The 111120-nt window shown below is 40.7% G+C and overlaps 2 protein-coding genes across 5 annotated transcripts; one reads left to right on the top strand and one right to left on the bottom strand.

Annotated features, from left to right (window-relative positions):
• Positions 1–13693: 13693 nt before the first annotated feature.
• ROS1 (ROS proto-oncogene 1, receptor tyrosine kinase) lies at positions 13694–84585 on the top strand. Of its 2 annotated transcripts, none has more exons than XM_088522141.1 (44): positions 13694–13816; positions 15528–15581; positions 17321–17380; positions 18023–18049; positions 20803–20863; positions 21547–21695; positions 22985–23123; positions 24721–24922; positions 25597–25673; positions 27514–27636; positions 28626–28810; positions 29935–30032; positions 30530–31041; positions 31506–31718; positions 32684–32794; positions 33269–33450; positions 34458–34649; positions 38124–38224; positions 39563–39777; positions 40097–40260; positions 40841–41003; positions 41652–41914; positions 42724–42787; positions 43374–43576; positions 44307–44518; positions 45183–45466; positions 46242–46418; positions 48844–49061; positions 49752–49896; positions 52783–53015; positions 56256–56432; positions 57467–57641; positions 58082–58199; positions 60489–60676; positions 61252–61344; positions 62039–62171; positions 62572–62734; positions 63006–63070; positions 65369–65498; positions 66489–66586; positions 67151–67354; positions 68531–68665; positions 73146–73309; positions 84365–84585. In XM_088522141.1, exons 1-44 carry the CDS (start codon positions 13694–13696, stop codon positions 84508–84510), a joined length of 6939 nt encoding a protein of 2312 aa, XP_088378267.1. In that variant the 3' UTR covers positions 84511–84585. The 2 variants fall into 2 exon arrangements, with proteins under 2 accessions (XP_088378267.1, XP_088378260.1); XM_088522134.1 differs by having other exon boundaries at positions 49746–49896.
• Positions 84586–96303: 11718 nt separating this feature from the next.
• On the bottom strand, positions 96304–101668 carry VGLL2 (vestigial like family member 2). 3 transcript variants are annotated; one of them, XM_088522123.1, is made up of 4 exons: positions 101453–101668; positions 99359–99650; positions 97677–98235; positions 96304–96906 (listed from the first exon to the last, which is right to left on the bottom strand). In XM_088522123.1, exons 1-4 carry the CDS (start codon positions 101534–101536, stop codon positions 96807–96809), a joined length of 1035 nt encoding a protein of 344 aa, XP_088378249.1. In that variant the 5' UTR covers positions 101537–101668; the 3' UTR covers positions 96304–96806. The 3 variants fall into 3 exon arrangements, with proteins under 3 accessions (XP_088378249.1, XP_088378257.1, XP_088378252.1); XM_088522131.1 differs by having other exon boundaries at positions 96304–96890; positions 97720–98235; XM_088522126.1 differs by having other exon boundaries at positions 96304–96728; positions 97720–98235.
• Between the last annotated feature and the right edge of the window lie 9452 nt (positions 101669–111120).

The following is a 111120-nucleotide window of genomic DNA, read 5'->3' as shown; positions in this document are numbered from 1 at the left end:
TTACTTTATCATGCCCTCTCCCTGACAGTTTTCAATATGCTGTAGGCAAGAAACTTACTGTCATCTTCCACGATTAAGTAATCATTAAGACGAATGAAGTAGTCCACAGCTCCCAAAGCTATTACTCAAAACCCTGTGCAACCCCTGTCACATTGCTGCGTTAGTTCATGTACATTTTTTCAAATTCATTTTTGGATGAAGCAGAATTCAGCCAGATTTCAAGCTAATACATTGTTTAATATTGGAGAAGTTAGGTCAAGGCAAAAGATTAATGAGGAAATAAGGCACACATGGAGCCTGACTAATAATCTGTGATGAGATCACATAAAGAGAGCCTCATAGCACAAAAACTCTCTGGCCACTTCCGAGAGCCTAATTCTCTCTGAATGATATACGATTTTGGTCACTAACACTTTATTTTTTAAGAATGATGCAGACCTTTCAGCCTGAGCCTGTACTCTTCTTTTACAGTGGCTTTTCCAAACACATTGATCAGGAATATTTTATGTGCTCAATGCAAGTGATATTAACTGAGTCACCTACATCTAGATGTGACATATTTTGTCTAATGTTCATTTTATGATCTTTATTTACATAGACCGTGCAACCCTCCGCAAATTAGCAGTGCTCCAGTGGTCTCTGGACAAACACCAAGACAGGGTTTTCAGGACAAAGCTCAAATCATTCAAGAAGATGGTTAGTATGACAACATGCTAGGCACAAACCGATGTTAAATCTGGACTTGTATTGTCTTGATAGATTCATGGATATACTTTCTTGCCACTTCTTTATGTAACACACACTTAAAGGTCTTCTAAGCAGAGCTGAGTAGTCTCTAACGTGCCTTGGGTGCTGATGCTCATGTTTAGTCAGTAGCTTGTTGCAGGAGAAAGGAAGGAAAACCACATTGAAGAGTTTACCTAAGCTTATCTTGCAAACTTGACACTGTGTACATTCTTTCTTTCAAAAGCATCTTTTCATATATTTGTTCTAGGAAAACGAAACCCAAAGCCCAATTTATACAAAGAGGGTTCAATTTCAGCGTGTTGGAGTGGCCTTGCCTTTGTGCAACTAACAGGAAAGTTCTTGTTCTTCAGCAGTTTCAAGTGCTTCCTTTGCTGACTTTGCAGGAGAAGGGGGAGGAATCATAAGGCCCAATGAAGTGGAGAGGTCCCTAGGTCACCAATCACAAAGTGCAAGAACAAATCCAGACAGTGAGAGGTATGTTAATCTTGTCACTTAGCAGAAGGACAGCTTAGGGCTGAGAAGGCCTTTTGCTGTCTATACGTGGGGCACACTTTGCATTTTTCATTGGCGCAAAGCGAGTATTATCACAGATTTACAGGATAAAGTTGAGAACAAAATATGCTGGTTGCCCAGTCTCTGTGCACTCACGTGCAGCATTGTACCAGAAGTGTACAGGACAGGAAAAAAAAAATTTAAAAAAGAATTAAAAACCCCCAAGACAAACAAAACAAACAAAAAACAGAAAAAGAAATGTGTACTGTAGCTCGCTGTGGCCATACCAGAGAGGCCAAGGCTGTGCTCCTGGAGTAGTGACAGCGTTTCAGCCTGCACACCAACTTCCCATATAAAGTCCTGCATACCAATAAACCAGTCAGTGATGAGGTGACCTCCAGGCTTCTGGATACTCACATGATTGCTGCTGTGAAAAGAGCCTTTTCCTTTTGTGGGAGACTGCAGGATGGAGCTCCTCTTATCAAAGGCAGCCATGGTTCTGGTGAGGAGCACATAAGTATCTTCCATTATCACTCACTGCTGACATACTTCTCTGGATGTAGAAATGCATTCCTAAAAGCAAATGGGTTGAAGGTATTGCGAAGCAGGTAGTAAAATAACATTTCCACTTTCTTTAAAGTAGATCTGAGCAAATAATTCAGATGTTGTCGGTTGAGTAGTTCACTGCTTTTGAGGGAAATTCCAGGTAACTATCAGACAGGAAAAAAAAAAAGCCCAAAACAACAACAGAAAAACGCCCTTACCTGGGGCTCGCCTGTTAAGAGCAATCACTAAGAAATAATCTGTCAGAAGCTGTTCCACTTGTGGGGGCACAGGTCCACCCACGCTGCTGGGCTGTGGCCCTGGCAATGGGCTTGTGCAACTACACTGGTAGCCGAAGCCTGCAGGCTGGAAGCCACCATAAATACTCTTTGTCCACAAATCGTGGGTGAAGAAGTTATGGACATTAAATTCAGGTATTCATCTTTGAGAGCAAAACCAAACATACTGCAGCAGGCTTTGAGGATTTGTCTTTATTTTGAGCAGCAGAGAACAGGCCTCATCCAGGAAGGAGGTACCCTGGCTCTTCCCAGCCTAGGAAGAACCAGGGATAATGGGATGCTAAAGTGGATCCACAGCCTCATTCACTACAGTGACTCCAGTTGGGTGTAGCTCTAATGAGAGCCATAGCGGGGATGAATGGGCCCCCTTCATCACTCTAATTACTGTAACCTATCCAATCATGTCACCTTTTATGATGTAATTATGAGATCAAGCTTAAGACTAATCGCTTGTCCCCCTGTCACGGTGGCGGTAGCTTCGCGCAGCTGCCTGGCGAGTCCCGTGTCATAATTTCTCTTGCTTTCAGGCCGAATGAAGTAAAGTTCTTAATCATGCTGATTCTGAGGATAATCAAGCAAATGCCAACAAATGCGCTAATGCCATGCTGTCATCCTAAATTCTGCAAAGAAATATGGGGCAGAATGTTCCTTTTCATTTAGACATATTGTTTTAAGGTTGCCTGGAAAAATATTGTGATCTAAAGATTCATGACATTCTTCGTCAAAATAGAGCCGACTATTTTATAGCTTACTAGTTGACAGTATTCTTGATCAATTTGTCAGTGCCAGAGCTCTCATAGCTTTTTATAGTTATTTTAAAGGGTCTTTGTGTGCACTCTCAAACATGTTGAAAAGAACAGCTTTTCCCCTTTAATCCATAAGTAGTATGTAAGTTTTAACCCTACTTTCAGAGGGGAGTTCACAGCTAAATTTGCAAAGTGGCCTGTTTTCTTTTTTTTTGTCGTGACAAACAAGAAGCTTTACTTTTTTTTTTTCATGTTTGTAATGCTGCTTCTTAGTGAAATTTAAGAAACTACTTGTGCAAAATATGGAGCAATGCAGTGGTCACTTAAGGAAATAACCAATTATGTTTGAATTATATGCTTTTTCTATAAAGACAGTAAACAATTTCTCATAAACAGCCACTCACAAAAAGAGTGGGAAGATCATAGAATCATAGAATCATAGAATGCTTAGGGTTGGAAGGGACCTCTAGAGATCATCTAGTCCAACCCCCCTGCATACGCAGGGACACCTAAAGCACGTGGCACAGGACTGCATCCAAGCGGGTTTTGAAGATCTCCAGAGAAGGAGACTCCACAACCTCTCTGGGCAGCCTGTTCCAGTGCTCTGTCACCCTCACTGTTAAGAAATTTTTCCTTAAGTTCCTATGGAATTTTTGATGTTTCAGTTTCCGGCCATTTCCTCTAGTCCTATCAGTGGCCACCACTGAAAAGATACCATGACCGTCCTCTGCACTCCCTCCCTTGAGGTATTTATATACACTGATTAGATCCCCTCTCAGCCTTCTCTTCTCCAGGCTGAACAGGCCCAGCTCCCTCAGCCTCTCCTCGTAGGGCAGATGTTCCAGGCCCCTGATCATCCTTGTAGCCCTGCGCTGGACTCTCTCCAGCAGCTCCACATCCCTCTTGTACTGTGGAGCCCAGAACTGGACACAGTACTCCAGATGCGGCCTCACCAGGGCTGAGTAGAGGGGCAGGATCACCTCCCTCGACCTGCTGGAGACGCTCTTCTTAATGCAGCCCAGGATCCCATTGGCCTTTTTGGCCACGAGGGCACACTGCAAGTTAATGAATGCAAGTTAATAGACTTCACCCATTTCTGATACTCTCAGTGCAGTGTGGTGTTAACTCTCTCGGATACCAGAGGGCAGTTTTCCTACTGGTTTATCTACCACCATATGCCAGGCTATATAAGCAAGAACTTAGAAAGCTGAAGAGAATACAAGTGTGATATGAAGGACTGACTGATTTAACCAAAACCAGCCAGTTTACACCAGGTCTAGCTCTTCTTCCTAATTCCAAGATTTCATGCAAAGTTTTTTTTGTTTTACAGGATGCAATATGAAATTCGACAAAAGGTCTTAGGGGATAAGAAGAGAGTCCCAAGATGCTTTTCTTTCAACTCAGTTTATTTCTTTGAAGAGAGAGGAATGGGAATCATGCTTATTAATTTACGAATTAGTAATGGGTGGGTCTGTGCTCCCTCCCCCTCTTCTTGCTCACTTTGGGCCTTATTAAAGCCCGCATTCCTCGTGAGCTTCACAGAAGTAAGCCAGTTATGCATAGTGGAAGCATGGGTCATAAATCTGTAATAATCATTATGCGCGGAGAAAAAGCTTCTTGTGCAACTTTTCCACATAGCATTGGGGCATTACACCAATGAATTACAAGGTCAAATTCCTGTAATTCATAAGTGTCACAGCTGTGAATTACAACTGTATATATAGTTTAAAGGATCACTGTCACTTGCTTGTAAGCCTACATTATTTATTACATGCAAAAAAAAGATAAAAAATCATCTAAGTAAATCTGTGCTATTTTTTAAAATATTTTTTGAAAAGGGTCTTGAAGTTGGATACTATCGTATTTTTATTACAGTGTCCAACAAATTACTGTGCTTGTATGTGGGGAAAAAAGAAAAATGTATGAATACCATAGGTTCCTTGTCAAGGATAAATGGATAACAGAAAGTTAACTTAGTAGGATGAGGAATGCTCAAGTAAGTGTTAAACATGCATTTATCTTAGCATAATAAACGAGCAGTAGCTTGGGAGTTCTTATGTCTTAAACACAGGTTTATGTGGACAGTATTGTTTTTCATACATTCCTCCTCAAATTAAGAGTTTTGGACATTCTTCTGCCTGCTTCTTCTCATTTGAGGACTGCATTCTTAGTTATGCAAGACACATACTGTGCAGCCAGTTGTTGCTGACCTGATGGTTCAGGAGCAGAGTCCTAAAGGCCTCGCTGGATGCTAAGACATGGTATTTGCATATGCAGCTTCACTAGGTCTCTCACATAGATTTAAATTTGTCATGGATTTTAATTATTTAATTATTCAGCATGATCACTGAAGGAGATATGCCCTTCTCCCCTTGAGTGTGGTGTTGGTTTTGGTACAGAGGGCAGGGCTGGACCAACTGCCTATATGGAATCAGGTCTGGGTTTGCTTTCCATGGGCTGCTTGCCTGCACTTGTGGCAGAGGGACAGGCTTTCCCTTGGTGAGCAGCTAGGTGTGCTTTGTGGCTGCTCAAATCAGGGGAAAACTGACCCCAGCAATAACTACCTGATATAGTCCTGCAATGAAAACCTGTTTCTTGTCTCCAAGAAGGGCTGAGTCCCTGCAGCTTCTGATTTTCTTACTCGGCATCCTGCTCATTACCCTAGTAATTGAGAGGACTCGGCACCTCTTCGGAGGCTGCCATCATCTTCTAGGCTCAGACTTCTTCAGGGTACATTTGAATATTATTGCAATTATACATTTTTAGATAGCTGACCTGCTGTTTCAAAGACAAGTGCACTATGTTAATCAGTTAGCAGGATTCATGTTAACACTGTTGAACTCTTTCTGACTGACTTGGTAGCTTTTGCTTGGGAAAGACAGAGAGCAAATGGGGGCCATAATTCATTCTGAAGGCATTAACTGATTCCTCTCCCTCATTCCCGTTGCATTTTTCTGTATCATTAGGTCTACAGGGATCTAAGCGAGCAAAGCCAAGAAAAACAACGGTCAAATGTCTCCCATGCCACTGTCTGCACTTCTACTATCGCTGATAGGTCTGGGAAGGCAGTGAATTATGACTCCTAAGTTTGTCGGTTTGACCAAACAAAGCAGGAGCAGGAAGCTCTTCAGTCTCCTCTTGATCAGACACTGTTGTTGGAGCACAGGCAGCTCATCCCACATTGGCTTCCTCTGGTTTTGGTGGACCGTGAACCTTCACTTACTTTCCTGTATTTTAAAACATTATTTTTCTTACTGGTCCTTGTTCTTTGTTTCAATGTCCCAAGGATTTCTTTGTTTTGATCTGTGGAATTGCATTAATATAATAAAACAGCAAACACTAAAGTAAAAGAAACAAAAACAACATGGCAGAGATACCATAATCAGGAAACACTGATAACATTAGCAGACAGTCATTCTAACAAGGAAAGGCTAAGTTGTTGCTACACAACAAGAATATTTATAGCTATCTTGTTTCACTGGTATAATGGAAGTCCGCATACAGATCATTTCTCTCATGTGCCACCTTTATTGGAAACCAACTTCAAAAGGTCAGTAAACTCACATACTAAATGCTGTGTGCCAGGCGATATGTGCATGGTTGCTCTTTCTGGACCTGGAAACTCTACTGAAGGCAGTGTTACTGCTTAGCTTGGGCAGAGCCTTTGCCTTTCACTGAGTTCTTGCCCTAATCTGAAGTGCTATGAAGGAAATGGGGAGCTTGAGCCTGTTCCTTAGCCCTTCAACCCATTTTAGGGAGGGTGTGCTCTGTTACACAGGACTGCGAATGTAAATGTCCGAGGAAGCTGAAGAATATGGTCTGTTCTCCCATCTCTACTGTGTGGAGTAATTTGCTGAAAAGCGCATGGTAGTCTTCTCCCCAAAACAGGCTTTCTCTGCTTTATAGTTTAGTCCACATCCCAGATTTTGTTATAAAAGAAAATAAAAGATCTACAGAAAGACCTCCTCAGAAATAGCTGTTGTAAAAATAAGTAATTCTATTACAGCTATTGTGATCTAGTGCTTGTCCCTTTCTAGTGTCTTCTTTTTCTTCATTGAGCCCCACTGACTCCTTTTACCATTAGAAGTGGTTCAGGTGCACATGTGCGTGCATATGAGCAATACTGAAAAAATGACATACTTTTCATCAGCTGACTTACATCTCTAATCCTGGGAGGATAAACATATGAGCCAGTATGAGACCCCTTGTTTAATGCTTCCCCTCTCTTATCCTGCTTTACCTTGCCACAGTATTTGTCATTACATCTTAAGCATGTCATTGTTGCTACAAGTCTTTGGGGAGCCCAGCTGTGCTCACAATTAAAGGCCAACTATTATTATAGTTGTACTACAGTAATGCAGACAGAGGTCAGGACACTATTGTGCTAGATAGCACTCAAACACACCAGGAGACACAAGCAAACCCCACTTCCCTGTCTCACCTCTGTTAAGGGACAATGACGTATTCTTAAACCCAAATTTAGTTAACAATAGCAGCTGTTAGAGTGACAATTCAGAGCAGCTGGGTCACAGGACCCTTTTCTTGGCCTCCCTTCCCCTCTTCCTAGCACTCACCTGATCTGTTGAGCCAATTCAGCTTGACAAGATGAATGACTTTCTGCTGTGTCAGTGAGCCAAATTACCTCAGGAAAGGGCTAAGAAAAAGCATTAGAGGTAGTGCAGTAGGGTGGGGTTGTGCAGTTAGAGGAAGGTAGGAGAAAGCAAGGTCTGGGAACATGTATGGGGGAGAAAAATGCCACAGGGTAGGGAGCAGGACTGCTCTTGTTCCCGAAGGTATAAATTGGTTTGGCTGAGATGTATATCCTCATCTTCTGTTTTGGGGTGGACCTCTGTGAGTTTGAATCAGCTCCAGGCAGGGCTGCTGCTTTTTCCCACCCCCTTCCTTCTGCTGGCTTTCCCCCAAGAGCCTTCACTTTTTCACCTGTTGGCAAATGTGAGCGTTACTTGCTGGGTTACATTACTGGGAGTTTCTCCTCTTAGTGGTTAACTGTTTTTTCCCTAGGAGATATTTCTGGCTCAGAATTTACAGGCAAATCCTAGAAAGGGGCAGAGAACTCATCCCATGCAACTGCACAGGGTCAGCAGTGCAGGTACCCTGACAGACAGCCCTGTGCTTGGCTCATGACTATACTCTCCCTCAAATAAGTGCTATTATTTTCTCAGCTACTTACAGCAAGACAGCAAGACTTGCAGTAAGCCTATTTTGTCTTTTGGAGGCCCCAAAACATTTCAGAGAGCTATTGATTTAAATATTTAACTTGTTTTGCACACCCGCCTTTTTTTTTTTTTTTTTTTTTTGGTCTTCTTTTTCCAGTTACGAGCAGCTTTGCTTGTGCTTATTTGGAGAAAGAGAATTATCTGCCTGTGTGGGCAATGGGTTTCTCTGCCTGGAAGTGTGGGCTGGGGCACTGGGCCTGAAACTCCAGAGAGCTGTGGGAAGGCTATTGAGCAGGGCATCCTGCACCCACACAGCTCCCACGCAGTCCTCTTGCACCACAGGCAAGTGAATGAAAGGGTCAAATACAGCTTTTGCTGCTTCCCCCTCACCAAGGGCTTTCCAGCTTTTCAGGCTGCCACAAACTCCAAGCAAATGGACTCTCTTCTGGATTAATGGCTGAACCATTAATTTTTATGAGACTTCCAGGAGATAAACTCTGCAACTATTTTACAGTATCAGAGAAACCATGAGGTGCTAAATGTGAAGTCTTTCATGGGAGAGGTTTATGTGGACCGAGCACCGGACAGTTCTGAGGATCTCTACAAAGATCATGTAGTCTACGTTATAGCTTCTGTTCCTTTTTTTTTTTTTTCTTCTAATCTTGGCTTTATACCTTCTTATGTACTGATCTACTTGCTCAAAGCAATAATTTACTGCCTTTGCAGTAAGCAATCTTCTCTTCCTTCTGTTCCTCTTTAATAACCTTTGCAAATCCTTTCCATGCGGTCCTTTCCAGAGAGGCTGCATCATGCCATTTTGTACTTAAATTATTGTCCTGTCTGATTTTGTATATGCTGAAATCTACTTTTTTCTTTTTTTTTCTTTTCAATTTTCAAACTGCATGCACAGTTAGTTAAACTGCATGCACAATTAGTTAAAACAAACCAAAAGATTGCAGATGTAAAGAGTATTGTAAATATCTTGCCAACCTCTCTCCTTTAAAGCAATACAAAGGGCGATACAAGTTTTGACTACTTATCAGGAAAGTTTTTCTTCTGTTGTCACTTTGTGATAGCCCTCTTTTTTTTCCCTGTCCTGGAAGAAGATTACACAAAGATCATTTAGTAAGCTTGATGTATTCTGCCTTTAGATATGATCTATTTAACAACTAAGGATTTTTTTTTAAGAGTAATTCTTGTAACCAGTTATAACATACAGTTTATAGATCCGCAATACTCTTCACACGTTCCTTATATTTTCTATCCTAGCTGTTAGATTTCTTGCTCTTGTTAATCTCTGCAGCTCAGATTTGCCCTGTCTGAAATCCGTCATCATACATCATTTAATGAGACATTTCTCCAGTCATCATTACTGCAGATCAATAGAAACAAATCCCTGTCTCCTGACTGGTTTAACTAAGTATCTCACGCATGACTGTCTTTCCAATTTGATCCAATTTAACAGTCTGTTTTTTCTTTTTTTTTCCCCTTCGCCACTTCCCTAATCTGCCGAGAGAGATATAAATCTTGAGCCAGACTCTGGGGGTTTCTCTTGTGTGTGTGTTTCCCCCTGCCCCCCCTTCTCCCCTGGCTGCTCCACTGTTTTTGCCAGACAAGCAGCTGCTGGAGCAGTTGCACTTACAAGTAACAGGGGAGAGAGGCAGGGCCAGTGGGGAGATGCTCTTTGCCAGGCCGGTCATTTTTCATTTGCTTTCTTGAGAAATTTTGAGGCTAATGAGGACCTCTAGCTGGAGGGAAAATGAGAATGATCTGTGATCTTTGGGAAAGAATGAAGATCTGTCACCCCTGTTAAGTGCTCCTTATCAGCAGATCTCTTCAGGGCAGTCCTGGGAGACAAAGAAGTTGGACACGGAGAAGTAAAAGCTGCCATTTCCCTTTTCATTTTTTTTTCTTCTGTCCAGTAGGACAGTGGGATGGACAGTCTCTCCTTTCTTTTCTCCTTCACAGATCCTAGAATTTTCTCTCCTAATGCTGGTCTTAAGGATGAAGGAAGTGATGTGCTGCAAGCAGTGCAGTACCTGCAAGTAGTGAGACTTGTTTCACTGACTCTGAGTCCCTACATTTGTGTTTATGGAAGAGAGGACATTAAAAATAATAAACAAAATAATATTCTATCATTCATGGATCTTACAAACCCTCCTTTTAAAGTTTAGCTTCTAAAGCCCATAAATACTCTCTCCCTGAAGGCAATTATTGATATTTAGGGGACAAATTTAGAGGCTCAGATGACTACTGGTATTTGTTTGGCCAATGTGTTAGAAGGAACATAAGAGAAGGAGACATTTCAGTGCTTTTTTTTTTCTTTGAAGATCCTGGTTTATGGCATGTTACAGTGACACCTGGCGGAAAACATTGTTTGAAGTCTAAAAAAAGTTTCTGGTTCCTAACTTGTCCTTTTGAATAATGTCTTGGATATTACTATTTCATTAACAAGATGTACTGCAGTAATGGTTAGAAGCTCTGCTCAGGGATGAGAGCCTGTTTGTGTAACACATGCATAAGTAAGTACCCATATATAAATAGGCAAATGCTCTCACACAAGATTTATCAGCATCAGTAATGACAAATCTTTCCACTTATAACGAAAACGTTAGTTACATGTATTTGATAGCAATGAATGCACATAACTTTTTTTGGACTTGAAATACTGATCGCTAGCACAGCTGAAGTTTTGTTTCATGTACAAGTTGGCATATGCAATATTTAATGTAGTAGCCAGATTTCCTTCGCCTAAGGGCCAAATGCCAATATTCCCATATGACTTCCAAACTTCCTCTTCTTCAGCCTGTTAGCAGTGCTCTGATTGCATTCCTCACCAGGACTTTGATTTGATCCCTGCTATTCCCCCGCTGCCTAATACTCCTCCCTATATGTCCCACTAAAATTCTAGGACATGTCCCCTGGTGTCCCAGCCTTATTCTCTCTATCAACTAAACTTTCCCAAGCCCCATTTGTACCTTCTCCAAGTTTCTGATATCCCATAGTTTTATAGCATTAGACCCCTGAAGATCTTGCTGTGTGAGTCCTTGACTGTCTTTTCCCCTCAGCAGCACAGTAGGACCTAGGATAACCTACCTGTCCCATCCCATGCACTTGCAGTGTAGAGTCTCTTGGACTCCGCGATCCCATGTGTTGGGTATGGCTACAAGGCGGGACTGATGACCTGCCAGGCAGCTGCCCCTTTTACATAATGTTATGGAGCAGAGGACCCAGCTTGGAGGTGCATCTGGGGCACAGTGTGACTCTTGGCAGTTTAAGAGTACAGTCACCAGCTGTCCTCATGGGCATGTGTCTGATGTTGTGCCTCCTTCTGTCTCCTGTCATGGAGGATGAGGTACTGGGCAGGTAACTGGTTCTAAAATAGAGCTGGGGAGCAGCAGCAATCCCTGTAGAAAGCAAGCTATAGTTTGGCTGCTCCTGCACTACATGCTTTTTCAGAGTTTGTATAGATATAGCAAAATAATGTCTTTGGAGTTACCCTAAAATGAATGATGGAGATAACCAATGAATTTCTTAATTAAAACTATCAATTAAAATCGATTAACTAGAATTAATTCAAAAAGAGATTTTTTTGTTGTTAAGATGCATATGTTTGAATATAGATGCATATGTTTATCCATAGGCTAGTAAATCAAAGCTGTGCCTGGGAGCCATTCCTGATCAGTAGGTTCTGAGTGAATGCATAGATCAATGGTTAAATTGTTACGAAGATCCTTGTTATGGTTTTTGTTCATGCCAGCACTATCCCAAGCAATTTCCAGGAACAGTTTGGGAGCTTGTAAAAGGTAAGGACTATTCTCCAAAAGTGTTTTGGTTATAGCCAAATTCTTTTGGATCATGAGAGAGTTTTTAAGAGAGGATGTGAGCTATTCCATGCCACCTGGCCTGGGTGCCAGGATATGGGCCTGAGCACATCTAATTTACCAGCCACAGAGACCAAATCCTGAGGATCCTCGAATTGATCTAAAGATTGCTCTGCCTCTGGTAGAAACCCTGGGTTACAGATGCCTGGCTCCTTTTTCAGTTTTGCTGCTCCTGTGATCTCTTGTGAAACTTCTTCAGCCTAACTGAGATGGATTGTCAAAGAGCTCCTCTTTAAGCAGTCAGACTAACCTGGCTCATTTTGATTGGAGCTAATGAACGCCCCTTGGAGCAGCTTGGTGATGGGTTGGAGAGGGCAGTGTCCTCCCAGAGAGGAATGGTGACAAGCAGACTGGGTGGTAGCTCTCAGTTACTGGTGTAGGTGAAAGCACCTGTCACGCTTGCCTAGGAGCTCTCTGGAAAAACAGCGAGGAGGCCGAGATGATGCCTAAGGAGGCTGCTGGATATGAAGGAAAGGAAGGAGCCTGTTCCACAAAGCCTGTCTGTCAAGCCACCTGGCGCTATGCGCTCCGCAGTATCGACTGGCTCTCCCCAGCCCAGATCGACCTTTGCTCTGCCCCTGTGCTCTCAGCTCCTCTCATCTGCCACATGCTGCCACAGCTGCGCATGAGCCGAATCAGAGGAGCTGTGCTGGCTAATGCTGACTGGTTTCTTTCTGTTGTTACGGGGTTAGTGTTAACCAAATTCTCATCCTGGTTCACTGCACGGCCATGAGAATGTTTGCTCTGCAAGAGAGTGGGGCTGGGAAAGGTGGTGGAGTACCTGGGTATGGAGGAAAGCAAACCCCTCTTTAAGTAACAAGGACAGGAAAGAGCAACTTAAACTGACCATCAAAATGTTATGCTATTTTTGCACATGCATATTTTTACATGTGCATATGTATTTACATAAGCTGGATCAGTTTCCTGATCCTGTTCATAAAATGAACCTGTGGATAGTTCTGCCAGTACAACAGGGAAAAAGTGCCACAGAGTGAGGGTTGAAGGGAGCTGGATAAATCTTAAACTTGTATTGTCACTGACTTCTTTAATATGAATCTCCAGCATATCTAGGGCTCTTTGCCTCTCTGCATCGGGTGTATGACTTATCTCTCAACTTCAATTTTGTTTCACAATGCAGGCACAAAGTTGCTAGTACAGTTGTACCTGCTCATCTAGCAGCTCCTTTGTAAATTGGTCCTGGTTGCTTTGTGTCTACAGTGTCTCAGGAGGTAAAGAGGGGTTGCTAATATTTTGTTTTTAATGTTTGGAAAAACATTTGGAAACAGTCATTAAAATTATGATTAATTAATATTTTTGTGCTGAACAATATGTGCTGTAGCTACAGGTCTTCTAACAAAGGCATTCATCATGATAATCTTTCTCAGTTGTAGATACCTCAATATTTAGAAATAGCTTAATCATAGTAGAAATGAAGTTCAGGCCAGCTTTCTCCCAGTCTTTCCCTCTTTCTTTACTTTGTGCAGCACCTGATTAAAAGCATTGCACTTAGTTTCCTCTTCATGTTAATGACATTTATGTAAGAAGATACACTGAGTTTCATTGGTCACCTCTTTTGTTTCAGCGGTTTAATAAGAAACTATGAAATAGAGGTTGTGCAATTCCAACACAAGAGCGCCAAGAAGCTGAAAACTTGTAGAAGGAGTGGATTGCAAACATGGATTTCAAAAATACTGAATAAACCAACATGTAGAAACTGCAGTTGAGTCTCTGTCATCTGAACTTAAAGGAATTTGCATGGCTGGATTGAGGAAAGTCCCAGACTTCCAGATGAATTTATTTAAGTTATGAAGAACGTTTGCCTGTGGAAACTCCCACTAAACAGACTTGCTGCTTTTTACTATGTATGGATTTCTGCAGTGTATTGCACTTACTCAAAAAATTGTCAAAACTTATGTACAAGTAACCTGGTAAGTTTTTTAAAACTATACATAATATTTGAAACATATGCTGTTGTTAGCTCTGTCAGATTTCCTATTATAAGTCAACTTTTTGAAGTTGTTTTTAAAGACTGTATTTGAGTAAGCAAATTTGAGAAGTTATGTTTCATATTTCAGTTTATAAAGCACCTTGTAAGGAAAAAAATCATGTTAACCAGACTGCCAGGTTTTGGGTTTGTCCCTTCTATTCCAGCAGTTGCTGAAAGTACTGTAAATGCTGAGATCCTGCATGGTGAGAAGGGTGAAGCACTTTGTTCTTTCAATATATTCACTTTACTTGCGGATTCTTGTCTTTTCTTACATAAAACTAGGAAAACTATAAATTCACACACACACACACAAAAGCAGGCTTAGATAGATATCCTGAACTGGTTCCAGCTTCTCTTTTAAATTCTCCTTGCTTTTAATGGTGGCTATATCTTTAAGAAGAAAAGTAAATTGTTAGAACCTTGATGTTATGCTTTCTTAGTGTTCCTTTGAGTAGTGGAGTGGAATTTATTATTTTTCTTTCTCCTGATGCATAACAAAGATAAGCGAAAGCTCTGAAATCCAAAAGGTAATTCTGCTTCAGACTTTCAGAAGTTACCTGCTTGTTTTTATTTGCCCTAGATGTTGATGTTGTCTAGAAGATCATGTACCTTTGCTCTGTGAAAAGAACATTTTGTGCCCTGGGGCTAATTAACTCTGTAAAGCTCCTGCAAAAGACTCTCACCTGCTCTATTTTATTTCTTACATTTGTCTGACAGTTCCTTTAAAACTGCTTTGGAGCCTCGAGTGAAAGAGCTAATTGCTGTCCCTGATCGGAGTCTAGCATGCAATAATACGGGAATTCTTTGATTTAAGCTTAAATTACTTCAGAAAAAGAAATAGTTTGCTCTTCCTATCAACCCTGAAAGACAGGCAAATGGTATTCATGCTCAATGAGCATGAGAAAAAAAGATGATCTTGGAGTCTGAGAGTTGTAAATCTCATTTTTCTCCTCCAAACATACTTGCGTGTTTGTGTTTGCTTTGCAACTGCTTTGTGTGAGGCCGAGACTCTTAACTGCTGTCACGTTATGCCCCGTGTGCTGAAAATTTCTTGCTACGTGTTGTCTTGTTAAGGATGTTCTTACCTGCTCACAGGAGCAAACTTAGGACCTAACATTCATCTTTTTAGGTGCTATTAATACATCCCCAAATCATTTGCACTTCACAGCAGGGTCGCTGGTTTTACACGCTTTGAATGATGTGGTGAAAGAATAGACACCTTTGCTCTGAAGTACTTTTGGCAAGAGAAGGCAGCTCAGTCACCATATGGCCACATAAATCCCCTTCAAAAGGAGGCTAGACAAAAGGCATTTAGCTTAAAGGAAAATCTTTCTGCTCCTAAGAGGTCAAATCACTTGGCTTTGTTATTTATACCCGATAAAGTTATGAAGCATTCCTGATCAGAATCTGGAGATGCAGGTCCGTCTACCTGAGATAATTTAATTAACACCAGCTGCTTCTCTCCCTCCCCCCCCGCTTTTTTTTTCAGTAGTAAGAAGCTACTGGTGTGTCACTAAAATTTTTTTTCACATGGGGAAAAAGTTAGCCAAGGAAAACTTATTATACAAGGAATTGATGTTTTAATACATTTCAATGAATTAATTTTCGGAAGACATTTTGGCTCTGTAAAAATGAAAGTATTTTTCTTATAGGAAGGAGAACTTGGAATTAATAATCTTTGCAATGTTAGTGACATCACAGGAGCGGTGAGTAATGATTTGCTTTGTAATTACCAATAATTTACGTCATTACTATTTGAATAACCCAGGTACAATGATTATATCAAAAACTCCATGTAAATGTGTGCAGTTCTCTCTGGTATAAGTCATTAAGTTGTGTGCTTACTTTTGGCTCAACTTATTGAAAAGACAACTCCTTTCTTTGTTTAAAGAAAGCTTTTAGTAATAGAGTGTTGGTCTCTGCTGTGAGTTCTCTTGAGATATGTGATCTACAAAATTCACAAAGCCATTTTTGAGAAAATGGTTCAAAACCAACATTCCCTCCAAAATGCAGATCATAAACACTGCTATATTTGGCTGGATTTGCACAAGGAAGAATTGTTTATTTTGTTTTCTCATGGGTTTGGTGGGAGGAAAAGCAAAATGACAAGAGTAGAAACTTTGAGAGCTCTGTAGGACTTCAAAAGTTTATCTCTATATAGACAGGGGCATGAGCTTTCCATAGAAGCTTTCTTGTAAGGGAGGTAGCTGATGTTCTTGTAGCTCAGTTTTCAAATGCAATTTATGTGAATAGTTATTCTTCGAAGAGCTGTGGAGAGTTCATTGATATTTTCCACAGAGGTTAGTGGGAAGCAACCTCCCAGCAGCTGGTATCTAGCAAGGTTGGATAATTTATAACTCTGAGGCCATAAAAGGCTGTGTTGTCATGACAATACATAGCAACACCAACCTGCCTCTTTAGGTTACTGTGTATCTCTGCTCAGCATTATCAAGTCTATTGTCTTTCTGTCTTTTTTACTTGAAACTTTGCAATATTTGATGCCAGACCTCCCAGCTTCCAGAGACATTACATTATTCAATTTTAAAAGAAAAATGCATAATATGTTTAAGAAAAGGACAAGACAGATTGAGAAAGAAACATTTAGCTTCAAATACAAAGCACATGATATGTATCGTGTCTTTGAAATCTCATATTTTTAAAGACTATACCATGCCTGCTGGAGAGTGAGGGGCTTGGATGTTTGTCTTTTGACTTGGCTGTGCATCACACAGCATTTTGCATTTTCAGTTTTGTAACTTTCCCCCAATGACCAAGTGGTAAAGTACAAGTGGGCGACAGGGAGCGATGATGCCTCAGTCCCAGAGCAAGGCTGAATGTGGTCCAGCCTGGCCAGATCTCCTTCTGCCCCTGGGGCTTTCCATCAGCATTTTCTCAAGGCCTGTGCAAAGATAAGTGCTCTCCCCAGGTGATAGGCACAGTCCTCCCAGGCATCTTTCAGCCTTCTCATTGCAGGTGACAGCACTGGTCTATAATGGAGCTGGATATGCAGGCACTATGTTGCACAAAACAACTTCTAAGAAAGTGTTTTCTTTGTTTTTCTTTCTTTCTTTTTTTCCCCTGTTCTACTCCATATTTGATTTTACATTTGGAAGGACATTATACACCATAAGTCCATTACCCCCTCTTTGTTAAACTTCATATTCTTGTAAAAATATTCTGATTTAAAAAAGTGTTACAAATCCTAAATTTATACACGTATGTATAGTATGCATGTAGTATGGTTTTCTATCTAAGTAGTTTTTTAAGGATCTAGGGCATGGAGAAATGCTGTATGATCATTAGTTGGTCATAGATCAGCTGGAAGCAGAACTCAAGTTCCCTATGTATAGTTCTCATGCCTTTAACAGTAAAACATCCCTGCTCTTTAAAAGTATGTTTTTTAAAGTCCTTTTCGAGTCCTGAAAATCACTGTGTGTCTTTGCAGTGCACAGAGGGATGTCAGTTTTGGAATGCAACGGTGCAAGACAACTGCCCGCTGCAGTGTGTGAGTATTGCCTTAGTCGTGGTTTTACAGCATTTACATCGAATACATCAATTACATTATCCAGGGGCAGGAAAGCAAAATGTAACCAGACCAATGTTTCTATGATAAAAGATTTAATGTCCTTTTATTTATTTATTTATTTATTGATCCAGTGCTTTTGTAGTTTCTCTGTTTGAAAACTCACAATTCTTGCTACAGGAGTGACTTGTAACATTAAAAGCTTTTGTTGTATTTATCAAAATGCGGGGCACTTTAGAGTTCCCTAAGATCAATCTCTCATCCAGATTCTGAGGCAGTGGCACTGGATTGGTATTTTTCAGGGTTCAACCTTTCTTGGACCTATCTCAAAGTTACATGCAAATGTAAATGCAGTACATATCTTTACTAGATTTCTTGCTTTTTCCAAACGAAAGTATCGTGGATTTGGGACAACAGCCATGGAAATTTTTGAACTGTTCTTTTATTGGAGACTTTGCAATTTTTCACGTGTGGGTTTTCCTCCTTTAATTATTTACCAGTGGTAAAGTTTTGTAGTGTACCTTTCACCATAAGAAATTTGTAATTTTTTGATATTATCTGTTTGAAATGCTCTGCATTTATATGTATGCTAATTCTGTGTTTTTCCACTTTGCCTCTTGGCAGAACAAGACATACACCAGAGAATGTGAGGTAAGTTAGGTGCCATCAGATCAATACAAACTTAAAACATGTATTTTTTTAAATGTTTACTCACAATGTTCATATAGTGCTAAGAAATAAAATGGAGATATACAAATTTATGAATCCAGGCCTCAGACTTTTTTGTGCTCTATAAAACTGAAGAATGAGACAAGTATTTGAATATATAACCCCTTCTTTCTAGCATGGTGACTAAGGATATGCTTGCATTGAACACTGATGTATAAAAATAATATTGTCTTAAAGCAGTCTCATCATACCAGTATGGAACACAGCACAGACTTATTTAAGTTATTTTCTAGGTCCTCATGGGAGATTTGTTCTATTCAGTTTTTCAGTAATAACATGAAAGATAAACTAGAGAGAATACTTATTAAGTCTCATATGACACCAGCTTGCGGTGAAGCGGGGGAAGAAAAATGGGAGCTAGACTAGAATATAAAACGTTCTTCTGATTGGAGAAATGGTATAAGTAAAATGCAATTCAATAAGAACCAATATGTTGCCCTCAACTAAGAGATCTAAAAATGTGTGAGGTTAAGATGTGAAGTGCCTGGTCCGTCTGTGCTGCAGATGGCCTGGTGTTTAGAGCAATAAGTACAAGTCAACAAAGTGCTGCTGCTAAAAAGACAGTGTCTTTTTAGGGTCTCTTAATGTTAGCATGGTGTGTTGGATGGAACCGTGGTGAGATGATTGCAGGGTTCTGGTTGGGACTGTTGAGACCTCAGTACGAAAGTTGTGTCTACATGAGAGCTACACGCTTCAAGATGGTTGGTGATGGAGGAGCCGGAGAGAATCCCAAGTACAACACAAACACACTGGGCAGCCAGAAAATATGACTGATTTTTTTTTGGGGGGGGAGCTTTCTTTTTTATTTGTGAAATTCTGAATATGTCAATGATTTAAAAATGTACCCAATGTTTTGGAGAACAGGGACAGTGCAAGGAGTAATCAAATTTTGTAGCAACAGTATTTATTTATTTATTTATTTTCCTGTCTGACTGCTCAGTGTGCTAGTTTAACCCACTGACCCTACAAGAGTTTTTTGATGGATTATCTTTCTGCTGGATAAGTTGACAGAATTGTCCTCCCATGCATGCAGAGGTCATGGCAGTCTGCAGGGCAGAGGAGGAGACGTGGCAATGTGACAACTTTTTATTGGCTCAACTCTCTTCTGGGTCCATATCCTGGTACTCAAGTTATACTCTGGTTTAATATTGTCTTCTGGAGAGAGAGGAGTGCTGATCAAACTCAGTGGGAACATTCATGAGAAAGGGCATAACTCATAAAGGGGCAGTTTTTGTGGATGTGTGGATATACAAGGATTTCTTTTTTTCTGGGACAGCAGATGGCAAATTTCGCTCAAAAGTTCTAAGAGCAGGAGCTTCAATAATCCTCTTACTTTAAGCAAAAATTGGATTTGTGGCTCTGACAAAGACCAAAAGCAGAAAAAATACATGAAAAAAGAGACAAGTGGTTGGAAATGTTCATGTTGAAAGAAGCTGAAAGTGCTATGCATCAGCATGGTACTGAGGACACCATCCTCCATAAAATAAACATTTCTTGAATGTAAAGAAAAGTTCCAGTTTATAGCCAGTGACCGATATCTAATACCCTAGACTTTGCCTGCTTAATATCACGACATTTTATTTAGAAGTGTTTTATTTCTCTGAGTATGAAAACACATGAAAAACTTCTTTAAATGCTCACACTTGGCACGGGTTTTCCAGATGTGAGATCATGTATAACAGAATATATTTATAAACTAGCTTATAAATACTAGTTTCTAAATACATCTCAGCTGCAACTGTGATTGAATTATTCGGAAAAACTTGTCTTGCCAGTTTCCATGGGGCGTGGAAAGTGCATCTCCTAGCATCAAAGGAAGAGAGCAATCAAAAAAAACCCACCACTTAATAATATTGAATTGCTTCTGAAGGATGGAAAAGTTAATTGTCATTTGAAAGGTGGCTGCTATATGAAGCAATCTTGAAGCATTTATAGGCCAAATCACCCACCAGAATAAATAAGCCCAAACAAAATGCCTATTTAGAAAAAGATGATCACTGACTTTCAGGAGCCTCAGTCTTGTAAGACATTTTTAAGCTACTGCGATCCTCTTGTATAATAGGAGGATCGCAGTAGCTTAAAAATGTCTTACAATATTGCCACCTGTTCTTTAGTTCTTTGCCAATAAGACACAGTAGCCCTACATGTCTCCCAACCATAAACTGAAAACTCTTGGAATTCTTAGGATGTGAATGTGGAAAGCTCACTACGCTAGGATCTGTTACAATTGCAGCCTGGAGGCTGTAAGTAACTCCTAACAAGGCAGTGTGGGTTGGTCAGGGCTGCTCTGTAAGAGCATCATTTTCAACCACTTTGAAAATTCAGGGGTGGTACATTCATAGGAAATACTAGGAATGGGAAAGAGTGCAACTCAACACCAAAGTATTGAAACCAAAGCCTGTTTCTACATTCAGCAGCCCCATATCTGTACTTTCCATGAGGGGACAGTGAAGACCTTAATTTAATGGCCAGTGAAACTGCTGGAGTGATTTTCAGCAAGCTCCTTGGAGAGAGTTTTGTGATACTGTTGTTTTTTTTTTAGAATGAATGTAATAATTCCCACAGGATTCATATGTATCTGCATTAAAAAAAAGTATCTTCATAGTGTCTACTATTTGTCTAGTAGGAGACCACATTTACACAAAACTAACCAGTGAGTTCTGTGTCCTAAACAGAGAGTTTCCTGCAAGTTTGGCTGTAGTCGTGCAGAAGATGCCTATGGTATTGAAGTACAGAGTAAGTCTGAAGATACCATTCTGTCTGATGAACGGTCTGATAGATTCAGCTTTAAGGGTATAATTTTGCTTCACAGTCTGGATTTCTTTGGTTGAAATCAGGATTGTCTTATCATTTTTGATTCATCAAAAAATTACCTCTCTCTCTCTCTCTCTCTCTTTTTTTTTTTTTTTTTTTTTTCTTTTTGGCAAATATAACTCTGTCTTTCAGTGAAACTGTTTTTTAACTTCCCTGTGAACTTGTGACCTTCTAAATCCAACTTCAGCTGTTTAAGATGGTACTTTATAGAGCACTCCTCTTTGATCTGACTGCTTCTGTTGCAATCACTGACTAAAGTTCCTATAACTTGGGAAAAATTAGGCCAATACAGTGCTATTGAAATAGACTCTTCAAAAACCTTTTCTTCCTAAATCTTTTGTATCTTCTTTAGGTTTCTATTCATCAAAAATTTACTAAGCGCCTTCGGCTAAAGGGGCATTTACCCCTGTGCAGAGCTGCAGTCACATTTATTAGCATTGAGTTTCGTGTTCTGATTTGTATTGAACTGTGTGTTTGCCTTGTGTCTTGTGATTTCTTCTACAACTTTTAAAATATTCTCTTTTCTATAATTTTATTTGCTTCACAAGTCTAAGGTATAAAGTAATATGTTTTTACCATTAACACATTATTGTATTTCTTTCCAGACTATTTGAACAAGCCTACAGCACCATTTGCATCTACCATTGGGAGCCACAATGTGACTTTGGGGTGGAAAGCAGCTAACATCTCTGGGGTGAAATATATCATCCAGTGGAAGTTCAGCCAGCTCCCTGGAGACTGGAGGTACACAGAGGTAAAAAAGGAAAATTTCTTTTATTTTGCAAGGAAATGTGTTCTTGGTTTTATTTATAATGCAGCCCTGCAGTCCTATTTCACTGGGGAAAAAAATGACGACTATTAGTAAAGTGCAATCACAACTAAAATGATGAAAGGGAAGAGAATAAAGAGCAGCATCTAAAGCAGTAATGGCTGAATGTGAATGAATTGTTTCCTTTGTGTTTTTGTAACACTGGTTAAGAAAGTTTAAATGTATTAAGATTGCTTGTGTGCTTGTAGTGCCCTGGCTGAATTTATTGTCTCTACTTGTTGCTTTATGTTAGGAAAAAAAAAAAGTTATTATGTTAGATACATGGCACAGGTTTATGAAATCAAGAGTAGCATAGAGAAGCTAAACCATGGCCAATTATTTCCTGCCTTACCAAGTGTAAGAACTAGGGATCTTGATAGAAACAAGCAGGTTTAAAACAGGCAAACATATGTCCTTCAGAATGTATAGTTAAGGTGTCGAGGTGCATTCTGACACATAAGGATAATAAAATTCAGAGGAGTTCAAAAAGTGACTGGACAAATTAATGGGACAAAAACCCTGAGTACTTAATACAAACTTTGTTGTTGCTACTCGTTATTGCATGTCAAGCCTGGTTGTATTTGGTAGATATATCCATGTAAGCTTTCTTTGCTCTTGCACTTTTTTCTAGACATGTGTTTTTGGTTCTGGTCAAAGACATGGTAATTGGATAGATGGACCTTTATTCTGTATGATCATTCTTATATTATGGGTTTTTTTGTAAGCGTCAACTATATGCTTGTTATCTAACCCTCGTATCTATTAGACCAGCTCATGGAGCATTGCAAGTCAGTGCTGAAAATGGCGGTTAAATATCCTTTGCTAAGTAGGAAGCTATTTTAAATTAACTGGTGGTGAAATAGGGACATAGGTTTGCCAGGCTATTCAGAAGCCTTTGACTCTTAAGTCTTCAGTATGTGCATCAAAAACTTAAAATGTATTACTTAAGGTATTATTATTTTAGCTTTTTTTTAGCCTTACCCTCAAATTTACTGTTATCCAACCTTTCATCCACTGAACCATCATTTAGATTTGGTAGTTTGTTCTGAAGGAAAGAGAAGGGGGAAAAGTTCTGAAGGAAAGAAAACGTCTGCTGAAAATATCTCTCAGAATTTCTTCTTATTTAAATTTAGTATGCTGAGCATCAGCATTCTAAATATATATGTTATTGTATCAAACTAGCTTTGATAGATCACACACTGCACAGTAATGACTGTGTGTATGCACTGGTCTAGGTAGTATCTGAAACTTCATATGCAGTCAAAGACCTTCAAGCCTTCACAGAATATGTGTTTCGAGTAGTATGGATCATCACATCTCAGCTGCAGCTCCATTCTCCATCGAGTCCCAGTTATCGGACAAATGCTTTTGGAGGTAATGAATTAACATTTCTTTATATGCTAATAAAACCTTTTAGGACCGTATCAGAAACATTTAGGTTTCCTTGTTGTTCCTTTAATAGAAAACATTTATGCTTAATCTTCAGAAGTATATGTATCCTGTCTGCTCAGTAGATGCAAAAGACTCCACTTAAATATTACAGGTTCTTTTATTTGAACTAAAAGGAATAGGACTGTTGCTTTCAGTTTTAAAAACAGGACCAGAAAAGTGCATGGTCAAAAATCTGAGGGTGAATTGCACACTTCAATGAGCTTTTTGGGTGGAATACACAGACATTTCCCCAAATACACAAAGAAATTTTGACATGTCAAATAATATGTTCATACTTTAAAGTCTGTAGATCTGCAATAGAAAGATGGAAACTCCCAGCACCCCGTTAGAGACAAAAATGACTTACAAACAACGTTCCTTAATTAGGACATCATGATAAGGAGGGGGAAAAGATGGTAGTATTATCATCATAGGAAAAAAAATCAGAATTTTAATACAATTGCTTGGTGCTTTATTTTCTTGCAGAAAACGTGTGACATCATGGTCATATTATCAGAATTTCATAGAAATGAGATAAAAAATGGTTCCCTATCAGGAATCTTGCACAGAAGCAATTTACAAGATATAAGTTTCTTTCTGTTGACAATGTGCATACATTTTCATTTTAAGAACTGGATGTGCTCTTGAATAAGGCACTAGGGAAGGTGTCATAAGTTTTCAGTTTATGTTCCATGGCATAATGAACAGAATCTCTTAGAAAACCTAGATAAAATGGATGCTTTCAAATTCTTTTTCTTTTTTTTTTCTTCTAGTTTCACAGGGCTTAATATTGAAATAATTACTAAATTATTGAAATAATTACTAAAGTTCCATATCCCTATAGAAAATTATTACTTTTTATTTATTTATTTATTCACGTTTTGCATCTCCTCTTTAGGAAAATAAAGAAAAATAAATCCTCAGGACTGAGGTTTGAAGGAATAAATAAAACTTCAGGATTTGTACTTTGTGAACTGTGACTAACCCATCCGAGCAGAGAATACGGTATAGGGAAAGATCTATAGAAGCTGAAGATTTGCCTTCCAGCAGGCTCCCATGTGTACTCTAGTGGAGATGATAGCTTTGTGAGAAATGTCATAAGGCTAGGTTTCTGTCTTTTTTTTTTTTTTTTTTTTTTTTGCAGCAAGGTCATTGTTTAGATTCCATATAGGCTTCAGGGAAAATGTGATAAGGGTGCAGCAATAAAGATCACACTCAACACAGAGTAGCAACTCGCAGGGCAGACTCTTCCTGTTGTGCCCTCTCTCATATGTTGCAGAGAAAGGCACACATGTGGGAGTGGAGAGATGAAAGGTTATGCGCCCTGTTATTTGCCTTTAGCAATGTGCTGTTTTGCATGATCATCTAGGAACAGCCCTGGTCCTAATGTCTCACTTCTCAACAGCTTATATAATATTTATGAATTAATACTGTTCCTTGTCGTATTTATTAGCAAAAATTAATAGGCATGACTTTAAAAATGAAAAACAATTAATGTCATAAATGCCATTCCTGATTCAGTTATTTCTGTCTTTTGCAGTTCCTACTACAGCTCCTGTCATTAAAGATATTCAGAGTTCAAGTCCTAACACTGTAGAAGTTAGCTGGTCTCCACCACTTTTTCCCAATGGATTGATTGTCGGGTACAACTTGCTCCTGAGCAGCAAAAATCATGAACTGTTGAGAGCATCAAGAGGACACAGCTTTCAGTTCTACTCCACCTTTCCAAACAACACTTACAGGTATGGGAAGCAGTAACCAGCATGGCCAAGCATGTCTATAGTATCTCTTCCCTGGATAGTACAGGGTATGCCCAAATACTGCTTCTCAAGGGCAACAATTAAAGTCGTTACCAAAAACAAGTGTATATTCATTCAGATGATGGAGTTATTTTTGTATGAACAGCCATCTCATCTGAAATAATTAAGATGGCGGGGAGGGAAAAGCAATTTGGTCGAGAAATGAGGGGCTGAAGCCTTATTTTTAAGTTCGTGTTGCACATTTTGAGTGTATTAATGAAATGATAGAGCAACCCTCTCTGGTCCTTTAAGCATCTGGAAAAAATCTGTCATTTATTGAACACAAAGGGCTGCATATTCTGCTTACACAAGTGAATGTGCACCTTCATTCACCCTTCTGAATCCAAGACCCCATTTGACATCTTTGTTTACAAGATGTTGCTTTTGCCCACCCTCCTAAGCTGGGAAATTCAGATTCTGGTTGGTTACCCTTAGTGAAAGTTTCTGAGATAATATCATTTAAGTACATATTTTCTTAAAGGAGGAATATTCTGTAACAATCACAATGCTTGATAAAATGTTTTTTCAGGAAATGTTTCAAAAGATTGCCCCAAACCAAAAACATATTGTTTTATTTTACTTTTTTTATCGTTCTTGTTTGCTTTGATTTCCTGTAGATTCAGTATTGTAGCAGTGAATGAGGCTGGTGCTGGACCACCTGCAGAAGCCAATATCACAACTCTGGAAGCCAAAGGTACAAGACTAGCAGAGTCCTTATTGCTGTTGGTTCCTGGGGTCAAAGTCACATTCACTGGCTTGCGGTGTGCTTAGAAGTGAGTGATATTTAGACTGTAAACAGTCAGGAGTCATATGCTGGGGAGCTGATAGTACATCAGAGAGAGTCCTGCTCTTTGGCCGTAGATATTGCTGGAGCACACATCACAGTGAAAACTTGAATTTCCGGTAGACCCAAATGAATTCAGCTTGAATTGTGTTACAGATTACAAACAAACAAAACCTTCTCGGAGGTCTGAAGCAGTGACTGAGAGCACACACTTTCATTTTCAAGACGAGACTTTAACAGTTGCAAGCAAATGTGTATCTTCTAATATTATTAGGTTTGTTATATTAGGCTCTCTTGACAAAAAATTTTTGCTTGTACCATGCCAAGTATGTGAAATCATATCATTTTTCTTTGATGCTCTTTCATTCTTATATTTATTTTTACTACATCTATTTACTACTGATAAAATAAATGGTATTCTACAGGTACCACTCAAAGAATTTTTGAAATGTTAGTTATTTGCCAGAGAAAGGTATGTGTTAAGATTACTTTAGGAGTGTAAAGGAAAATCCACCTAGATTTATGGTTGTCAAACACTTGGAAACTCTTACTTAAATTCTAGCAGATACTTTAACTCTGTCTCTGAAACACTTGTCTTTTGCTACTGGTTGGAGGAATTAAGTTTATATTTTTATAAATGTTTTTCAAAATGTGACTTAGATTAATCTGTAATTAACTCATATTAGGTAATACACTGATTTTGTTAACTAATTCAAGCTATTTAGTAACAAATCAATTAAAATTAAACCCCAAACAAATAAGTCTCCCTCAAAAAACAAAAACAAAAATAAAAAACAAACAAAAAACCCACTTAAAAACACTTTCTGGTGGAGGTGATGGGACACAAGCCCTTATTAGTTGCCAATAAAAACTTCAATTAATTCCTCTGAGCTCCAGTGGCATGTGCTCTCCTTCTGTAATAATGTAAACTGGAGCCACCCTTCCTGCCTGCATCACATTCAGAAATGTTTGTACTGCACCAGATACTGAGCTTCACAGGCTTGAGCCCTGAATTGGGAAAGTAATCAGTAAGGAATGTCTCTGAAAAGAAGTAAGGAAGTGATATTAACTTCTTGTACTCTGCTCTAGTGAGATCATTACTGAAATGACTTGCAGTAAGTACATCACGTGGCAATATAGGCAGCTCTGTCTATTTCGATTATCCAGGAAATAATGAAGGTAGCAGCTGATCTGTCCCCTGGTACCTGTAAAAGGAAATGTTGTCTGATAACAGACAGTTGCTTAAACTAGAGGAAAGAGACAAATGTGAAGGATTGCTTAGAAACTGAAATTAGCCAGATTCAGACCTAAAATAATGCACTGGTCTCTAAAATTAATATAATAAGCATAATATTATTGTTTGAGTGGGGTTTTCAGGGAGGCCTGGAGAAGCTAAATATCCCACTTTCATTGGATTTGGGGGTGACAAGGTTGTCTCTGTGCTTCTGTTTTCTTGGGAGGCAGCAGGGTCTTGTTTTCTGCAGTGAAAGGCAGCGTCTCCTCTTTCATGAGGGAGTGTTGCAGGACGTTATGATCTGAAATGTGTGTGGCACATTTTCATCCAATGAAAACAACCTGGAGGCACTGTAATGGTGAATAACTCAATCCGCTTTTAACTCTTTGAGAGGTTTAATTTTAGTCACTGTTAGTAGGATAGATGCACATGAATACATGCACACATATTTGACATATCTTTGTTGTTTTTGTGTTTCGATTATCTGCATTAATTGTGAATTTCTCCTTTTGTTAGTTAAGGAAAAAGCAAAATGGCTCTTCCTGTCTAGAAACCGGTCTTTACGGAAGAGATACATGGAATCTTTCTTGGACACAGCTCAGTGCCTGCAGAATGATGTGATACACCACAATATTACAGGTAAATCGGTTGAGGCATGCTCATTCGCTCTTAAGTACTGCTTAGACCTCTATATTTGCCAAGGACAGAATACACTTCCCCTAGGCTCCAGCTTCCTTTTGTAATCAGTGGGGAGAAATAGAAACTTTCTGTTTGACATAACAGACCTTGTGACTGCTGAGACATTTCGCTTATGTGCCACCTTCCCTCCACTGAGTCTAGCAGCCACTTCAGCAGTGAACTTCTACACAGCAGGTGTCTAAGTTGAGATAAGATGAAGTCAAGTCAGATCTTTCCCTATAATTAATGACTGTATTCACTCAACATGAATGTGAGGAAGGAAACTGGTTCAAACTAAAGGATTAAATTGCGTGAAGTGTCGAAGGATGGTGGCTAGGAAGTAAGCTGCTGTGTTGGTTGGTTTGAGGCAAAAAGTTTTGTAACTAGGCATTTAGTGGTCTAAATCACCAGACAGACATGTTTTCTCAAGTTGGCCATGACTCTAATCTCCCTTATCTGCACTGCTGCTGTGTTTGGTCCTTGGGAACAATATGGAAATCTGAGGTTATCTACATTAGTTCACAGAGCCACAAAGACACCAGCAGAATGAATGGTGCCTCAGACTAAATACCCCTTTATAGTAATGTTGCGGTACAGATAATGTCTAGTCAGAATTAGAGTGAATGGTGCTCTGTGAGGAGATGCAAATTGCATCTCTTTGTCCTGGGGAAGGGGAATCCATATCAGCTGATCTGCTTGTTATTTATCCTGTCCCTGAATATCTTCCTGAAGAGCAATTGTCTCTTGTCCATAGAATACATAAGTTTTCTTATTATTTGAATGAAGACTAGAAATGGAGGAGCGAAAGTATTAACTTTTCTTTTTTTTTTCCAATGATGTTGGATTCCAGATGGAAAAGAACCTAATTTTAAGGCAATTAGACAAAAATAACTGAAAAGTTGGAATGTATTTCTTGCATTATATGTGTGCGCATATATTTCTATTTTTAGGAATTTCTGTGAATGTTTATGAGCAAGTTGTCTATTTTTCTGAGGGAAATTCCATCTGGATGAAAGGTCCTGCAAATATGTCTGATGTGTCCGACTTAACACTCTTTTATGTTGGCTGGGGGAATATTACATCAATCTCAGTAGATTGGCTGTACCACAGGATATACTTTGTCATGAATGAAAAGGTATGGCTCCAGGACTTAATTAATTTCTTATTTCATATTGGTCATTACTGTAATTTATTTTGCACGAGAAAATCTGTTTTATGTATAGATATGCATGCATAAAATATAATCACAGAAACATATTCTTTAGTTTAATAATATTCACATATTTCAGAGATTTAATATAGAGGAATAAGCATGAATATTAGGTCATATTTAAAGTAAACAAGCTATACAGAGTTCTGCTTCTCTGTCTTGCTTTTCTTTTCTGGAAGGAAAAAGCTTGGATTTCAGCTATCCCATCCAGGGCACACCCAAATTGAGTGACTTTTTTTGTTCCTTTCCTCTCCATCTAGCCTGTTCACTTCCTACTGTGCCTCAGAAAGGTGGTGTGATAACTAGTTAGTGATTATAACACTCTTCATAAATGAAAAAAAACTGTTTAAGGGAGAAAGAATTTTTGCCCCAGTGATGACAGCTCAGCTTATAGCTGAAGTTAAAATATAGATCACATTCTTGCACTCGGTAAACTTGAATCTCCACAAAGCATCATTTATGTTAATGGCCTGACTTTGCACACCCTTCTCACTCCTCCAACACACCAAGAACAAAAAAACTGCTCTAAATGGGCAGTAGGGGATTTTATTTTCTCTTGCCGTTCCTGATTTTTCATTTATTGCTTTGGGAACTTCAGTAGCAAGAAGAAAGGTAGCCAGACAGCTGTACAAATGCAGCTGTAGATGAACAGATTGATGCCAGAGCTTTCTGAAGCCAGGATAGGTTAGAAAGGTCCCAAGGTACTGCTACCAGGATCAGGAGAGGGCTTCCTTCCCTCTCGTACCTTCCCTTTCAGATCCATAGCTTGCCTGCACCCCCAAATCAGGTTTCTCTTCTCAGCTTACAGACAGGAGGTTGAGAGGAGAGTGACTAACAGCTCTTCGGGGTAAGTTCTCAGGGTGGTGTTTGCTGCACTGGGCGGCAGCTGTCCTTGGGTGACTGACATTCAGGAGCCTAAGAGTCCTACAACGAGACAAGAGTGTGAAAAGTGTTTCCTTCCCAGCACTGCGCCTCTGGAGGCATCAGCCCAGATGGTTTGCTCCTTAGAAAGCTCCCTATGAATGCATGACCACTTTCTCATTCCTTAGATACATGTCTGCCCTCTAGAGAGCTGTGCGGCAGCTGAAGACATCACTCCCCTTTCGATTACATCCCCTCAGAAGATCATAGCTGATCCCTATAATGGGTAAGCGTCCTCCTTGAGAACTCTTCGTCAGAAGCTCTATAAAACCTGTATCTGCTTTTCTTCATTAATCATCTATGTCCACTTCAAACTCTTCCCCTACCCAAATAAAATTGCAATGGTAACGAGTAACAAAGTAGAAAAGAGCCAGAACAAGCATGGCACCTGCAGGTGCTGTCAGGGGAGATAATTTCCAATGCAGAAATTTGTTTTTTTAGGCATTCAGTGCTTTATGAATATAGGACTTTTTCAATTTTAAATGTCTGCACTTAACACTTGAGATCTTATGAAAGAATATTCCCAAATAAGCCACCAGCCAGATACCCAGGAGGTGAAAAGTGAAGTGCTTGATTTTGACTGGACGTATAGTAATAGAACCAAAAGCATTTTCCTGATGTATATGTAATGATGGCCATGTCTATGAGCTGTTAAAATATTTGCGACTCATCTACAGAGTTCTTGTGCTATAGTTACACGGGTCTTCTGTGCTCCGTGGCCAGGTACATTTTCTGTCTCCTGGACGATGGCATATACAGAGCCAACCTCCCGCTCTTCCCAGCGGCTGCCTCTGCAGCTATGCCAGTTGTGCAATCCAGCGCTTTGAGAGACTTTGTCATCAGCTTCCAGACGAAGAGGCTTATTTTCTTCAACAAAACAGAGCAGGCTTTTGTGTCAGGTTTTCTGGATGGTTCAGAATTTCACACCTTGCGGTCGCACGTGCCACTGAACAACATGGAGAGCTTTGTTTATGAAGATAACATGTTTACCGTCACGGACGGCAGGGCAGTTTTCCATGAGGAGGTCTCTCCAGGGGGAAGCTCGAGCTTTAATGAGTACATAGTGGATTGCAGCTTGGCCTATCCAGAGTACTTTGGCTTTGGCAACTTGCTTTTTTATGAGGCATCAACTCAGCCTTTTCCTCTGCCGACTCCTCCTCGTCTCGTCATGGTTCTTTTTGGATCAAAACAAGCTGTGATCAGCTGGGGGCCACCTGAGCTCACTATTGGAACCAGTAAGTTTAAATGCTTCTTCCTGAAAGTCTAGTCTTTTTCTTTGTATGGGAATAACTTCCTCATTTTCCTTTTCTTCAGGGCTCTGTTGGTCACGGGGCTTTAATGACTTTAGTAGCCTGTCGTTCTGGAATATGCGTAATTATTTCAGTGTGAAAATTTTAACCCAAGATTTGGCAATATGATCAGCCAATGTCCTATAGCCTCTATCCTATATGCATATGTACTTAAACAGTGACACCAGGTTGGGTTGGGGAAAATTCTGTTCTCGCAGATCAGTTCATTTCATGGGAGAAGGGCCACTGCTCTTTCTATTTCCCTGGAGGAAGGTGATTTTTAATTTATTCCCTTCCTAATTTCTCTGATGCTGGCATTTTTAAAAATGACTCTCTAACTTAGTTTTATTAAAGATTGCTGTTTTCTGCTACAGTGACCTCGTCTGTGATAATGTGATCATATCTCACAGGTCCATCCGCCTGGCAGAACTGGACCTATGATGTGAAAGTATCATCTCAGTACCCTTCTGATAAGGAACGAGTCATGTCAAACATTAGCGACACCAGGTTTACAGTAAAGGGGCTGACCAGCTTCACAGCACACGAAGTGTCAGTTAGAGCCGTGTCTCCTGCTGGTGAAGGGCCTTGGTCAGAGGTGTTTCGAGGCATGACTTTAGAAGAAGGTGAGAATTGCTGCTTCACCCAAGAGAAATGGACAATGAGTCAGTAGAGCTTCCCATCTGGTGAGGTGTCCACCTAGTGAGCTTGCGACAAAGAATGCAAAATGAGTGAACCAAAAAGATTTTCTTCGAAACTTTAAAGGACGCGAGCGAAGCAAGCTAGCATTTCGTCAAAGTAGTAAGGCTCTCAAACTGTGGCAACCATATTTTATTACATACTACGCTAATGATAGTTATGATACTAATATTGATATACTAGTTGTTAGTACACTAATTATATACTGATTTATGTATTATTAATATTTATATTTCTCTAATGTACATGTAATAACATATGCATTGTTTGACATCCTGTCAACTAAATACATATATGAGAGACCTTATGCTTTTCTGTGCTCTGCAAAACAGTTTCTGTGAGGAAGTGACAGGAATTGCTGTCTTTGCTTTGAGCAGTGTTTTGGGGTGAATGATAGTTTTCAGGAAAGTGCAGGTTCACTGAAAGAAATAGCTGAGAACCCTTGGTTTTAGCAAAGACAGTGAGGGAAATTGATGTCTACACAATATCTGAGATTATACATTTTGGAATGTGTTTTGATGCCTTGTTTACCCATTATAACGTATGTCTGAGGGGAGCAGAGGTATTAACTTAATGCACTGGTCAGGCACCTAAGATCTGGGATGACTTTTGACGACTTGGGTAAGCCAAGGTCCAAACCCACGGTGGTGTGCAGACATCTAATAAGGTTTCAAATCACCTTAAGGTTCTGGATCTAAACCTGTCTTAAATCTCTGTTTTTCAAACTATTATACTTCCATTCCCTGGTTCTTCCTTCAGTATTTCTTAGGGCAAGGACAGTTTTAACTGTTTTTCTGTAACTTTCTGGAAACAGTCACTCCAGTATTAGAATATACATATTACAAACGAATTGTTCTTGGTATTCATTATTGCACTTTTCTGTCTTTATCAGCTGAAGAAGAACCATATATACTGGCAGTAGGGGTTGAAGGGCTCTGGAAGCAGCGGTTGGATAGCTATGGGCCGGGAGAATTCCTCTATTCTGATATAAGAAATGTTTCAGGTAAATACTGACCAAGTTGGCTGCTGCCACCAACTTGTCAGAACTTATCAGAATTCTATAAATTTAATCAATAGGACTGAAAGACGAAAGCATTCATCACAGCTGTCCAGACTTAAGTGCACAGTGAAAGCCGTTTCAATGAGTCAGTGTCCATTTTTTTTTCCTTCTCTACTTTATGGATCAAATTAATCCTTAGAGAAAAAGAGCAGAGCAGAAATGAAGTCAGATCTCTGTCTTCACAAGCTGTCTTCAGAATCCCAATGTATATATGATATATTTATAGTAATTGGAGAAAGATGCATGCAAGTATGTAGTTCCTATAGGAAAGTACCTATCTCTATGTTAACTAAGCCTTAGTGTTTATATCGATTTCTGTAAACCATGAAGTGTCTGTTTCCTTTTTATTTATTATTATTATTATTATTTAAAATAGCATATTTCTAAAATCTTAATATCTTTTCTTCTTTTTTCAAGATCTTGACTGGTATAATGATACTCTGTATTGGAGCAATTCCATGGGGGAAGTTCTGACCGGGTCACTGAGCAGCAGAGCGAGTACCATTGAGAGTACTTACGTGTCTGACATCAGAAATGCAAGGCTATTGGCATTTGACTGGTTGGGCCAATGCTTGTATTGGGCTGGCAAAGCAAATACGGTAGGTAGAGTTGCACTTCTAAAACCTGAAGCTAATAAGAAGTAATAAGTATCTGTGAAGACCTTACTCCTTGTAAGGATTTCTTATTCTTATTTCTTACAATCTGAAATGCATTTGGACCTTTGCTACGTACACAACAGTTTTCTTCCCCTGTGAGTATTTCTACAGTTATGCAGGAGTTTGGAGTAAGAAGTTCATTAATATTCATTTATTGCTGGGCACTGAATTCCAGGTGCAAAACAGACAAACCAAATATTCTGTCAATAGTTTTGTAGAATTCAATATTATAGAACTAAGTGAATATAGTGGAAATGGAGATTGTCAAGTTGTTTTCATCTAAGAAGCAGATGGACTTTATTTTAATCCTTATGTATGCAACAAATTTAATGTGATTTGTTTACACAGCGATTTTCAAGATTGGTCTCTGTAATGCACTACTTTGCAGATACCTGCTGGTAAAAAAAACGATTGCACTTTGTATGCTCTTATATCACGAATATTGACATGTGAATTATTTAAAAGGTATTTGACTTCAAAATTGCAGTGCTAATTTATGCAGTGCTGTCAAATTATGCCTTTCATTTCCTGTAAGTGCAAAGTCAGAAGCTGTTTTAAAAACTGGAGCTAGAAGGCCAGATTTCACACTGCCTTGCACCCTCATTTGCACTTGTGAATAGTGAATACGAAGTGGGTGAGAAACTTAGTCAGACAGAAGGCTGCCAAAACTAGGAAAAACAAGGGGGATAGAAATTTGTCTTTTTTTCTTTTGTTACTTTCTGGCAAACATTAACTAATAATTTTGCCTTATTCTTCCTCTTCAATTTTAAATGCGAAGTCTTTAAATTCTTAGGCTTTGAAAGCCTAAGGCTTCTATAGACTTGAGATAAAGACTGTAGAAAAGTAAGTACTTTGAAAATATATTCAAACAAACAAACAAACAAACAAAAAAACCACCCATGGCTGATAATGTGTAGGTGTGATATTAAAAACAATTCTTTTTTCCCTAGATCTTCAGAAAATCACTACTGGGAGGCAACATGGATGTTGTGGCCCGCGTTGTGTTCCTGGTAAAGGATCTCGTAGTGGATTCAGTTAATGGTTACCTTTACTGGGCCACAATGTACTCTGTGGAGAGTGCAAGGCTGAATGGAGAGCATTACCTTATGTTGCAAGAACAGCTGCAGTTTTCTGGTAAACAGGTGACTGACATTTTGTTACTGTTTTAAATGTTTTTTAGTGAGCAGGTCTCTAGGACACAGTCAGTGTTTGTGGCTATCAAAATCACCCTGTTATGAACAGGAAACAAAATATGCCCTGCAAATAACGGCTGCATGGAAACTTCAGAGGTTAGCCTTGTGCCCCATGACGTTTCAGCCCTTTTGGACTAGATGAAAAGATGCTGCTGTTTCTCCACACGTACACAAAAAAGCCTAGTTTAGTCTCTCTTGGGCAGTTAACATTCAGAAAGGCCCTCCAACGTCACATGCCTCCCATACCTTCTCTCTGTGAGAGGGTCCAGGGAGAAGAGGGGAAGACTGTTCTGGTGTGGTACCTGTCATCCTTGCAAACATAAATACAGAAGAACTGGGAAACACTTTTTTCACATATAAAAAATAATGTTTGTGCTGGAAAGGGTGACATTCTTATCCAGGACCAGCCTCCCACCTTTCCTCAATGGAGGTGGGATCTCTTCTTGGGAAGACATACGCTTTCCCAGCCAACAGCACCCTATAACTTACCATGTAACACTTTTTTCACATATAAAAAATAATGTTTGTGCTGCAAAGGGTGACATTCTTATCCAGGACCAGCCTCCCACCTTTCCTCAATGGAGGTGGGATCTCTTCTTGGGAAGACATACGCTTTCCCAGCCAACAGCACCCTATAACTTACCATGTATCTTCTGGGTGACCTGCTTGTAGGAACTAACAACTGGCAGTTCAATCTAAACTGCTAAAGCCAACTTCCCTGCCCTTCTCTTTTGACTCTATTACCTGTTTCTCTAAATTGTCTCATGCTAACCTCAGATTTCTTATCCTCAGCTTCAAGGCCCTTGGCAGCAAGAAGGCTGCTTGTCTCCTGCTGTCATTTTTTTTTTTTTTCTGCACCTTCCTCTATGTCAGTGATACCAGCCTTCAACTATCCACTCATTCACACCTCCTACAAATAAACATCTCTTCTCCTCCTTCCATGCTGCCCCTAATCTATGCACCAACTTCCCTGCACTCAGCCTCCTGCTGTGATGCATACAGGAAAAAAGCCAAGTAAAGATGTCTAGACCGAGTAGTGACCAGTTATAGCTGACAGGTGTTTACTCATTAAAACGAAACCCCAGACAAACCGCTCAAAAAAAGAGAATAGAATATACTTCTGTGGTGGAACTGTTGAGCAGGTTGATCCCATTTAAGTATTTGAGTTCATGTTTGTACAAGCAAAAATATGCACCTCCCTTGCATAGTGGAGTCCTTTATCCAGGAAAGAGTACTCATGCCTTAATATTAAAACACAGATGTAATTGTTAATTGCTGTTATAAATAGAGATTGTTTTCTACAAAACACAGTCTGTACTGGAATTTACTACATGATTTTCTAATAAAGAATAGTCATTCATTTGGTCAGCACAGGATCTTCAGCAGTGTATAACACCATATAGCTGCATCTCCTTTTAGCTTGAAAATTGAATAGTATGAATATAAGATCCCTACTATGATTTCCTAAATAAATATGAAGGCAGAGTTTTAAAGGATATTTATCTATGGGGAACAACATCTTTTTATGACAACTATTTTACAATCAGTCATACAGCTTAGTTGATGCATGTTGGCACAGCTTGATTGATTTTTGGTACAATGACAAATCCTAATCTAGATTTAGAATATATAGATTAGAATACGGGCCAAAGAATATCTAGATTAGGATTTGGCCAGAATGTCCAAAGAACTTAAATAAGTAGTTTAGGGTATACAATATGCCTGGAAGATAAGTAATCTGTAGCGGGGCTGTGTCTAAGTGTATTGTGTGCAGGTGGGGCCAGAGCCCTCTGAATGTTTCCTCTTATTACTGCTGGTCAAGGAGTATCTCAAGTAGCTCGATTTATGTTGCATCTCATGATGTGGAGTTGTATTGCATGATCCCAGACATATGTCATATCCAGAGACCAATACCTGTCATGACATGGAAAAACCCTGTCTATTTTTGAAGCATAAGAGAAGGGAGGCATTACATTACTGCCTATCCTCCAAATGTGAATAGTACAAATATTTTTTGCCTGTTGTTGACAGGATACAGGGATAGAGAGAAGGAAGAGAGGCATGTCTGTGGGAAAATAAAATAGTTGCAGAAGGAAAGTAGGTAAGGAAAGAAGACCAAAATATCTATAAATAAGTAAATAATAAGTAGACTTAGGAAGACATAATTGATGATGAATATGGGAGAGAGGCTAGGTAAATGGGATAAAATAGTGTATGCTTTGCTAAATATGCACTCAAGCACATGCATACGGTGAGTTTTTTTTAACAAGAAAACCTACAGGAGCAATCATTCAAACCTTATTTCCTGACATACAGTATCAACAGAAATATGTCAAGAATGTACTTACATAAGGGCCAACAGACAACTAAGTGATATGACATTTGCTTTCCTGTCAACATCTTTTGCCAGTTTATTAATGAAGAGTGGTTTTTTTTTTTTTTTTTTTTAAGGAGGATCCCCTTGCATCCATAATGGAAATTTAACCTTATAAAATAATAGCTACAACTATTTTCTTTGGATGAGGAAGTGAGAATGCAAGGTTTGAGAGCTGCAAGAAAACATTTTCAGAAAAGCACATACCAACTTGTAGACTGAGCTAATGACATGTGCTGAACATAATATAACAGTCTAATTTGTGAATGCAAGTTCTTTGTCACTCACAAAACAGATTTATTAGATGTTTGATTTTTATTATTTTTGCATATGGCATTGAATCTGTTGCTTACTGAAAAAGCAAGAAAGCTTTATTTTGGATATTAGATACATTTAAAGTCAACAAAAAATCTGTAGTTAGTCTAGTTGAAGATGAAATATTGATAAATAGAAAAGGAATATTTTTTTTCTCTGACTCTTATTTAATAATAAATGTTTTACTAAAATATAAACATTTAATTTCATATTCAAACTGAGTATTTTTCAAATAAATTAGCATTATTTTCTGTAAATAATGCAACACATTAAAATATTCTATGCATAAAATCAAACCCTGGAAAAAAAAGACAGAAGATACAAAGTATTTCTATCAAAAAGTGATCCTGACTTTAAGACTGGATATCAACCATCTGTTTCAGACAAAGAATATTAAAATACCAGAGGGGTTCTGGAAATTTTGATGGGAAGTTTCACTAACCACTTGATACACTATCGCCATAATATCTGCACGCATCAGATGCTTTAGGGATGAACACTGTAACAGATGCTCATAATATGCTATCTAGAAAATCATCAGCTGCTATAAATAGGGGTCCACCAGGGACCTGATTATTTTCTAGGGCTGCCTCTTTTCCTATTAGACTAAATGGTTATTGTAGTAGTGTTATTTTTGCCAATAAAGAGCTACTAATGATGCTGCCTGAAAACATCCATGTCTAAGGGTTTCTCTCTCAGGAGTATTTAAATTGCCTTTTTTTTTTTTTTTTTAGGTGGTAGGTCTATCTTTGGATCTCACTTATGGTTTTCTTTACTGGCTTGTGCAAGACAGTCTATGTCTAAACCTATACAGAGTTGCTCTTTGCAAAGAAAGGTAAGTAAATGTGTAGCACAGGTAAGAAGGTCTTTAACTTCAAGTTTCTTGCAATTCTATCTTAAACAAATAAAAAACCAACAGATTTTTATCCAATGCTGAGCACCTGTAGTTGCTAATTCAACAACAGGAAAATGAAAGTGCTGATGGGCACACATATCTGAAGGCAAGCTATGTGTTAGGAGGTCATGCTCATCGATTTTTAAATTTAGTTTTATAAAATAATTGCCATTTATTTTCTACTCAGGTGTACGATGATAAGACCATAAGAACAAATGATATTTTTTCATGTATATGCCAGGTCTACTATACAAAAACTATTTTACAGTGTTGAGTAGTAGCTCCTTAAACTGTATTTTTGTTCCTTTTCATATGGAGACAAACTGTTTTTCTACAAACATCAGATTAAACCTCTTAAAATGAGTTAGCCATATTTATGTGCGTGTATTCATAATATTGCAAACCTGTTTCATGTGGAATCAGCTGGATTTTCTGATTATCTTAGACTTGCTTGTGGTCAATGGTAAACATTTAAAGAATCAAAATATGTTGACTAGTTTTAGCCAGAACATGCAGAGCTATTGTGAACCAATTGCCAGCCATAAATCATCTCTGGCATGCCAGAACAGAGAGATTAGAAGTAATCCATCCTAATGAATCTGATGGTGTGTCAAAGCTTTTCCAAATTTGCTTTGAATAGCATGTGCCTAAGCTGAAAGACATTTCTAAAATAGTAAAATGATGCCTGTTACAATATATTTAATCTCTTACCCAGAAGATAAATTGGGATCAAAGAAGGCCTTTAAGATTTGACATAGAAATAACAAGACAGATCAAATCACCAGCAATACTGCTGGAAGAAAATTGTAATGGAGCTTTACAGATGATGGAAAGGTATCAAGAAAAATAGCAGGGTCAAAATTCATCTGGGGACTTGCTTTAATGAAGCAAATTCAATCTCTCACTGGGCTGGAACTCAGCTGTTTTCCTGGAATTGCTGAGAGGAAGGGGGCTGATTTTTCAAAATACTCGGTTTCCTACATGTGTTCATTAGAATACTTTCTTTAGGTTTTCAGACACTGAGACATTTTACAATCATCTTCTAATGAAACCAAAGGATTGAAGGACTCGGTCTTGCTCCTCCCACAATGTATTATTCTGAAAAATGTTCTGCTGAAGAGAACTTAAAGACTTTTGATTTATTTTCCTTTCCTCCTCCATCAATATTAAGAACTGGAATGGGGAAGAAAAACACATTAATGTGCTAAACATTGCATAAATCATGTTCTCTTTACATGGGCTGTTTTCAGTTTGTTAATGTCATGTGTGTTTTCACAGTTGTGGTAATGCCAGAGTCACAGAATTTGCAGCATGGAGTACTTCAGAAATATCTTGGAGTCCACTGGAATATTACAGCGGACGGCTCTTCTGGATTAATAGTTTTCAGTTCATTACAGCACAAGAAGTCAATCAGAGCATTAACATTCCCTTTTCACAACCAGCAGAGTTTGCAGCCTTTACTCTTGTTCATAAATCACTCAAACCTTTGCCAGGTACATTAGTTCCTTTATCTAAACTCCTCTGTAAAGATATTTCCTGACAATCTATAATTCTTCATTCTTAAAATTCTTTAAAGTCATTTGATTAAAGATTTGAACAACTGCAATTTATTAATAAATGTATCAGATTATAGCTAGATCAGTACAATTATTAAACTGTTATGTATGCCTAAACAGAATACCAAATGCTGTTACTCATATACCATTGTTTCTATTTAATGACATTTTTACCAGATTTTTCATATTACCTTAATGTAATTTAAGGTCTAAAAGCTCCACCTATTGTTATTTTTTCCTTTCTCTTTGTGGACAGGAAATTTTTCCTTTATACCAAAGGTGATCCCAGATTCAGTGCTAGAGACTTCCTTTAGGATTAAAGGGAATTCTTCAAGTTTTCACATCTTTTGGAGTGCCTCCACAAACGTGGAATGGGGAACTGTCTTCTACTGCGTGGGACTGAAGTCTCTGCAAGAGAGAGTATTTATGCAATTCTTCCCTGTTATTTATGCATATTACTGCACCTAGTTGCTGGTGTATCTATTTTTAAACATAAATATACTTTCTTTCTTCTCAGGAATTTAGGAATCAGTCCAGCAACTAAACTAAACTGTAAATGTAAGGCAAGCTGTACTGCTCCTCTGACACTGAGAGCAATGCTGGAGGAGCAGGGTCTTAGCAGTAGCTGTGGGTTGGCTGCTGGTGCGCGAACTGCCAAGCGAGGAGCTCCTCGCACCCGAAGGCGTGTGAGAAACTTGGGGATGGAAGCGTCCTTTGAGCTGCCAGTGGGACAACCTTTGCCTGAGAGTTAATTCTGGGCTTCATCCACACTTAAATTTAGCACATTTGACAAGCTGTACTTTCAACTCAAAGGGCAGATTGCTAGCAGATTGCTGCATGTTGTTACAGTGCCACAGGAGTTACTGAAACAGCAAGAGAAGCTCTGCCTTGATTTAATTAACCAGTGTTGGCAAGGGGAATTTTGGAAAACTCAAGGTCTTCCTGAGAGCAAAAATATATCTATTTTGTTTTGTTTCCTTTTATTTTGTTCCATTTGCAGTCTTTGGAGAACGAACGGTGCCTCCATCCCCATAACCTGACAGAGCCATCCTACAGAGTTGACTGGTTGGAACCGTTTGTACTCTTCAATTTCACTGTCACTCCGTACACATACTGGGGCAAGGGACCGACAACATCGGTGGTCCTTCGATCCCCTGAAGGAGGTATCAGTATTTCAAATCTTATTCCTAACCTTTAGTGTGTACCAGAGCGAGGTCTATATCAACAAGTAAAACCCTGTCTTGAGAGGAATGAGCTGCTTTGAGGACTAGTCAGCTGTCAGTGGAGCTGCAAGGGCATGTTCTTAAAATATTTTTTGGCAATTATCTGGTGCACATGTAAATGAACACAGTTGTAATAACAGAATTTGGAGACGAAAGCACATGACAATATCTACCACGTACCTGTGACTAAGAGCAAGAATGAGAAATTGAGATCTATTACAAAGACCATCAAAGGTTGCACATAGCATTTAGAGCTCTTTTTAAGATTTTAATAAATGATATGGACATTTTTCTTCCATGTATACTTTTGCATTTGAGTCTGCTTGGTAACATAGCCCTTCCTTGTGAAGTGAACTAAAATCAGATATCCATATGATGATACAAAACAGGAAGGGGTCACCATGAAGTTTTAGATGGTCCTCTATAATTTGCACCTCACCACTTCTGCACCTCTATCAGCATTAAGGCCATGGAGCTTAGGCTCAAAACGAAATCAGTTAAGCAGGAAATAGTTTATGTTTTAATCAGGAAATCAAGTGTATGTTTTAATGGTAGTACTTTGATCTGTGTTTTGTTTTTTTAATACAGTTCCTTTGGCCCCTCTAAACCCTAGAATATATGTATTACCTAATAATCTACTCGAAGGCAATGAGAAAGTCCTTGTGGAATTCAGGTGGGATGAGCCTGAAAGGGCAAATGGAATATTAACGCATTTTGAGATTTGCTACCAGCTATTGCCTCAGAATGGCACTTCTGATACTTTCTCAGTGTGGAACAGTAGTAGCGTCGAACCCACCCTGATGCTCTTCTCACTCAAAGATGTGCTTCCCAGGCTCACAATAAGGTTACAGGTATGAAACAGTGCTGAGCTTATCTGGTTCTCAGATGCTAGTGGTACAGTTGGAGTGTGTGTCCAGGAGATGATACTGGGCTTGGGACAATAATTTGTGTTTTTGCTCTAGGCTTCACTCATTTGCTGATTCACAGCTCATCCTTGGGCACCTGGCTTAACCTTTCTGTATATTGTATTGCTCATTATATAAAGTTAGGTCTGACCAAAAAAAGCTTTCCTAGGCCAAAAGCCACTGCTAATAACTGAGTTGGTGGAGGTTAAAACAGCCACAGTTATAAAGAGCCTTCACTGCTACAATAATACAGGGATTTGTGTGTCTGAAATATGAGACTTCTCTCTTAAAACTTGGTGACAGGCCAAGTTTCCCTTCTGATAAAAGATCTAGAATGCAGTGTGTGTGCTCAAAAGATGCTGAGTTACAAAAGTGAGAGTGCGTGGCTGGCCAGCCACTGATGGAGGAGACCACCACAGCTCTGAGCATCAGCTGGCAGTGGGGACTCCTCCAGCCTGGGGACAGAGACACCCCTTGGGCTTCCTTTGTAGTCTAACTTGTAGATGCAGCAAAAATTTTCATTCTCTGCACCGCTTCTAGAAATTGTTTCCAAAGCCAGTGTCCAACCTTCAATATAACCTCTGAACTGACCAGCTACAGCCTTCAGTCATGTATGTTCCCAGCTTTTACACTAGGGCAGCAGAGGATCTGCTTGTGTTTTTGTCAGTATTGCCTCTAAGGGCGCTCTGACTGAAGTCCTTCTTCATGAGCACTGCTACATAAACCACTTAATCTCCTGTCCCATCTATCTACAGGTGAGAGCTTTCACCTCTGCAGGTCCAGGACCGTTGTCTGATATAGCAGAGCGGAATTCCTCAGGTATGGACCACCCAGATTTCTTCTTACACTTTCTGTGTAATAGCTGATGAACTCAATAAGCTCCTACTCTGAGTGATGTTTGCTTCACCCTGTGGTAGGCGCTATGCAGGAAATAGTTACCAGCTTCCTATGGGAAATGAACACATTTCTTACAACTTGCTTAAACTCTATGATTTTTGAGTTTTTTCTCAGAACAGTGCTACGTTAATTTTTCTAAGCAATCCTAGAGTAGGCTTTAACAGCAGTTTCTGGTCTTTAATCTGCGGACTACTTGGCTCTTTCTAATCAGGGTGTGAAAAGTGACTGAGAGAGGAAATATATATTTTGCTACCCTTAAATTTGTCACATAATCTTCCACAATGCCTCTGAAAAATACTTAGGAGTCTGCATGTCATGTCAAGAAGGCAACATCAAGCTTACCTTATGTGTACAGCTATTTGCTACAACATCTCTTTGCTGTGACATATTATCAAATACAGTTTGTGCAGGACAGCATTTATTGTTATCTTGTTCTTGCTTTTATTATGATTGACTACTATTGTCTAGAACATGCACCATCAATTCCATTGTACCATTTTCTTTCCAGATATTTTTCCTGTTCCAGCTCTTATAACCATTTCTGCCAACAAGTTGATTCTTACTGACGTAGACAATAATCATACCATATGGGAACTTCTGGCAAATAAAAATATAAAGGACATCTGCTATACTGCTAATGATGACACAGTGTACTATATCCTAGAGGATTCGCTTTTTCTTTTGAACACACAGAGTACTTCGAGGTCTCAGGTACTTTTTTGTTCATTCCTCTGCCTGAAGAAATTGAGGAAAACATGTGGCTGATATTATCATTATTTTGGGGCTAATTATGTTTTGAAGAAGTAAAAAGTGTATTTAAAGCAGGGAAGAATAAACATGATAAAAAAAAAAAAAGTCAAAATCCAGTGGAGAAAATAGAACTGGAAAGATGCACTACTCTTACTGATGGTCAGTTGGTAAGAAATTTTAGTAAAAAAAAGCAATGACTGGATAATTTATCTTTCTAGCAAGTCAATAAAAATAAATATAATAAAATTTACACCTCAGTGTTTTTTTATGCAATAGCTGTTAGAACAGGCCAGAACATATCAGGTGAAATATTTTCCTACTAGAAATAAATGCTTTTACTCATGTATGTCCTCTTTGCTCTTTATTTTTTTTGAAAATGTCAAAATATTTTGACAAGTTATTGCAAAATATTTTAATTAAAAATGCACATTAGTAACTACAAGAAGATTAATTTTAGTATCAACTGTCGTTTAATTTATTTTTAACTCAAGAAAATAGAGACAACAGTTGATATTACTGAAACAACAGTTTTTGTTTCTATAAAAATATTTGAATCATTATTCCATGGCATCTTTTTATATTTTGATTTTTTGTTCCAAGTAGAAACAAATAAATTTCAGAACGTTCTAACTTTTAATCAAATGGAAAAAAATATGCTTCCAAGCAGTTTAATAATTTTTTTTTCCTAAAGTTTTTCAAGGATGCACTTCTTCACAATGTCACAGCCATCACAATTGACTGGGTTGCCAGACATCTCTTTCTTGCCCTGAGAACATCATGGAATGAAACTCAAATGTTTCTTATTGATCTTGAGCTCAAAATAAAATCTTTAAAAGCGCTGAACATCGAGCTGGGTAACAAGAATTCAACTGTATCATCTCTGTTGGCCTATCCTTTCCTAAGGTAAGACATATATTAGTAATACATATTTTTATAAATCATTTGAATCATGAAGGTCAAAAAGGGCTTTCTACAGTTAATGAGAGTTTTGCATTTTATAAGTCATAGAATGATCTGAATATAGTTCTACTTTTGTACTGTTGGTTGAGCTTCTTCATATGTAACTTTAAATCTATTCTTGACAGAAACCATCAAGCGATGCATACATACTGAAAGACTATCACTATTGAAATGATGTAAATGGAGGTCCATTCCAGACAACCATTTTCTGTATAGAATCATAGAATCATTATGGTTGAAAAAGCCCTTCAAGATCATGAAGTCCGACTGTAAACCTGTCACCATGCCTGCTAAACCACGTCCCTAAGTGCCTCCTTTGCTTGTTTCTTGAACACTGTCAGGGGCAGTGACTCCACTACTTCCATAGGTAGCCTGCTCCAGTGCTTCACCAAAGTAACCTTTTTATTCAGCAAAATCAGTTATTGTGATCTGCTGTTGAAAAATACCCTGCAAAACATCTAGAATCATTCTGAAAGTATTCCGCTCTAGGTATCTTGTTGTAGGTGTTAGGGAGGTTTGTGACTGTGGTCATTTAAAGAACTTCATTTTCTTCCGACCATGCAGGTCAAAGATTTTTTTACTCTAACCAATGCCTTTCCTTTGATAGTCGTCTGTACTGGATGGAAGTCCTTGATTCTGGCTGCCAGATGTTTTATTATGATATAATGAATGATACTGTCCACCACATATTGGGAAATGTGCCAGCAGAAGATCATATTAGGAACTGCAGCTGTAATGTGGCAGAAGCAGACCTAGGAAGACCTATGACTATTGATGTATCTGACTCTGAGAAACCTCAGCTGCTCTTTATCAGGGGAAGAGATGAAATATGGGCCTCAGATGTGGATGGTTGCCACTGCTCGAGAATTACCAGTATACCAAGTTTGCAAGGTAGGACTGCTTTGTTATGTTTATAGGTGCATGATGGTTGCTGTCTCTGTTCCCTTAAATAATGTTCATTTCAGTAAAATAGCATTTATGACATACTTTTGTTAGAAAAATTATTCCTCTACAATCAAGACAGACAAAAGTGTTAGTGTTCTATCTTTAGCACACTATTTTGCAGTGTAATATCGGATATACCTATTAGAGCTTATCTCTATAAGAAGATACAATACTGGGTTATGCCTGAAAGTGGCATTGGAGGCTTTAGTGCTAGGCATGAGGAGGGCACTTCATGCTGGTAGAGTATTGTATGGCAAGTCATCTCTGACTGTCTTGTAAACTCTGATGCTTGTGCTCCGTTTTCAACTCTATCATAGAAGAGCACCGTGTAAAGTTGCCCTTTTACCAAAGCAGATGCCTTAATTGTTCCTGGGAGATGGCAAAGCTTTTCATTTGTCATCTTGGAAAGGTGAAAAAGTTTCTATAGATGTCTCTCATTCTTGTCTTACATGGTTTGTGATGTTGATTGAATTGCAGTTCTGATAATTAAAGATAACGAAAAGCTCCAAAATCCACATTTGTAAACCCAAATAACGAAGTGTCTCAGCTTTGGGAGACCTATCGGAAAATATGTTGTTTCCAGGGAAGGTCTCTGAAGACACGGTATGATCAAGGCATTCATATATAGTGGCTCGCAGTGAATACAAATACACATCCTTTCTTTTAAAATTGTCTGTTCAGGATTTATTCTGAAACTTAAATATATAACATTTTCCTACAGATATGAACATTGGCAGCCTGACTGTAGATAAGGAATTTATATATTGGAGTGCTGAAACAAAGGAATACACTGCAATTCATCGAGCAAATAAAGAAAGTAAAAAGCTCTATTTTCAGAAGAGAGTAAATCAAAAACTAAAAATCTTAGCCTACAGCGCAGCAGCACAACCATATCCAGGTAGCAGAGGTTTTTTATTTGTTTGTTTTTAATGTAAAAATTGTTTCAGAGCATGCATTTGAGTTGCAAATTATGGTACATGCGTTTATGTAAAATATTCTTGCTGGTTGCAGATACATTCAAGAGGGAAACAGCTCGTTGTGCACTTTGTAAAAAGGATGAAAATAATGACTGGCCTTGTGAGAGATCACATGGGAAGTTATGATAATAAAGGTTGCCTATGTTTCAAAGCCCCAGGATGTTAGCACTAGACTCTACCTGTTTTCAGATTTGCTTGCAACTTGCAGATTTAGAAAAGGTAGTGAATGCTGAAACACAGACAATCAGCACACGCTGTATCCCAAAGATGGTCTGCAGCCATAAAGTGTTGTTGCAAGAGTTTGCTAATGATCCCCACTATAGTAATGATTTCTGTTGTTGCTCAGAAGAGTGCAAAACTGAAAACAAATGTAGACACATCCAAACAGATAAGAGCTCTGCCTATTAAAGTGATTTGAAAAGAAATACCTGAGAGGCAATTACTGCTTACATGCTGGTAGACCTGGTGTTTTAAACATACCATGATAGAAAGATAGCAACAACAACAAAAAATTAGTTTTACATGTTATGGCTCCTATGACAATAATGCTTCTAAGTGGGGGGAGGTTTCAAATACCTATTAGCATGCTGAATATATTAAAAATAATTTTAGAATAATTTTTGCATAAGAATCTGGCAAATATGCAAAAGAATATTTTAATAGGATGGTCTCCTTCGGAACGAAAGAATTTCCTGCTGTTTTGACTGTCCAGTGTAGTTATTCCTGCACACAGCTGCTCTGACCAGGGCCCGGGCTATTCTTAACAGCGCTTTGAGCAAGCTGGTTCCCATGAAGTCTGTGTGGGCTTGGCATTGGTGCAGTAGGCTGGCTTGGCCCTGTCACAGAGCATCCCTGTCCTTATTCCTATCCACAGGGTCTGAGTTTCCTGCAGCAGCACCAAGCTATGTGGACATAGCTGGTGAGGGAGGAAAGCCTGGAAGTTCAGCCCTCAGAGAGCACTTCAGAGCTCTTCTTCTTTATATTGACTCCCGATATTTAGCGGAATACACTGATTTGGCGTTTCAGAAGGGGAAAAAATGCACAGAGGAATCTGCATAAGTTTTTAAGTGGAAAAGAAATGAAAAAAAGTAAAACAAGAAAATTCTTATTTTCTCCTCAGTGTTGAAACCAAATGGTGCATATGTGAAAAAATGATGTTTGCAAAGACCAGCTGGGTTGACTGACATGCTTTTTATTGCTTTCATGATGTGTGCATGCGGCTGTGCTAGAGTTTTCTTTCATTCTAACCTGTTTAATTGCTATCCAGAGATGTGATGTCAATTGATCATTTAACACATCAGAAGCACTCTGTGAAAATTATTGTCCTGTCACAGATTTTGTGAGAGAATGATTTCTCTGCAGGATTAGGAGGAAGGGGACTGAACATGTAGTGAAGGATTTTCTTGTCAGGGTAAACATATTTCTAAGGAACTGCCTGACAGAAACTTTAATTCTGAAAATGACTCAATTCTTTATTCCATCTGGGATTTTTCCCATGGGAGTGTTACTACTCTAAGAAGCTATAAAGCTGACAGAAGCTCAACCTTACATTTATTTCTGCCAGGCAGACTTTGTTGTTCTCCTCCTTTATGCGTTTGAACCTGCCTCTGGTGGGAATGGCAGCATTGCTCATGTAGGGTCAAAAGATCTCTACAATGAGGTTGGCTGGTCAGGCCTCAGGGCAAACATTTGTCCAAATGCCCTCTCCCATATGTATGTGCACTATTTTTTTTTTCCTTCAGTCTCTTGGCATCAATTCCATTTTAATATATTAAAAATACGTATAATAATGAGGTCCTAATCTTCTGTTACTTTTTGTATGGTTTTGAAGAGTATTTTTCCATTATTTTCTCCCCATAAATTGTATTTCTCCTTCCAAAACCTTTTCCCCCTTTTCCTGTTGTTATTATGAGCTTTACAATTGAGAGCTTGTTGGAAGAGAGAGAACATTTCATTGGTTGGGAAAGTTGCTCTCTGCTCTGCAAATCTGTTTTTGCTGGGTCAAGTTTGGACACAACATTCTATAGTGGATATCACAGCCACTGGCATTGGGTATTTAGGTACTAATAAACTGATACAGATTTACTGAATTTAAATAATTCTTTAAAAGACATATATGCATTTACTCGGGTGAATGCTACTTTTACAGACCCCAGAGTAATCCAGGATGTCACATCCAGGTACAATTAAACATGTTGCCTTCAGGTTATGTACAGTTTACATCTGTGAAACCAAAGGGAACACTTTCTGGCAATACTTCCCATATGAATGGTGATAGAATAACATGCAGATTTGGATTGCTCCAGCATTAATTATATTTTTGAATTTTTGGGGGTGTCTTTCTAGATAAAAGATGCCTGAGTCTAACACCAGACATTGAGAAACCTACTATTCTTAATACAACGAATACCAGCCTTGCGTTAAGCTTGCCATCTGTCTCACCACAGCAGCTATGCCCTGGCATATCCCAGCCTACGCTGACGTATCTGGTATTTCTCAGAGAAGTGACTAAGAGTCGCAGGAGCCCTACCTACCGTTTGTCTGGCAGACTGCAAAGAACAGTGGTAAGGAACAAAAAGGCATGCGATGGCATATATTGACAGGGCAGGTGATAGCAGCTCCGATAATTTTACCATTAGACATTTTTCCCTCTGCTATGTATCCAGCAGCACCTCTCATCTCTGCTCAGGGTTCTCTGTTTAAAGGGTAGATTCCTCAGCTTTCCATTATTGTACAAATCCTCCTCAACTTTTTAACATGCCCTTGCTAAAATGTTGGTGAAACGAGTCTTAGGTTTCTGCCTGCAAAAAGTAGAGCTGTGGTTGATGTTAATCAGTTTAAATAACTCTTGAAACTGTTCAGCAGCTATATGGGTTGGCTGTGTGTTTTATGGTACTTGTCCTTGCTCTAGTGATATTTTTCTACTTTTTCTTTTTTTCTTTTTCTTTTTCTTTTTTTTTCCCTTTTTTTTTTTGACATCACCATTTTCTGTTCAAGTGCTAGCTGCTGTACAGTGCAGTATCATAGCCACACTAAATAAAACTTCAGCTTTTTTTGCTGGTATCCTAATTTGAATGATTAGGATTGTACTTTCTATTTGCCAAACTGCCATTTTATCATTTTTATGCACATTAAATTGTATTAGAATGCAAAAGTGCTACTTAACATTCCTGTTTCATTGACAACTGATTAGTGCAACGTGTGACTGTTTCTTTTCTAAGAATATATGTGTATTATCTGATTCCAAGCTACAGGAATTTCAGGGGCCTACTGCTATGATAGACAACCTACAGCCGTTTTCAAGATATGCCATACAAGTTACAATGAAAAACTATTATTCCAGTTCTTTGGAACAGCTGCCTGTAGGAGAAGAGATAATTGTCACAACTCTTTATGGAGGTTTGTTTCACATTTTGATCTAATTTTCCTCTCAGTTAAAGAAAAGTGTGTAGTAGTTTTGGTTAGAAATTGGAAAGCAGGGAAATTTTCCATGTAAAATGTAATCTGTGCAATTGGTAAAATGTAATCTGCCAAAAGATTTAGAGACTAGACTGAGGAATGAGGAATCTGTAAGAGTCATAAGAAATGCGTATGTATTCTACTGCTTTTAGCTGTTGATTTCCTGACGAAAGAGAAATTATAATTAAAAATAGCTGAACAGTGGCAGTTTCTGCCTTGGACAATGCTTTCTATAAACTGTCCTTATATGCATGTGTTATATGAGTTTAGGTTGCAGGGAGAGGACTTATGCAACACTAAGACTTCTTGGCTGCCAATGTTGACACTGCTCTCCTAATTTCTAGGGTCATATAAGTTCTACCCTATGAAAATCTAATACTGCTGAGTTTCGTTTTGTTGTGAATAGTGCTGAAAAGACGCCAGTTCATTTTTACAACTCTAAGTCTGGTTGCTGCTGGCATGTTTTGGTCCATTTTTATAGTTATGATGTGATCCTTCAGCTCATTTCACACCCAAATGAGAAAGCTGGGAGTAGAGCTTTTTGACCTCACTGTGTCCTTTAGGGCATAAAAAGGACTGGATAGGGTTTAGCTATATATCTATAAGTACATCAATAAGCATCTCTACTTATGGCAGAAAACAGTTAAGTAACTTGTGGGAGAGAATGAATGAAGCAAGAGCCATTTAGAAAATGTGTGCTCAAGTCCCTCTTTTAATCTTGCTAAAGACACTGGGACATCTTGCAGCAGTATGCACTCTTTTAGTGGAAAGACTTAAAGGTAATATGTGAAATGAAAGCCTGAGTCATGCTGCTGGAAGGGAATGTTTCAATCTCGAGTCAAAATGAAGCATGAAATTCAAAGCGGGATTGGGGCAAAATGAAACACTAGGATCAAAATAAAAGGAAGTCCTAGAATAGCAAAGACAACAACAACAAAACCCTGAACATTTTTAATGGGTAATTTTTTCATCAACCAAAGCTTTTCACATTTTTCAGTTTTGGCAAAATGACAGTTTCCAGTAGCAAACTGCATTTGTTGAAAACCTTCCAACCAGCTGTAGCTAGAATGTATATCTGCCCTGGCACTTATTTTCTCAATTTAATGAATGAAACTGCTAGTTTAAATTGCAACCAGATGCTACTAGAGCCTCTTGAAGTGTGTAAGCTTTTTAACACCTCTGAAGCTATATAAACTCTCTCTGTCTTTCTCTTTGTTCTGGAACAAAGGGAAGAAAAGCTTGGATTAATCTGAAATTTCCAAAAATAGTAAGATAGAGGATTTTTTTTTTTTTTTTTTTTTTAAAAAAAAGGACTCGGGAAAAACAAATACATTGCTCTTGCCACAGAGTGTCACTCTTACTCCACACATGTTTGAGCTAACAAAGCAGGAAATTTGACTTCCTAAGCTGTCCAACTTCTGCACATTTCAGTAGAATAGTCTGCAGTCTTACAGCTAAAGCATAAATTACAGCGTATGTACTCATCTCATCATCCTGCTTTGGAATCTAGATATTGCAAAACCTTATTAAGCTTTTACCTAGCTGGATAGTTAAACAGGAAAAATATAAAAGTATTTTTGTAATGTAGAGTTTGGGCATGCTGTATGCCAGTGCAAAGCTTGTGATCTCTAAGCTTCAAAAGAAGGATTGACTTTTCCAAAGCACTTAGTGACTAACCAGCTGGCATGGACGTTAGACCAGCAACACAGTTTCTTGTTTGCCCAGCTAAGCTAGAGCATGTGTTTCTGAGCAAAATTGTCAATGATAGCAAGCAATGTGTAAGAAATGGAGTTTTCTGCTTCTTGTGAAGAGCCTACATAATATTTTATTGAATATATATAACTTCATTCTTGGATTCTGGAAATATTTCTGAAAGGGAGAAAAAACTCTTTAATTGAGGGATTTTCAATGGGGCAAAAGAAAGAGCAGAGGAATATATGGACTTATGGAAAATGAGCTTTGGGGACCTTATAAAATTTTATAGCCCTTTTCATTCCGTCCTGTTTGCTTGACATATTTGAAAATATTTTGATTCTCTTGTGCAAACTACTTAGTGACTCATTTGACTGACAGGACAGAATATAGTGTTGTATTTGTAATTCTTACAACCAAAAAATAGATGTAGTGCACCTCCAAAGTTCAGAAAGCTCATTACATTAGTTGGGTGCTTTTCCTATATTGATATCTATCTTTCCTTGGCTTACTGTGAACAAAGTGGTCTCTTATATGAGTTTAGGCTGTCTGTCTAAGGCCAACCTCAGGTTATATGAGAAAATGCTCTTGCATTAGGATATATGAAATATCTTGAATTTTATGATTCCTTTTAAAGAGAGGAGGAATAAATACAAGATATGCAAGCCTTAAGTCTTTCAGAGATTTCAATATATAAAAGGCTTATAATCTATATTGCAACAATATACCTTATAACTTGTAATGCAAGTTATATCATGTATTTTTTTCATTTTTTTCTATCAATGAAGTAACTTCCCAATTGCTATAGTGCCTGAGTACTTTTTTAGTGCATATCTAGGTAAGCAACATGCTAATTTTGGATCTGAGATGCTGATAAGGAAATTAATTGAGAGCAGGAGTTCTGTGATAGGACAAAAAAGGTAAAGCTATAGGTAAAGATATAGGTGAGCAGCTTTTTTTTTTTTTTTTTTCCCCTCCGAAATATGTGTTTTACCTATGTAGGGTATAACTGGATCTTATGTGTGGATAACATTTTTTTTTCCTTCCTCAGTGACATTTCTTGACTTCTCTGAAATAAACAAAACCTCTCTCCTGAAATCCTTACCTAAATTGTGGTTTTTCTTTCTCTTTCAGTACCAGAGGAAGTCAGTCTCATTCAGACAGTGGTTTTGTCTGACACTGCTATCAATATATCTTGGAATGAGCCTTCAAAGCCAAATGGACCTCTAGAATCCATCCGCTACCAAATTACTGTCAATTTATTGACTCCTGTCCCAGCAATACCCTCGAGAAAAAGTGAATTTCCAGATGGAACACTTGCCTGGTCTGTCAGTGGACTTCAGCCCAGAACAAAGCATATATTCAAGGTATAGTTACTTATAAGTAGTATCTGTTCTCTCAATAACCTGCAAGTTTTTAGACTGCTAATTTTTAAAGTAAGTCCATATTTGCGTTTTGAAAATATGAGCTCAAAACTTGACTCAAGTTGGCTCAAAGACTTCTTTCAGTCCTTCAGTTGTCTGACCAAGCAAAATTAAGCATCATGTCATCTTCTTACCTGAGTTGAGTTTTTTCAGCTGTAACCCTTAAAATTGAGGTCTTTCCTATTTGGGGACACGATACAGACCTCAAGAGTAAGTAGGAATTTCTGCTATATCATAGAATCATAGAATGCTTAAGGTTGGAAGGGACCTCTAGAGGTCATCTAGTCCAACCCCCCTGCACACGTAGGGTCACCTAGAGCACGTGGCACAGGACTGTGTCCAAGTGGGTTTTGAAGATCTCCAGAGAAGGAGACTCCACAACCTCTCTGGGCAGCCTGTTCCAGTGCTCTGTCACCCTCACTGTTAAGAAATTTTTCCTTAAGTTCCTGTGGAACTTTTGATGCTTCAGTTTGTGGCCATTACCTCTAGTTCTGTCAGTGGCCACCAGTGAAAAGAGGCCAGCACCATCCTCCTCACTGCCTCCCTTGAGGTACTTATAGACACTGATTAGATCCCCTCTCAGCCTTCTCTTCTCCAGGCTGAACAGGCCCAGCTCCCTCAGCCTCTCCTTGTAGGGCAGATGTTCCAGGCCCCTGATCATCCCTGTAGCCCTGCGCTGGACTCTCTCCAGCAGCTCCACATCCCTCTTGTACTGTGGAGCCCAGAACTGGACACAATACTCCAGATGTGGCCTCACCAGGGCTGAGCAGAGGGGCAGGATCACCTCCCTCGACCTGCTAGAGACTCTCTTCTTAATGCACCCCAGGATCCCATTGGCCTTCTTGGCCACGAGGGCACCCTGCTGCCTCATGGTCATCTTGTTGTCCACCATGACACCCCGGTCCCTCTCTGCAGAGCTGCTCTCCAGAAGGTCGGTCCCCAGCCTGTACTGGTGTCTGGGGTTATTCCTCCCCAAATAGAGGAATATCTTACTCTAATTGTCCTGATACTTGATGCAACAAGCTAAGAGCTGGTCAACTAACAGGAAATGTCTGATTTCAAAGGAGAACATTGAATCTGTGACCAGCTTGTGAAGCATGAGGCGTCTTTCAATAAACAGGTTATGAGAGGGCAAATAGGGCATGCTCAAATGGTGAAGACTTTTCTTGGGAAAGCAACACCTTTTAAACTTCTAATGAAGAGGAAACTTCTGTTTATTACTTCTGTTTATTATTCTGTTTATTAACTTCTGTTAGCAGGGGTATTCATATTTTTTCTTCAACTCACATTTCACTTTATGGAACTACTGACCGATCCACAGAAATGTCATGTTTGAATTAATTGTTGATGGAACACAAGTTGATTCTGTCTGGCAGCAGTCACATTTTTAAAGAAAAGCCTATTGCAAAGCATGCATACAGACTTCCAGACGAGAACAGTATATCACTGTTGATTCTTTCACAAAGGCTGAACAGTGATGAACAGTGGCTTAAAAGTGCAGGTAGGGGATTGACTGTTTGGTGGCCCTCAAAGAAAAATATGTAGGAAAGAATATCGAAGTGTGATTGCAAAGCTGCTGGGATTTTTTGAAATGTGATGCTGTTACTGGAGTAGAAGTAGTTGCTTCCACTTTCCAGGCAAGTTACAGAGGAAGGTCTATATGCTTCTGCCAACTGCCAAATTGAAATGGGAATTTTTATAGATCTCAAATATAGGAAATATAATAATAGACCTACACCAGGAGGTCTAGCAGAAGCAGCAGAATGGAATATCCATCCTTCAGCTGCCACAGTTCACATGAACTCCCACATTAGCATCATGTGAAATCTTTGGTGTCTTGAGTTGCTATGCAGAGTTGAGTTGCTATGAACTGTGAGAACTGAGGTGCAGATAGATACATCACTCCTCTACCAGGCCTGCTGTCAGATAGTAACTCAGGCAGAGAGTTGGGGCAGTGTCCAGCCTTCTTAAATAATCACAATAATAATTCCCTGAGGATGCATGTCATTGCCATAAGTTTGAGCATAAAAGAATAGCTTGGCATGGTGATAAAATCAAGAAGGTGGAGGGACATGAGAAATTTCTAAATAACAAGAAAATTTATTACGAACAGGAAACCTGTGGCTAGGTATTTAGGACCTAGCAGTTGCACGTATCTAGTAGTAGTGCCTATTCAAATCAGCAGAATCTGATGGCTTTACACTCCTTAATGAACAGCTTAAAATTGTCTATGAATGTTTACAATTATATTCTAGAGCTTTTTGAAGAGAGGCAGTCCCAGAGGATTACTAGAAAGCAAATAGAGCTGCTAACTTCAAAAAGGAAAGGCCACTTTTGTGCAACTTCAGTATTTGAAGGTGTTAGTAGGACTGTATTAGGAAAAAAATTTAGTATATGAGCAAGTAGATGATAACAGGGGAATTAAAAACAGCCACTGTGGATTCATAAAAGCAAAACATACTACTTTTTGTTTTGCAGATAAAGGAATTCTAGGGTAAAAGGAAAATAGTAAACCATGCCTCTGAACTGCACAGCTAACATCAGAATGACATTTTCAAAAGCAGCCATGTAAACAGGGGATCTACAGACTTACCCTCAGCTACATATACAAACAGTCAGAGTAGTTTTCACAGTCCATCACTCTTGGACTCAGAAAACATTCAGCTGATGGCAGGGGATCTGTTCTGTGCTTAATTAGATTTTTTGTTGTTCTTGTCAATGATTTAGATGGTGTAATGGGGAATATATACACATATAAATAAATATAAAAGTTTGTGTACACAAACATCTATTTTATTTGATCACAGCTTAGTGGAAAGCAGAGGATAGAGGTCCCTTCTAACCTTGTGTCTTTGATTCTAGAACTCTGCCCAGCACGGGATGATGACATCTGCATGCCTGTCTAAGAGCTTGCAGAATTTGAGAGAGGTCTAAAAAGGAGAAGAATCTTCATAGAAAACTAAAATGAGAGTCTTGAAGAGTCTCTGGGGAGGGAGGATTCGAGAAACCATGGATTTTCAGTTTTAAGATGTGCAACACTATTTGTGAGGTTTAAAATATTTGGTCCCATATCGATTGAGTGTTGTCCTATTTGAAAACAGTTGTTTTTCCAAAAAATCTGAGTTACTAAAGCCAGATTTCCAATTGGTCTTCTGTTGTGCAGTTCATCCTTTTCCTTGCTAGGTTCTTGCTTTTCACCCTGATGAGAACTGGTTTTCTGAAAGTGCTGCTGTCTTTGCAACAACGTTTGCTACTCCACCTGCACCTGTCAACATAGTGCCCAGAAATACCAGCTTCCAGCTAGAATGGCAAGGTCCTCTGCACGTCAACGCAACCAGCTTCTGGTTTGAATTGCATACGGTAAAAATACCTGTTAGTACTTTTCCCAGATCAGAGCAAACTTAACAACTCTGCAGGGGTGAGGAGGACGGGTTGGCAGGACGTACATGAAGTGTCTTGGTGGCTAATTTGGGCATGGTGACATCAGCCTTAGTGACTTAAAGGGGTCAGGATGGAGGCAGTGCTTGCCAGGAACAAGGGGGAGTTGCAGCTGCAGCATTTAATACCCTGTAGTGCCAAAGGACATCCTGGATGACCCCACCAGAATTCCTTGTGGCTCTCCTGTTTCAGTGCAATCCCCTCCCTCTTCTTTCACTGCCCTCCCCCAAACTGCCTGGCACCTACATATTTTATCTGAGCTCTGCATAAGGAAGAAGAGAAATGGGATTTCAGCTTTATATATCAGAAAAAAAAAACATAGCATCTGAATTTTATTTTCTCCTTATAAGGGTTAGGAGAAAATGCTGGAGAGCAAACTGGCCTTGCAGGGTGGAAGGTAGAAATAAGTGCTGCAGTGATAGCAGCATGGATGGAAGCCTCAGATTTTGATGGCTGGACCACTGGACACAGAAAATGTCATGTGGTAAATTGGCTCAAACAGATTCCTTAATATAGACAATCAGATTCATTAGAGCTACATCAGACTTTCTCTCCTATATACTTTCTCTCCTAAAACAAATATCAGCTCATGTGAACCCTTCTGTTCCACCGCATCACGGCAAGCTGAACTTGCATTCTGGCATTCTGGTGAGCCAGAAATAAAAGCTGCACGGAGATAAACGAGGGGAAGGCTCCTTTTGGCTGCGCAAAGGAGTCACTTAATGTGTTGTCCTTTGTGGCTGCCAAGACTTGTGGGTCTCCTGAAAACAAAGAAAACACTAATTTTTTGTCCTTGGTCTCTAAGAGGACAAAGTTGCATGTTTGAAACACCACATGCATAATCTTTCTCATATGCTATTAAAAAGTGGCAAAGTAGCTAATCTATCTAGAAATAGGTCAGTGACAGTTTCAGTAGAGTGAGAAATTTGACCATGATGATATTTTATTTTTCCTAGTGGCAAACAAAAAGTGACTGGTTTTCTCCTGCAAGCACAACTTGCACAGCAGGGCCTGTTTATACGTGCAATCTCACAGGAACTCTTCCTTCTACCAACTACTTTGTAAGAGCAGCAGTGGTTTATGTGACAGGAATGAGAAGCACTTCCTCTTCAACAAGCTTTAGAACTACAGGTAAGCACTTCATGTGGGATGACAAGATTTTAAGACTTGTTTTCAGAATGTAAAGAATGAAATGCAGTATTTTGTAAAATTTAGATAATTTTCTTGCATTAAGAACTATGTGTTTGAAAACACATCGCAGCTGCAAGAGTAATGGGAGGAAAGAAACTGAGCATTCCTTCCAAGTAGAGTGGATGGAATGAGGAAATGTGAAGGAAATTTGAAATATCTATGTCTGTATAAACTCATAACTGGTGAAAGCCTGCGTGTGAATGAAAATTTTGAAATGTGATATTGCAAAGAGAAGGCCTAAAATTCATTCCCCGTTAGGATTACTGATCTAGATCTTCATTTCTTTTGTATCTCTACCAGTCCATGTGCCTGTCTAAGTTTTCTCTGTGACCCACTAGCCCTGTTTAACGATTCTGTTTCTTCCCTCTGTTGGACAAAAGCTGGTGTTCCCAGTAAGCCAGGAGTTCCAAAACGAGCAGAAGACACTAAAAGCTCTGTACAGTGGGAAAAGGCTAAAGACAATGGCAGCAATGTGACCTACTACATCTTAGAAAGCAGGTAAGCTGCATGTGCTGGCACTCTTTAGCACAGGATGCATGAATTTTTAAAATCAACTAACAATTTCTGCTTTCTCCATTTTGCATACACAAATTAAGGCAATTTCATTTAATCTTATTGTCAGCAGTTCAGTGTTACTGTTTGTTAAACTTATGGTTGTATTAAAATTGTGCTTCATGACTTTTTCTAAAGATGGCAGTTTGAAGTGTGCTTGATACAACTAATCAATTTTGCAAATACAAATCTGAGATCTCAAGTGCTTTCACTTTGGCTCCAATGGGAAAATTGAAACATCAGTGACCCAAATGGGCCTATACATATTGCCTCTTTCCTGGTAAACTAAATACCGATTGCCTCCAGAAATTTCTAGAAATTTTAGAAGAAAATATATGCTAGTAAGATTTCCAGGCCAATCCTGAGATATGGGAAACGAATAAATATTGGTGAATTAGAAAAAACATTGGAAATGCTTTCAAATTGGATTTCTCAAGCATTTAGTAAATAATCTCTGTGAAAATAAATAGAGCAATATCTTCTTATTCAGAGAATTATGGAAAGATATTGTACAGTTACTGGAAGGGTTTATAAAGTGTTCTCACCAAGACAGGATGACTAGATAATTTTGTAAGAGTTCTGTGAACAAATACAGATCCCCGGGACTACACATGTCGTGCTCTTTAGGCATCTAGACAGTGCTAATTCACTCGTAGTCCTGCCTTGGTGGGGCTAAATGGACAGATTAGAGTGTGTTGGTGTTGAGGGTGACTTTTGAAACTTTCAATTTTTAACCAGGATGCTAGTGGGGTGTTTTTAAGGGAGCCAGCGCAAGGCTTTATTTGAAACTGAAGATATTTTGTCTACTGAGATATTCATATGACATCATTTAATAGAATCATAGAATCATTATGGCTGGAAAAGACATTTGAGATTATCGACTGCCAACCGTCCACATTTAAATGTGGAGTGGTGGAAGGAACCAAAATTCTAAACTCAGCTAGAGTTTTTTTTTTCCCTCACTTAACACTGTTAAGGACTGTTAAGGACTGACAGCACTGTGGAGATGGGCATACTTTACCTATATAAGTTTTCACTCAGACATATTTTCCTGCTGCTGTAAGCTTCCTCCATACAGTACTGTGAGTATACAGCAGCACTGACCTGCATGCTATGAGACTGTGATAATTTTGATATGCCAACAGCCGTTTGTACCTGGCTGGCTGGGTAAAGAAAGGACAGTCCCTTGTCTTGTGTCACAGCTGTGCTTTAGCTGCTGCCTTCTCCAGGCTCCAGCTTCTTACTCATCTTCTGCAATTCATAATGCATTGTGGAGGTTGTAGTTTAATTAAATATGCTTTCCTTCTGTGGTTCAAATGTGCATATGCAGATGTTTTTGGCTGAATTTCATATTGAACTTTGTGGTCATTTTAGATGACCACATCTAAAATGTGAAAGTCAAATGTGAAGTCAGACCAATAGTATTTGAGAAACTGTTTTCATAGACCTTTAAAATATAATCCCTGTTTTTCATAGGGGTCATGCCAATGACATGAACATCATACTTTTCAATTATCTTTTTGGTTTAGAAGTGTTTGTCTGTTCTTTCTGCATTAAAGAATGTAGGGAAAGTGTTTGACAGACTGATGAAGGTCATTTCACATGAAATATTACAGTCCTGTGTGACATGAAATGATATTTCAGATACGGCCTTTCAGGTTTAAATACATGGTCTTCTTTTGGTTGGTGAATAATCAGCTCTGAATTTATTGTGAGCAATCAATCTCCGTCCAATGGAGAAAGAAAGAAATATACCCACCAGTCAGCAGATACTATGGGAAACTGGCTAGCTAAAGAATTGTGTCTTCACTGCCAATGACTTGCTTCCTGTTTAGCTTGTGAAACCTGATGCACAAGAGCCACTGAATTACTCTAGGCCTGGGAAAGCAAAAACTTCTCATGGTGCACAAAACAAATGCTTCTTTTTTTTTTTCTTCTGAAAACTAAATGAGGAGATTTTGAAATCTTGGCTGTGAGGTTTCTACTAAAGCAGGTGAGAGAGTGCCTTTTTATGCCTAAGAGGGTCTAGCGTTTCATTTCCAGTGCCAACCTGAAGATGTGGGATTCCCAGCATTGCTGAGATGGCGTGGTATGATTTTCTGCTCTGTGGCCAAAGGCCCATGAGCAAAATGTGCTTCCATGCAGGCAGAGAGGTGTCATGAAAGACACAGTGGTGGGAGAAGCAGCAAGCAGCCCTCCCATCGTTACTAACATACCCACGCTGTTTTGCTGCAGGAAGCAGTCTGACAACATGAGCAAAAGTCAGTCCTCGTGGGCGGTGGTTTACAACGGCTCCTGCGCCAGCATTTGCACATGGAAGGCCGAGAACTTAGAAGGAACTTTCCTGTTCAGGGTGGCAGCTGCAAACGTGCTGGGGCTTGGGGAATACAGTGACACCAGTGAGGCTATCATTCTGGGCGAAGGTATGTCCTGCTCTATCGAATTCTGCTAAGCAAGCTCTTTGTTCAGAAGAATTACTCTAATTTCTGAAGGGAGACTAGCTATTTTCATGGCAATATTTCTTCGCAGATAGTTACATGTCTAAGAGGTGATAAGAGGTTGTGTCCATGTGGTGAGTCCAGCTGCCAGTCCCCAGACTGGCTTATACTGAGTTGTCTCTTTGCCCCTCCACTTTGCATCACAAACTAAGTCTTGAAGCAAAGGTAGGTTTCCAGGCTGGCCAAGCCTATGGGAACGTAATTATTGCCTTCACCAGGAATCTACACTCTACAAGCGCTTTTGAAAACCCCAATTTAAGTGCTTAAGCAGTTCAGCACTTGCTTTTTCTTTATGCACTGTAGGTCATCACCAAAGGAATGGCCATGATCTGGGGGAAGAGAATTAGTTGAACCAAACACAGATGCTTATGTACAGCCTGTAAGAGAGCTTTGTGTAGATGAAGACAGCAGACAGCTCAAGGGAAGGTTTCCTTAGTTCGGTAGGATTGATATGGTTTGTATACACAGTCATTTACTAATTCTCCCCTTCCCTTTAACAGATACTATGGCCTTTCAAGATGCCATCATTGCTGTTTCTGTTACGATTGGAGCTGTTGTGCTAGGCTTGATGGTGGCCATACTGCTTGTCTTTGGTATGTGGCTGTTTTTGGCATCTCCTGGGTTTGCCAGGCAACAATAAAAGGCAGGTCAAATAGTAGGAAATGATGAAAGCCCGATTTTTTTCCCCATTTCAGGGAAATGCTGGGCAATTCCTGGGATGGGAGCTGGATGATTTCAGGACTTCCTATCCTTCAGGGGTCTAGAGATGGCTGGTTCTGTTTGCGATATGTGGAGTAGGATGCCAGCTTGCTCCATTCTCAGGCATTTCTTTCTGATGGTTCCCTGCAGAGACAGCATAGGAATGCTAAGGAAGCTCTGATAATTTTGTGTCTTCTTATGAAAACTTGTAATTCTCAAGCTGGGTACTGCATTTATTCACTAAAGGGTCATTTTTTTTTCCCTTCAACTTTGTCCCTAAAGGAAGGTCGAACCTTGAGCTGAACCTGCCCCCTCATTCTTCATACTCTCCTTGGGACATAGCACCAGTCCTTTGGGCTTGGGTCTTGCTGTAATCAGAAGCAAATGTTTGATTTCGCCAGTCAAGGAGCTGTTTGTTCTCTGTCTTTGTTATGGAAAAGATATTAGCCAGATATAGATGTCCTGTGTATAGAGGCTGCTGGAAGGTTGTAATGAAGAGAGTAGCAAATAACCTGTAGCTATTCAGCCTGCTGTCATGCTGGGATGCTATCAAAGTGAAACATCTGATATTCTGCCTTTCTATTCCAGTACGGCATCAATGGAAATCCATAAAACCAGCCTCACCTGGACAGATAGTACTTGTCAAGGAAGATAAAGAGTTAGCTCAGCTCAGGGAGGTGACTGAGACAGTGGGACTAGCTAATGCCTGTTATGCTGTCAGGTATGTTCTTGGAGTGAGTGTATTGTCAGGATAAAAAAGGTAAGAGAGTTTTCCTGATCTGTTTTTTATCATTTTTTATCATCTCCGACATGCCAAGGTGGAGTTAAGGTCCACATCTGCACTGCAGATGGTCTTCTCAGAGGTACTACTTAGTGCACGGGTCCGCTGTCACGCCTGGCAGCTGCAGGAGGCCTTGATTTCTGCTAGGCCACTTCAAAAGGAAATGCAAGTGCATGGGGTGGGAAAGACCTGGTTTATCTCAACAGCTTCCAAAACATCTAGGCTTCACCCATGTCCCCCTTAAAAATTCCGATGAGACAGACAGTACCAAATGCATTTAACGAAGAATGTTAGGAACATTTTTAACTATTAAAAAGTGACTAGCGTTGCTGTTTTGTAGCATTCTTCCTTCTCCAGCAGAGATTGAATTGTTGCCAGCTTTCCCTCGGGACAAACTAAACTTACACAAATTTCTGGGAAGTGGAGCATTTGGAGAGGTATACGAAGGGACTGCAGTAGATATCCTGGCAGATGGAAGTGGAGAATCCAAAGTAGCAGTCAAGGTAACTGCAGCTGCCTAATTCTCTGGCAACGGGATGAGATAGGCAGACAAATTTGTTTGCGAGATCATATCACAGAACTGGAAGTTGAGAATTTTATGTGTTTCCATTGCAGTATTTTGTACAATTCAGTTAAAGTTGAATATCGCTGTATAATTCCTGAAAAATATTGAGTGTATGTAAGAGAGTCTGTATCTGCAGCTTTATTTTAATGCTGCACAGTAGTGGTTGTGGTGTCCTAAGGATCATTGCTTCTTTGCTTTGTGTTGAACAGACTTTGAAGAAAGGTGCAACAGACCATGAGAAGAGTGAATTCCTGAAGGAAGCGCACTTGATGAGGTGAGGGCGACTCTACCAGGCACCCTTTAAAGCCAGGACATGTGAGGGCTGGGACCTTCTAGGGGGTACTGGGGCTTTCATTCTCCTGAAAAAATTATTGTGGCGTTTTGAGGAGCCTTCCTGTTTCAGCTGAGAAATTATATCATTACTGATGAAAGAAAAGCTATAAAATCCATTTGCAAAATTTCAGATGCGAACTGTAGGTTAGGCATGCTTATATTGTGAATTTAATGTGTTTTTAACTCTGACACTTTGGCATCTTTGCTCCCCTTGAAGTTAGTTAGTTGTTAAAGACAACTGGGCAGCATTTGGCTAATTGCATTTTACTGAAATAATTTTATCAATACAAGCCTATACCTTGAATTTCAATTTAATAAGGAAATCTGGTTTTAAAATGTGCATGTTTACCACTAGAGGCTGCCACACACCTCTTCTACTGAGGTGGATGCAGGCAGATAATACCTGCCAGCAGTTTGTGAGTTCTACATGGAAATGTCTGTGTTTCTGTTGAATTCCAGTTTTCCAGAGTCTCCAAAAAGAGTAGAAGCTGAGCTGAAGTTTTCGGTGGTATTATAAGACTAAGGACAGTGCTTTGTTTTCAGATGTGCAGATGTGCAGTTTTCTTGTGTGTGCAGAATTAGAAGCATCTTTTGATAAATGGAGGATTTTATACTCCGTGCAGAACAAATAGGATTAAATTTGGAATTGCTTTTCAGAAAACTCTTGTTTATGTTTCCATATTAAATAAAAATCTTGCATGTCTTTACATAACTTTTTGGACACACTTTACATTGACTGAGGATAAAAATCTGTGAAAATTTCTGAAGCATCCCCAATTCTGGTTTCTTTTTGCAGAATATAATCTAAAAAAAAAAGTCTGGGAAAAAATATTTAATTGGTAGTTATTGTACTTAAATGTAAATAGTATTGTGTGCCCATATGCACACCAATCCAGTGAGATAAAGAAACCAAAATAGTAGAAAAATTTAAACATCGTGTATACCCAGTAGTTGTTAAATCAGGAAACTTTTTAAATGCAGTTTTTATTTTGCTTGCTGTTTTGGAAGTGCACTAAAACTCAGCTTGCAGTGTTACACACACTGTCCCGTTCAGCGAGGACTGTTTGTTGCTTCTATTTTTACTATGCAGCAGTGGGAAAATATTTGAGTTACCTGTGCTGAAAACAGTCATTTGATCCTGCATATTGGCGAGTCATTGGTGTCCAAATACATGTAGCAAACTCTTGGGTCCATCCGTCCCTGGGGAGCTAGTGAATGACAGCTCACTGCTGAAAGGGCTGGACTTGAGCAAGTGCCAGGTGCTCCTTTCTGGGATATTGTTTTTCCAAGGACTGGGGGTCTGATTGAGAGGTATGTACTGGAGGTGAGGGGAGAAACTCTCGTATTCAGAATCTTGCTTCTTGCTAAAGAGGTTTTGGCCGCACCTAAGATTACTAGAATTGAAAGAGGTTAGAAGAAAAATGTCTCTCTGCTTTATTTGTTTGTTTACCCTAGTCTAATTGACAGCACCTCAGACACTGCTGGTTCCCTCAGGAGAATCAAGTTTCTCTGAGTGCTGGTGCGAGCCCTTTCACACAGCAGTTGGGGGTGAAAACCATGCTCAAGCACAAGGTGTGTGAATATGAAAGTTTGGCCACTGACAGAGCCTGTAAATATTCTCCGTTCTTTGAAAAGTGCTAAATGTCAGGCTGCTGATGGCTCTGTCGTAATCCCTGTCTTCTTGGACACACACAAGGCAGCATCTAGCATGCCTTACTCCAAATGCTCTTCATGCATATTTCATTTTTCCTGAAAATGTTCTCTGAGAGACAATTCTTGTGTGGACTGTGTAAATAATATGGTGCACCTGTGCTTTTGCCTTTTTATGCACATTTCTCTGAATCAATTATTCTAGTCTGATTTCAGTAGTAAAAGCAGTCTATTAAAATACTATGGATTCTTTAAGTTAGAGGTTGCAATTCATGTTATTCTTAGTGGAGCATGCCATTTGGCTACCTTACTTCCCTTTTCCTAGAAACATGATGAAGTGTTCTTTTGATATGTGTACATGCATTAGGCTGCCCACCAAAGCACAGTGTAAGTCTGTGTTTTGAGTGAAAGTCCCTGAACTCTCCCCATGACTGAGCAAATTCAAGCACTGTAAGTTCATGCTCTTGCTAGAGGCAGGATTGTAAAAGTCAAACTGCTCATTCATTGCTGGCAGCTATGTGCAAGTTATTAGCTATCAACAGAGTGGAATTTTTCATGCCTAATCTCACAGTTGTTTCCTCCACTTTAGTAAATTTGATCACCCCCACATTCTGAAATTGCTCGGTGTGTGTCTACTAAATGAACCTCAGTACCTCATACTGGAGCTGATGGAAGGAGGGGATCTACTTAGCTATTTACGAGGAGCCAGGAAGCAAAAGGTGGGACAGAACCCCAATTGATATGTTTTTTAACCTGTAGCTGCCCATTGTTTCTCAGTTTTCCTCCTCAAAGACCATGTTGATGTCTATATATGTTCCTGTGCCTGCAGTTTCTGACCTTCTTTTCTCTAATGCCGTGAGACCTCAGTATTCAAGTGAAGAATTTGAATTCAGAGTATGTGAAATGGATTGAACATCAGCAGGCCACTGACAATTTTTTCTTTTTTTTTCCCCAGTCATGAGATGCCTGTTGAGTTGCCTTCTATGCACACCATGGACAGTACTTTGAAAAGTGACCATAAGTAATGGTGGTCATGTATTTGGTCTATTAGACCTCATCCATATATTTTTTTTTCAACAGCAGAAATATCTGCAATGTGATAGGCAGAGTCCAAGTATAGAAGAGCACACTGTCCCTATCTGTATCTCCAAAGGCTTCAGAAGAAGGAGTAAAAGAGAAAAGGATAAAACTCTTCATAATCAGCCTACATATTAGGGATATTGTTGACAGCACTGCAGGCCAAAAGGACACAACACAGAAATTTTATAACATTATAGCAGTAGCCTGGTTCATTTGCATGATCAGATCAAGTCCCACTCAGTATAAAATTCATCGATATGCACTATACGCTGTTTCGCCGATAATTGCAGCACTGAGCAAACCTGACCTAATAAGGGGATAAAATTTTCAGTATCCCATTTCTTTCTAATACAGCAAAGAGGCAATTCTGAAGGTCCTAGGATATTCTTAACCCCACACCAAAGAACAGGGTGTGCTCTCCTGCCCAGCAGGGCAGTGGTTTGGTGGTTTCCCTGATGGTGTCTGCTTTTGTGACATACAGAGATTTTGCACCTCCTTGTATTTTGCTTGTTTTGAAACAGTCATATGAGTTTCAAATGAGAAAGCAATACCATATTGGTATAGTGAGGCTGTCTCTCTGAGTCTGTAAAGCTGGAAGACATGACTAATTCTGTCTCCCTTTCTTGTAGCTCCAGAGTCCCTTACTGACATTGACTGATCTCTTGGATATATGTTTGGATATTTGCAAAGGCTGTGTCTATTTAGAGAAAATGCACTTCATACACAGGTATAAAACTTATTTCTTTAGTCTTACTATGGTTACTCATAGTATCAGGAGTAATTATAGGAGAAAATTTCCTGGGGAAGATGTCATGATATAATGGGAAAGGGAAAGCCTTGGAGTGCTATTTAGTTTTGTGCTAGTTTGCTAGAATCACCTTCAGTGCTCTCACAAAGTGGTGGGCTACTCAGAGCATTGAACCCAGGCACCGGCATATGGTCTTCATATGCCTAATGGGTGGCTATAGGAGACACAGAGCCAGACCCTTCCCAGAGGGGCACAGGGAAAAGACAAGAGGTGATGGGCACACATAGCAGCTAGGGAAATTAGGAAATAGGCATCACAATGATCAGGATCCCTCGTGGGAAGAGGTTGACTGGAGAGGCTGTGGAGTCCTCATCCCTGCTGATATTCAAAACAACTGGATGAGGCCCTGCACCACCTGGCCTAACTTCTTGTCTGGCACTGCTTTGAATGGGAGGTTGAACCAGATGGTCTCCAGAGGATCCCTTTGGCATGAGTCACTCTGCGATGCTAACCCTGTCCTCTTGTTTCTGCTTTACAAATCAGGGACCTGGCTGCTCGCAACTGCCTTGTATCTGTGAAGGAATATGAAGGCTGCTCCCGTGTGGTAAAGATTGGTGATTTTGGACTTGCCAGAGATATCTATAAAAATGATTATTACAGGAAGAGAGGAGAAGGACTACTTCCTGTGAGATGGATGGCCCCTGAAAGCCTCATTGATGGTGTCTTTACTAATCGCTCTGATGTCTGGTGAGTTCTAGCAGCCACACAATCATGCAAATAATAATGCCAAGTCCCACAGAGAAAAAGAATGGTTTACAAGAGTAATGACAGAATTGTACAAAGCCCTCTATCATCATTTCAGGCTAAGACAAATATCTTTCTAATTAATATTGTCATGAGCTAATGGAAAGTTTGGCACTATGACAGTACCTGCATGTATATACTTCTTAATGCTTTGTGTTCTAACTTTGGATTCTGGCTGGAAAGAACTGGTGTCATTCAAGTAAACAACATTACACTAAGACCACAGGTTTTTTTTTGTTTTTTTTTTTTTTTTCCTTGTTTGGTCTGTGAATTGGTTACTAACTTCTTGTTCTTTCCATTCAACCTTCCATTAGATTAAGTGGCATTTTTTCCTACAGGCAAATACTTTCCCCTTTCAGTTTCACCCTTTTCTATTGCCTTCCTTATTTTTAAGCTTGTAGATTTCATTAGGCCTTTAACTGGACCCAAATTTCTCAGCAAGGGGAAGGTCATAGCACTTTGTTGCAGTGGGATAGTTGAAGTGAGTTTATAGTGAAGAAGCAGAGACCCTGTGACAGGATGCATAGAAAACAAACAAACAAACAAAAAACCCAGATCCCTTAAATCTGAAATTCACATAGGTTTAGATATAGGCATAGGTAGATATAGGCACTTATGAGTAGGTTGTGGCACATCCAACTTTTATGTAAGTCTTCAGCCCTTGCAACCTAACCATTTAACTGCCACTCGTACATTTTTATCTAAGAAAAGCATTTAGTTCTCTGTACCAAAACCTACGAGGTGCTGATTGTTTTGTGAGTGGTGCTTTGGAGAACTTGTAGCGCTCTCCATTTCCAGTGACACCTCTAGAGATACCTAGACACTTGCTTAAGTGAGGACATGCTCAGATGAGTGGAGCTAGAGAAGCTGTGAATGATCAGTTTTCTAAAATGTATCTCAGTGAGTCTGGAAAAGTATTTTGGTTCTGCATATTTACTTTAGCTGTCTTCAGGGCTGGCTTAAGGATGTGAGGATTGATTCACACAAAGTTAGAACCGCTTACTCTCATTTTTTCTAACTAAACCTTATTCTTAGGTTTGAGACATTTTAGATAATTGCTGGTAGGGAGATTGTTCGTGATCACTAAGGTAACTAAAATTGTTTGACGGTGTTTCTTAGGGCATTTGGAATCTTAGTATGGGAAACACTAACCTTGGGTCAACAGCCATATCCAGGTTTCTCCAATACTGAAGTTTTACACCATGTACAATCAGGAGGAAGGCTGGAATCTCCAAGCAATTGTCCTGATGACTTGTAAGTTAACTTTGTTTGAATATTGTTGGTAATTGCCAAGTGACCATAATTTTAAATGTCTACTTAGGCCCATGCAGAGCTTAACATCCTTCGTTTTTCTTCAGATAAAGCAGCCTGCAAGTGTAGCCATTAGCCTTCTACCAGCTCGTCCGGTAACGCAACCTTTGAGTGAGACTGAGTTTTGTGAGGAATTCAGTGACAGATAAAATGAAATTTAAGTTAAAAGGTTGATGCATACTATTCTTTTTAACAGAATTTCAGAGATAACGTAAATTAAGTTGTGGGCTTGAATCTGTATTAATTTGATAACAGGCCAAGTGTGCCAAGAGTGCTTTCAGGGTATTTTTTTTAATATCCAAATTTAACCTGTTTAGTGAAGGCATTGCATTTTCTTAGCTGGGAAGCCTCTGTACAGAAAAAGATAACTGGATCAAAGAAACAAGGGATAATGCATTTCTGATTAGTATTTAGCGGAATTGGATGAACAAATACTCAATGTCCAACTGTTTCTTGAGCATAGAATTCAAATGCAATTAAAAGAAAAAAATAGTATGCCTGTATATGTATGCCTGTATATGTATGGGTATATATATGTAGTGTATCAAACACATATTATTCAGAAGTATATGAGGGAGGAAGTTGAACCAGATCCTGCTAATTTATTCACTAATATCTAATTTCATGTCTCAATTCCTATATCGCCCACACTGCATAAGCAGGAACAGAAATACACTTTACAGCTGGTCCTATGAATGGAAGGAGAAGCTAGTTAAAGGGTAAAACTCTTACTCTTGCCACTCAGGAAATATTTCTGTTTTTGGCAAACCTGATTCCTCTGACAGGTCTTGCATCAATTACAATGTTTCAAGTTCCAGATTTGGTGAAAATTTGTCTTGTAGGGATATGCAGGGATATTTATGTAGGGATATCAGAAACGCTATATTAACAACAAGAGCAAAACTTTTATCACTCAGAGGAGCTGAAGAACCAAAGACATTAGGATTTTGCATTCAGAGCAGTGGGAGACCTGGAAATGACAGAGCAAATGAGAAGCAATTTTGGTTTCAATATTGTTTTGCTGGGATTTTTTTCCTCAAAAAATTCCTGGCGACTGTCTCATGAATAAAAAATACACCTGATAAAGTATATTCGTGTATTTGTTCGTTATTCAAGCCCACACAGAAACTCATAAGCTACCTTTAAAAAGAGTGGCAAGATCTTCAGAAGAATCCTGAAAACTTTGTTTGATTGAAGTAGTTCTTAAGTCCTGATCTAAAAATTAGTTTAAGAGGGAGGATCCGGTAGGTCTTAAAGGTTGATCTGCGTGTTTTAACTTGTAGAATTCGGGACCTAATCATAGTAACCCTGTTTTTGAAAGCCAAGGGGTTGAAAGAACTCTTAGACTCTTGTACCGTCTTTTATTTGGTTTGGTGAACACTCAGCACCTGCATGCAGCTCCTGTCAGTAGCATAAATAGCTTTTTGCTACTTTGTTTGGTCATTAATGGCATGCCAGGATTCTTGACATTCCTGTTTCCCGCCCTGTGGTTTTGAACCTGCATCAGGACATCAGCAGTCGGTAATTGTCTCCTTGGCACTTTGGCTTGCTCCTTGTCGTTTGACAAAACAAACCATCACTGATAGGAAGAGAGTTCAAAGGCCAAGCTACTTCAGCTGAGAAGTGTGTAGGAATCTGTGGTAGGCTTATGTTGCAAGGTCAAGCAGGCCTGACACAGGAACCTTGGGACGTAAGACAGCATTAAGGAAGTGGGATTGTGGTTGGGAGTGTGGGGGGCGAGGGAAGTCATTCTTCCTCTCTCCTCCCAAATTACTGCTCCAGGGAAATAATCTTTCATGCAGTAGAGTGTGGAGCAGGTAGTGTTTTGTAATACATTGGAAAAGGGGCTCAGGGGCCTACAAGGAAGCTCACATTGACTGAAACAGGAATCAAGTGTTTGCCTGGCACTCATTTTGTAGTCAGATATTCACGCCTGGCACAAATGAACTAAGCTCATTTCGCATATACTCCTGAAGAAAATTTCATGGATAATTCACTTTGAATCTTCCGTAATAGTTAGCCAATAGCAATTCTTTGGTTTTTGTTGATTCTTTGTTACCTGTTGTCCAGCCCCAATAAAACACAACACAATAAAGCTCAGGTGTACGGCTGTACACCTAGGCATACAGATAGGTTCTTAAACCTATCATAAACCTACGGTTGTGTTTGGATTTTTTATTTTCAAATTCCTCTTCTAAGGCTTTCCCAGTGAATTAGGGAAATCCTCTGAGCTTCTTTGTCATACTGAGAGAATTCACTATTTGCTAGTCCATGTCTGACCCCGAAAAAAAATACAGGAATGTGCTTCAGCTGTCTTTTATATATGGCATGGCATATTAGTCTGGCTTTTACTTTCTTGATCAATCTCTTGTATTGCATTTCTAGGCTAGTGAAAGTTTATGCCATGTGACCTAAAACTTTGGCTGTCACAACCAGCCTTAAAAGCTAAATATCACATTGAAAATATCTGTCACTGCAAATGACAGTTGCAGATACATTCTGAGAAGGCATTTTGTTATTAAAAAACAAAAACCTGCCTGAATTAAATTCTTTGTGGAAAATATCCATTTTTTAATTAATATTTCAAACCAACCAGCAAATAATTTGGTTCAGGACATAAGAACATGGAGTATAACTAAAATGAGAAAATTCCAGTTCTGACTGTTAGCAACAATAAGTAACAAACCTGAATGGCTTTGTGAAGTAGATTTGGTTTAAAAATTTAGTTATTTAAAAAGACAAAAGTTGGTCTTAGAAATGCAAAAATATTCAGGACTTATATCTGTCAAACTCTTGTTTCTTAAATGATGTACATATTGCTTCCTCTTTGACTTATAGCTGTCCGTTTCTTTCTCTCCATTAGAGCAGGAGCGTATTCATTAAGTTCTAACGCTGTTTTATTACATTGCTACAACTTGCATGGGGCTCTGCAGAGCCTATGCACAGTTCCTGGACTGATATTCTCCTCTTTCATCATGAACATGCAGATGACTAGAAAGCAAATTGTTTGGCTTCTGGCAATGAGGACTGACTTTAGAATTCAGTGTGGCAGCAACACTTTGCTGGCAGAAGAAGAAAACTCTTGGGCTCTTTCACTTTGTTTTGAGTCCCATTTAATACTTTTCATTTGTATTTTCTGTGACATCAGTAACTAGTACCGCTGAAAGTAAGCAAGGAGTAGAAGCAATTCAAGGTCTACCACTTTTTAAATTCTTAAAACACATAGTCGAGATTTCACTGAGTTGTTTGGAAACAAAACAGAACCATTCTGTCCAGATCTGCAATAAATGGAAGAGGTAAATGAAAAATAGTTCTAAAACAAATTTTATAAGCATGATTTTCATTCAAATCCAAAGTTTTCATGAAAAATATCATTAAAAAAACCCTGAAGTTAAAAAGATTCTCAGTTGTCATCAAGAATTTTGTAAAATATCCATCTTTGGGAAAGGACGGTAGTCTCAATCCTTTTCAGAGGGACAACTGAGGACCTGAGCAAGCCAATTCAGTTCACATAACCCACTAACGCCTGGTATCACATAGCAGTAAGCCTTAGATGAGGCTTGTCAGAGAAGGATTTGAACTTACGGCTTAGAGGTGAATACTCTGCATTCCTTTAACAGCTTCCTGAATCACCCTTTCACTAACTGCTCAATGCTACAGACCCCGTTTTGAAATCCTAACACATCTCTCCTCTCTGAACACTTAGCACGCCCAGGTGCTGGTTGCATTTTGGTTTTCACTCTGGCTTTTGGAGGATTTGGTTTTGTGCAGCCGGGACTTGCTACAGTTCATGCTCTCAAGTAAGAAATATAAATCAGCACTATCCTTTAGAAAGACAGGGAGGGCAGTTTTTCTGGTACCAAAAGTTTTGTGCAGGATGGGCAAGGATTCCCCTAAATCCTCAGGGAACTTGCACCATTTTTGCCTTTGACGGGAAGCAGAGGTCTAAATTACTCCCTTCTGTGCTGGATTCTGCCACAAGCATCCTCTGAGGTTGAGGTGGCACAAATTCAATTTCAGTTCTGTTTTTTGAGCTCCCTTATCTTCTTCCACTGAAAATACCGGTGACTTCTTTAGTAAGAGCAGATATTACTGGTAAAAATGTCTATTATTTATTTTTTTCCCCCAAAAAAAGTAACAGCTATTCCCAATCTCAAAAATATCCAGCTTTGTAAAATTAAAAGCATGTAGTATGTATTCCTGACAACTGACCTTAAATTTGTTTTTCCTTCTTTCACAAGCTAGTGAAAATCATTGCACCATATATGAAGTTTTTGGCCATTGAAAATCTGACTTGCCTGTCAGAGGATTTAATGATTTGTGTTTGGAGATGAATGATTCAATTAACTTTAATAATATCTTTATCTTTAATATCTTTAATATCTTTAATATTTGTATTTTCCTCTTTTAATTTTTTTTCCAGATGTGATTTAATGACAAGATGCTGGGCCCAAGAACCTCACAACAGACCTACTTTCTTTCACATTCAGGACAAACTGCAAGAGATAAGACACTCTCCGCTGTGCTTCATCCACTGCCTTGAAGATAGCAAGGCAGCAAGTGGAGTCATCAACGAAGCCTTTGAGGGTGAGTCTGGGCTGGCAGCTGCTGTTCCCACTGCTTTGTCCCATGAACTGCAGCAAGTAGGATTCAGCAATTCTTTCCGTTGCATTTGTCACTACCTCAAATTTTCTGCCTATGAAATGAGAACAAATAAGACTTACCTCCCTCATAATGGACTTGTAAAGATGCATCAGGTGCCATTTTGTACCGTGCATTAGGTAAAGAGCAGATAAGATCACCAAGCAGAAAGGCCCTATGAAGTTGAAACTAGTCTCTCACACACATGTTCCACCTGCACCTACATTTTAGATGCCTCATGATCTCATTCTGCTAAAGCGAGTGCTGATGTTCCTCCTACAGTCAGGAGAGCTTTCGAAAGCCTCTGGGTGGGAAATCCTTTTACTTTAAAAGGCATCTACCCTTTCTCTATTAGATAAACAGATAAATGAGGCACTTACTTTGGAGGACTGATTCAACAGATGACTGAAAGTAAAGCATAAATTAGGTTCTTAAATAAGATGTATTCTAGCCTGAGTTACGATAGCCCCAGTCAGAAATCACAGCATGCATTTGCTCTGCACGCTGTGAATAGATAAAACATGCTGATGCTAGAGAAGATATGCTTAAGGACACAAGAAAGTCCAATTTTATAAGATAATTTATTAAGCCTGCAGAAAAATTCAAAAACTAGGTAATATTTAAAGTTGTCTATGCAACTGTGATTCAGATCCTCTAAATATGGAAAAGAACATCCTGACAGGAGCCTGTCCCTAAAAGACCTGAACCTACTGAACAACCTGAAGCAGAAGCTTGTCTCATCCTGTAGCGGTTACTGTGTGGTTAACTGAGCCACTAAATAGTGAATAAATAGTAAAAATTGAAAACTAAATAAATAGTATGACCTCAAAATCTGATAAAGAAGGCATTTGTCAATTGAAATATTTCATTTTTATTTCAAACTTTTTTTTTACTTTAATTCTTTTGTATACTATGATTTTCTACTGAAAAGTATTCCTGTTATTTTCCATTTAGAGGTGTGGGGTTTTTTTTTTTCTTTTCTTTTCCCTCACAAAATATTATTGGTCTGGAAATTCACCCTCATAGAATAGAATCATAGAATGCTTAGGGTTGGAAGGGACCTCTAGAGATCATCTAGTCCAACCCCCCTGCATACGCAGGGACACCTAAAGCACGTGGCACAGGACTGCATCCAAGCGGGTTTGGAAGATCTCCAGAGAAGGAGACTCCACAACCTCTCTGGGCAGCCTGTTCCAGTGCTCTGTCACCCTCACTGTTAAGAAATTTTTCCTTAAGTTCCTATGGAATTTTTGATGTTTCAGTTTCCGGCCATTTCCTCTAGTCCTATCAGTGGCCACCACTGAAAAGAGACCATCCCCGTCCTCTGCACTCCCTCCCTTGAGGTATTTATATACACTGATTAGATCCCCTCTCAGCCTTCTCTTCTCCAGGCTGAACAGGCCCAGCTCCCTCAGCCTCTCCTCATAGGGCAGATGTTCCAGGCCCCTGATCATCCTTGTAGCCCTGCGCTGGACTCTCTCCAGCAGCTCCACATCCCTCTTGTACTCAAACCTCAACAGTTTTGATACATCAGTATTTATTGAGTTACTAAAAAACCCCATCCTGGTCAATTCTAGGTATGATACAGTCTTTAATTATACAAGTAATGAGTTCTTTTTGTATAGGATTCTACCTGTATTCAATTCACAGCCTTTATCTTAATGCTCATTAACAGATGACTGAGTTTTCTCTCTTTTATCTCTCAATGCAATTTTACAAGTGTCAGCCTATCCTACCCCATCATAATTTCTCTATACATTTGACTCAGCCTGTGCAGGATATCAGTTGAGATCATGAGGAAAATATATGGTCATTATAAGGCTAAAGACATTATTAAAGGCACGACGGGGCCAACACAAACTAGCCCTAGCAAGCTGACGTTCCTGTTTTATCAGCTTATTTCACAGTCTTTTATCCTATAGTGGAGAGCTTTTTGCATGTAATGTTTCTTTAAGGGCATCTTCATTCTGAATAATGGAGTTGGGAAAAGAGATACTTAAATTGGCACAAATCTGAACCTGGCATTGGGTCAGGAAAGTAGTACAGCCAATTAATTAGGCACTTTGCCCAAGCTAATAGGCCTTACATTTTGGATGGATTTTATCTCGCCTAAATGCAGCTGTCTAGAAGCTAGGAATTCTGGTCAATGATATTCTTCTAGATATCTTTTTAGTCAGGAGGGGAAACAGGTGTCTCCACAGAGTGACCTCTCTCATATTTTAGACATGTATCATAATATGAAAGGAATCACCCTTCGTCGTTTTGCCCATTGATGATAGCTGGAATCTAGAGGACTTGACACATTGGACTTGGACGCAACAACTTGATCTTGTTTAGTTTTTAGATGGCTGCTATAACAAAACACCCATTGCACGTGGGACTGTGCTGCTTGGCTGCTTGCATCCACTTCTGAACTGATGTGATTTCCAAGCTTAGACATCTTTACTCTATGTTGCCAAACTCTACTGACAACAGGCACATGAAAACTCAAGGAGTTAAGAAATTCTTTTGGCATCAGCATCTGTTAAAATCACAGAAATGTTGTAAGGTACCTTTAGAGATAATTTACTCCAACCCCGCCAACCCAGGCAGGGTCACCTAGAACAGTTTGCCAAAATTTAAGATTCTGCCTACACAGCAGAGATCACAAAGAAAAATATATATATATTTAAAAAAAAAAAAAGTAATTTGTTTGCCAGGAACAAAATAATGTTCTTAGAAATGACCAAGATATCGAAAATTAAAATACATATTGAGACTGACATCTGCCATGAAAAGTTTGAATTTTTTAAATTTGAAAAATATTTTACCACAGAAAACACGGTCATCCAGTGGACTTTCAGGATAGCCGAAGTAATAGTTAGTGGTACTACATAATGTAGGTTATATTCAGTAGTGGCTGTTTTTGAAATCAGGCTCCCTTATGCCTGTTTATAATACTCTATTTGATGAAATCTGCTCCATCGGGGAAGCAGGGCAACTCAGTATAGGCAGAGCTTTGGCAATAGCTCACAAAGTCAGAGTCTATTTTGCCTGGCACACTCTTGCCTTATCCTTTCCCTCTACTATGGCCCTGTTTCCTCATCCAGTTTCGCTTTCCACAGGCTCTGCATGGCTGTTGTTCCTCTGCTGTCCCGCTGCTGGATTGCATTGGGATGGGAAACCAAGGCATGTTTTTCATATTTCTGTTTCTTCATCTCATGCCTCAACTCTCACAACTCCTCATTTCTCCTCAGGCTCCTTCACTGATTGTCACACTGGGGATGCCCATCACTGTAGCTGGAATTTTCTTTATGTTGTCCGTTCATATAGGTGTATTACAAAAGACTGAACGTTTAATAAACACTTTGCATGTCCTTGCAACACACATACTTATTTACCCATATATTCATAGTTTACCTATAGGTTATCTCCTTTCCTTGACTACTGCCTTGATAAGCCTGTTCGACATTGCTGCGCACTGTGTGTAGCTGAAACGCAGTATTTGGTGCTGGCAATCTTTTCATGTTGCTGGATCATGTGATCAGGAATACATGCATGTTGGTGCTCTGTAGCCCTCAGGCCAGAGACTAGTTCAGCTGTTTGTCTTCATGCAGTGTAAATCTCTTGCAAAGGATTTTGGTGAAAAGCTGGTTCCAGAAGAGTGATTGATTTAAACAAGAATGGGCAATTCGGGTTTCATCCAGACTTTTGGACTAAGATATGCATCTGTTAATTACCCTGTTGTAAATAGTTTGGAGCATTGAATATGTCTTGGTCTGCAACATATAAAATGCTTTATAATAGATAAGTATTTTTGGATAAGAATAACCCTGATTTTGCATTCATTTTTAGCTGAGACTAAATGAAGTACCTCCTGTGTTAGTAGTAGTAGAAAGATTGCAGCCAAAATAAATAATCCAAAAGACAGTTCCATGATAGGTTGCCCCAGACAACATTTTCCAAAAATGTTACGCAGTCATTGGCCTTTGTGTGTAATGAAACTCCTGTCATAAATCTCCTGCCAAGAAATGCTTGCTCTCACCAAGAGACCTGGTTCCAAAAGAAAGAGCCAAATGTCAAGCAAAGTGAAATGATAGGCCTTAAAATAACTATGATACTTAGCCCTACTTTGGATCATACATCTTCCAAATTCTGTTGAATCTTTACATGCCTGTATTTAGCCACACCGTTAGCAGGTCAACGCATGCTATTATCACTATTTCATAGGTGGGAGAGCTGAAAAACAGCAGATTTTCTCATCAGCACAGATGCCGGTGCAGTGTGACATGCGGCCTGCAAGCGTGGGCGCACTAACAGGGACAGCATGCTGGTGGCCTGGGCAGCACGCTAACAGGACAGAGCAGAGATGGCAAAGGGACACCAGCTCTAGCACTGCAGGAGCTACCCCTCTGAAAGGGGCTTCAGGTGGCAGCAAATATGCCTGAGTAATACCAATAGCCCCTGGCACTGCTTCCTGGAAGGGAGGGAGGCAATCCTTTTGGGAGACAGACTTTGCAGGAGACTAGGATGGTTGTGGTGGCTGGCTATGGGTGGCAGGACCTCTTCCAGGATCTGGAGACCAGGCACCAGCACAGTGCTCTGGTTGTAGCAGCAGTGGTCCCAGGACAACCCCAGTTTTACAAACATCTCAGGCGGGAGAACACTGGCCTCTTTCTCTTGGGTATCCGACTGCAGAACAAGCACTGCAAGGAGTATTTTATAAAGTCCTAGCTGTTCTTAATGCTTTCTGCATTTCTGCTGGAACTCTGGGTACTTCCTCATTTTCCTCTCACTCATTTCAACTGGAAGGGGTATCAGAGTCATGCACCTGCATCCATCTATTCCCTGTTCCTGCTTCATTTTATTGGTGGGGCCTGAACCAGTCCCAGTGGTTGCTGCAGGTGCTCTACATTGGGGCAGATCCGAGCTCAGCCAAGTTAGAAGTTGTCCTTACTCTTACATGCTTTCCCAGGACACTGACTGTAGGCAGGCAAGACTCATGAACAACATATTCTGAGTGAGGGAAGCAGTTGCCAGCTGGAGGGCTTACCTAAATGGTTTTGAATCAGACAGAAATTAAAGTAAATGCTATATCAACTCCCAAATCATCCAAGTCCCCTATTCTGTGCTGAAACATAAGACCGTCCTTCCAAAAAAGTGCAGTGTCATGAATCGTCGTACTAATAGAATTGTCCTAAAATTTCTGTGAAAGTAATGTTTGCAGACATAGCTTTTTACTCTTGTGCAAAAAAAAAAAGTACTTCTATGCCCTTTCAAGACAGCACTGATTTTTTTTTCAGTTCCAAATGTGTCCTCTTTATGGATGGAAACACCTGTTTCTTCTGGCAAACTTCTTTGCCTAAATCAGGCAAGTGGGCATTAAAGGGTCGAGTGGCTCCTTGCCTTGGTGGCCTTGGAGGGCTGCTCTTAGTAGTGCTGCTGCTAAGTGCTCTCCGTAACCCACTTTGGATCTGGAAAGAAAACTTGTATTTGCTCAGAAATTTTGTCAGATCATTACCTGGTTACTGCTGGAAGTGGCTCCTCTGATGGGAGCAGATGTAAAGCAGTTGAAACAAGCCTGAGGAGATCCAGGACAGCCTTTTGGGCTGATCTTGTAGCCATTTTGTGGATGGGGGACAACTTCCATCTTCAAATCTATTGCCCCAAAATATTTCTTCTGTGCTGTTTATCAAATTCACATAATAAAACAGCTGTTAATGTGCAGAGGTCTTTTTCCTTAGTAAAACTGTGTGAATCAGTTTTTCTTTAGTTCATTCTTTGAACAGAAAAGAAAGTATTTGGGAGAAATGCTTTTGGCTTGAGTGGATATGAATAGCAACCGAAATAAACAAAAAAAAATCCCTTGAAAGCTGGTTGTAATTGCCCACAGTATTTTGTTTTACTGAAAGGACTTTTTTTTAAAAGAAAGAGTTAAAAAAAAAAATTGGCATTCAAAAGATCTGCTTTAATCCATAAATTGGAGATGCCCCTTGAAAAATGAAGGAAGACAAAACAGACTTCAGTAATTTCTCCTTGTTTTGCTTTTCTTTCCAAAGCCAGTCATTTAGAGTATTTACTTTTTTTCAGCAAGTAAAGTGCTCAGTAAAAAGTCATTACATCCTTTAAAATCTTGGTGCAAAACTTTGTGTTGAGGGGGATTTGGTATTAAAATCTGGGTTTAGTGATTTCACATTTACCTACATTTCTGCTGTCTTTGCTGGCTGAATAGTACTTGTTTTCTGTTCCCCACATAAGTGTCATCAGTTTATTTTCCTAAAACCGGTTACTTTTTAAAAACTATTCTGCACACCTCTCTGGATTTGAAGTAATCACCTGGACAAACGGAAACTTCTCTAAAGCAGATGTGCAGATAAGAGACTGTTCTTAAACCCTGTATCTAGTCACCTTTGTATTTTCTGCAGGTCAGTAATCCTCTTCCCCATTTCCTTAGCAAGGGACTGACCCAAAGCCAGCAGAGGTCAGCAAAAAGGCTTCTTCCAAAACAGCGAGGGGCTACAGCACTGCAGGCAACGGGGCACTTGTTGCAGTGACAATTTCTTATTTGTCCCCTAGACAAATATTGTTTACTTCCTGAGAGCACACATGATCAGTGTGATGTTGCTAGAAAAGGAGCGTAGCACTTTGTTATAGATTGAGGAAAAACTCGGTAAGACAAGGCAATGCTATAATAACAACATCTAATATTGGTGTACTACATGTGTATGTGGAGGACACACTCTGACTAGAGTGTGCTAGTCTGTGCTAGTAAATATTGTTGAAGGTAAGTGTGTAAAATAAGCATCTTCACAACATGAGTTATCCCTCCTTTCTCTCTATTGAGTGAACCTAAGCAAAGAGCTTAAACTGGACGTATAAGGTCTAAATAATTAAAACTAGGCAAAATGAATCCTGATCTCTGCCCTGGAGAATGGTAATGCTTTCTTTTTTTATAAAGCCATATTACATAACCATAAATGTGGAATGGATCTTTTGTGCTTTGAGGTAAAGCAAGTTTTGGGGCTTTGAAATAAAATATATAATAAGTGATAATAAATTACTCTAGCAGGCTTATATCTTATTCCTTATGGCTTATTCCTCAAGACAGCATCTTGCACACAGGTTTATCTTTGCACAAATTTATCTTTGGAAAATCTATTAAAATAAATAAAAAATAGTCAGTGCTGTAAGCAGCTTAGTGCTGTGAGAATACAAGATGAGAAAAATCCTTACTTTTAGTATCATTAGCACCTGACAGAATGGCAAAGCCTAGTGAGTCACTCTCAAGCTATGTGGGATGATATGCTTCATTAGACAGGAAAGACGGATATATCCCCATTGATATGTAATACAGAATGAAGTATTAAAACGGATATATATTTGTTCTAATTATATTCTTACTGGAAGCTTGCAAAAGCCCAAACACAGCACTTAGAGTTCCAGGTGGTCAACAGGTTTCAATAAAATACTCCATCCATAGAGTTGTCTCCTTGCTCTGACTGACATAGCTGAGCTGAAGAAGTCAGGGTTTGATAATCAATTTTTTTTCACCTTTTATATTTATTAAACAAAGATAAGTATTTAAGCATTTGTTTTGAACATGTTCACTATGGGGTACATCTTTTTGCCATTCCCATAAACCAACAAGTCTCTTGTTCACTAGCACATGAAGTGTATGGAAGAGAAAAAGGGCAGAACCTAACATGTATGAGAAAAAAAAAAAGAGGATTTTATTTGGAAAAAAAAGTAAATGTGACTGCACTTCTGAAATAGGTGATCCTTCTCCTATCAAAGCTGCTAGGAAATGTATGCAAATGTATTTCCTAGAATTATTAACATCTCAGAGTAAATACCTAGCTAGTGTAAATCACTGGAGTCCCACTGGTTTCTATGGAGCTATATTAATTCGCACTAGCTGAGGACCTGGCTCCAAAATAGTTTTAGTAGAAGGTTAGTATCCCTAGATCTCTTTGTTAGTATCTGTAGATCTATCAATCAGTGTTTGTACTGACATTTTTTTTTCTGATATGTTGTCATCTTCTGAAATAAAACTCTCTCCAAACCATCTGCTTAGCCAGACATCTTAAAGATAAAGATTTGTACCCTTCTGCAGAAGGGTTCAAAACATTTAGTAAGTACACACAGCCTACCAAGCAGGTACTGAAATACACTCCGTGATTGCTTTTCTCCTGTCCTGAGGTGGTATCCATGACACGTCTGAGAGGCCTGGTTGGCGCCACATGCTAGCTTGGTACAGCCAAGCAAGAGGCCGAGATTTAAAGTGGGAAATACATATTTTCTAGATCAGCACCAGTCTCCTTGGAGGAGATTAAGCAAAAAAGCCCTCCATCTCTCTCTAGCATGAGCCAGGAAGTCATAGTTTCTTGGACCACTTGGTATGGTGTTCTTTGGAGCAAGGTTGTTGCCCACCCCTGAAGAATGTGTGTTGTATTTAATTTCCCTACAACTTGGCTAGGATGTTGTGCTTAAAGGGAAAGCGTCCGGAAGGGTCAAGATCGTATGCAATTAGCACCTGAGACAGGTGTCTATGCAACTATAGTGCAGAGCTTTGAACATGTCATTCGGGTTTTTGGAAGGAGCCTACCTGTGAGAGCACAGAGTAGAGTGGGGAACCTTCTTCTCAGTATACTTAACTTCTGTAGACCTCAACTTGGCCTGTTGCTTGGCCTGGAGAAGGTTGTTTAAAGCTAACATGGGTAACTCTACACTATGCAGCAGTCTACAGTGTAGATAACCCGGCAGGATTTAAGCGTTTGGAGTTGACTTCCCAGCACGACTTCAGATTCCATGAAGGTGTTCCTTGGAGGCCTTCTCTCAGGGCGTTTTGTTGGCTCAGCCAGGCTTCGCTTGTGAAATCTGAGGGGATCACATCACATGGTTTATCCTGCATTTAATCACGTATAACCCAGCATGACTATACATCAATCAACTAATTTTAGCAATGTTAAAACTGAAAAGAAAATAATGATATCTCATGAATATGCTGACCTGCCTCCCCACGCCAGCTTCTTTCTACCTTCCTTTAAATTCTTATGTTTTTTTGCAAAGGATTTTTAAGATTATTCATACTTCTCTCCATTGCTGGTCATGGTTTATGGCTTCCTAGTGTTGGTGTTGCTTCTGTTTCTCATGTGTTTGGGAAAATTCAGCACCATACTGTTTTTTTTTCTCTCAATTGCTCATTTTCAGTGTCTTCTTCTCCATACAACACATACAACATATAAGTGAACAAAAATGATTTGCTTGCTCTGCTGACTTGCATGAGAGGCAAGCCTTGCATTCCATAATTTGACGTATTTGCACAGACTTTTCGGCTTGTACAGCAGTTTGTGTAGCACTAAGCTTTCCTGGGTGCCGAATGCTCTGCTAACAGGAAGAGACATGGCAGTGAAGGAAAGGGCATATGCAACCAAAATCTCATTATGAAAGTAGCTTATCTGTGTCATATCACAGGAGAAAGGATACCCTCTTTATATTCTTCCTGTGTTTGAATACTGAAATGCATATTCTGGAAAGTCTTTCTTGCTTATTTTGTCTGCAAAGTTCAAAAAGCAAAAACCAAGGCAAGTTGTTTGATTTTTACCTTTTTTTTTCTTTCTTTTTTTTCTATATAATGAGAAATGCAATGGCATGCAGGCTAAAAGAGGATTATAATATTTTGTATATTCGGTAGTTTTTCAGACCTGTTGGGGAAAGAATTAGTAATGTATCTATATATCTGGTAAAAATATCTCAATGACCTCATGCTCACATTTGTGTAAACATCACCTCATCAGTTCCAGATACTTATACAGGAAACAAATCTGAATGCTCCTCTAGTGTTCTATACTTAGGCAGGTCAGCCGGCATATGTCTGGTCTGTAAATACCCGGTTTTACTTGAGTCCTTATTTTAAGGTTTCTCTCTTAAGAGTTTGCTACAAACTTGCCCTTCAGCATTTGCCAACATGCCTTTTTCCAAAGCAGCTTGCCCCTGAGGGTTTCCATTAAAAGGTTTATTAAACAAAAACCAAGTACAAAGAAAAGCTGGTTGGTGAAGGCTTGCTGAGGATTGAATTACTAAATATTGCCATAATAGTCCTGAACTGACAAAGTGAGTATCAAATGATTTTTTGTAGCTGTCAGTCACTGCGGTATGTGAATACAGTCTGTTCTGTATCCCAATCCTCATCTCTGTAATAGCCTTCTTAAATTAAAATTCTCTTTCATATTTTTCCTGATAATCTTTCCTAATTGACTCTAGCATGTGGAACAGACTTCTGACTTCATACCTTGCTTGGGAAGGGGGAGGCAGTGATTATAGTGACATAATAAACTGTATGTTGCCTGGTGCAACTGTACAATGCTTGTTATTCTTACGAGTAGATGACCCTGCATGTCACATGCTTCATTTTCCAGTTGTGAAGTAAAATAAGGAGGGACTGTAATAAAAAAAAGGTATGTGTTGCTAAGAATAAATATATGAAATAGCAACAATAATAACTTGAGCCTTTAGTTAATTATTTTTGCATTAAAAAAAGAGATATACTCCTTGCTATAGATTCAGCAAATAAAAATTGTTAGAACTGGGAAAAACATGATGGATTTTCAAGTTTAAGCTTCTAGATAGACAGAATACTGTAAATCTTCTAGAAAGAAAACTTATTATAATTTGGTAGGTAGAAAACAGCCTGTATTACAAGACACTTTAATATTATATTATGTTATATTATGGTACAGGTTAAAATCACATTGATTGTATGTAGGGCATCCTTACTACCAGAAGTAAATCATATATTCATAATGGTTTTACTACCTGTGGTGGGTATGAGTGGTGATGAGCAACCATCCCTAAGTGATTTGGGTAAAGGTATAATCCACGCAGGCTGTAGCAGAAAAAAAATTTGAATCATCAGTCACTCCTTATATGGTCACTAGACAAACTTTCTCCACCAACTGTCTGACTTCCTTTGCTTTCTAATACTGCATGTGTATCACTGGGCTGTTTTTGTTTTAAATGCAGATAGCGATGTTCTGTGTGCAGATTCGGACAGTATTCTCTCAGCCACATTAATGGAAACAAAGAATCAAGAAGGCTTAAATTATTTGGTACTCGTCAAAGATGGCAACCAAGATCAAGAAATCATCAGTTCTGCTGAACTCAGTTAAGTCTGTTGAGAAAGCTCTACAAAAGAAGACATATGTAAAGAAAAACACTGTGCACTTTGTCATAAAGACTTATTAAAAAAAAGAAAATACTAAAATATTTAGACTGATGGAAAGTATTGTAAGGTAGTGAATGATTTGTAGGAGAGTAAGGGAATGATTATATACCTTTAGATTTTCTAAACATTATGGTTTGGGTGTTTCACAGCTCATAGTTTAGGGGAATAAAGCTAGTAAGCAGATGACAAATGATTTTACAGTTATGTTGATCAGCTTTACTCCACCACATGTTTCTCTTTTTTTTTTTGTACATCTTGGCACACACACTGTCCTGCTTGAAAAGGAGTCCTGGCATGCAGTTCTATCAACAGGATCCACTGGCTCATGAAAACAAATACAGTTGAAATATGTTTACTCTTGTGTAGAAAAAAAAAAGGGGGGTGCAGATTTTATGGACTGGAAAAAATAACTTAAGTTCTAATTGTGATTTTATGGACGCCAAATCGGAAAACAACTGAAGAAAGGTGTCTGGGTTTTTCACTGCTGGAGATTGTTTATTATTTAATTTAAAAAATATCTTTTTAATCATGTTGTATGTTAAATTGCACAGCAATTGATCTGTGACTCTAGATGAGCCTCTATTCTCACATTTCTTGTCCTTTTCCTTTTAAATCTCCTCTCATCTCATATTAGACTGCACCTTTGAACAAAGGGAAAAGTTTTTCCCTGATGTGTTTGGACGTCAAATCAATAACACGACAGAAAAATGAATGCTAAATAGAAGGTAACAATAAGGTATTCTTAATGAATAGTAATCTGTCAGTAATCTATAATCATGCCTGCTTTTATGCAAATATGTGATAATGTGGGACACTGGCAGGAAGTAGAAACAGTATCTCTGGATTTTTAAGATATCCCACCAAAATGAAATTAGGATTCAAAAGTTTCTTAAATGGAGATATAGTGCAGTACAACAGGAAATCCTCAAAAACCTTTTGGGGATTTTACTCCAACAAGATAAAAAATAGAATGATTTTGAATTAACATCTTGCAAAATTCTAGCAAGGTCCATTTAAATGGACTATAATTATATTTATAAATTGTCGTAGTCATCTACCAAGAGACATAAAAACAGGATTTGGTAGTAACAATTGCAGCACTTCCAGCACTTTTTTTTCCTGAATTATGCTCATCATACCATGAGTGACCAATAAATAAATAAATAATGGTATAATATTTCCATCCTTGTCAAGTGATGATTGATTGATTGATTGATTATACAGCCATTCCTTTCATTTTAATAGCTTAAACAGGAGCAACGTTTGCTAAACAGTACCATGTATTAGACAGAAACCAGGAAGTTCTGCAGCCATCACACCTGGGTGATTTCACATTCACGTGTAATTCTACTAACAGGAAAACTGCTTAGTCAGACAGTCACAAAGGTTTTCAAAATCAATGTGACCTCCTACGATCTCTTTAGCAGAAATCTTGAATCCTGTCAAGAAGTTTGTCTTGACAGTGCCTTTCAAGGGCCTCTTGACTGTGTCTGTGGTATGATAACTCAAGTGGATTTAGTCTCCTGAATAGGTCTTGGTTGGAAAAGAGTTATGTAAGAGCCAATCCAACATGGGGAAACTGGGTTGGTAGGTGAACGAGAGTCAGTGGCACATGACAAGATTAGTGTGATCGGAAGATAAACATTATATGTATTCACTGTATACACGCACACACACACAAACACTACAAAATACGATGTATTTTACCTTCTCTAAGGCATATAGTGAGACCAGGTCAGGATGTGATTTCCATTTAGTAAGTGAATTCTTCCTGACTTCCCTTGTTAGCCAGAGGAAGACATCCAAATAAAAGGAGAGGCCCCTCCTGGGAAGATTCCTTCTGAAAAGACTGGAGGAATCAGCAGGTGACGTTTGAGGTCTGAATCATAAATGTACTGAGTGTAGCAATTGCTGTCAGCAAGTTGGAAAGGTTCTTAATAAAAGCTTCATTCACAGACGATTATAAAGTAGATGGGTGCAATCTCCATCTACTGTAAGTCAAGTTAAATATGTTAAGCTATGCTGATAAATAGCAGTGGAGAAACTGCCTCACAGTGTTTAGCTTCTCAAGATTTGGCATGAGGTCAGTAAGCGCTGACTTAGTAATTACAAGAAAATTTTGGTTATTTCAGTGCAGTGCAAAACTGTGGCCTCACAAGCATCAGCCATCCAGAGCTAATGCCTGGCATGGTGTTGAAAAAATCTTGTTCAAATAAGAATTCAAAGTGGAGAGAAATGTGAATAACAGTGCTACTTTAAATGTAATTAAGTTGATGTGAGCTAATGCAAAAGCAACATCCCAGCAATATGAGAAGTTAAGATCCAAAGGAAGATGCTTTTAAACCTCAATGTCAAGAGAGTGCTTTACCTTGCTATTAATGAAATTCTAGAAAAGAGTATGTGCAGGAAAAGTTAGAACTATAGCTCACACTCTTGCGAAGGTTAAGTAGTAACCTTTTATATGCAAAATCTGCATTTTCAATATGAACAGCACTGATGCACTTTTTTTCTGTCACATGGATCAGGCTTGGATTTATCAGAGCTTTTCAGAGTATTAGACACCTCCTCCTTCTGTTATTGGTTACAAACTGGCATGTTGTGAGCTTCTGCATCATTACCACACTTGTGACCGAACTGTTGTCCCCTCTCCCACTCCACGGAGATCCAGGCCACTTTCTGTGCTGTGAACATTCCTCCTGTCACCCAGCATTTAGGGGGGAATATTATGCAGGGTTATTTGTATTGCACATTTTAAAAATGTAATTCCTTTTTGAGAGATGGAGATCTGAACTATACACAGTATTCAAGATGCCTTATACAGAGGCATAAGAGTGTTTTCACATTTCTTCTCAGTTTCTTTCTTAATTGTCCCTTCTATTTTATCTGCATTTTGATCTGAGTTCTGAGATAATATTTTTAAGGAATTCTTTATCATAACCTCATTTGTTATTTCTGAGTGAACATGGCCATCTCAGAACTCACTCTTTTGTTTGTGAAGTTATGACTATAATTTTGATATGTTACTTCACTTTCGCTTTGGATCATAATATGTTTGAATTTCACCTGCTGTTTTATTTCCTGGTCACTCAGGTGTGCGAGCTCCTTCTGCATTTCCTCACATCTGGGCCTCCTCCTCACTGTCCTAGTGTCCTGTCCCTCCAATCATGCTGCTTCTGACTATACCAAATGATGCAAGTACCTCCTGTGATGTTCTCCTGGCGAATCCCTTTCCTTCCAGGAGCTGACCATTTACGTCTATGCTTTTTCTCTAGTCTTTTAGACAGTTATGTATCCAGGTGATAAGACTTCCACATATGGAAAAATTAGCCTCCTTAAAAATGTTTGGTGGAGGCCTTTACAGGAAACCTTCTGGAAATCCAGTTAGACTATTTCAGCTGGAGCATCCCTTTCCATGTTTGTAGATCAGTTCAGAGAACTCCATTAGCTTGTGAGGCAGAAGAGTGTTTTCCAAAGCCCATTAACTAAGTCGAACTGTATGAGATTGATTTTTGACTTTTTTCAGAATCTGGTGGCTTTTCAATTTTTAATCTCTCTTTTCTTGTTAGATGTTTGTCTTGTTGAGTTGATCAGGTGAGCCCAAGTGAGGTTCATCCAGGGGAATGTCTCATCTCAGGCTCTTCCTTACTCCTTGATACCAGTGCAGTCACTTGGTGAGATATCGGAGCTGCAGTGGTTAACATGCTTCAGATGGGATGCCACTGGTGACCTGCTAGTGCCAGACTCTCAACTGTCAATGACTGAATTTTGAACCATGCTTGGACAGACATGGGCATCTAAATGGCTTTAGATGACTTGCCTAATCTCTCAAGTACAAATTTGACATCCATATGAGTGGGTGAAGAATATTTACTATTGCCTATGAATATTATTTACTAATGCATACCATAGGTGCTGTGGTAATTAATTGATATGTGTAAAATATTTTTTAAAAGTGAAGGGCTGGGATAGAATCAGTAGGTATTATTTATTTACTAAGGTAAAATTTGCAGTAGCAATGTTTCTATGTTTTAAGGCATAGCAGGTCTACTATGCTCAGCCCCTACACCAGGCAACACCTACCCATCATTACATTTTTCTTTTTCAGAGTTGCTCGCAAGAGATGTTGACCCAGCACATCAGTGAGCAATCTGCCTAAAAATGGGTTGTCTGACTCTTTCCATTTCTGACTATAATCAAGATCCTACAATCATAAACAGATGCCTTATGGAAGAAACTCATTAATGTAAGACGAGAGCTAAGGCAAAGTGGCTGTCGGGAGCTCCAAAGAGCAAACAAACTTAAAGAACTCGAGAGGAGGAATTCCTAAGAGGTGATGGGAAAGGGAAAACAGAGTTTGGCTTGTCATGGTTTCTTAGTAATGAATAGCACAGGACTGAAAAAATGTGGAGCATTAAGATGCTTTTTTAAATATTTCATATTTAAAGTTCAGGTCTAGTTTACTCTGGGAGACTCCATCGTCTGTAGCTTAACAGCATTGTGCCAAGATTCAGAGAACTTTCAAATGACCAGCGGAAAGGAGGAAGGTTGTGCTATTATACTGCCAACCCAGGTGCTTTCTAGAAGCATCTCACCTCCAAAGAGTGTGATGGGGACAGGGGTGGCAAGAGCAGTGTGCACTGCAGCCTCACTTCCCTGAGAAGCTCTAGCCAGAACCCCGGCTTGAGAGCAGAAGGTTCCTCACAACTTGGCAAAGCTCTTTTTCCTCAGCTTTCATGGCATACTCAATAACAAGACTAATAAAATCCCAAAGGTGCCTCAAAATATGGTTCTCTCACACATTCTTCCTGAGGGCAAGCCTTCTTCTATACTCAAACTTACCTCTTCTCTGCACAAAGCTAGTCTTGGCTATAATAGATTCAAGAATAGTTGTCCATGAAAGAACCTCTGTTAGTAATTAAAAAGTTCTAATTCAGTTTTTAGTTGTTTTATGAAAGTTTTCTCACACATGCGTGTGCGTTGGAGTGAGCTGCAGGAGCTCGCATGCCAAGTGGATTTTTCAAACTATCATGGCTCTATTTATAATGACACTTGGCACTTCTGGCATTATGGTTTAACTCTAATAAATAACAAGAAACCCAGTGCTTCAAAGGCCAAGTGGCTATGCCAAAATATTGTCATTATTGCCAGTGACATGACTGATACTGTATAAGATAACGTTTTTTATAATGTGTTAACTTCTTCTTCAGATGACATCTTCAATTTGGAGGATGTGGATGACTGCCTTTTACTATCTCTACTGTAAAATAGCAACTGTCTATTTAGATATCAGTCCCTTTTGCATGCTGTTGATATAGCTGGCTCTTCTGGTTTTTCTTCTTCTATTTTGCCTGCTGGTCTGAGCCATTTAGTGTTTGTTAGAGATGAGACCACTGAAACACCTTTATTCCTCTATGTAGTATGAAAAGCAGCAGCTCTTACCTATTTGTCTGTGCTAAAGGAAAATCAGTGGAGTTTCAGTGTTAATATCTAGCATCAGAAACTCACTATGCTGAGTAATTTTCAGGTGTATTTCTCTTCAAGCAGCCGATTTCTAGCACCCAACCAAGGGGACTGAACTGTGTAAATTCTCAGAACTTTCCAGCAACAAATATGTTAAGCTTTTTTTTTCTTTTTTTTTTTTTTTTTTGTAATGCAGAAACAGAAATTACAGAATTCTGGAAGTCACAGAATTAACCTTTATGAGACTGTATCTTCTGTCACATCGCCACATTTCTTTAATCTCACATCATCATGACCCCCTAAGGATGACAACCGATTCTCACATCCAGCCCTACGCTCTTCAAGCAGGATGTTGCCAGCTTTGTGCTTTCTAGTTTATTTGCTGACACAGTCTTTGCTATCATGACAAAGATATTATCCTATACTTTTTAATTCTGTTGATGAAGGCACTAAGCATATTCCAGAATTTTCCTCTACCTGAAATTAGTCAAACAGATTTAGGGGAATGGTTCATGTACACAAACACATGGGTGCAGATGTCAGTCTTGTACCTTTTGGGCTTTCTTTCACTACCTCCATTCTATGGAGACAAAGGGATTGTAGTTTGGGAAAAGCTTCGATAAAACTCATTGTGCCAGAAATGCGTATCCTGAAGCACATACTTTTTACTCACAAGGTGTCCAGCTGACAGAAAGTACAGATAGAAGCACTTTTGATAGAATCTGTAAGAATCAATATAGCAGCTTAATGTTTGTAAGTCTGAGTACTGTGATGTTAAGAAAGGTGTAGCTTACACCACCATCTTGTATTCAGGAGCTGTTAAATGTGCTATACCCAGGGAAGAGGCCAGCAACAGCTGTGCAGTTATTGTTACACCCACTGCTTTCACTTCCAAATTTCAATAATCTAGTGGTCCACATGGTCCTATACACTTCATGCATTGTGTATGGTTATGTGATTCTAATTCATGAACATCGCTTTCCAAAACGTAAATGTGCAGTGTCTGACCCGATAATAGTGTGCTACAGTGAGGATTTTGCAACTGACTGGCAGGAGAGAAGATTAGGTTGTGCAGGTGACCAGGGGCTAATTCCAGAAAGAAGGCAGGAGCAGGCAATGTATGTCACACACAGGTTTAATCCTTGACTGACTTTCCTACATACTTGCTGCTGGAAAATAATAATAACATGATTATTTTTAAAAACGATGTTTTGCTAGGCTACTTGAATCCTGTTTGAGGACAGGCAAACTCAGATTATTTTCCTGTCCTTTTCACACTGCCATTCTGTAAGGCTTTACACTGCAACAGTATGATGAGCTTAGACAAACAACTCTGCTCTCCTGTTTTGCACAGAGAGGTCAGGGAATGGAGAGCCATTAGAAACCACAGTCAGATGTCAAACACGTCCTCTTGCCTACTCTACCCAGAGGTGGCTCTCAGTTTAGTGGCAGCGTCACCTGGTTAGACGCTGACATTTGTCTTCATGGTAGCAAGCTGAGAAGGGACTAGTGGTTCTGCTCTCTGCCAGCATTCAGTTTTGACATGAAATAATTAACAAAGGTGTCAAAAATGAGGGGGAAATGACACATTTAGAAATACCTGCAATACCTGCACACTTAGTTGTGTTTTGTTCTTGCAACCAGCTGAAGGTTGGAGGAAAAGGGTTTGGCTTTATCTTGTTCCAGTTACCAGGCATGCATACACTGGTCATGCCCACACCAAAATCAAGGATGCCCACTCCTCACTTTTGGGTTGATTCTAATTCTTACAACATTTTTTCCCTCAGGAAACTTTCTGAAATGCCTGCTTGTTGCTTCAAGATAGAAATTAATTCTCAGGGCAAAATGTCACCAAAAATCTCTTTGTCATTCTTTGATTCAGTTTTAAAGCATACGAGTAAAATATGAGGAACTTGATGAAAACAACACTGGAAAGCGTGGCAATCAAGTGAGTGGAGCTGAGACTGCCTTATTGGTACCGTATTTGCACAACTGTGCTCTAACTCTATTCATAGGCTCCTGAAGTCTTTAAGAAATGCATATGTTTCTAGGCATAAGAAACAGACAAACAAAAAATGTGAGCAATAATATGGCTTTTAGCAAATGGGGTTATCTGCAATGGTGTTGAGCTGTGACTAAAAATGTGCGACTTACTCTAAAGGCTATGCAAATATAAGCATTACAAATTCCTATGGTTTGCCCATTTTTACTAATTGCATGAATGGCAAAATTGGTAAGTGGCAAAGCAAGACTGTAAGGTGCCCTAGGAAATATGCTCCCGAGGAGGGTTAGCAAAAACGCACCCAAGTGCCTTCTTCAACGTGGGATTTGCGTTTTCTTAGCAGAATAAACTCTCTGCCTTGACTCTGTGCTCTCACTGGAGGTCATGTCTAGTGACAACTGGGAGCTGTTCCTGGAGCCTCTCTTGCCTTTTTAGGTTATGAGGGTCTCTGTGTGTTTAGGATAATATGATTGACGGCTCCACTCCGGCCCCAATTAGCACCCTATAATTTATTAGCTTCTGCTTTCAGATTATGCGCTAACTTCACAAATATTTCAACCACGGAAACAGCAGCTATCAAGTGTCCCTTTCCTGATCCAGCTCAGTGCGGCTGCAGTTAAATACATGGAGGGAGCTGTGTAGGTCTGTCAAGAGAGAATAATCATTTGTGTCTGTGTGCTGCTGGCGCTGTTGCGGGCTCTTTTTAGGACTCCACTGGTGGAAAAAAAAATAGTTGTTCCACTGCATTAGGTTGTAGGACTTGGTCCCTGCTGCAGGGATGTGGTGTGGGATTGGAAGTCAGCGTCCTGGTTCCTCTGGAAAGGGTCTGTGCTTGCCTGGTTCTGCTGCTTGCACAAACACTGATGCTCCATATATGTGCGGGAAGCACTGACAGGAAAGTCTGTGTCCATCCTAGCTCCATCCCTTGGCTTCCTATTGCTGAAGCACGAGGCCACTGGAGCGGGTACAGAGAGGGCAGATGGAGGAAGGAGAGGGGAGTGAGGTGTGGAGGTAAGTTGGAAACTGAACTCAGGGAGAGGGGGAAAGGGGTGAGGAAGACGGGAGCAGGAGAGAGGTCGAGTCCATGGGGAATGGGGAGGGAGCTGCCCAGCACACCTGGGCCAGGTGGTGCAGGACAGCTTAAGGGCTGTCTGAAATAAGCAATGCATGCAGGTTTTCACTTCTTTTTTCTTCCTCTTTTCTTCTTTTTTCTTTTTTCTTTTTCCTTTTCCTATTTTGTTCTTTCTTTTCTTTTTTCTTTTCCCCTTTTGTTCCTTTTTTCCTGTTTCCTTTTCCCCCTTTTCCTTTTTCCCCCTTTTTCTTTTTTTTCCTTTTTCTCCCTGTTTCTTTTTTCCTTTTTTTTCCCTTTTCTTTCACTGCCCCCCATTTCTCCTACTTCCCTATGAAAAATCACCTAACCTACCAAATAAATGCCTCAGTCCTGCAAATAATCACACCACAGGGGCCATCTCCTTCTCCTGCTGCAACTGCTCCCCTGGGTGGCAGGCCAGGGAAGCCGGCCAGGACACAGCAATGCCCTGGAGGAGCTGACTCGCCTTCCTGCCATCAAAAGGGCATGTTAATTACAACTCCTGCCCAGAAAAAGGTTCATGAAAACTGTCACTCAGACAGCCCTGATGCACCCAAAACCACCCGCAGCATTTTCATCCCTTCTAGGAAGGGACCAACCTTTAAGCCCTTGCTAGAGTTTGTCATGAACTTAAATAGGACTTCAAAGAGGAAAGTGAGAAGGGATGGCAGTCCCTCCTGACCCAAGGAGGAGACAGGGCAGATGATAGATACATTTCTCCGGAGATGGGCGGCACACGATCCGCGGGAGGCGCAGAGGATTATTCAGCCCTTGCCTCTCCTCCCTGCCTCCTCCTCCAGGGGCTCGCGTGGAAAAAAAAACACTGGAAAAGCAGGCAGGAAGTAGGAAACAATATCTTAAAGCTAGCTAACATTAGCTAACTGTGTCTACCTTGTGCCTTCCCTGTGCTTTGCTAAGCTTCAGTTATTTTCCACATGGGAAAGAAACGTCTGCAGTGAATCTAGCCAGAGCTCACTTTACAAACCCTTAAAAGTTGCTCGCGCTCAGCCCCGGCAGATGCTCTCCCTGAGCCCGCTGCCGCAGCGCTGCCGCGAAGCCCCTTGCTCTGCCTCCCGCCCCAGGCTCTGCGAACAGGTCAGGAGACGCGCGGGCTTCTTGCCGCCGGGCTAGTTTGTCTGCAGGCTCCGCCAGCACAAGCACCGCGGGCTCATCCGGGTGCCGCCTTCGCAGGGAGGCCCCGCGCGGAGCTGCGGGATCGGGCATTTATGGTCCTGCTCTTCTCTTGAATGACAAGCATGAGGCATAAAGGACATATACACATGTGTATATATTTATAGTATATATATACACACATATATATAAAGGGACTGCTCCTTTTCTGTTCACTGCAAAAACTCATGATTAAGCAGCTAACCTGGTGCTGGGGGGGGCGATTGCCCATGGGGGGAACAACCTACATGCAGAAAATCTCTGCAGGCTTAGCCAGAACAGGGCATGTAATTTTTCAGATTGCAATTCCAACAGGGCAGGAGCACTTTTTAAAAGTGGTTGCTGAAGTGTCTGATACCCTAAGCCACAATCTTGACTTCAAGGTTTGCCTGCTTTTACGATACAGCAATAAATAAGAACTTGGAGAACAAGTGTTGATACCAGTAGTCATGTATAGATTTCATAAATTCTCGTGCTCAAAATGGTCACAGTTGAAAAGAATTGTTAATGCAAACGAAGTAAATGACGGGTTTTTGTTTACAAGAATGTCTGCAAACATATTTTGGCTGTGTTGGACAGTCCTCCTCCTCAGGAATTGCAAAGGAGAAGGGCAAAAAAAGAAAGGAAAAAAAAAAAAAACAAACTGTTCCAATGGAGGACAGCTAACATTAGAGACAGATTTTTTTTAACTTTAAAAAAGTCTAAAAACCAGCAAGCAGGTGTTAACAAAATGATACTGTCATCCCGAAGCCTCTGCAACAATAAAGTTAGGTGCTGTATTTCGTTACTTTTCCTCTGCAAAATGCTGCTGCCTTCTTAATGGGAGCTACTGAACATTTTTGGTTTAACTGGTACTATAAATCCTGAAGCCCTTCACCTGCCCTCTGCAGCTTGTTGGGGTCTAATTGAAGACTAAGGAAGAAATTCTGCTGGGGATGTTTGGCTGAAAGAGGCACAGCAAGTCACCTGCTGCCATTTGCAGTAGTGGTTCTGGCTGGGGATGCTCTGCATATGCTGTATTCCAGAGCAGCTCCTTGCCAGCTCCTGTAATATTTACTCATCCTGCTTTATTTCACTCATACTATTAAGATTCCTATTCTTTCCCATCGCTGTAGTTAGCACAAACACCCAGGAGAGGCAAGTTAACAGTACACAAGTGTATTTTCTACTAAATCTCTTACTGCAGGGTGGCTGCTTCTCCCAGTGTCATCCCTGCATTAACTCATCTTACAGATAGAACATGCACTAAAATAGAGTATTGCTATACTCCTGCATTTTTTTCTTCTTTTGCATTTATTGCTATATTTTATTCTCCTTGAGGTAATGTTTGGTTATTGGAGGTTTTTTTTGCAGTTAGGATTTCTGTTCAATGCAAAGTAATAAAATAACTCACTTCATCCACACTACAGGTTTCTAGCTGGAGTTTCTAGCTTGCCTCATTCCTCTTGTTTAGTTAAAATTTCTCATAAAAGAACATAGGGTGAAAGAAAAAGATACTTTTAATGTAGCTTTCCTACATTTAAATAGATATCTTACTTCTGTCTTCAAAAAAAAGAAAAAAAAATTAAAGTGACAAAATGACAGCAACACATAGACAAAGAGCAATATTAGAGGCAATCCAGACCTATAGTCCCTTATGTGCCTTTCTTTCTGGTGTTCCCCCTTTAAAGGCCGTCGGGTTGGGGTGGAGCATTTTCTTCACATTTCTCTCCCCTCCCCCTTCTTTAATGGGATTTTTCTTTCACAATAAAATGTTTCTTGTATAAAAAAAAAAGATATATATCCAATGCAAATGTTGTGCCAAACTCTGAGAAGTGCCACCTTGGTTTTCATATTTCTGAAGTCTGAACAGTTGTCCCTGGAACAGCTGCATTTCTGTAAGCCCAAGGCAGGTGGCCCAAGCTAGACACTTGCCACTCATAACCACAAAGCTGAAAAATCTGACCAGTTTTTGATAATCCAAAAACGTTCATGTTTTCCCAACCTCTTCTCCTTTTACTTTTATAACGTAAAGTAAAAATCCAGTTCAAAATTACTAAATAGTTTTCCCATGTTGCTTTCAAGAAATAATTTTCACTGCCATAAAAAAATATTCACACCACTAAAAAAACAGATTTCCTCTGTCCCCTGTAAGAAGACCAGTGGTTTTGCATCACCATTCGCAATGTCATTTGACTCTTCTAAAGTAGTCTGATTGCAGTCCTGGGTGCAGAGTTTGTTTAAATAAAAGTTCAAAGTCTTTGGCTCTCCTCTTTCAACAGAAGGATTTCCCTCTCCAAAATGAGTCTAAAGTAGCATCCTTGCATTGCCAGGTCGGTTTAAGTCCCGTTGTCTTTCCCCAAGTTGCAGGGCCACAGCGGGCTTGGAAAAGGGCAAGGGGGGGTCTAGGAGGCAGCAGATCAGCTCAGAAGGGATCCACCACAGAAGGAGTAACGTCGAGCTGCAAACCAAGACCAGAAGCTGTTACAAACTGACCCGATTTCAGCTCTGAATGTCACCATGTCTAACAGGCAGAGATCTACAGGGGAGAGCCGGGGGAAGAGGAGTGAAGGACAGCTCTAAAACCAGTACAGATCCTTGCTTTTATCCTGAGGCTGTAAACCTGAGAACGGAGAGAAAAGAAAAAAAAAAAAAAAAAAAAAAGGAAGAAGAAAAATAGGTATAGGCATTTAGGACAGAGAAAGACAAGCTTTGTTACTGCTGCAAGAGGCCAGGGACTCCTCGGCACTGGAAGAGAGCAGCTCAGAGAAGAGCCCAAGCTAAAGGAGGGATGGACGCATGGCCCTTTTTGCCAAGAGCGGGGCCTCCGTGAGGAGCCCTGTGCGGATAGAGCAGTGCAGCATGGAGCAATGCCTCCGAGCGCCGGCTTTCTGCCTGGGCAACTAACTGCTCCTGCTGCGTGCACCCCTGTCACCTTCCCGACCCTCCCCACCGTGACCCCAGCTTGTGTCCAGGCACCTGAGCAGGCAGGAGGTTCCAGCACCAGCGTGTGATTGTGCTTTCCTTTCAAAAAGGGGCAGGAAAAAATAACCCAGCCCTACCCTGGTGTCAGCACTCGCACCCCTAGGTGAGCCCATGGAGGGAGCAAACCCTTGGGGTGGCTCTGTCCTGCTCCCCGTCCCACTCCTCAATGCAAGGGCAGGGCTAGGGCCCGGGCAAGAGACCAGCTTCTTCAGCACACGTTTGCAGCAACCCAAGGGCGCTGGGGGAACTGGTGTTGCCTCGTTCGTCCTCCCAAGCGTCTCCCAAGAGGGGCACCACGGGCCAAGCTCCGGCGTTTCCTGTGAGTCTCTCCCCTGCTCTATTTACCCAGAGCAGCACCACGGTTCCCCTTCCACAAGGGCTATTTCCTTCTCACTTAGCGGGGACTTAAGCGAGTGGTAGGCAGGGGGCCGAGGTTGTATCAAAGGAGGTCTGAGAGAAGCTCTTACCTGCATCCACGTTGAGGCCGAGGCTCTGCGCCACGTCGCCCGCGGCGTTGGGGAAGGGCGCCGGCGTCGTCCAGGCGGCGGTGGCGGCGCCCGCCTCGCTCTTGCCCAGTTCGCACTGCGGGCTGACGGGCGCGGGCACGGAGGCGGGCGTGAGGCGGTGCGGGCGGACGGAGGCGGCGGGCACGAGCAGCGAGCCGTAGCGCGGGTCGAAGTGGGGGCCGTAGACCTCGTGCATGGCGGCGGGGCGGGGGTAGGCGCCGCTCTGCGCGCCCAGGTAGGGGTGGTGGTGATGGTGGTGGTGGTGGTGGTGGGCATGGTGCCAGGGCTCGGGGCCGGCCTGGTGCAGGTGGCCGTGCAGCGAGGCCGGTGCGTAGGGGTCAGCGGTGGCAAAGGGTAGCTCGCTGTGGGCGGCCGCCGCCAAGGGGCTGCTCAGCGTGGCAGGGACAGACGAGGGCTGGTATGTGCTGTTCCAGAAGGACGGTGGGAAGCTGCGCTGGCTCATGGGGAAGGAACCGTCTAGGGGGACATAGTGGGAGAAGAAAATAAGCAGGAGCACCCATAGCCTTCCCCATCCGCTTGTCCCTTACCAGGCCCCTCACTCAAAACCAGGGCCTCCAGTTCCCCATATCCCCCAGGCAAAGGCCAAGCACAATTGCTCCCGGCAAGTAGAGATGCCCTCCAGCTAAACATCCAGCAGATCTAGCCAAGGGTTTATCCCGGAACCTGCAGTGATTTGCTCCAGGTTTCTTTCCATGGGAAAAAAAAAAAAAAAAAAAGATTAATCTAAGGTGAGGGATGTCTCTCTTCCTCGACAGTTGGAAACTACTACCCCACGGTAGTTTCCAAAGTTGTTTTTCGTTTTTCTCTTATTTTTCTCATTTACTCCCAGCACCTCAGAGGATGCCTGATTCTGCAGGGCAACTGCTTGCTGCTTAGCACAATTTTAGAGCGTGGTGAGATTTTTACTGGGAATCAGCTTGAATTTGCTGAACACCTGGGGGCAATTTCCCCATCTATCACACTGGACTTATGCCCGTATCTCGGGTATATATTAACATATATTTGGGAAGCATTTTGCAGATCTGATTAGGGCTGGCAGGGCAAAGGCTACATTTTCTTCACTGGTTAAGCAGCAGGCAAGATGAAATAGTGAATATTAATAGCGAGGACAGAGATGTTAAGTATTATTGATTGGGAATGCTGTGCATGCTGGAGACAAATAAAAGCTGTGCTGGTAACACACATCTGGCCGGGAGGTCCGCCAGCTCCATGCCTCTGGCAATGCTCAGGAGAAAGGGAAGTGGTTCATTACGGGCACGGCAATCTCCTCTCCTGCTGGCAATTCCAGTGCCGAATATCTTTCGCCCGTGAAATATTTCAAGTAGTATTTCAGCCTTCCTAACCACCGGCAGGAATCCACGGAGAGGCTAGGAAATGCTGGGGCGGGCGCTGAGCTGGGCAGGGAGCCTCGCCGGGGAGGGCCCCCGAAAATCCCCAAGTGCTGACGCGGGGCAGTTCACGGCGGAGGGAAGAAACTGTGAGGTGTCTCCCTCCGGCCGCCCCCGGGTAGGAACAGCCCTTCGCAGCCCCCTCGGCGCGGCGAACCGCCCGCGCTCCCTGCGCGCTCCCCCGCGCTCACCCCGCCAGGATCCTGCGCTCCGCGCCGCCTTCGCGCTGCCGAGCGAGAAGCTGCTGGGCTGGCTGAGCGCCCGGCTGAAGTGCTCGTCCACCACGGCGCTGATGTCCCCCTGGAAGTAGGTGAAGAGGACGCAGCGCGAGCTGATGTACTCGGCCTCGGGGGGTCGCTCCTTCTCGGGGCTGCCCTCCTCCTCCTTGATGCTGGCCGCGGCATGGCTGGAGAAGGAGCTGCTCGTGCTGGCGCTGCTGCCGCTCTCCGGCGCCTCTTGCATTTTGGAGTAAAAGGCGAGTTTCTGACGGGAGGCAGAGGGGGAGGAGAACAAAACAAAACAAAATAAAGCAAACAAAACCAAACAAAAGGGGCGGTCCTCGTGCCCCGAGGATGCGAGAACCGCCTCGGCCCCAGCGAGGGGATTCCGGCAGCCACTCGTCCTCCTACACCCCCATCGCTGCACCGCTCACCTACGGCGCGGTGGGGACCCAATGGAGCGTCCTGCAAACCACGGCGGCGAGGAGGAGGAAGGAAGGGGGGGAAAAGAAAGGGGCTGTCAGCTTCAAGCTCATCGCGGGGCGAAAAGCATTTCCTTGGCAAGCTCCAGGTATTTCCTACAAGATTAGCCTGTTTTTACTGGATTCCGTTGAGAGGAAAAAAAAAAGAGGGGAAGAAAGAAAGGAAAAAAGAGAATGCAGAAGTTTGCTGGATGTTTCCCATGTTCTCCTCATCAGCTTTAGCGTGTTCGCAGCAGCCGGGAACCTCTTAGAAATGAGTGACGGAGCGGAGCGGAGCGGCGCTGGGCGCTGCGGGCCGGGCCGGGCCGGGCCGGGCCGGGCGGCGGGGGAAGCACCGAGGGCCGGGCGGGAAGCGGGTCAGCTCCCGGGGCCAAGACACGCGACATATTCAATAATGTCACTCCTTCATGACGACCGCTTTTCCCCTTGGCTGCCGGCTCGACCATTGAGGTAATAGTCACCCCCTAAATAATGTCACGGAGCACGGGGAGCGGGCAGAGGCAAGGTAGGGGAGGACATCATTTGCTATTTGTACCAGGTATTCCGGGCCCCGTGCCAGGCGCTGGAGGTAGTCGCCGTGCTCCGTGTCACACGGGCTGCACCCGCCGCAGGGGCCGCCCGCGCTGCTCCTGCCTCTATCGAGACCCTTTTTTTTTGTTTGCTCGGATATCCCCTTTTCCATTTCTGGAAGGAACAAGCAAGGGGAGGAGGAAAAGAGGGAAACTCGGAGCTAGAAAGTATTGTCCAGCAGGTGCAGCGTGCAGAAAATAACCTGCTGTCTTGAAGGGACTGCATACTGGGGTGCAAAGTTCTCCAAGGGCCTGATACGCCGCGAAACACTCCCGCGTCCGGCAATATCATTTTATCGAAATCCTGCCGTTAATCGATCCCTTTGATAACCTGGCCCGTGCTGCAGGCAGCTCGGCGGCAAGACCTTATTCGCAGCCACAAGCGGCCCGCGGGTGGGTTCGAAAGCGGCGACCGCCGCCGCGGAGCGGCCCATGGGCTAGCGGGCCCCGGGTGCATCCCCGGATGCCGCCCCTGCCCGCAGCCCTGCGCACCCCGCGGAGGAGCGCGGGCAGGTCCTCCGCGGGGCTCCGGACACCTTCGCACCCTCCACTTCCAGAGGGAAGACCCGGAGCGCCCGCCGCGGTCCCCACGGGGTGGTGAGACCTCACTCAGCCCGAAGCCAGGACCAGCCACGCTTGTCCCTCGGCGGCTGCAGGATGCCCCGCGGCCGCTGCCGCGCTGTCCGCCTCGGAGAGAGAGAGAAAAAGTACCCCCAAACCGCACAGGAACGGAAAAAATACATAGGAAGGCCCCGAAGCCCCTGCTGAGGGTCCAAGTGCTGCTCCCGAAGCAGGGCGCAGCCCCTACCTCGCGCCCGCGCACATACCCCGGGCGAGCAGCCGGCGAGCCCCGCGCCAGGGTGGGATGCAGCTCTGCCCCGCTCACCATCGCGGCCTCCCAGACCACCCCCGCACACACACCCTCCGCCCTCCCCTCCTCCTTTCCCCTTTCCCCTTTTCCCTTTTGGAAAGGCCCGGCGGCCACCCTCCCGGCGACACCCCTCCCACCCGCGTACCTGGTGGTAGGGGCTGTAGGCTGCCGCGAAGTACGGCTGGGGGGCAGCACCGTAGACCTGGTACATAACATCCAAGCAGCTCATGGCTGAGCGCGGCGGGACATAAATTCCGCTGTCATGAAGGCGCGCGGAGCTGCGCGGGGCTGCGCGGAGCTTGTGCTTGGCGGCGCGGGGCCGCGCGGGGGTTAAGAGGCCCCGCTCCGCGGTGGGAGGAGTGAGGGGGGCACCGCGACGAGGCGACACCCCCCTCGCCCTCCCTCCCTCCCTGCCCCTCGCTATAGCGCGGCTCCCGCCCGGCTCCCGGGTCCCGCGTCAGCTCCACGGTGCCACCGCGCAAGAGACCGAAGGGCTTGGTTAGAGCAAAGCGGGAAAAGGTCCGTGGCCTCCCGGGGAGGACGCGGCTCAGGGATGTCCAACACCGGCAAATTCCAGCGGTGGCGGCTCCTGCACGTCAAACGGGAACAGGACCCGTCGGACCGAAAAAACTGAATTATCACGCAGGGAAACGGGAGGTAGCCCTCGGCTTTTGGTGGAGGACACGCAGCCATGCGCTGGTGGATGTATCTGAATTTTGACGACGAGGCATAGGAGGGAGAGGAGGTGGTAACACAGAGGTCTAAGTTTTCATTTCAGATTGTAATGTGGGTCAGAAGAGACCCATGTGAAAATAGACCCATTTTGGTTTTAAGCATATTTAATAAAGTCAACAAAAATACGGAAAAAGAAGGAAAGAAAAGAAGAAAGGAAGGAAGAAAGGAAGGAAGGAAGGAAGGAAGGAAGGAAGGAAGGAAGGAAGGAAGGAAGGAAGGAAGGAAGGAAGGAAGGAAGGAAGGAAGGAAGGAAGGAAGGAAGGAAGGAAGGAAGGAAGGAAGGAAGGAAGAAAGAAAGGAAGAAAGGAAGGAAGGAAGGAAGGAAGGAAGGAAGGAAGGAAGGAAGGAAGGAAGGAAGGAAGGAAGGAAGGAAGGAAGGAAGGAAGAAAGAAAGAAAGAAAGAAAGAAAGAAAGAAAGAAAGAAAGAAAGAAAGAAAGAAAGAAAGAAAGAAAGAAAGAAAGAAAGAAAGAAAGAAAGAAAGAAAGAAAGAAAGAAAGAAAGAAAGAAAAGTTGTTTTTCAAAAGATGATTATTTACAAAATTATGGGTAAAAATACCCCCAAAATAATGAGCATTTCAAAATTTGAAGACCTCAAATTCTTTGAGAAAACCCTCATACTTTAAAATTGAACATTTGTTTGTTTCTCTAAGAATTATATTATTTATATTTCAAATTATTCCGAATGCTTGTCCTTGGCAAAAATAATTTTTCAGTGCCTACTAAGCATGATTTTAAAATCTTTCTGCTCTTCGTGCAGATTCATATTTCAAACATTTATTTTCCCCTCCCATCAGTTCAGTAAATCTGTTTTCCATGCAGAACGTCCATTTGAATCTGAACGGCTGCACAGCTCGGCACCAGCGCAGCTCCTTGCCGGTTCATGTCAGGGGTTGAGAAGTGAACAAGCCAGAGAATAGTTAATAATAGGCCTTAAAAAAATTCTTTTTCTACCATTTTGACTTCTTCTGAGTAGAAGTAGATGGGGAGAAGCAGCAAAATAAGGACTCAGTCTGGGGTCGGCCTCCAAAATAGGGCAGTCTGCTAAGGAACAGCCCCTCTGCTCCTTGCAGCAAGAGACCAAAGGGCGTCACTTGGGAGCCTGGGACCTCACTTCTGCTGCTCTTTGTGTTCCCCCTCTCCTGAGAGGCAGGGCAGGCTGCCAGCCGAATGTTGCCTTCTCCATGGTGGTGAGATCTGCGTATGCTGGGTGAAACGAAAAAAAAAAAAAAAAAAAAAAAAAAGAGGGGCATTTACCAGAAGGCAAGTCTGCTGCAAATGCACACTGCAGAAGACACAGCGTACACTCCTGCTACTTATACGAGCTCCTCACAAGCAGCTTTGTGCAAAACCAAAGAGGTAATGCCTGACACTTGTCCAAGTGGAGCAATTGCTTCAGCGAAAGAAGGAAACCCAAGTTGTGGAAGCAATATGCAGTGCTCTGTGCCGTCATGTGGCACAGAGTCTAGACTGTGCACCCAGGAATGACTCTCTCCTTGAGGGCTGATTTTGGTGGGTGTTCTTCATGCTCAAGTGCGTGTTAGTGGAATTAGATCTGATGATGAGGGTTGGTGTGGACTCTTGTTTCCTTTCTAAACAGCTGCTTGACTGAGAACCTGGCTAATGTAAGGCACAAGCAAACACGAGTGCTTTAATGCAGAGCCGGACAAGCATTCATGAAGAAGGGCTGCGATTGTTTTGACTTTTCAATGCACTCTGTGAAATGAGTTCTTGTATAGGAAATTATCCTGGAAATGATCTATATTCACTAATGATCTCACTGCATATTTACAGTTATATATAAATAGTTTTTTTTGGTTCTAACTAAAGAATTTTAGGTGGGTTGAGTCACATAAAGGGGTACAAAGGCTTGGAAAAAGCAGCTGAGAAAATCTCAGAGAAAATCACAGCAGCAGTGAAGGACAGGACACTTCTAGGAAGGATGTGGATTAGAATTAGCAGTGTACTATTAACAAACCACTATGGGCCTCTCCTCTGGTCATACGCTGGCAAGGTTTCACAAGCAGCAATGTGAAAAGAAAATCTTGAGATGCAGCTTATTTCTAAAAACATGAAGAATTATGGGTTTTGGTAATTAGCAAGGTGCAGAAATTCACAGGTTTATTTGAAAAAAAAGTTATAAAGCAATTAAAAGTTATCTTCTAAGTACTCTTTTACAAAAAAAGAATCGTGTATCACTCTGAATGGCTCAACAGACAAGCAAACAAAACAGCAAACAAAGCATTAAAATTCATAAAGACTGGGACATAAAAAACAATGAAAACGTAACAAGCCAACTATATGTTTTGTTCACCTTCCCTAGAAATAGCACAGCCGATGTCAACATGACCATCCACTCTGCAAAAGTTTGATCAGAAAAACCTCATGTTTCATTGGAGATTAAATATTTATAAGGCCAGAACGGATCAATCTCTTACTGAATCTGGTCACATATGACAATATACACACATGATAATATACCTTGTTGCAAGCTCGTTAAAAAAAAAAATCTGCTGATTGAAGGACATTATTTCAGAAAGGTGTGTTCTGTTGACTGGAAGATATCATGAAACGGATGGAAAATTCAGCCTTTCCTTTAGCAATTTGTCGTGCTTAACAGTTTTCAGTGTTCCTCAATTCTAATTTGAGTTGGTCTGGCTTCAGCTCCCAGCTGTTGGTTCTTGTAATGACTGACTTCACTTAACTAAAAAGCTTTTTCATATGTAATATGTTCTCCTATGAAACTTTCTCCTATGAAATTTTATTCCACATAATCACTTTTTTTTTCCCTGCCAAAATACGCAGATCCAGCTCCTTAAGTTTCTAAGGCAGTTTCCTCAGTCTCAGATAATTTCTGTAGCCCTTTTTCTTGTACCCTGTAAAATTTCTCAGCATTGAATTGAAAATGTGAACACCACAACTTGTTATAGATTTAATATCTCTCTTGCCAAAGGTATATACAGAAGTAAAATCCCTTCTTAGCAACTTCTGTTTACATTTGAGGATTACTCTCTTCTTCCACAACAAAATTAAGCACAAGGAACTCCTGCTGCTTTGCTTTCCCACTGTGATCTCTATGCTATTTTCACAATCACTGGTATGAGTTTGTAAAATTCATGTGTTTTGCTGCACTGAGGAGATGGCACACAGGGGTATTTCTGCTATTCCAAGGCAAGGATGTTTCTTCCAAGCTCTGCCATGGCTGATGGAGATTGCAGGTAAGCAGACTCGTTGCTTTGGGTGATCCCGTGCAATCCCATGATACTTGCTCATGAGCCTTTGCGGAGTCATTCTTTCCACGAACCATTCCATCACCTGTGGTCCTTGTTCTTAGATGAACAGTGATGCCAACAGCGTCGCTCACATGCTGTTTATTTGAAAGCACTAAGACACTTTCCGAAAGACTAATGTCCCGTTTCCCATCTCACCATTCTTCCAGCCATCGTGTCATTGAGGTGATTTTGTATCAGCTTCCAGGTACCTGAGGAATATCGAAGGATTTGCAACCTAGCTACTTAGAACACTCCTTTGTAATAAGGATTTTCTTCTGACTCCACTTTAGGCATTTTTTTTTGTCCATTGCTCCACGCTCCATTTTTACTGTGTTGTGCCTCTTTTATGAGACCACAATTTCAGTTTTCACCAGCCTTCTTATTTCTGCACTTTTTCATTCTCTATCAATCCATCAAAAGGAATTCAGCACACTTAACTTTCAAGTTTAATGCACTGCTTGTGAGTTTACTTGGGTCAAATTTGGCAGAAATAAACTAAGATCAATATTGCTGATCTTCTTTCTTACCCTGTTAGTCTTTGTGCTCAGGCTCCCTAAAAGCTTTTTTTTTTTTTTTTTTCCCTCTTTTTCTTTTTAGGACTTGGCAACTGTTACCATGGTGTTCCCAGGGTTTTTGAGGTGCAGTCGCTATATCTATGTTGATGCAGAAGACTTCAGGCTCAAGAGCTGTTGGTCCGGTAGCTTTCATGAGCACTGAATTAACTGAAACTAAAGATAAAACCAGTGCGGTGAAACAGGATTGGGACACGCATTGACTTCCTTGTCCCCTTCACTGCTTTAAGGAATTCAGGGTTATTTTTGTTGTTTTTTTTTGAGATCAGAAACATTTTAGAGTTAATTTTAATTTTGCCTTTAAGGGTATGCTTATTTTTTCCTCCTTTTCTTTTTTTTCTTCTTTTCTTCTCCCCCAAGGCTCTAAAAATTATCAGCTAGCCCCCGGTTAATCACGCGCGCAGATAGTCTGCGGCGCACGTTTGTGTCTGTGACAACACAGCTACTCCAGTGACACGGTCTGCGGCAGCTGGGATGGACGTGGTGATTTTTCCTCAATGATGTATTTAGCGGGGAGCCGCGGCCGGGAGCGGGGCGCAGCATGTGGCGGGTGTCACTCATCCGCTCGAGCCAGCGCCGGCCGCGCGCGCCGGCTCCGCCGCCGCCGGCGTCACCTGTCCCGCCGCTACTGATGGCGGCAGATGAAGAGATCATCATCGTGCGGGGCTGGAAGGGAAAGCCAGAGCTGTCAGGAGGGCATAGATTAACGTGTCTGAGGACATGCCGGGCACCTTGCGTGCAGGGCTTGTTTTTTTCCCTGGGAAACCTTGTGGAGCTGCTCCCAGGAATCCACAGAGGAAAAGGCTGGGTTTTGGCCTCCAGGGTTGAACAACTGGCTCTTCTTGCAGCCCTGCACAAGCTCCCTCCTTTGGAGGTGCATTCATCAAGACACTCTAGGAGTATCCTCATATTTGTGTTTTCATGTACGTCGAATATACAAATGCATATTTTCAGTGCTCTGCTCTGGACATAGAGGCAATTTTGGACCAAGCGGCCCCTTCCAGTGACTCCTAAACTCATCAGCACAAAATAGTCTTTTTTCCTGGTTTATTTTACATTTTTGACTGCTAGCATGGAAAAGTAAAGCCAGGCTGTGTTCATTCAGGCTCTGTCAAAGCTGGTTCAGCAGTAGCCCCATCCATGCCATATGTACTCTGTGCTCCACAAGTAAGTGGGCCGGGTGGATTCTCTGCAGTACTGAGTCTTGGGAATTTTAATGGGACACATTCATACTTGTGTCTGCTCTGTTTCGAAAAAGAAATTGTTTTTATGTAAGGGCCTTTATTCTTACAAATGTTTTCACCTCAGAAATGGTCTCCTTACCCCTTTGCTAGAGAATATTTCAGAGAGAAGGAGGTAGATGGCAGAGATGGACTGTAGCTTGAGGACGTTAGAGGCTTGATTTAAGGAAACAACAACATCAGTTTTTTAGTAAAGCACAAACAGGTAAGAGGCATTTTTTTTCTGACACAGATTTTCACATAATAATGACAGGATGAGAATAAGATAGGAAAAAAGAAGTGAACCTGTGAACCCCTCCTGAATGATGTAATATTGCCTGCTACAAGGCGTGAAAGTTTCCCCTCATGAAAGACTTAATCCATAACTCACAGAGGTAAATGGGAAGGAGTCTTTCTGTTTTCTTCACAGAAATGTGCATTTGCCTAAGCCTGGAGAAAATGCCATTATGAAATGTCAACAGAAGATATTCTACAACAAATAAGCGTAAACTGAACTAAAAAGAAAATTCACAGCAAAATACTGGAGGTGGAGCCATGGTACAGGGAATTGTGTTCTCATCTCCTGGAATTGCCCCAAATAATGTAGTTCCTGAGTTGTGTGTGATTTCAGAAACATCCCCGTCTTGGTAAAAGGCTGAAAAATACCCTTATTTTATGAAAATTTGCAGAGGAAATTTGCAAACTTTTTGTGACTATATTTAAGAAAGAACATAGTCTCAATGACTGCAAAAGCAAACTCCATCTTTGGAAATGAAGTTGGAAAAACAATCAAGAAAGACAAGAAAACAACAAGAAAGGATTAAAGGTAGAAAACAAGGTGTTGCCATACAAGGTATGCATTTAATCTATGTGATGGAGAAAAGGAAAAACATGTCATTTGATTTTCAGAATTTGCTGTACCCCAGTATTTGTTGTATTCCAACCCATGCACTGGAAAATCTGCTGTAGCTTCTTGTTTATATTTCTGCTTATCTCATTTAATACTTAAGGATAAGAAGATAGTATGGGGGTGAATTATTTATAATAATTAATGATACCCCAGATGCTATTGAGTAGACATGTACCTTTGCTCCACATCCCTCCTTGTAACAAAATGCTTGAATAGGCATAAAATTCCATAAAATAAACACAACACCAAAGGGAAATCATAATGTGCCTAATGGGGTGGTCATGCAGTAGGATCTTTACACAAGACAGTCATACAGTTTTAGGAAGGATGTTTTCTCACCCTGAGGTATGAGTCATGAATTTAGAGAAAGTGAGTCATTTTATACCTTCTTCAATGACAGTGCTTTCTTCCCTTAAAAAGACTCACATCCATTAAGGTATCTCTGGTCTATTGAACTGATTTCACGGAGATAGTACCATACCAAAAGAAGCTTTAGAAAAGCAGGTCCAGTTCTGAAATTTGAAACGTCACAATATTTCATCTGATTTTTAGAGGAGATAATGAAGAATGCAAGCTCACATCAGAAAAATACCGTGATTCGGGCAATCTCTCTAAGTTACCATGACATTCCTGTTGGATTTCTGCATTAGCCCTTAAGAACTTAGCGCGTAGGACAACCATAACCATAAGGTAACAGATACCTGGAGATGCCGCTTCACGAGGGATGAATAGGCAGGAAGGGGCAAGAAAGCGCCATTGCGGGGGGAACCTGCCACCAGCTCCATGCCCCGGCGGAGGAGCGGGAGCGCCGGGAATCCCTCTGCGCTCCTTGCTCTCGGTGCCGCCCGCGCGCCCGGGGACAGCAGCATGTCTTTCAGTATGCCGTGGCTTTCCAGCATGTGCGTGCCAAGCCCGACTTGAGTCTCTCGCCTTCCAGCACCATGCAAACTGCACAGTCCTCACATTCCTGCAGTGCGGGGCGCCCCGCTCCTGCCCCATGCAGGCAGGAGCACAGCTTGCTCCGTGGAAACACAGCTCCAAGTGCTGCTGTTGGGCCCTTTTCCAGGTGAGCATCTCCTCGTCTGTTCAGCAAAATACAGTTACATGCCATGGCCACACTCCCCTCACCTCTGAGTGTTGAAAAATATGCTGTATCCTCCCTGTCCCTGTGCTCTCTCTGCCCCCATAGTCCTTAGATGCAGAATTGCAGCTGTTTTTTTTGCTCACAGACAGTTAGGGGTGTGTGCTCTGCTCTTCCCTCGAGTTTCAGAGGTTGCCAGTAAATGCTTTCTAATGTTGTATTTGCACATTATCCTGGTGGAGTGTTGAAAGGTAGTAGCCCATAAAAATATGATAGTGTTTGTCAGCTCAGTGTTCCCCAGTCTACCCTGCCCAGAGAGTCCTTCGTAGGCTCATTTCCACTCTGAACCTCCCTGAAAAATGTACATTCTTCTCTTAAACCCAGTAGAATCCTAAAACCTACTGTCCAACGACACTATCCTACACACTTCTGCTATTTGAGAAAAGCAAGATAACGCCTGCTTCATGAATTGAATCAGTGTTAATCTCTTAAATCGGTGATGCTGCCTCACAGCTTCTGGACCGATGAGAGAAAGCTGGCACCAGGGGAAAATGAACTTTCCTTGGGTGTTCAGGACATCGTTAGCCTGCATTTTTTCAATCTATGCAGTTATACGTGTTTTGGTCAGAACTGTGTTTTTTCTGCTTAGGGGAGCACATAGTAAAGTATTGCTTATACATCTATACAAAACTCTAAGGAGAAAAAATACCCTATTATCTTCATCAGAGTACTACAGAGGCATTTATTATTAAGCCAAAACATCTTCTACTCAGCTATGCTTTTATGTATTTACCAAGCATCCTAAAATGTAAGCAAATTGCAAGTTTCTTTATCAAAGATTCAATCCTTTTGTTTACCACCTGGAATCTGAAAGACTAACAAAAATATTTAGAATAAATTTGAAAATATTGACCAAACATATACAGTCTTTCACACTGAAAGTTCTGGAATTTCTGGTTTAATTGTCTGTCTGTTTGTCTTCCTATCTAATAGCCTATTATTCAAATTTCTCACAATCATTGGATGCCCAAAAAGAGACTTTTAGAAAGGGGTTTTATGGAAAGGGAAAACTGAGCTCCTAATATCTATAAGTTGAGCCTTCAGATCTATAAGACAGGGCAGGGTGAGCTCTAAACTGGGAATTTGAGGCACGCACCACTTTCGCAGACAAGATTCACCTTCAGTCTCTTCTATTTAAGGGATTCCTAGCATTTGCTTTTGCCATTTGGCCAGACACTTGTCCCAGAACAACTTAATTTCACATAACTCTACAGAGACCCTATTTTTCTCCTTTATTTTTAAAGGAAATATGGAAAGCCACCTGTTGTGAACATTGATATCTCTACAAACTCTATGCAGATTCATTAGCACTCAGCTATATAATATGCATTACAGGTGACCACCATTTAATTCGGGTGTATTCGATAGGTTTGTCAGGCTTTCCTTGATGGTATTGCTTCCTAATGTTTGCCCTTCTCCCATCGGGTGAACTTTTACCTTATGCCCTCCCTCCTCTGCCAGAGTTGTCCTTCCTGAACTTTTTTTTTTTTTTTTTTTCTGAAGTCAGCTAAAGTTTCAGCTCCTGTTTTTCTTGTAGGAATCCCTCACTATTTTTTTGGCCACATCAGCAGCATCATTTTTGGCCACATCTGCCTATCTGCCCTTAATAGGTGCCCCGCATATCCGTGTTTGGATTGGGACATTTTCCTAGAAACTTGCACTCTCATATCAGCCCTGCCAGTGTGAGCGGCATTCCTAGCATGGATGGCCAGCTGGCTGCTACAGCCTTCTTTGACACTATGCTATGTAAACCTACTCAGGGCAGGTCTTGTTGATGTGTGAAAAATGCTTCTGACAGGCTGCTCCCACCTGCACTGAGGTTCCCAGCTTCGCACGCGCGCTGACCCACAGTGAACAACAGTTGGAAAAACAAAAAATGCTTTGCTATGAGCAGGACCTTAAGGGAATGGGCAAGGAGAGGAGCGGAGGAGCAGGAATGGCCAGCAGAAGTTTTCAGAAGCACAT

This window comes from Tinamus guttatus, unplaced genomic scaffold (assembly GCF_059628265.1).
Source record: "Tinamus guttatus ecotype Peru unplaced genomic scaffold, ASM5962826v1 Tinamus_guttatus_pri_ptg000010l, whole genome shotgun sequence".
Taxonomy (NCBI): domain Eukaryota; kingdom Metazoa; phylum Chordata; class Aves; order Tinamiformes; family Tinamidae; genus Tinamus; species Tinamus guttatus.
The sequence above is the reverse complement of the archived record's forward strand: the minus strand, read 5'-3'. Positions and strand labels throughout refer to the sequence as shown.

Coding starts and splice junctions, on each gene's coding strand:
- ROS1 (XM_088522134.1), top strand. CDS start 13,694: ATGAAGAACGTTTGCCTGTGGAAACTCCCACTAAACAGACTTGCTGCT. Junction 40,261..40,840: donor TGAAGTCTCTGCAAGAGAGA/GTATTTATGCAA, acceptor TTCCATTTGCAG/TCTTTGGAGAACGAACGGTG. Junction 62,735..63,005: donor AATCCAAAGTAGCAGTCAAG/GTAACTGCAGCT, acceptor TGTGTTGAACAG/ACTTTGAAGAAAGGTGCAAC.
- VGLL2 (XM_088522123.1), bottom strand. CDS start 101,536: ATGAGCTGCTTGGATGTTATGTACCAGGTCTACGGTGCTGCCCCCCAG. Junction 98,236..99,358: donor GAGCGCAGGATCCTGGCGGG/GTGAGCGCGGGG, acceptor ATGTCCCCCTAG/ACGGTTCCTTCCCCATGAGC. Junction 96,907..97,676: donor TTTGATACAACCTCGGCCCC/CTGCCTACCACT, acceptor TTTTTTTTTCTT/TTCTCTCCGTTCTCAGGTTT.